At 29.3% G+C, this 144,179-nt stretch overlaps 4 protein-coding genes across 8 annotated transcripts; 1 reads left to right on the top strand and 3 right to left on the bottom strand.

The window, feature by feature from the left end:
- Nucleotides 1-47,725: 47,725 nt before the first annotated feature.
- On the bottom strand, nucleotides 47,726-126,251 carry LOC142241942 (uncharacterized). 3 transcript variants are annotated; one of them, XM_075313823.1, is made up of 10 exons: nucleotides 125,530-126,251; nucleotides 115,765-118,167; nucleotides 61,279-61,659; nucleotides 60,829-60,952; nucleotides 60,613-60,755; nucleotides 54,185-54,217; nucleotides 53,635-53,737; nucleotides 49,922-50,115; nucleotides 49,641-49,845; nucleotides 47,726-49,569 (listed from the first exon to the last, which is right to left on the bottom strand). In XM_075313823.1, exons 2-10 carry the CDS (start codon nucleotides 116,790-116,792, stop codon nucleotides 49,429-49,431), a joined length of 2,352 nt encoding a protein of 783 aa, XP_075169938.1. In that variant the 5' UTR covers nucleotides 116,793-118,167; nucleotides 125,530-126,251; the 3' UTR covers nucleotides 47,726-49,428. The 3 variants fall into 3 exon arrangements, with proteins under 3 accessions (XP_075169938.1, XP_075169939.1, XP_075169940.1); XM_075313824.1 differs by lacking the exon at nucleotides 125,530-126,251 and adding an exon at nucleotides 120,424-120,709; XM_075313825.1 differs by lacking the exon at nucleotides 54,185-54,217.
- A 1,760-nt stretch (nucleotides 126,252-128,011) lies between these two features.
- LOC142238922 (nitric oxide-associated protein 1) lies at nucleotides 128,012-130,177 on the bottom strand. The gene is made up of 2 exons (XM_075310653.1): nucleotides 129,599-130,177; nucleotides 128,012-129,539 (listed from the first exon to the last, which is right to left on the bottom strand). Exons 1-2 carry the CDS (start codon nucleotides 130,056-130,058, stop codon nucleotides 128,041-128,043), a joined length of 1,959 nt encoding a protein of 652 aa, XP_075166768.1. The 5' UTR covers nucleotides 130,059-130,177; the 3' UTR covers nucleotides 128,012-128,040.
- A 1,790-nt stretch (nucleotides 130,178-131,967) lies between these two features.
- On the top strand, nucleotides 131,968-139,917 carry lolal (longitudinals lacking protein-like). 3 transcript variants are annotated; one of them, XM_075309449.1, is made up of 4 exons: nucleotides 131,968-132,186; nucleotides 137,314-137,803; nucleotides 137,893-137,979; nucleotides 138,277-139,917. In XM_075309449.1, exons 2-4 carry the CDS (start codon nucleotides 137,702-137,704, stop codon nucleotides 138,469-138,471), a joined length of 384 nt encoding a protein of 127 aa, XP_075165564.1. In that variant the 5' UTR covers nucleotides 131,968-132,186; nucleotides 137,314-137,701; the 3' UTR covers nucleotides 138,472-139,917. The 3 variants fall into 3 exon arrangements, with proteins under 3 accessions (XP_075165564.1, XP_075165562.1, XP_075165563.1); XM_075309447.1 differs by having other exon boundaries at nucleotides 131,969-132,166; XM_075309448.1 differs by lacking the exon at nucleotides 131,968-132,186 and adding an exon at nucleotides 132,191-132,328.
- A 1,343-nt stretch (nucleotides 139,918-141,260) lies between these two features.
- LOC142240374 (tudor domain-containing protein krimp-like) lies at nucleotides 141,261-143,434 on the bottom strand. The gene has a single exon (XM_075312083.1). It carries the CDS (start codon nucleotides 143,256-143,258, stop codon nucleotides 141,414-141,416), a length of 1,845 nt encoding a protein of 614 aa, XP_075168198.1. The 5' UTR covers nucleotides 143,259-143,434; the 3' UTR covers nucleotides 141,261-141,413.
- Between the last annotated feature and the right edge of the window lie 745 nt (nucleotides 143,435-144,179).

The raw sequence follows: 144,179 nt of genomic DNA, 5'->3' as shown, positions 1-144,179 counted from the left end.
TGTATAGAAATACCTTTTTTGGAAATTTTCTATAGAAATAAAATTTTCAGAAATTTTTCTATAGAAATAAAATTTTGAGAAAATTTTGTAAAGAAATAAAATTTTTACAAAATTTTTTATAAAAATAAAATTTTTACAAAATTTTTTATAAAAATAAAATTTTTACAAAATTTTCTATAGAAATAAAATTTTTACAAACTTTTCTAAAGAAATAAAATTTTGACAAAATAATTGTCAAATAAAAATTTTATAAAATTTTCTGTAGAAATAAAATTTTTAGAAAATTTTCTATAGAAATAAAATTTTTAGAAAATTTTCTATAGAAATAAAATTTTTAGAAAATTTTCTATAGAAATACAATTTTGAGAAAATTTTCTATAGAAATAAAATTTTGAGAAAATTTTCTATAGAAATAAAATTTTTACAACATTTTCTACAGAAATAAAATTTTTACAAAATTTTCTATAGAATTAAATTTTGAAAAAATTTTCTATAGGAACAAAATTTTTACAAAATTTCATATAGAAATGAAATTTTGACAAAATTTTCTATAGAAATAAAATTTTGAGAAAATTTTCTATAGAAATAAAATTTTTAGTACTTTTTTTATAGAAATAAAATTTTGAGAAAATTTTCTACAGAAATAAAATTTTTACAAAGTTTTCTATAGAAATAAAATTTTTACAAACTTTCCTAACGAAATAAAATTTTGACAAAATTTTGTATAGAAATAAAATTTTTAGAAAATTTTCTATAGAAATAAAATTTTGAGAATATTTTCTATAGAAATAACATTATTAGAAAATTTTCTATAGAAATAAAATTTTTACAAAATTTTCTAAAGAAATAAAATTTTTACAAAATTTTTACCAAATTTCCTAAAGAAATTAAATTTTGACAAAATTTCCTAAAGAAATGAAATTTTGAAAAACACATACAGAAAACACCTTTTACTTTTTTTTATAGAAACACAATTTTGAGAAAATTTTCTATAGAAATAAAATTTTTACAAAATTTTGTACAGAAATAAAATTTTTACTAAATTTTGTATAGAAATAAAATTTTTACAAAATTTTCTAAAGAAATAAAATTGAGAAAATTTTGTATAGAAATAAATTTTTTTCAAAATTTACTATAAAAATAAAATTTTGAGAAAATTTTCTACAGAAACAAAATTTTTACAAAATTTTCTATAGAAACAAAATTTTGACAAAATTTTCTATAGGAACAAAATTTTGACAAAATTTCCTAAAGAAATAATTTTTTTTTGAAAATTTTCTATAGAAATAAAATTTTGACAAAATTTTCTATAGGAACAAAATTTTCTATAGATATAAAATTTTGACAAAATTTTCTATATAAATAAAATGTTGACAAAATTTTCTATAGAAATAAAATTTTGACAAAATTTTCTATAGGAATTAAATTTTGACAAAATTTTCTATACGAGTTAAATTTTGACAAAATTTTCTATAGGAACAAAATTTTGGCAAAATTTTCTATAGAAATAAAATTTTGAGAAAATTTTCTACAGAAATAAAATTTTTACAAAATTTTCTATAGAAATAAAATTTTGACAAAATTTTCTACAGGAACAAAATTTTTACAAAATTTCCTAAAGAAATGAAATTTTGACAAATTTTCCTAAAGAAATGAAATTTTAAGAAAATTTTTTATAGAATAATCTATAAAAATTTTATATAGAAATAAAATTTTGCCATAACTATCTATAGAAATAAAATTGTGAGAACATTTTCTATAGAAATAAAATTTTGAGAACATTTTCTATAGAAATAAAATTTTTAGAAAATTTTCTATAGAAGTAAAATTTTTAGAAAATTTTAAATAGAAATAAAATTTTGAGAAAATTTTCTATAGAAATAAAATTTTGAGAAAATTTTCTATAGAAATAAAATTTTGAGAAAATTTTCTACAGAAATAAAATTTTGGAAAATTTTCTATAGAAATAAAATTTTTACAAACTTTCCTAAAGAAATAACATTTTTAGAACATTTTCTATAGAAATAAAATTTTTAGAAAATTTTCTATAGAAATACAATTTTGAGAAAATTTTCTATAGAAATAAAATTTTGAAAAAATTTTCTTAGAAATAAAATTTTTACAAAATTTTCTATAAAAATAAAATGTTGAGAAAATTTTTTACAGAAATAAAATGTTTACAAAATTTTCTATAGGGACAAAATTTCCTAAAGAAATGAAATTTTGACAAATTTTCCTAAAGAAATGAAATTTTGAGAAAATTTTCTACAGAAATAAAATTTTTACAAAATTTTCTATAGGAACAAAATTTTTACAAAATTTCCTAAAGAAATGAAATTTTGACAAAATTTCCTAAAGAAATGAAATTTTGACAAAATTGCCTAAAGAAATGAAATTTTGAGAAAATTTTCTATAGAAATAAAAGTTTTACAAAATTTTCTATAAAAATAAAATTTTGAGAAAATTTTCAACAGAAATAAAATTTTTACAAAATTTTCTATAGAAATAAAATTTATACAAAATTTTCTTTAGACATAAAATTTTTACAAACTTTTTTGTTTTATTTTGACAAAATTTTGTATAGAAATAAAATTTTTAGAAAATTTTCTGTAAAAATAAAATTTTTAGAAAGTTTTTAGAAAAATGTCAACTTTTAAATGATATTAATTTAATTTGGAAAAATGGTCCGCTAATACGAATTTTGGTCCAGTTTTGGACAAATGTAGGCCCAAAATAAAAACTCATTGTGACAACGCTGTCTGGAAGTCAAATCTGGAGATCTGTTTATATGTGGGCTATATATAATTATGGACCAATATCTATAAATTTTTCCATGATTTTTACAGCACATATATACTAGCATTGCGACAGGATCGGATGAAATTTGTACCATCCGACCTACATCAATAATAATAACTTGAACCCTGTTTCAAGTCGATACTTTATTTCGTTCGGAAGTTGTCATGATTTCAACAGACGAACGGACATCGCTAGATCTAATCAGAATTTATAGGGTCTGAGTCCAATATATCGGAATGGAATGACAACGTTCATATAACCTCCCCCACCCCTCCTATGCTTGAAGATATAAAAACTCGAAATGGAGAAATTGAAGTAGAATTTTGAAATGTCCAAAAGACGACTTTTGTATAAGTCGAAAATTTAAAAATCGAAAATTCCATTAAAGGGAGAGAATAAATAAATAGTTTTCGACAAATTCAAGAAAATTTATTAGACAAAATTATTATTTTTCGCTTATTAAACAGTTCAAAATTGCAAATATGTATTTTGTGCCATATGAAGTTCACGATGTGAGCATTATTGGTAAAATTTATAAATTTTAAGAAATTCTGAACTATTTTTTTGTGGTAAACACAATTTAGTTAATCTTTATTCTTTATTTGTGTATAATGTTTTTCCTCTGTTATAATTAATTTAACTCAAGTATGTCAAAAAGTTATAGAATTCATTGAAAGCTTATTACAACGTAATAATTATATGAACTAAAATAGAAATAAATCGGCTTTAGTGAAATATATATGAGTGTAAAATAATATATCTATGAGGTAGGTAAAATTTCCCTTAAAACACTGAGTAAGCCGTATCTTTTACTCAGAATCAATACCAAAATCCCTAACGTAAAGTCAAAAACTTTGGATTCAAATATTTTTTATTAAGTAGGATTGACATTTCGGTTCCTCTATGTCTGAATGGTGTGGAATAAATAAACAATGATCTGCGGGATGGTCTAATAAAATAGGTGTAACAAAATCTCTAACCCTATATAATGATCACCGTTTGGAATCTACTTCAATGATTTTCAAAATGTAGGTTACTTCACATACATTATTCGTAAAATGGTCCTTCGACCTAGAAGTATTCAAATGTTCAATTCTTTTAATTGGAATGTAAGCAATCATATGAGATCAATTACATATTGTCTATCTCAAGCGTATGACAAACACACAGCAGATTTTCAAAGTAAACTATAGTTAAGTCACTTTTCATGCTAATGCTAAAAGGAAAGTAGTACTACTACTACAACTACTTCATTTTACAAACATGGCAATTCCTGGCACTGTGTCTTCAATTCCTCGTTACAAAAACAATTTCTCTCTCATGTCCTCAAAATAACCATATTTGTTTATATTCTTACATTTCAAGTAACAGGCTCTCATAATGGTATAATACGGAAACCATTTCATTGACCTTATGATGATCGACCAATAGAAGAAACCCTACCTAGAATATTTCCAAAGAAAAATATCACATGGTAGGAATAATAAAAATAATAATAACATAGCATAGCATACCACGGACCAGAACAGCACACAATACCAATGACATGGATGAAAAGAACAACAAAGAATATTTATTTAGTTTTTTGCTCTTCTTCTTCTTCTTCTTGGTTTTCTCCATGCAAAATGAACCGATGAGGAACAATACCGACAGATAGACGCCAGTCTAACTGATGGTGAACGGTTGTTTGGTTCAAAAGTGAAAAGTAAACATCACCATCATCATATCCCTCAATCATCATGGTCGTCGTCATCAGAGCAGCAATGGTATGGAGAAAATGCCAATGAGTGTTGACTGCCATGTTGTGGCTGGCAATGGTGGTGCTTCTTGTCATTTCCTGTTGCAGGTAGAATACGTACAGCCGAGGCATCATGACCTCCTGTATTTTCTGGGCACCTGTTCGATTGCTACAATTACGCATGTTTTTTAATATTTTGTCATGTGAGTAATGTGGGGTTGAGCCACACAATTGAATTGGCAATTACTTCCAGTCATGTGATGTGATGTGCTAGTATGTACTCCATTCTGGACTTTAGAAAATTAGATGAAATTGTTTTCTTAATTATATCATTTACGGAGATACCTCTGCGGAAACTTTGCTTCCGATTTTGTATCTGCAGACGAGAGCAATCGATGACCAGTGATGTCATAGAATAGCTGCAAGGTAAAAGCGGATTTGGAATCTTTTCAGGCAAAAATCGGTTTATACAGATGGGTAAAGTGTAAAGTCATAGAATAACCTGCAAAAAGCAATGAGGCGATTTTTAATCTGAGAAATTCTGATACATCTTAAATTGGCTTATATTCTTAAGCAAAAAACAACAGCTTAGACAGGCTACACTCAAAAAAAAAATTTACTTGGATCCAAAGATCTAGACTTTACCTTAACAATTTTAGTATTGATTCCGAGCCAAAAAATGGATCAATAAAATGAAAATTATGATACAGATCTCATTTATGGAATTTTCATTCTCGTTTTGCGATATATTAATAAAGCCTATTCACGTACAATCAAGTGCCAGTTTAAATCTAAATTATACAGATACTTCAAACTACAAAATGTATCTTAATTCGAAAAAAAAACTTTTAGCCAAAGATAGAAAATCCTCAAAATAAGTCTTAGCCTATATTTGAAGCGTTTTTATCATAATATAAGGATTCTACATTTCAATTAATTTAAGGACGATTTCATTAAATCTAAAATGTTTTTCTTAGGTTAGGTCTTAGTCCAAAGACATACGACTTAAACGGAGGGACGCAAATTTAAACAAGATTTTTGAAGCAACGATTTCAAACTTTCTTTCTTTCCTATAAGTACTTAGTCTCACCTGCTATCGCAAGAGCAAATTACTATTGTGCTGTACATTCTAAGGGTATGGTCACACTAGGCAAATATTTGACCAAAATGAGTGTCAATATTTTTTCCAGAAGCATTTTCGAAATATCTAAATACAGTTTTTGGAAATCGTGATGTTATGTATCCAATATGAGCTAACAATGGTTGCTGGTTTCGATGTAGTGGCGAATTCTATTTTGATTTCTATCAAATATTTGTCTAGAGTTGCCAGTTTAACAGTTTCATTTTTTTTATCTAAACTTATAATTTTCATGAATTAAATAATTGAACTTCATTTGTATATTTTTGAATTATCTGATTTCAACTTAACGTATCTATTGATTGAATTTATTCATATTGGCAACGCAATAAGCCAAAAAAAAAGCTTTTATCTTTTAGTACTATAAGCCTATTTGTCTCGCTTCAACTTTCTTTTTAACTCCTTCTGCTCTAAACTCCCTCTAATGGTTAATTGTAAGCTTACATGATTCTACTTCTTTCACTTTGAATTCTGTCCTCAAGCCGGTAAGCAGCTACAATACACCAATAAATTGTACACTACATGAAATCTGAAACCTGCTATTCTTTTATTTCTTTTGTTTCTTTATTGGCATCTTTTACGTTTCCTGAGCTGCACTAAATTACATACAGTCCAATTACAGAAGGTCGATCAGGGAATTGTACAGTTGCCACTCCTGCCAAAAATCTACCAAATTTAAGCAAATCCTATTTGGATCAAATTTTTGTGATTAGTATGAAAATGCGCTTTACAGACTATCAGTTATTCCGGACGGAATGTCGGTGTTTGTAAAGAATCTTACAGTGTGTCGGATCGATACGACTTGTCGGCGATGACTAAATAATCGGTAAGTGTGTTATCGATCCCATAAACATGCAGCAGTATCGATTATGCCTTCGGACTTAATTTAAAATGTGCACAATATATGGGTTATGTTCGACACGAGCACTGTTGTCCGGAAAAACTGATAGTCTGTAAAGCGCATAAGTTGTTTCACTGCAATGTGGAACGCCGTTCGGAGTGGACTGAATAGTCTAAGTGAGCCTGATACATTGGGCTGGCACCTAACCTAACCAACTGCGGCAACCGTGACCGTATGTCGACATTTCAGGCTCATCGTTTGCTTGGAAGTGCATCGTGCGCCAGCAACTTTTTTGGAAACACTCATACAGTCGACTAATGATCCGTCGACCGATCCGAAGAAATGCGCCAGATTTTTCAACCGACAGTTTGTCGAGCATTCCGAGAGTGATAGAGCGAAAAGGAGAGCCACTCGTCGCATACGTGGTCTCCGAGCCGATGACACACCACAATTTACCACAGCCGAAGTTACCAATGTCATCAGCAGCGCAAAATCATCCAAGGCGCTGGGCCCCGACGGAATTTAAATGCTAATGATGAAGCATCTGGGAATACTGGGAGTTGAGTACCTGACCAGACTTAGAATCACTCATTATACCCGATGTCTGGAAAATGGGTAGGGTGATTCCACTACTGAAGCCAGGCAAAGACTCGAGCAAAGGTGAATCGTACATACCGATATCCCTTCTCCCGCCAGTAGCGAAGACACTTGAGGCACTACTCCTCCCCAGCCTGATGGAGTATTTTCCAGCTGCCCATCATCAACATGGATTGCGTAAGGTACATAGCACAACGACAGCCTTGCATGCCATTTCAGCACACATCAATATGGGACACAATCAGCCCAAGCCGTATCATTGGACGGTCCTCGTGGCGCTTGACCTAACGAAGGCATTCGATATGGTCAACCATGCCACACTATTCGAGGACATCGAGAATACGTCTCTACCGGCAGGAACCAAGCGTTGGGTTCTGAATTATTTGTGCGGACGCCAGTCGTACGTGGAATTCAGGGGCAGGAAGTCAAAACCCCGTAGAGTTAAACAGGGCGTTCCCCAGGGTAGGGTGATATCTCCGGCACTGTTTAATCTCTACCTGTCCTCAATTCCACCCCCTCCTGACGGCGTCGAGATTGTATCATATGCAGACGATTGCACAATCATGGCATCCGGGCCCATTGTTGATGACATTTGCGATCGATTGAATGTCTACCTCGCTGATCTTACCAGCTATTTCACTGCAAGAAATTTAAGGATATCTCCCACCAAATCCTCAGCCACACTATTCACTACAGGGACGGCGGAAGTACGCAGGCAGTTGAATGTCAAAGTCGAGGGCGAAATAATCCCAACCACAAATTACCCCAAGATTCTCGGGGTCACATTCGACAGCCTTTTTAAGTCGTCCGCCCATGCCACTGCAATTTGTGAAAAAAAACCGCGGTGGAAACAAGGTCCTCAAGTCGCTTGCCGGCAGCACTTGGGGAGCGGACAAAGAAACCTTGTTGACTACATATAAGGCAATTGGCCGGTCAGTGGTAAACTATGCAGAGCCAGTGTGGACACCTCAAACTAGTGATACGCAGTGGAATAACATACAGACCTGTCAGAACGCTGCCCCTAGAACAGCAACAGGATGTCTCCGCAATACTCCCCTGGATCACCTTTATGCGGAGACCAAGATCAACCCAGTGCGTCGACACAATTACATGTTGTCGAAGCAGTACCTCTTGGGTTGCTATCGAAGTTGTCATCCAAATCACCATCTTGTGGATAGACAACCTCCACCCAGGAATGTAAGAGTTGATCTTCACCTTCTAGAGCCCGAGATCCAGCGTTACAAAAAAGAGCCTTTAGATCAGGCAGTATACAAGACAGGTCTGAACAGGATTCATGAGGATACTGTAGCTGAAGCGGTGAGAAGCCGCAAGGTTAATCCTGTTCTCGGAGTCGGACCGCCGCCCATAGCACCGGAGGAGAGAGACCTCCCACGGCAGACCAGGGTAGTTCTGGCCCAACTAAGATCAGGTAAGAGCAGCGGCCTCAATTCATATCATCAGCGTTGATTGACAGCAGCGTAGCTGACGTGTGTCCCATCTGTAATCAAGGGCCACATGACACTCGTCACCTTTTTGCTTACCCTTCTCACCACCAGATCACTCTGGACACACCCCATCCTTGTCGCAGAGTTCCTTGATCTGGGTACTAGTTGAACTACCCAAGCATAGAACAAAATGGATGAAACTACATTAAAAACTGTTGCAACAACAACTGATGTTTACATTCGGGTTCATACGTGTAAATCCACGTTTCATCACGACCATGAGAACATCACGAGGGCATTGATAAGAAAGAAGTTCACGGGGTAGACCTTCCCTGGTTTGGATATGAAAACTATCATTGAAAGATGTAAAAGGCTATTTGCTCAATACTCTTTCTAGTTTAATTTTCTGTCATCATTTGAGAGTCAAATCGATGCAAACTTCATGACATGTTGGCAGAGAATTCTTGAGCTTCAGTTTTGCAATGACAAACCTGCCTCTAGCCCCTCCCCGACCAGGTTTAGAAAAAAGGGTTTCCGTATTTTTCCCATGTAAATTGGAGATATGCAGTTAAGTTTTCAAAAGTCCTGCAGAGCAGACAATTTCATCTTATGCAAATCACAAACGTATTCCAAAGGAAACCCTTGCATGTTATTCTTAGCTTGTTCACCAAATAAAAAGGTAACAACAACTGTTGAAAGGACCACATGCATTGTTACCCCATCAAAATTCTCCTTTGGAAACAATTTCGTTCGAGTTGCAAGAGTTTGTTGGTTGTTAATCCCTCTTGGAAATCCTTACAACCTGATAACTGAAAATGAAATGACAAGTTTTAAATTTCAAAAATTCACACGCTTTGATTACAAAGAGGATGAGAGTGCCATCGTGGCGATTTGATACTTTTGGAACAACTGTGAGAATTTTGTTTTGTCTGATAAACAAAACGAACAACAACAACAACGATGATGATGAGAAAAAACACTTCAATAGTAACAACATCATGGAAAGGTTTCTTCACATCCCTTTTGGTTGTTTTATGACCATGGTATGCATACGAAGATGATCATCAGTCCGTCGAGGTAGTCCAAAATGAAGGAAACCCTTTATGTGTAGTCGACGGACAACCAATGTCAAAAACTCTATAAGAATTTTTTTCCCACACTCATCCAAGGCTGATGGTGATGATCTTCAATGCTGACAGACATTTTCATATTTTTTTCTCGTTCGTTCGTTTGTTAGTTTGTTTGTTTGTGTTTTTTTTTTTCTTTCATTCACTCTCACTCCTCCTCGCCACACTTGTAAGGATTCTGTGATATTCTACATCCGTTGAGGCCAACTAAAAATCCTGTACGCCTAGTGTCACCATGAAGAAAAGTCAACAGAATCTTGGACAAATTCCCACGCATTTTATGTTAACGTGGGAATTTCTTTGACCCTCCCTCCCTCCCTCTCTCGTTCGCCCTCTACCAATGATGATATCTTCGATTGAGAATTCCAAAGGCATTGCTAAATCACAAGAGGGGGTCTACAACTCTGGTGTCTACCATGGTCATGATGACGATTATAATCTTTTATGGTCACGCCTTTTTGGTACATTGTGTGTTGCCATTCCATAGGCTCTCGTCTTGGTTAACTTAGAGCCTTTTGTGGCTTTTAAAAAAATCCCAACGTTTCAGCAAAGAGGCCCAGTGAGGGTCATTTCATTTAATAAAACGTAAGGGTCTTAAGTCTTTTCATTTTTTTTTTTTGCTTCTCTTAATCTTCATGGGAACATCCTCAAAAAGTTCTCACGATCGTTGCGTTTTTTTCTCTCTCTGCTTTTTATGGGAAGGTGAACACTTTTTCCCATTGCCTTATTAACTTAAGGTTCTTTATAGCGATGCCGGTGTCGGTTGTTGTTTTTAATTTCTGTTTGAATTTCTTGAAGTTGCTAGCTTGTTTGCCTGTTAGCCTATTACTTTGTGCCAGCAAGAAGATGCTCCAGGGAATCTTTGTCTAAGCCAATATGCCTCATATGACTGCTAAGTCTGGACCTCTTCATAACCATAATTACTGTGATATTTATTGCTAATTTTTATTTTCTTGGTAAACGCATAATAGGGGCTGTACATTGAACAGGAAATGCCTGGGGGCCTTTTGTGGTGCCAAGCCAATTGATTGTTTAACTGATGGATAACAGATGTGTGAGTTCAAAGCGATTTACAGTGGAGATCAAATGTGCTAGAATAACAGTTTTAGAAAAAATGAGTTCATTATTTAAATATGAGAATAAAGTAGAAAGTCGGTCGAGGCCGACTGTATCATACCCCAAACCACTCCCTAACGACTTAGTAAACCTAAGCATTTGAGAGGTGAGTGTGTGAGTGACATTTTGAAAGTGACTTTAACTAGACGAAAAATTGGGAATTTTTTTTATCGTGATTGTGAGATTGTAATCATAAGTATTTCGTGAGCAAGGTGCCAACCGCTCGTGAACATGAATTTGGTTAAAAAAGTGCGAGAAAGCTTATGCCAGTGTTATCTTTATGCCACTTTAGTATACAAATTTGCCACTTTTTTCAGACGTTTCATAATTGTGCCACATTTTTACCATGTTATACCAGTTTTTAGTGAATTCCTTTTATAATGCGATAGAATTGCTAAAATGTTGTCCCAATTCACATTAAATATATGGATGTGAAATTTTCCTTAAGAAATAATGGAGTGGGAAATTAAAATAATCGTTTTATCCATTAAGATATAATATGAAAAACGTGATTCTGTATAAAATGAAACAAACGTTGCCGCAAATTTTTGCCAAAAATGCTAGATTTTTACTGCTTGGTAGATTTTTTTAAGCTTTGGTAGGTTTTGCAGAATATTCCTCTCCAACTAAGAGGTACTTTAAAAAGTTTCTATAGAAATAAAATCTTGACAAAATTTTCTATAGAAATAAAACTTTGACAAAATTTTCTATAGAAATAAAATTTTCAAAAAATTTTCTATAGAAATAAAATTTTGACAACATTTTCTATAGAAATAAAATGTTGACAAAATTTTCTATAGAAATAAAATGTTGACAAAATTTTCTATAGAAATAAAATTTTAACAAAATTTTCTACAGAAATAACATTTTGACAAAATTTTCTGTAGAAATAAAATGTTGACAACATTTTCTATGGTAATAAAATTTTGACAAAATTTTCTATAAAAATAAAGTTTTCAAAAAATGTTCTATAGAAATAAAATTTTGACAAAATTTTCTATAGAAATAAAATTTTGACAAAATTTTCTATAGAATTAAAATTTTGACAAAATTATCGATAGAAATAAAATTTTAACAAAATTTTCTACAGAAATAAAATTTTGACAAAATTTTCTATAGAAATAAAATTTTGACAAAATTTTCTAAAGAAATTAAATTTTGACAACATTTTCTATAGAAATAAAATTTTCAAAAAAAATTTCTAAAGAAATTAAATTTTGACAACATTTTCTATAGAAATAAAATTTTCAAAAAAAATTTCTATAGAAATAAATAAACTTTTGACAAAATTTTCTATAGAAATAAAACTATTGAAATAATTTTCTATAGAAATAAAATTTTGACAACATTTTCTATAGAAATAAAATTTTAACAAAATTTTCTACAAAAATACAAATTTGACCAAATTTTCTAAAGAAATAAAATTTTGACAAAATTTTCTAAAGAAATTAAATTTTGGCAACATTTTCTATAGAAATAAAATTTTCAAAAAAATTTTCTATAGAAATAAACTTTTGACAAAATTTTCTATAGAAATAAAACTTTTGACAAAATTTTCTATAGAAATAAAACATTTGACAAAATGTTCTATAGAATTAAAATTTTGACAAAATTATCAATAGAAATAAAATTCTGGAAAAGACTTTCTATAGAAATGAAATTTTGATAAAATTTCCTATAGAAATACAATTTTGACAAAATTTCCTATAGAAATGAAATCTTGACAAAATTTCCTATAGAAATACAATTTTGACAAAATTTCCTATAGAAATGAAATTTTGACAAAATTTCCTATAGAAATGACATTTTGACAAAATTTCTTATAGAAATGAAATTTCTATAGAAATGAAATTTTGACAAAATTTCCTATAGAAATGAAATTTTGACAAAATTTCCTTTAGAACTGAAATTTTGACAAAATTTTTCTTTAGAAATAAAATTTTCAAAAAATTTCTATAGAAATAAAATTTTGACAAAATATTCTATAGAATTAAAATTTTGACAAATTTTTCTATAGAAATAAAATTTTGTCAAAATATTCTATAGAAATAAAATTTTCAAAACACTTTCTTTAAAAAAAAAAATTTTCTTTAAAAAATACATTTTTGAGAAAATTTTCTGTAGCAATAAGGTTTTGACACAATTTTCTATAGAAATAAAATTTTGGCAAAATTTTCTATAGAAATAAAATTTTGACAAAATTTTCTATTGAAAAAAAAATTTCAAAAAAATGTTCTATAGAAATAAAATTTGACAAAATTTTCTACAGAAATAAAAGTTTGACAAAATTTACTATAGAAATAAAATTCTGGAAAAACTCTACAGATACAAAATGTTGACAGAGTTTTCTATAGAAATAAAATGTTGACATAATTTTCTATAGAAATAAAATTTTGACAAAGTTTTCTATAGAAATAAAATTTTGACAAAATTTTCGGTAGAAATAAAATTTTTACAAAATTTTCTATAGAAATAAAATTTTGACAAAATTTTCTATAGGAATAAAATTTGGCAAAAATTTTGACAAAATGTTGACAAAATTTTCTATAAAAATAAAATTTTGACAAAATTTTCTATAGAAATTTTCTGTAGAAATAAAATTTTGACAACATTTTCTATAGAAATAAAATTTTGTTAAAATTTTCTATAGAAATAAAATTTTGAAAAAATTTTCTATAGAAATAAAATTTGGCAAAAATTTTGACAAAATGTTGACAAAATTTTCTATAGAAATGACATTTTGACAAAATTTCTTATAGAAATGAAATTTCTATAGAAATGACATTTTGACAAAATTTCTTATAGAAATGAAATTTCTATAGAAATGAAATTTTGACAAAATTTCCTATAGAAATGAAATTTTGACGAAATTTCCTTTAGAACTGAAATTTTGACAAAATTTTTCTTTAGAAATAAAATTTTCAAAAAATTTCTATAGAAATAAAATTTTGACAAAATATTCTATAGAATTAAAATTTTGACACATTTTTCTATAGAAATAAAATTTTGTCCAAATATTCTATAGAAATAAAATTTTCAAAACACTTTCTTTAAAAAAAATTTTCTTTACAAAATACATTTTTGAGAAAATTTTCTGTAGAAATAAGGTTTTGACACAATTTTCTATAGAAATAAAATTTTGGCAAAATTTTCTATAGAAATAAAATTTTGACAAAATTTTCTATTGAAAAAAAAATTCAAAAAAATGTTCTATAGAAATAAAATTTGACAAAATTTTCTACAGAAATAAAAGTTTGACAAAATTTACTATAGAAATAAAATTCTGGAAAAACTCTACAGATACAAAATGTTGACAGAGTTTTCTATAGAAATAAAATGTTGACATAATTTTCTATAGAAATAAAATTTTGACAAAGTTTTCTATAGAAAAAAATTTTGACAAAATTTTCTGTAGAAATAAAATTTTGACAAAATTTTCTATAAAAATAAAATTTTGACAAAATTTTCTATAGAAATAAAATTTTGAAAAAATTTTCTATAGAAATAAAATTTGGCAAAAATTTTGACAAAATGTTGACAAAATTTTCTATAAAAATAAAATTTTGACAAAATTTTCTATAGAAATTTTCTGTAGAAATAAAATTTTGACAACATTTTCTATAGAAATAAAATTTTGTTAAAATTTTCTATAGAAATAAAATTTTGATAAAATTTTCTATAAAAATAAAATTTTGACAAAGTTTTCTATAGAAATAAAATTTTGAAAAAATTTTCTATAGAAATAAAATTTGGCAAAAATTTTTACAAAATATTGACAAAATTTTCTATAAAAATAAAATTTTGACAAAATTTTCTATAGAAATTTTCTGTAGAAATAAAATTTTGGCAACATTTTCTATAGAAATAAAATTTTGTTAAAATTTTCTATAGAAATAAAATTTTCTATAAAAATAAAATTTTGACAATGTTTTCTATAGTAATAAAATTTTGAAAAAATTTTCTATAGAAATAAAATTTAGCAAAAATTTTGGCAAAATGTTTACAAAATTTTCTATAGAAATAAAATTTCCAAAAAATTTTCTGTAGAAATAAAATTTTAACAAAAATTTTCTATAAAAATAACATTTTGACAACATTTTCTAAAAAAATAAAATTTTAGAAAATTTTTGTTAGAAATGAAATTTTGAAAAAAATTTCTATAGAAATAAAATTTTGACAAAATTTTCTATAGATATAAAATTTTCTATAGAAATAAAACTTTGACAAAATTGTCTATGGAAATGAAACTTGGAATTTTCTATAAAAATAAAATTTTGACAAAATTTTCTATAGAAATAAAATTTTGACAGAATTTTCTATAGAAATAAAATTTATACAGAATTTTCTATAGAAATAATTCTGCCATATCAAGAATTTGAGCCAATTCTCATTTTTGTCATTTTGATTCACTGTGAGAAAATGAATAACATGCGTCACATAGTAGATGGGCACTGTAGGAATATGACTAGCAGAATGGCTTAGTAGGACTCTGGATAGGTTTTGTATGTTCTAATGTACCTATATTTTCTTCTGAGATGACAAAGAAACTACATTAGTGCCTTGTATTCTAATTCCAAACTTTTCTATTTATTACTTGTCCACGGAACTTTATAAACTCTATTTCTATAATGTAATGAAAGCGATATTTTGCAAAATTTCTTCATATATAAAATGCCGAAAATTTTTCTTATGCTATGGTCACACTGGGCAAATATTTTACAGAAATCAAAAAAGAATCCGTCGCCACAGCCGAACCGGAAAACATATTTAGCTCATATTGGATATATAACATCATCGTAGGATTGTTTTCCAAAAACAGTATTCCTATATTTGGAAAATGTTTGACACTCATTTTGGACAAATATTTGCCTAGTGTGACCATAGCCTTATGAAGAAGTTGTTGCATTTGTAATTTTTAGCCTTCTGAGCTACTTTGTGATACTCTATAACATGTGTGATATAGTAGTGTGGGTACTGTAGGAATATGAACGGCGTAATAGGAATGTGATATTTTTTATATTTTCTTCTTCTGAGATTTATGATTTAAGTATGCCTATCCTCACTCACTATTTAAGAAAAATCACATAAAATCCCTATCTAGGAATTAATATCTTGTAGAAGTTTTTAATGCATTTTATACGTAGACTTCCATTGTATATTTGGGTTTTTTCGAAAATCATCTTTATGCACCAAAATCCAAGCGATAATCCATTGTATAGAATAAAACAATTTTTAATATATTTTTATTATTATTTTATTATAATTAACTCCTTTTTTAATAATTATGCTGGCAACGAAATCCACAAAAATTCGTTTCACTTAATTGACTGGAACAATCCTTATGATATTTTTATTCCACAAGGCAGGAAACTTTATATTCCATTCAGTTGAAAGTCTGCTGATAGACTGTGAAAGTAAATCAAAAATTTTGGCTAACGATGGCAAATGCCTAGACCTGCTATATGAGTTCAATGAAGCGGCGCAGATGCGCATACCTGCGCAGATTACCGCAGTATATAAATCCAGAAATCGAATTGGAAAAAAGCTCAAATCATTCAAATGCATGGATGGAATGTTGTTGGGATATGAATGAATGATGACTAGGGCCATGTGCAAGCAATGACGTTGCGCCATTCAACCCGGTGGCGATGATGACTTCTGTTGCTTTTGTTGTTTTTTTTCTCTCTTCTAATTAAATGAGTATGGTGTTTTAGAATGAACAGCAATGAGAAGGCAGCAACAGCAGCAAACATCGGCAGCATTCAGCAACATTAACATGCAGACAGGCAGCAACTTTATCAGGCCCCCCAAAAAAACAACGCTAAGGAAACAAAAACAATAATAAAAGCCATAACAAATCCTCCTCATGAACTGCTGAACTGACGAACCGAAAGACCGAATGTTGTTCTGGCTGTCTGTCTGTCTATCCCTATGTCTGTCCGTCCATACGACCGCCCGACCCAAGGCCAATGCTATTTTTCAATTGCCGGCATTTGGAAATTGCTGCTGGTGCTGATACTTGGACTACTTGTCTCTTGTATGGAATATCTGGGCGCCTATTCGAAATGCCAACTAATTGCTTATTTTAACCCCTTCAAAATTGGATGGTTTTGTTTGCTACTACTACTCTTGCTGTTGTTGCTTTTGTTGGACATTGTTTTCGGGTTTGTTAATTAATTTAAAATGGAACAAACGACCAACTGACTACACTCTATCACCCAGTATAGAGGATGACAGGAAAGCAACAAGAAATGATAAGGACAACAATGAGCATAGACGGAGCTAGGGGCGAAAGGAAATCTCTAAATAGGGGGATAGATAGAGGAAAAATCGAATTGAATTTTTTCTCAAAAGTATTTCGAGTATGGATCCACAATAAAAAAAAATATTTATTTATTTGTCTCAGAGAATAGTAAGAAAATATTTATTTTTTATCCCATTTATACATTTAATACATCATTAAAAATTGCTTAATTCCAATTAAATTTTTTATTGATATAATTAAATAATCTAAAGAAAATAATTACTGACAGGGAATGGATGATTCTATTACTTTTTGAAATTGCTTCAAGTGTGAAAAAAATAGTGTCATCAATATTTTATTTCTATATAAAAAATTATTTGTATAGAAAGTTTTTTTTTCAAAATTTTATTTCTATAGAAAAATTTGCCAAAATTTTATTTCTTTAAAAAATTTTGTCAAAATTTTATTTCTATAGAAAATTTTGCCAAAATTTTATTTCTATAGAAATTTTTGTCAAAATTTTATTTCTATAGAAAATTTTGTCAAAATTTTATTTCTATAGAAAGTTTTGTCAAAATTTTATTTCTATAAAAAAATTTTGTCAAAATTTTATTTCTATAAAAAATTTTGTCAAAATTTTATTTCTATAGAAAATTTTGTCAAAATTTTATTTCTATAAAAAAATTTGCGAACATTTTATTTTTATAGAAAATTTTGTCAAAATTGTATTTCTATAGAAAATTTTGTCAAAATTTTATTTTTATAGAAATTTTTTTTGTCAACATTTTATTTTTATAGAAAATTTTGTCAAAATTTTATTTCTATAGAAAATTTTGTCAAAATTTTATTTCTATAAAAAATTTTGCGAAAATTTTATTTTTATAGAAAATTTTGTCAAAATTTTATTTCTATAAAAAATTTTGTCAAAATTTTATTTCTATAAAAAATTTTGCGAAAATTTTATTTTTATAGAAAACTAGCGTAACCCGGCCCGCTTCGCTGCGCCTTCCGAAGCGTATTTGGAGGAACATTTTGCGTTAACTTAGTCAACTATATCCTTCGTGCTGAAAACAAATTCGAAAAGATTTGAATTCTTTTAAACAAATCGGACTACTTGATTTTTCGTTTATAGGTACAAATACGGCGGGAGAGGGTGTACCCTTTCCTCCAAATTTTTTTAATAATGTTCTGTATTCAAGTAGTTGGACAATCTTCTATATTTCTTGTGAATTTTAAGTGTGGTTTGTCAAGGAAAGGTATCCTTTTCCTCAACAAATCTGAAAATTAAGCACTATATTATCCAATAAATCGGAAAAAGCAAACGTAGTAAAAAATTTTACCACATTAACATTTGCTAAAATGTTGGAAAATGATGTACCCTCTACGTTGGCTACCAATTTCATGTAAATTTAAGTTCTTTACTAAAAAGAAGTCTGGCAGAAGCCTGTACAAAAATCATAAAATTATGTACCGAGTTCCCATTTATGGACAACCCTCTACTTTCAATTTAAGAAAAAAAAACGGACAAAAGGGCACCCTCTCCCCACCTTCGCACCACTCCGACCTGATATCGGATTATCACGTACCCTATATTAATTTCGCAACTACTCAATGGTCCCTATAAATTCTATCGAAGTAAATCGACAAAGTTTATTTCAATTTTCCCCTTCCCCAACCAGATATCGAAAAATCATATACCAATTTAAAAATCATGTATAAATTTAATCACCTCCTCCCACGTTCCCTGTAAATTTCAAGTAGATCGGCGATGTTTAAATTTTGCTCTATTGTTTTAAAGGGACGTCACTTTCCCCGATACAATATCGACAAACACCGTAGTGAATAGCACCTAACCTTCCCTGAAAATTCTTAAAACTTTCCTTCAAGTGTGAGGCAAGGAAGGTTGCCTCTTCGTTCATAACCTTCCCCCACTGCTTTTGTAAATTTCAAGAAAACTTAATTTTTTTTTTGCAGTTTTAGAGGAGGACCTCCTCCCCGACCAAATATCGAAAAGTGATGTAGCGTATCTTTTGTAAACGTCCCAGAAAATGTCAAATAAATTATAAGCCTAAAGGGGCGGCCTCTCTTCCGTCCAAATATCACAAAATCAGGTATCAACTATTAATATCGTAACCTCTCCCCAGTCCTCAAGTAACTCGGTAAAGTTTAATTGTTTCTCTGTATGTACTTAAGAGAAGCGGATGTCTCCCTATGCCCTTTTATTTTTATTAAAAAATCAGGAAAGTGATATAAATTTCATAACCCGTTTTTCCGTAAAATTTCAGTCGGGGGAGTTTAGTTTTGTTTGTACTTTCAAAAAAAAAAATCGGCAAAGGGGAGGTCCCCCTCCCCGACCAAATACCGAAAAATAATGTAGCGGGTTTTTGTCTAGATGACAACCCCAACATTCAATGAAAATTTCAAGCAAATCGCATAATTTTGTTCCAAGTTTCAAAAAGTAGGGCAAGGGGGAGGTCCCCCTCCCCATCCACATATAAAATCATCAGGTACCCCATATTAATTCCATAACCTCACCACATGTTTTCTGTAAATCTCAGATAATTTAGAGAATTTTAGTTTTTTCACTGTACTTTAAAAAAGTCGAACAAAGGGGAGGCCCCCCTCCGCCGCCAAAATATCGAAATAAAAAGTAGCGGATCTTTGTCTAGATGCCAACCCCAATCTTCAATGAAAATTTCAAGCAAATCGGTCAACTTTGATCTAATTTTCAAAAAGTCGAACAAAGGGGAGGTTCCTCTCCGCGACCATATGTCAAAAAATGAGGTACCCTATTTTCAGCACATGAGTGCCCCCCACGATCTCTGAAAGTTTCAAGTAAATCGGTTCAGCCGTTTTCGCGCCAACCCGGAACATACAAATAAACAAACAAACAAACAAATAAACAAACATAATTTGAATTTTATATATATAGATTTTGTCAAAATTTTATTTCTATAGAAAATTTTGTCAAAATTTTATTTCTATAAAAATTTTGCGAAAATTTTATTTTTATAGAAAATTTTGCGAAAATTTTATTTTTATAGAAAATTTTGTCAAAATTTTTTCTACAGAAAATTTTTTCAAAATTGTATTTTTATAGAAAATTTTATTTCTATAGAAAATTTTGTCAAAATTTTATTTCATTGAAAATTTATCAATTACAAAAATTAACCGATTCAATTAATTTATGATATTGAGTTTCTATTAAAAGATAGTAATATTTTCTAATTAAATAGATTAAAAAATATTAATCTAAAAAAATATTTCATCGATTCATAAAAATAATAAAAAATAATGTTAATCTTCTATTCACCAATTTCAACTCCTCCTTTTAAACGCCAACAGTCTACGCCTCTGTTATGGCAATTCTCCATAACCTATACCCTTTACTTGGTCATTCGACTGCAGTTGCGATTTCATGTTGTTTTTTTTGGACCCGGTCAAAGCAATTATCTATGTTGCTTAAAGGCTTTTAGCATTCATTAGTGAAAAATAAACTGCTGCTCTTTTTTTTGGGATGTGGTATTCGGACTATGTTGTTGCCAATTAAAATTTCTGCCACTCACAGAGCCCGGCATACTGCTACTGCAGTTTCCCCCAAAAAAACAAAAAAAAAAACAGACGTAGAGGACAAGGCACATTTACACGCACCCAAATGAAACTGCATTTCATCTCATGGGTCTAACCAATTGCCAGTGAGTGAATCACTTAATGGTGATGTGTATTCTGTGTATTCGTATGGATGGTTTGGATGGACGGACAATTTTACCAACTAACAAGCAAGACAAAATTTACCCATGTCGAGTTCTCCCCTATACCCATGACAATAAGACAAGCTTCCATTGAATACCAGTCCTATGGGATTAAATTTAGCATGGCATATGGGGTCTATGCTCCATGTTTTTTTTTTTTTTTGTTTTGTTTTTTGAAGCTGTTAATTGTTGTGGTTTCTTTAATTGGGCCCGTTTTTTCGAATTGGGGTAAAAAAAAGAATCAAAGAACTTTTGGTCATAGTACTTTGTACTAATGGACCAAAGAATGAACTAAAAACTTTAGACCAGACTCCCTAGCCCTCCATTAAACTTAAAGGTTTATTCTTCATATTGGTCATGTCATTCAAACCCCTTAATTGGATGCTTATCTGTTACTTGTACTGGCTTCGTAGTCCGTCTATAGAGAAACGAAACTGAAAACCTTCATTTCCTATACCATTAAAAAGTTACTTGATGTGAGTGCACAGTAAAAGAACAGACAATAGAGGGGATATTTTTTGGAAAGAGTTGCCATATATCCCAAGGAATTCTTACGAAGTACGAAAACTTATGAATATGAATAGAAGCCATAGCGATGTAATGTAAATGTAATGTGTTACCAAGTTCACACTGGTATATCTGACAAACTATAACTGACAGCTACATGATATTTCTATTATTGACATCTCATTACAGTGAAACCTCTCAAACTTGGACACTCTGAAAAGAGGACACAATTTTCATGACACTTTTTTCTAAATTATAACATTAAAAGTAACTTCTCATAAATGGACACTTCTCAAATGTGGATAAAAGTCTGGCGTCCTTGGGTTTCCATTTCTTAAAAATTTCACTGTATATATTCTACCTACCATTAAACGCATTTGCATCTGAGTTTAGTTATAAAAAATTATTCGCGATGGAATTCAAGCCACATCACATAAAAAAAAATATGGCCGTTTTAATTGGTAACACTTAGTGTCAGCTACCCTGTTTCCAAAAAATCTTATAAATATGTGTTAATAAGAAACAATTGAAACCCTATACAAAAACAATAATTTTCCTATAGATCTTTTCAATCCTTTATGGGATTATATTTTTCCTAACATCTGGCAATACTATAAGCTAAATCAGACAACAGTTAAACACTTTCAAGGCAATGCAATAAAAAAAACTAATTAAAATCCACTTTTTTTATTAAAATGTATTTTATGTTTGCTAACAATATCAAGAGGTAGGGACTGAGGGCCTACCAAGAGTTATGAGGATGAGAATACAAAATCAAATTAAACGAACATTTAACAACGAACGAACATGAACAGTTCTCAACAAGAAACTTTTCATGAAGTCGTGATATAGTAGGGGCGTGGGGGGAGACCTATAGAAATATATGTATGTGTGTATTATTGTACGAGTCAGTACGATTGTAAGTGAGGGTGAAATGAAATTTTGCTATTTAATGGAAAGTTATAATTAACTCTTGGCAAAGGCTGTGGTTTTAAGTTAATTGCTTACAACAACAACTGTTATAATGAACTCTCTTCTTCTTCTGCTGCTTCTCTGCTTCTCATCCTACTATCGCATTGGGGAGATGCCTTATCATTAGGCATGAGTGTACATGTGTGTGCGAATGAATTTTGTTTGGAGAAAGAGTTCAAGAGCCATCGTTCTTTGTTCGGTGTGGGGGAGGTTCATTAGTGTGTGGCTCATGTGTGTGTGCGCTTTTGAAAAACTTTTAATTAATGTGTGGTTGACTGGCTCGCTGGTTGCAGGCCGGCAGGTTCGTATGGATGCATGGGACTGTGTGTGTTTGATTGTTTCTCTGTATATAATAATGAATGGCTTGAAGGTATATTTAATTACAAAAGCTGCTAATTAGGAAATATCGTCGTTGTCGTTGTTGTAGCTTTGCGTGTTGTTGTTGTATTTCAATTATTATTATTACACACGCCCACGTCAGTCAATTTGTTTGCAAACCAATTAACTCATCGCCAGCTACCAGGCACACAGAATTCAAGCGCAAAATAGTTGGCTAACTGCTTGGTTAGTTGATTCTCCGGCTTGCAGCGCAACGTTGTGTCTTTACCATCGTTTGCCATTGCCGTCATCGTCATCGTAGTCATCGTCGTCGTCGTTAACGCCAATGTTCTGAGAAATACTGGCGCCCGCTATCGCAATAGCATGCCACTACTAACCAGGAGACCACAGAGTTGAAACATACCAGCAGCAGAGGTACAACTGCTGCTTATAGTCATAGGGAAGGACGGACTCTGACACAGACAATCCGTGAGCAACAAGAACTAAAGCGAAATGTAATTAAAACAAACCCAAACACGATGACTAATAAACAAATGGCCCAGACTAACTGGGACAAGAGAACGCAATGCCATCCACAACGATGGACAAAAGAGGAGTCTGCTAGAGGATACAATTTGGTAGAGGTGGAGGGGGGCACAACTGCTTCTACTTCTTCTAACAAGAGTATGTGAGGCCATGGAAAGTATTGTTCGCGAAAGATCTCCCTCGCATTGTCCCTCCCTACAAGAACTTTTGCATGTTTCGAGTACAAAACAAAACAAAAAAACCTAAAATATATGCATCCAATACTCTTACCCCAAGAAGAATCCACACTGGCTTATTTAAGTGGCATTAGCTTGTTAAATTTCAAAGCTTGTAAAACAATACCGCCAACATTATAATTGCATTGTTGCTCCTCCACTAGTGCCGCACCATAGCGCATGGTGTGCATGACTACACATGTTGCACGATAATTAAATGTACTCAGGAAGGTTACAAGCCATAGAGTGTCAACACATGTTCATGCATTCGTTAGTCCATTCTCATACTAATAAAGCGAAATGAAATATAACACCAGTGCTAAACCAGAAAATCTCTAAGGTGTCATGGAAACAACTACGATGTCCACAGGCAGCAACCATGTTAGCTGGCTTAATGCATAATTTAAAGCTAAGTGCAAATTGAATTTGTACAAGAGTAAAAAAAAAAACTAAATGGGTATGAATTTGAAACAAAATTAGGTGGTGTTATTATTTTGTGCGCTGTTCAATGCAAATCATGAAACTACTTGGAAGACAAAATTGTAAATTTTTATGAAATACAAATAAATAAAATGGAATTGGAGTGCAATACAATAAAATAAAATAAAATAAAATAAAATAAAATAAAATAAAATAAAATAAAATAAAATAAAATAAAATAAAATAAAATAAAATAAACTAAACTAAACTAAAATAAAATAAAATAAAATAAAATAAAATAAAATAAAATAAAATAAAATGAAATAAAATAAAACAAAATGGAATAAAATAAAATAAAATAAAATAAAATAAAATAAAATAAAATAAAATAAAATAAAATAAAATGGAATGGAATGAAATAAAATAAAATTAAATGAAATTAAATTAAATGGAGTGAAATGAAATAAAATAGGGCTTTGCCCAAATAAATTTGACAAACATTCTTTTCCTCTGTTGGTTAAGCTACACTTGTAGTTTAGCCCTTTCGACCCTAAAGTTGCCTGTGGGCAACTTTTTGTGTTTTGAGACACACTGTCAGCGTTGTTTTTGTTTTTGTTCATAAAACTGTAACGGTATCGAAAGCTACAAGTGTATTCTTCAAGTTGAAAGAAAAATCAGCTAATTTGGTTGTCAATTAGCAAAAAAATTTTCATCAATACGCACGTACCTCAAGAAAAAATATTTGCGAATTTAAAAAGAGGTTTTTATACATGTGACTTTTTTCAAAAATTACAACTAAAATGTTGAAAGTTTTTATTAAATCTATTGGAGTACATGTCAAATAAGATATTTCTGGAAGTCAAATCTTAGAATTGCAAAAAAAAAAAACAACAGATGAGAAATTTTTAAAATTGAAAAGTTGCCTGTGGGCAACTTTGGGCAATTGTGGTAGTAAAATTACATATTTTTTGTGGACATAAGACCTGGAGAAAAAAGGTTTGAGAAACAATGATTTTGAAAAAATTTTGAACTTAAAGTAAAAATCAAATTGTGTTCGTGATTGTGAGTGAGTAAACTTTCTCCGAAATCCCGATAAAAATTTACTTTCACGATCCAACCCACGCTCACGATCCAACTCACGCTCAAGATAAAATTCACGTTAACGATGAAATTCATATTCACGATAAAATTCACACTCACGATAAAACAGACACAAAAAGTCACAATCACGAACAAATTCACGTTCGCGATTAAGTTCAACCTCACCGATTTTAATCACCTTTACTTATTTAATCACGCTTAAGATTTCAATAGCGTGAGTCACGAGAAATTTCGTTAATTACCAGAATTTTATTGAGCCACGAAAATTGCCGTGTTCCGAAAATATTCGTGACTGACGAAATTTGTCGTGAATTACGAAAATTGTCGTGAATCGTGCGAAAGCGTGAGACGTAAACATTGTTCATGTGTGAGCGTGCGCGAGTATGGCGTTTCATTTCGTGACCGTGAATTCCTACCCACATGGCGTGCGTGAGTATAAATATTTATTCGTGAATGTGTTTGAGCGTGATTGAAATTCCACTCACGCGCGGATCTAGGTTAGGTTAGGTTATGTGGCAGCCCGATGTGTCAGACTCACTTAGACTATTCAGTCCATTGTGATACCACAGTGGTGAACTTCTCTCTTATCACTGAGTGCTGCCCGATTCCATGTTAAGCTCAATGACAAGGGACCTCCTTTTTATAGCCGAGTCCGAACGGCGTTCCACATTGCAGTGAAACCACTTAGAGAAGCTTTGAAATCCTCAGAAATGTCACCAGCATTACTGAGGTGGGATAATCCACCGCTGAAAAACTTTTTGGTGTTCGGTCGTAGCAGGAATCGAACCCACGACCTTGTGTATGCGGATCTAAGTATATATTTACTGTAAAATAACAAAAAACTTAACAAAAATCCAATAAAACGTAATACGTCTATCATTACAATACAAACTATTTTGTAGTCACAATTGCCCACAAGTTGCTCGCAGTAACGTGAACTAATCAAAACCAAGAGAGTTCACGTTAGCGAACTTCAGCAAATTTCAGAACAAAACATAGCCATATTCAGGAGTTTTACACGTTCTAGCGTGATAGTCTTTTATTTTTGTTATTAAATCGATGATTTGAGTTTGGCAAAGGAAAAGAGATATGCTTGCAAATTTGTTTAGGCAGTAACCGACTATCAAACCCTTTTTCGGAAGGTTCAAGTGTAGTTCACTTTGGGTTGAGAGAATTACCCGAATTTATTCTGATAATTGGTTGATAGTTTTGCTGCAAGTAGAGGATGCTGATGAGGAATGTGGTAATTCCGAAACAGCTGTACATCCAACCATCTTGCAGTCTATAGGGCTTTGCCCAAATAAATTTGACAAGCATACTTTTCCTCTGTTGGTTAAGCTACACTTGTAGTTTAGTCAATGACTGGCTTTAAGCTGAGATCAAAAACAACAATAACGTTATTATTAATATTAAAAAGTTAATTTAATTTCATGAAAAAATTAAAAAAAGAAATCGGAAAAATATTTGTGGGAATGTAGTTATAAAGCAATTTAAATTAATAATTTAAAAAAAAAATTGTATGTGTATTTGGCATTGTGAATCTGTTTTTAACGTCAAATTTCATATTTTTCAGTGATACGGAGTAGTTATTGTTAGAAAAAGCGTGTTCACGTTACCGCGAGTACACTGTATATATTAAATTAAATTTAATTCGTTTAAATTAAATTTAGACAGCTTTATTTTTTAGTAATCAACATTGCAGTTGATTAAAAAGATAAAATAAGAATCAACAATGTCCAATGGTGAGTTCAACAAATTCGTTATCAATGGCAACACTATGCCATTTTTCACCTGTCAAACAACAAATGTTCGCCTACCGCTTATCGCTATGGTTATATTTACACAGTTAAGCTAAGTACCTGTGACTGTGTAAACATAACCATAGCGATAGGCGAACACGTATTTCTTATGGGAAGCTCAAAACAGGCGTACACACAAAAAAATTCTTATTCAATCACAAAATTAATTGATCGAATTAATTTTTTAATTGAAATGTCTTCAATTACGAAAATGACAGTATTAAACACAGTTTTAATTGACCATCGAAAAATACTTGATTAAAGAATTAATTGATTTCATTAGCAAATTTCATTTAATTTTTTAGTTGGTTCAACTAAATTTTTAATTGATGTTGATTGCAAAATTCAATTAATTTCTGAATTAAAAACGAAACTATTTTTTTATCATATAATTCAATTACTTTCTGTAGCTTTTGTTAATTGTGTTTAGTGTGATTCAAAAATTATTTGTTTCAAAAAAAAATATTTAAAAAGTTTAAAAAGATGTGCCCATAATTTTTTAACTGACTTACTCTTCCGAGTTTGGTTAAAAAATTAATTGTGTCAACTATTTTTTTAATTGAAAATTAAAAAAAAAATCAATCATTGACTTAATTGGCTTAATGTTTCTAGTTTGATTAAAAAGGTTAATAAAGGGTGATACCGTCAAAATTTGGTCAAGGGAAAACGCGTGTAAATCGGTGAAATCGTTTATTTAAAAAATCAAATTAAATTTCTTTTTCAAGTTCAATTAGAATAAAATTCAGGAAAAATATTCAGTTAGGCTTTCGCTTTTCCAAATCCGAATTGCCGGGCCTCACGCTTGACACCTGCCATCAGATTTTGTACAGCCACCTTGTCCACCTTCTTCGCCGCAGAAAGCCAGTTTGCCTTGAACTGCTGCTCGTCCTTAACAGTTTTTTGATCTTCTTTAGGTTCCGCTTGACAATAGCCCAGTATTTCTCAATTGGACGGAGCTCTGGCGTGTTGGGAGGGTTCTTGTCCTTGGGAACCACCTGCACGTTGTTGGCGGCGTATCACTCCATGGCCTTTTTACCGTAATGGCAAGATGCCAAATCCGGCCAAAACAGTACGGAACAACCGTATTTCTTCAGGAAAGGCAGCAGACGTTTATTCAAACACTCTTTCACGTAAATTTCTTGGTTGACAGTCCCGGAAGCTATGAAAATGCTGCTTTTCAAGCCACAGGTACAGATGGCTTGCCAAACCAGATATTTCTTTGCGAACTTTGACAGTTTTATGTGCTTGAAAATATCTGCTACCTTTCCCCTTCCTTTTGCCGTATAAAACTCCTGTCCCGGAAGCTGCTTGTAGTCGGCTTTGATGTAGGTTTCGTCGTCCATTACCACGCAGTCAAACTTCGTCAGCATCGTCGTGTACAGCCTCCGGAATCGCGCTTTGGCCGTCGTATTTTGTTTATCATCGCGATTTGGAGTCACTACCTTCTTGTAAGTCGATAGTCCGGCTCGTTTTTTGGCTAGATGCACGGTTGTAGACGATACACCCATCTTATTTGCGGCATCTCGGAGAGAGAGGTTTGGTTTTCGCTTGAAACTAACAATCACTTTCGCTACATGATTTTTTAAGTCTCTCCATATTTTTGTGAGAAAAGGCTGTTGATAGTATTTGAAAAAAGTGAAAACAACAGCCTTCTCTCACAAAAATATGGACAGACTTAAAAAATCATGTAGCGAAAGTGATTGTTAGAATTTTTGTTTTGGTGTTCTGAAATTGTCTTCGAATATGCTACAAAATTGGGGGGTGACCGCATCAACTTTTTTTCGCGACCCTATCTAGTGTTCAGGTTTTTTAAATGCAAAATTGAAAGAAATACGTCAAGTTTATATTGACCAAATTTTGACCGTATCACCCTTTAGTATCAATTAGTTTTTTCATTGAAGAAGTTTTCAACTTCTTAATTGGGAATATTTTGGTAATATTTTTTTCTGTGTAGGACAGACGATTAGCGACGTGTCGTTAAATTAAAACCCATTATAATTCTTTGGCGGATAGTGTTACCATAAACTCACATCTTGGCATGTTGTTGCCTGGTTACGTGGAAATTCTTTAATCTTCAAATAACAAATGATAAGCCGTTACATGTTTTTTTATTCAACTCCAATGTTGAGTGTGATAAAATCATGCTATTATGAAATCAAAAATACAACATCACTTAAATACATCGAACTGCCGAACACATTTACCTATAAGGCTAAAACGGAATTTTAATTGCTTGTTTTACTAAAAATTTTTGACATTAGGCAACCATTTTGACCACCTGTAATAGTTTCATGACCGAAAACATCAATGTATGTATTATTTCAAATATAAATAATTACATTAAATATTAAATACCGCCAATATTAAGAATATTAAGAAAAAAGAGAAAATTTAACTTGTTTCACTTTCACATATAAAAGAATAGTGGGTAGGTCAAATGAATGTTGCTATGTTTTTGTATATCCGTATTGCCATCGATTTTTCAGAAATTATATATCAGGCTAGCAAAACAGGACACACGAAAATTCTTCTCGAAAAATGGCCTGTTGAATAGGCATTAAAATTCAAGTCGATCGATAAATGATTTCTCTTTGTGAAAGTAAAAGCGCATAATCGAAAAAAACTGACACTTGAGCTCTCCCAAAAATATTCACCATTTACTTTTTGGCCGGAAAAATATACACTAAAATGGCAATTTTATTTTGCTAACTCTGAAACATATACGATATCTTTAGAGGTTAGTCACAGAAAACACAGAAAATGTATTTAAATTTATTCATTGATTTTAAAAACATTTTGTAATAGGAACCAAGAATTATTTGCAGCCTATCTGAATCGAGGGAGTATTTTTGCATGTGTTTTCTAAATCGATCGATATAATAACAAATACATGAAAAATGCCTCTTTATTTCCATTTGAAATGCGCATGTCCTGTTGTGGTATAAGTAAATAGGAGTTATATCGTAACATTATTATGTTAGGATGACCTTAAAGGCGCTGCTAATGTAAACCAATATGTCTAGGTAATTGCAATGGGTCGTATGATGAACGGGGTTATCTATAACTGATACGACCCGGGGGGTGATATGTATTAATATTAATTATACGACCAGTTAGATGTTTTGCCATTTTTGAAATCTTCTTTTCGTAAAAGTGAAATATTTTGTATTTTATTAAAATCTTTATTAAACTTGCAAATTATAATAAATGTTTAAAAAAAGCAAGTCACGAATAAGCCCTATCTCGGACATAAGACGAACGTAGAGTTAATAATAAGTTATGGATTTTTTACCACATTGTATAATAAAAAAAATAGTAGAACCCAGTAACAACAGCGTAGCCAAAAAAGCAAACAAAATGTTCTTTTTGGTACTGTAAGTAGTTGATCAGAAGCAATGAATTTTACATGGGCTTGTCATAAGGATGTTAGATTTTTAAGCATCCGGAAGTCATATTTTTAAGCATCCGTTCCATTCTTCAGATGTGATCAATATTTACGATTTCATTAAAAAAAATACATGAAAAAATATTTTGTTTTTATTTTTTCGACTTTTATCTCTACATAGAGACGTTTTGAACAATACTAGCAAATACTTGTTTTTTATGGAAATTGACATTATTTTACTTATCATTACTGATTTTTATACACAGTAAAATTTTGAAAATTTTAAGTTATTGCAAAAACTGCGTAAAATAAAGAATTTTTATAAATAACCTCAAAAAAAAATATTTTGATGAATTTTACAAAAACATTAAAAATTAAAAATCCATTTTTTCGCTGGGATAATTATGGCATATGTACATTAAAAATGTGCAATTACCCATCTTTCCAAAACCGATATAGGATTATAATTAGGGGAGTTCTCTAATTATTATTTTAATTAATTCTTTAACAGTACTTTCAATGAAAATTTGAATTCAAATGAATTTAATTTACAAATTATATATGTTATTAATTTTATTAAAAATTATTATAATTGTATATATGATTTATTTAATTTTTATTAAGATATGTGAATATTAAATAATAAATTAATTTATTTTTTATTTACTATTTTGCTCTTATAGTAAATACAAGATAAAATCATAAAAAAAACTAAGAAGGCATTGACGGTTAAGGGCATTTTCTGTTCTTCTGTATATTCATTTATTTCAATATATTCTCTTAATTGAGTTTTACTTAAAACAAAATTTATTTTTATTTGGTTATATTAAATATTTCGTTTTTTTTCGAATCACTCACTAGAAGTTAATTTTGTTTTGCCATTTCAAATTCATAACAGAAATTTTGGAAATGAAATGTGAATGATTAGGCTGGGCAGAACTTTAGGTCATATATACTCCCTTCTTTCAATCACAACCGCATGAAACATTGTGATTCATAAAATGTACATAATTTCAATACAGGATGCAATATATAAAATAAAAATATAATTAAATTTTTAAAATGAAAAACAAAAATCATCATAATCAAAAATTACACATTAAATAGCCAAAGGAAAAATCTTTCAAAAATTAATCTGCATTATGGACAATTTTTAATTATTCATTTCTATAGGAATTTTTGTCAAAATTTCATTTCTATATGATATTTTGTCAAAATGTCATATTCTAAAGGAAATTTTTTCAAGATTTCATTTCTATGGGTTAAGGGCATCTTCTAAGTATATTTATTTATTTAAATATATTCTCTTAATTGAATAATTAAAATTAATTAAAAAATATTTTTATTTGGTTATATAAAATATTTCGTTTTTCTTTTCGTATCACTCACTAGAAGTTAATTTTGTTTTGACAAATTCATAATAGAAATTTTATCTCTCTATTGATAAAAATAAATAAAATATGGCATAAATCATAAGACCTAGAGTTATTCAATAAAGTAAATGAAAATTAAATAAAATAATAAATTAAATTGTTATTAAAATTTTTAATTTTAAACCATAATAACAATATGTAACATTGATATAAAAAAATGTAATTATTCAAAGCTTTTTCCATTAATAAGAATTAACATAATATTCATAGTATTTTCATATATGTATACTGAGTTAAGATATAAATACAAGGTGATGAAAGCTTTTCATGCAAAAAAACTAAACTACTTTAATTCAAATCAAATTTGATTATAACCCATCATTTCGTTCAAAATTTCAGCAAATGTGTAACAGGAACTCAGAAAACATAGGATAGAGAAAATGTTAATGTAGATTTTACATTTGAAAGTTACAGGGCTAATAGTATGTATGTATGCGTGTATGTGAATCATTGTGGTTATTGTTCTCGTATCTGTTGAATCGATCGATAAAGAGAGAAACCAAATAATAACGCAAGCGCTCAAAATAATTATTCTCTGTAAATGCAGATGGTCTCTATTTGTTTGGTTACAGAATGAGAGAAATGGAATGGTATGTCATAAATATAGGTATATGTATTAGTCATATATTCATTGTCATTATCAAGTCAAATATATATTGAAGAAAACACTTTTAAGGGCCTCTTGGAAAAGATAATTTAATTTATTATTTACAGCGTGTGATATATATATATATATATATATATATATATATATATATATATATATATATATATATATATATATATATATATATATATATATATATATATATATATATATATATACACGGTTGAAAAAGACTGTTTTTCATATGTTTGGCTATAAACATTATATGTTTGGAACACAAATTTTTAAACACAATATTTTTGAGTGCAAGCATATAATGTTCATAAACTAGCATAACATGTTTGGGACATATATGTTAATATGTTAGAACATATTATGTTTGGGACATAAAATGTTTGTAAATATAATATGCTTGAATGCAAACATATATTAATTTAGAAATAGCCTATAAACATATATGTGTTTAGTAGCTTGGAGCGCTATTTAACAGGGAGCGATATTGAATTAAGTTGGTGGTTGTTGCTTGTTATTACAAAATTAACATTTTATTTTTCCTTGGGCAATTGATCAGCTACTTCTTTGATCCTTCCAAACTGTGTGGTCCGCTGTTCGAATCCCCGTCCGGCAAAAGGTAAAATTAAAATAAAATAAAAAATCATAAAATTGAATAATTTCTTCTACAATGTTTGTATTACAGAAAAAGGTGCTAAGAACTAAAAAATCTCGTGGAAGTGAGAAAGATGTCGGGGAATATACAATTGGTCAGAAACAAAATTTTGAGCATTCAGGTCGAAAACCTATGTTGTTAGCACCTATATTACCTGTTTATTTTCATAATTCATTATGATTGTAAATATATAAATAAATAAATAAAATTTTGAGCACAATATTGTTTGGGAGAATTTTTTTTAAGCATATAATATTTTTGGGTGCAAAATGCTTCCAAACATATTATATGGTCACATAATAACATATTGTTTTTTGGAAGATAACATTATTGAATTTGGATGCAAAAATACAAAATGTTTGGAACTTAGACTACCCAAACATATATTGTTTAGACCAATATGCTTTCAAACATATTATATATTGGTAGAGATCAAACATATAAATGTGTGGGCAATACCCAAAAATGTATATGCTTGAAGCAAAATATGTTTGGGAGTATATGTTACAGAAGCGATTTTTTGTGAGGGTGTATACATGGGATAAATTGAATAATTTTATAAATCATAAATTATATACGAAATTAATATTTTTAGATTAACGGCATACATATTTTTTTATACTGGTCTTATAACAATGACAGCAATATACAAATATGTAACTATGAGGAATTTTGGATCGTATAATTATTTTAAATATATTCCAAGGTGTCGTATACTTTATATAAATCTATTCCAATGGGTGATATAAATACATTAATCATACTACCTATTGTCCAACAAACTTATTTTTTTTTATAATTTCGATTATTTCATACAAAATTTTTAAACTAAATTTATGACAATTATTACGAATAAAAAAAAACCGCAATGATGTCTCATTTAGAGTATAATGTCAGTATTTCCATTGATTTTCCAACAAATTTTTAACAGGCTTTCAGAAAGTGTATAGAAGAAAAAAAAGCATGTGTTTAAATTGTTCAAATATATAATACAAAAAATTATATCAATGTGTAGGATTGAGTACTATTCGTTACACATTGTGCGCTTTTTGTTTTCCCGATATATAAAATCGATCTATACACATATGCTCATATATAATCTAATCAACAAATAAGAAGACTACATTATAAAATACCATAATAAAACCAAATGTAATAAACTTTGACTACAAATGATTCAAAATGAATATTAATTTTTGATACTCTTTGTTAACAAATTAAAAAATTTTTTTCCCCTCCATTTACTAATAACAAAGTACCCCCATTATGATACTCAATCCAATTTAAATGAAAATATTTTGTGTGTATGTGTGTGTTGTTTTATTAAAACCATTTATATTAATTATTGATACTTTTTGTTAAATTAAAATTAAGTGTTTTTGTTTTTTTTTTTTATTCACTAATAACAAATTAGGTCATTCAGCTATTCTATTTAACTTAAATGAAAATAATTTGTGTGGTATATAACCCATCAATTTCTTCGATTTTTCAGCTGGTGTGTACAAGGCTCTCAGAATGCAGGTGGCGAAGAATCTCCATATATTTTCTATTATGGCTCAATGAAGTCACAGAGGTAAGTGTGTATGAGTCATTCATCCATGTAAATAATTGTTGTCTTAGCATCTGTTGAATCGATCGATAAAGAGAGAATGCATAAAAGAGCGCATGCGCTTTCTCTCGAAATGAGATATTTTGCCTATGTTAGGGTATAGCATGCAAACAAAAAGAAAATAAAATGGAATGTCATACAAATGTAATATTCATTATACAAAATATTTATTACCACAGACAGGGTGATTCATAAAATGTATATGATTTCAATGCAGGGTGTAATATAATTTACATAAAAAATACAAATAGATTTCAATATCAATATAAGCTTATTTCAAATGATATGGTTAAGTTGTTTGAAATGAAATGTGAATGATTAGGTTGGGCAGAACTTTAGGTCATATATACTCCCTTCTTACAATCACAACCGCATGAAACATCGTGATTCATAAAATGTACATAATTTCAAAACAGGATGTAATATATAAAATAAAAATATAATTACATTTTTAAAATGAAAAACAAAAATCATCAAAATCAAAAATTACACATTAAATATTAAATAGCAAAAGGAAAAATCTTTCAAGAATTAATCTGCATTATGGAAATGTTTAAGTATATTTTTGAAATTTTGAATTATATTTTGAATTGAATTAAATTTTGTCAAAATTTCATTTCTATAGGAAATTTTGTCAAAATTTCTTATTCTATAGAAAATTTTGTCAAAATTTCATATTCTATAGACAATTTAATACAAATTCCATTTCTGTAGGAAATTTAGCCAAATTTTCATTTCTAAGAAATTTAATCAAAATTTCTAAATGAAATTTAGTAAAAATATCATTTCTATAGAAAATTTTCTAAAATTTTCATATTATATAGGAAATTTTGTCAAAATTTCATATTTATAGAGAATTTAGTCCAAATTCCATTTCTATAGGAAATTTTGTCAAAATTTTATTTCTATAAGAAATTTTGTCAAAATTTTAATTCTATAGGAAATTTTGTCAAAATTTCATATTCTATAGAAAATTTTGTCAAAATTTCATATTCTATAGAAAATTTTGTCAAAATTTCATATTCTATAGACAATTTAGTACAAATTCCATTTCTATAGGAAATTTAGCCAATCTGGAAAATTTAGTCAAAATTTAGTTTCTATAGCAAATTTTGTCAAAATTTCATTTCTAAATGAAATTTAGCCAAAATATCATTTCTATAGGAAATTTTGTCACTTTTTCCATTGCTAAAGGAAATTTTGTCAATTCTTCCATTCATATAGGAAATTTTGTCAAAATTTCATTTTTATAAGAAATTTTCTTACCGCATGTAACAAAGCAATTGATAAAATTTACATGATTTCAAAAAGGTTGTAATTTAGATTAAAAAATAAAAATGAAATTAAATTTTAATAACAAAATAAGTTTATTTCAAATGGTATGCTTAAATTTTTAATATGGAAAACAAAAATCATCAATGCAATGAAAAATTACACAACAAATAGCAAAGATAAAAAAAATCTTTCAAAAATTAATCTGCATTATGGAAATTTTCAATTATATTTTTGAATCTAATTTTACGTTAAGACAAGTCAATAAAGCTAATCTCTTATATTACGGCTAATCGGAATAAATAATAAATGTGAAATATGAACCATTTATCATTTATGGCCTCTGTGTTGTATAAGTAATTTAAATTCAATACTGTAGGTGTTATACGTAACGTGCAATAACATTTATCATACGCCTCCCAGTTTTACATAACTGAAATCGAAACGAGAGTTACTTCTCAGTATATAGGTTAGGTTAGGTTATGTGGCAGCCCGATGTATCAGGCTCACTTAGACTAGACTATTCAGTCCATTGTGATACCACAGTGGTGAACTTCTCTCTTATCACTGAGTGCTGCCCGATTCCATGTTAAGCTCAATGACAAGGGACCTCCTTTTTATAGCCGAGTCCGAACGGCGTTCCACATTCCAGTGAAACCACTTAGAGAAGCTTTGAAACCCTCAGAAATGTCACCAGCATTACTGAGGTGGGATAATCCACCGCTGAAAAACTTTTTGGTGTTCGGTCGTAGCAGGAGTCAAAGCCACGACCTTGTGTATGTAAGGCGGGCATGCTAACCATTGCACCACGGTGGCTCCCTCAGTATATATTTATTGTAATACTTTCATGCTATTCGGATAAAATTAGACATAAGACTCATGTCCAAAACTGGAATCAATATGGATTCTATTCAGCTGCCGAATTCTAGCGAAATTGTCTTAAAAATGTGCTTTCTTAAGCCTAAGAATCTTTCTGACACGTAAAGTGGATGATTTTCAAAAACTAGTATATCCCCTGTATATGCCAATTTCAGATTTGACTTCTAGGACGTAGTACAATTGTACGATCATCGTACAGATATTCTTGAACATTCTTATGGAATATTTTACATCAGATCAGCCTTGAAATTTCCGGGAATGCCAGCCAATATGCGTCCATACACACTAAAAACACAGATTGGACAATACCAATGTTCTTGGCTTTGGCTAATGATTTAGTTACGATTCAGAGACAAAGAAGAATGCATTTTTGCATTCTTCTTTGTCTCTGAATTCTTCATGTTAGACAAAATCATCGAATTTCAGTAATATTGAAATATTGAAATTTCACAACGTTCGGAAAAGTTCTACAAGACTAAAGTAGGCCGTAACATCGCCTTTTTATAGCGCTCACATACATTCGAATTACTATTTGGACATCTAATGCCATTGGTATTTGGTCTTTTTTGGGATCCATAAAGTAATGTCCTCAAGGACGGACATCTAGTGTCTCTTCAGGCTCACAAATTGATTTCCTTACATACACGCTACAAGCATGAGTTGTAACGATTTCTATCCTACGCCTCTCTGGCTTATTTTTATTTTAATTTTTCACTTTCACTTTAATTAAATTTGCACAAATATCTTAGTAGCAAATATTTGCTAAAAATGTTGCCAGATTCTTATAGGACTTCGGCATGAAGTAGTAATTAGGTTGCATCTCCGAAACGGCTGACTATTTTTTTTTTCTTATAAAAGTCACTTTTAAGAGTCTTGGAAATGATTCCCTCTAAGAAAATTTGCAAAAAAAATATCTTAGTGACAAAAATGTGCTAAAAATGTTGCCAGACTCTTATAGGACTTCGGACATGAATTAATAATAAGGTGGCATATCCGAAACAGCTGACACACGTCGTGTTGACGTTATTGCAAAGTTAAACAAAAATAATATATAAGCAGCAGAAATCTGCTTTTTGGCTATGATTGGCCGGGACATTTTTCCATAAATGCGAAAAAATTTTAGGGGCGGTCCAAAAGTTTTGTTTTTGTAGAATTGATACTATCTGTTTTATTTTATCAGAGTATTTTTCCTGCTGATCCTAATGGAAATATTTGACATAAATCATTCATTAGATTTCTGGGTCATATAATGACCACACACGTAAGAGTTAATATCTGGGTCTCCTTTCAAAACTCAAAAAAGTGTTAAACAAAACTTTTCCAATTGCATTGATTTTTTTTTTTTTGTTCAAAATCACGTGATCTACAAAAATAATTTTTTCTGTTAATCAAATTTTTAAACAAGTTTTCTGTTTTTGTAATAAATTCATTTACGTTAAGTTCGAAAAAAATAACGCTTATGGCTCCAAAACTTTTTTGTGTAGGGGCGGATTAGTTAGCTTTTCCGGCCAGGCTCTCAGATATTAGTAACAGAGAATCACAACAACTTTTTGTTTTCAAAAAAACAAAAAATCAAAAATACCAAAAACTGGATGGGGGAGCAGGGTCATCGTTCGATTTATGGAAAAACAAGAATGAATAAAACTCACAACTAAACAAACAAACAACAACAACAGGTCAGTGTTATTGTTTAAACAATCAAATGCATTTTTATGTTTCCCCCCAACCAAAAGCCAAGGCTTTCTTCTATATCAGCGAGCGACCACTTGACAGTTGTCAATGGCCTAGTACTCGTACAGCATGCTAGAAGGCCTCTACTCTACTCTACCATGTCATTGGTCTTTGATATGCTAATGGTGATTTTTTATCAGCAGCAGATATACAAGTGCGTACGTGAGTGGAGCAGCATTGATGGTGCGTGTTGAATTAACAGTGGTGGAGGGTTAGCACGCACACCTTTCCGCTTCACTACGAGGAAAAGCAATAATCCAATTAAATCAGACCATAGAAGACCTAAACAAGAGACCAATGGACGGACATCAGTTACTGTTTTTGGAGGGTATTGATTGCTACATTTCTTTGTGTTTTATGAATAAACAAGGCCTAACTTTTATGAGGAGTGCATTTTTTTCTGTGCTCCAAGACAAACCAAATTCCCTTTTGAATTTAATTTAAAAGAGAATGTATATACCAAAATCCAAGTATCCCTATTCATTAGGGAAAACATGCTGTTTAGGATATAGCCTTCATAATTATATATGTATATGTTAATAGGCTTGTACATTTATGTATTTGCAGAAAAAAATACTTATCTCGCAGCCTTGGTGAACTGGTTTGAGTCTCCACTATATAACACGCCGTGTAAAACCGCCCGGTGTCCTAAAATCAAAGACATTTCCAAAGGAGAATATACAAGACAGGGGGCTCTTTTCATTTCTATAGGAAATTTTGTCAAAACTTCATTTTTATAGGAAATTTTGTCACAAATTTCATTTCTATAGGAAATTTTGTCAAAATTTCATTTCTATAGGAAATTTTGTCAAAATTTCATTTCTATAGGAAATTTTGTCAAAATTTCATTTCAAAATTTCATTTCTATAGGAGATTTTGTCAAAATTTCATATCTATAGGAAAATTTGTCACACTTTCATTTCTATAAGAAATTTTGTCAAAATTGCATTTCTATAGGAAATTTTGTCAAAATCTCATTTCTATAGGAAATTTTATCAAAATTTAATTTTGTTAAATTTTTAATTTCTATAGGAAATTTTGTCAAAATTTCATTTCTATAGGAAATTTTGTTAAAATTTCATTTCTATAGGAAATTTTATCAAATTTTTCATTTCTATAGGAAATTTAATTAAAATTTTTCATTTCTATAGAAAATTTTGTCAAAATTTCATTTCTATAGGAAACTTTGTCACAAATTTCATTTCTATAGGAAATTTTGTCCCAAATTTCATTTCTACGAAATTTTGTCAAAATTTCATTTCTATAGGAAATTGTGTCGAAATTTTATTTCTTTAGGAAATTGTGTCGAAATTTTATTTCTTTAGGGAATTTCGTCAAAATTTCATTTCTATAGGAAATTTTGTCAAAATTTCATTTCTATAGGAAATTTTGTCAAAATTTCATTTCTATAGGTAATTTTGTCAAAATTTCATTTTTATAGGAAATTTTGTCAAAATTTCATTTCTATAGGAAATTTTGTCAAAATTTCATTTCTATAGGAAATTTTGTCAAAATTTCATTTCTATAGGAAATTTTGTCAAAATTTTGATTTCTATAGGAAATCTATAGGAAATTTAATTAAAATTTTTCATTTCTATAGAAAATTTTGTCAAAATTTCATTTCTATAGGAAGCTTTGTCACAAATTTCATTTCTATAGGAAATTTTGTCACAAATTTCATTTCTATAGGAAATTTTGTCCCAAATTTCATTTCTATAGGAAATTGTGTCGAAATTTTATTTCTTTAGGAAATTGTGTCGAAATTTTATTTCTTTAGGAAATTTCGTCAAAATTTCATTTCTATAGGAAATTTTGTCAAAATTTAATTTCTAAGGAATTTTTGTCAAAATTTCATTTCTATAGGAAATTTTGTCAAAATTTCATTTCTATAGGAAATTTTGTCAAAATTTTGATTTCTATAGGAAATCAAAATTTGTCAAAATTTCATTTCTATAGGAAATTTTGTCACAAATTTCATTTCTGTAGGAAATTTTGTCACAAATTTCATTTCTATAGGACATTTTTACAAAATTTAATTTCTATAAGAAATTTTGTAAAAATTTAATTTCTATAGGAAATTTTGTCAAAATTTAATTTCTATAGGAAATTTTGTCACAAATGTCATTTCTATAGGAAATTTTGTCAAAAATTTCATTTCTATAGGGAATTTTTTCACAAATTTCGTTTCTTTGTCAAATTTTTAATTTTTATATGAAATTTTGTCAAAATTTCATTTCTATAGGAAGTTTTGTCAAACTTTTAATTTCTATAGGAAATTTTGTCAAAATTTCATTTCTATAGGAAATTTTTATCAAATTTTTCATTTCTACAGGAAATTTTGTCACAAATTTCACTTCTATAGGAAATTATGCCACAAATTTCATTTCTATAGGAAAGTTTGTCACGAATTTCATTTCTATAGAAAATGTTTGCAAAGTTTTATTTCTATAGGAAATTTTTGGCAAAATTTTATTTCTATAGAAAATTTTATCAAAATGTTATTTCTATAGGAAATTTTTGGCAAAATTTTATTTCTATAGAAAATTTTATCAAAATTGTATTTCTATATAAAATTTTGTCGAAATTTAATTTCTACAGGAAATTTTGTCTATATTTCATTTTTATGGGAAATTTTATCAAAATTTCATTTCTATAGGAAATTTTGTCATAATTTCATTTTTATAGGAAATTTTGTGAAAATTTAATTTCTATAGGAAATTTTGTCAAAATTTCATTTCTATAGGAAACTTTGTTACAAATTTCATTTCTATAGGAAATTTTGTCACAAATTTCATTTCTATAGGAAATTTTGTCAAAATTTCATTTCTATAGGAAGTTTTGTCAAATTTTTAATTTCTATAGGAAACTTTGTCACAAATTTCATTTCTATAGGAAATTTTGTCACAAATTTCATTTCTATAGGAAATTTTTTCACGAATTTTATTTGTATAGGAAATTTTATCAAATTTTCCATTTCTATAAGAAATTTTGTCTAAATTTCATTTCTAGGAAATTTTATCAAATTTTTCATTTCTAAAAATTTAAAAAAATATATAGAAATGAAATTTTGACGAAATTTTCTATAGAAATGAAGTTTTGACAAAATTTCCGGCAGAAATGAAACTTGTGACAAAATTTCCTATAGAAATGAAATTTTGACAAAATTTCGGGTAGAAATGAAATTTTGACAAAATTTCTTATAGAAATGACATTTTGACAAAATTTCCGGCAGAAATGAAATTTTGACGAAATTTCCTATAGAAATGACATTTTGACTAAATTTCTTATACAAATAAAAAATTTCATTTCTATAGGAAATTTTGTCAAATTTCATTTCCATAAGTTTTTTTTTTCAAATTTTCTATAGGCCACTGAGGAAAATGTATGTCTAGTGAAGATCCAAACCACATCGATGTTAAATCACCACTAGATGGCGATAGTAATGACATTGTGTCTAAATAGTTGAATTCTATTCAAAGATGGCACCACCAATGACTTATTCCAAATTTGGGAGTCAATTGTTTGCATTTTTAAAAATTAAAAAAAAGGGCTTTTACGATCATTGAAAAATTGGCATTTGACGTCGCGACTTTCCACTTTTTGTTGCATTTGAAGCGAACGAAGTCACATGATTTTTTCGATCATTGGAAAGTTTAATTATGACGTCGTGAGCATTAAAGGAGCTAAATCACATCCTCTATTCATATTCAAACTTTTCGTTAAAGTTCGATTAGTCTATTTTTGTCATTATAAACTTTTAGCCCATTTTGACCAACAATAGTTAATTTTTAAGATTACAAAAAGGCAATTTCAGCTTTTCAATTTGTTCTTAAAAAATGTCGATTAGCCGGTCAATTTCAGTCTTTTGTATCCCTAATTTTTTAACAAACCCATATACTCCGATTGAATTATCACAGTTTTATAGAATGATTTTAAAATTTAATTTCTGGAAGTAAAATGTTATGACTTCCAAAAATTGTCAATACTATGTTCACTATCCACGAAATCTCGTGTTTTCGAGATTTGCAAATCGTCTTTCTATAAAAAAGTGGGATTTCAAATATGAAGAATGAAAATTCGAGCTCTCTTCCGTTTGTTGCCCGGGAGAAATAGTCCTCACCTTTAGTAGTTTGAGTGTCCTTGGAAAATTTAAATTTCAACCTGTTTTGTTTATATTTTCATTTATTTATTGATTTTATCTTTAGTATAGTTTTCATTACCTTAATATATTAAATACGATTATTTATTACTATAAGATTATACTATTGTTTGAATTTTAAGTTAAAAAACCAAAAAATATTCAAATTTAGAAATTGTGGAACAATTTCCATTGTGAAGTTGATTAAACCTAAATGAAATTTCCAAAACAAACAATTTCGAATTGTCCAATTGGCAATTTCCGCTAAGATAATAGTGCGTTTTTATATCTTCAATAGATCGGGTTGTTTTTTGACATAATTATAAACTACAAAACAATTTATTTAAATACACAACGATATTTTATTATATATATATATATGTATGTGGGGAAGAGAAATTTTCGTTTTTCATAATATTCCTTAGCTTATATCCAGATAACAAAATATATAGGGATTTTTTGAAACTCCACCCACTTGTGGAGTGCTTGTGCTTATATTATATTTCGTTTAATATTAAATTGATATAAAATATAAGAACTATATGATCTCCATTGATTCAACAAATGAATCAGAATACAAAAATTATATATATATTTATTTTAGTCCAAAAAAATTCTTTTCAATTTATGAAATTAGTTATGAAATGCCTTTTCATGTTATCGGAGCTGATCAATATTGTCTATAATATAATATCTGATTTATTGTTTATTCGTGCAAAATTTTGGATAATAGTTATAGCTTGGGGTGAGGACCTCGAAAACATCGATATATTTTCAAATGTTATGTTAATATGAAAAAATTAAATAATCGACAATTCTATTGCTTGGGGAACATAAGACCTCGAAAATGTCTTAAAAAAAAAAACTTTTTCGTATGCGATACACAATGATGACGTTATTCTAAAAAAAAAGTTCCCTAGTCTGACAATAAATAAAACGCATGCCATTACCATTAGTATCAATATATTGAATACTTTAATGAATAATACTGCAAATACGTTTTCTTGGTCAATGCACAGACTTAGCAATTCTATAATTGTTTACAATTTCATACAACCATTTGTTTAGATTCTACAGGCAATAGAAACAAATTTTAATCATTAAAATTATATCGATATTTTTTCGACTATATTTTCTCGAGGAACTTATCATATATGTTTATAAAATATCTATTTGTATTTTATAATAATAAATTGTTATTATTATTTTCTTTATATGTGAAATTGGTATTAAAAATAGGTTGAGCTATACTGTTTTTTACAAACTATTTTTTTAATTACTTATTTTTCTTATTTTTTACATCGATTATAAATACAAGGACGTATTTTAGTCTAAGTACATTTAATGAGAAAAAGTCAAAAGTCTTACAAAAATCAAAAAAAAAATTAAAATATATATAAAAAAAATATTAAAAGAGATTTTATAGTTTTTATCAAAAAAAAAAATTTTTATTAAACAAAAAAATAAAAATAAAAAATATATTAAAAAATAGCAAAAAAATCAAAAAAAAAAAACAGATTTTATATTTTTTATCAAATAAAAAATATTTTTTATCAAATAAAAAATATTTTTTATCAAATAAAAAATGTTTTTTATGTTTTTTTTTTTTTTGAAAAAAATAATATATGTATCAAACAACAACAAAAAATTTTTTAAAACGATTTTGTATTTTTTATCAAATAAAAAATATTTTTTATTAAAAAAAAATTAAAATAAAAAATATATTAAAAAAAAAAATAGCAAAAAAATCAAAAAAAAACAGATTTTATATTTTTTATCAAATAAAAAATATTTTTTATCAAAAAAATATTTTTTTTTTTGAAAAAAAATAATATATGTATCAAACAACAACAAAAATTTTTTTAAAACGATTTTGCATTTTTTATCATGTAAAAAATATTTTTTTATCTTTTTTGAAAAAAAAAATAAATATGTATCAAAAAACAACAAATGCCCATGTTCTCAAATCCACTTCCAGGTGAATGTGAATCAATTCCACGATTTTCGTGTCCTACAATCCACTTTCACCGGAATTTTCGTGAAATCAATTCACTTGCAAAAGTCTTGGTGAAAGTTGAATTATGTCTAAGATGGGGGTATTTCCGGTTAAAAAAAAGTACTCGCCTAAAAAATTTGAAATGTTTTATATTTAATACATGAGTTTTATTAAAACTGCGTCATTTTTAATTAAAAAAATAATAAATTATAATAAGTCTATTGATTCCACTTATTTTGATTTCCGCCTTAGTGAATTTTTGGGTAATTTGTGCAACCGAGCTGGTTACACAAAAATTCAAAAAAGAGCGTGGAATTAAGAACACCAAATTTTCACGTTCGTGGATTTAACGTGTATAGTGGAAGTGGAATTGAAGTGGATATCGGAACATGGGTGATCAAAACAATTAACAAAATATATATTATTTTTTTCTCAAGCAAAATATTTAGAAACATTAAGAATAAAACCATAGTATTTTTCATCCTAGAGTAATTAAACACTAAAAATAAAAAATATTTTTTTAGTAACATTTTCTACATAAACTCGCTTTGCTTACATTTTAAATGTCTAGTTATAGCGAAAAGTTATTTTATTTTTTTTTTTTTTTTTTTTTGAAATATTAAAATAATATTTAAATTTCGATTTTTTTAATATATTTAAATTCTCGAAAAAGATTAGTATTTATTTTTTAGGAAAAGATTTACCAATAAGTCATCGTTATTAAATATTAGTTCATAGATATAAACTATAAAAACATTAAAATCCGAAATTAAAATCCGATTCAACAAATGAATCAGAATGCAAATTAAAAAGATTGATTTTTTTATAGAATATTATTTAATTAAAAAAATATATTTATAAAGAACAACTTTGATCCATTAAATTTCGATTACATAGATTTTGCTACATTACGCGTTTATTTTAGTGAATCATATTTATAGGATATTGTATTATACACTGCTCGCTTACATTTTATTAACTTTTTTAATTTAATAACATAGCAATTCTTACATTTAATATTACCAGTTAATGCCGTATGGTTTCAATTATTTAAAATTTCGTGTTATAATTCAAAATTTCTATATTCTCCTATAATATTAAAAAACTTATTTTTTCGTTTTATTTTTTTTTTACTATTTGCAATGCTTTGATGGTTTTCGATTTTCTATTTTTTTTAGTTTTAATTTCATATTATTTATATAATTTTATACTATTTCTTGTTTTAGTGTATGCATATTTTTAAATTTTTTTTTTTAGGTTTTGTTTATTTACTATTTGCAATACTTTTCGATTATGTATTTCGTGTTTTAGTTTTATATGCTTTATTTATTATTTCTAATTTTTTATTTCATATTATTTATTTTATTTTATTTGCTCAATTTTTTAATTTGAAGCCACAAGGCTGATGCAATATAAATATTTATAGATTTTTTATTTTTTTTATTTTATTTTATTTTATTTTTTAATGTTCTTCAATATGCAGTGAGCAGCAGAGATGGTAATTATTTAATGGTGTTTTCTTTGCTGATAAAAAAAATGCTTTACATTCATTTTGTCTGTCCAGAGTATACCCAATAAACACAAGCATTGGAGAAATGCTTATAATCAATACGCTTTCAAACATTTTTTCAAAGAATTAGCTTAGAATTCAATTCAATTTAAAATCGAGTTCTCAACAAAAAAAACAGATATTACCCTCAACAGTAGAATTCAACACGTTAGCAACAATTTCTCAACATAGTGTAGCAACAACTTTTCGAAACTAAATTTAATTTGCATGCTTCAAACCCATTGGAAAATTTGTTGAAGGCAAACAATATGCAAGGCCATTTAAACTAATGTTGAAGATGGGATTCACTATCAAATTGATATGGCGTTACCTAAGACAAATGCTCATCCTTGTGTCTGTTGGGTAGATTTTAAAAATCCTGCTAGCAACCTTCAAAAATGCTATCATATTAACGGGCAGAAAAGAATTCAAGAGGTGACATAAAATGAACCAAAAAAAAAAATAGTAATATAAAATATAAACAAACATTATCGTGTATTCCTTGTTTCTGTAAAATATATTTCTTTGGTATAAAATAGGAATTGAACATTTAAATTATTAATTTTTCATTAAATCAAGTCACAATCAACAGCATATACAATTTTAGGACAATCTCGTTTGACGGTAGTGCTGAAAATGTCCTGCCTTTGCCATGTAGCATTAGTTTCACAAGAGACATGCAAAGGTTTGTTTTTTTTTTTTGTACAAAAGAACCTAAAAAGGTCTTATTTTATTAGAAAAGAAAACGCCATACTTGTGTTTTGAAAAAAATACCATAGGAACCATGAGTACCAGAATTTTGCTGCTCACTGTATATTATTTTTATCCCAATACTACCCAGCAAAAAAATTGGAAGTTCTTCTCAAGGCACAACTTTAAAAGAACTTCCAAAAATGCCCTCCCAAAGATGTTCTTTATATTAACTGCACAGGAAGTTCATTTGAGTAAATTTTTTATAATCCGCTTTTTTCATATTTTAATGGGAATTTTTGTTTGTTTGTTTCAAATCAGTTAAAAACATATTAAAAATTAATAAAATGGTACAAATTATTTAAATTTAGCCGAAGAAAATGTTAAATCCTTTATAGAAAAATTACGAATTTTTGAAAATATTTGATGACAAACGTTCCAGACAAGCTTTATAATGCATTAAAAATCATAAACAAATTAAAAATTATTTATTTGTCAAAATATCACAAAAATTCTTAATTCACATCCAAAACACTAAATTCACCTCACACCTTAAGAAATGATGCAAATTTAGTGCAGCGGCTGTTGAAATGATGGACATCCGCCCTATGACAAGCCCATGTTAAATTCATTGCTTCTGCGTCAATTTGGCATCACTTCCGGATCCAAAAAGAACATTTTCACTACTTTTTGGCGACGCTTTTTTTGCTGGGTATATTTTGATTTTAGTTAAATTTTTTTCAAAAAAATTAAAATGAAAGTTAAGTCAAGTTTTCCCATATAAAATCATAAACTGTTTATAATTTGTTTTTTTTTTTTTTTTTTTTTAATAATGGGCATATATATTTATATTGTATATCAATGATTTTTTTATTTTGCTTATATTTTGTTTTATTTTGACATTTAATTATATATATTTTTTATATTTTGGTAAATTAGCGTCTATTTGAGTGCTCTTTTAATTTTACTTTTACAGTTAAAAATCTGTTCTCTTTCCTATTTTCTCATATTCATAATTCAAATCATTACCAATTGGGGATATGGGAGCATGTCTAATTTTGGGGCCCAATATACATTTTTTGTAATTTCGATCCAAATTCTGGTGTTTATAGATGTTTTGAACGTTTTCGAAAAGCATAAGATAAAAGTTTACGTTTTGTGCTATATTATATTTAATTTTTTTTTTTTTTAATTTATTTTATTACTTATTTACTTTTTTTGTATTACGATTTTTTTGTATCATTATTATTATTATTATTATTATTACGTATAAATAATTAACTTTGATTTTATCATTATAAAAAAGTTTCTGGATTAACGGATAATCCACCAAGTCATATACGATAATTTAAAAATTTTTTCTTTATCAAAAGGTTTTATTTTTTCATTAAAAATGTATTAAAAATAGATTTCTTTTTTTATAGATAGGTCAAATTTTCAATTTCAAGATTTTTATTTTAACAAAAATTTTGTATTATTTTATTTATTTATTTATTGTTTATTTTAATCATACAGTAAATGTATGATAAAAAAGGGAAAAGTAGCATTGGCTGCTAAGGCCATCAGCTAAGTATTATTTTTAAAAATCTTTACTCTTAATAAAAACAATTAGGTAGTTAAAAATTAGCTGTGGTCAAATACTACACATAATTAATTGTTTTATGAAGAAAGTTTATGACAGTAGTTAAGAAAAAAAAAATAGTCGAAAAGAAAAAACACAGATACACAGAAAACAAAATGACACGAAAATGTTTCCAATTAAAGGTGGGTATTAAGTTCGAGTTTAGCCACTAAATTAAATCGGTAAAAACAGTATAAAATTGTACCTCTTTGTTACAAATTTAATTAAAACTTGATGGGGAAATATCCCAAAGAAACTTTTATATTCTTTTTAATGGATTATTACAAAAAAGTAATCGTGAAAAAATTACGATTTTAGCGGCTAAACTTAATACCCAATTTAAAGTCTTAATTGAGTTTTAAAAAATATGCAATTAAAAATTTAATTGATTCAAAAATTGTTTAAATTGAAATAAAAATTAATAGTATCAATTAATTTTTTAATTGACTTTCAATTGATTTTTTAATTTATATATCATTGAAGACATTTCAATTAATTCATTTCGCGCTTTGAATTGTTTAAAAAATTAAAAGAACTGTGAAATATTTAGTATCCTAATTTGTTTGTATTTTTTTTTTCTTCTTCTGCCATTAAAACAATCTGCATTTGCTTAATAAATGGACGGATGTAATCCATTGCAAAAGACATACAGAACGGATTTAAAACATAATAAATAAAAATAAGTATAACCTCTTTTGGCATTTTGTTAATAATACCTTATAATATTTATATGGAATGTTTAATATTAACCCAGTTCTATAGTATGCTATATTAAATTTTGTTGTAGAAGTAAATTACCACAGCTAATTTAAAATATTTACCAAAAATTTAGAAAAAATATTTGCCTATTGTTTTTTTTATCAAAATACCCATATATATGTTTGTGTATGTGTACGCGAAATTTGTGTTAATTGGACAATTTCATATTATTCTATTAAAAACATCATTAATTATCGATTAAACTAAAAAAAAATATAAACACTATAAAACATTTATGACTTATAATTAATTAAAAAAACACAAACATCTTCATGAATCGGCCAATTGATTGAGTTATTTACCTCCTTTTTTCAATGAAATTTACTTTTTACTACTGGCACAACGACGAAAATAATGACGCGATGTATTTGCTGCTGCCGTTAGGAAACGCTTATCGACAAAGCGTTTAGGCCAATTCTAGGATTCATAAAGTAAACGTTGATAATGAGGTAAAATTTCATGAATTGGTACATGTAGGCTAAATTCCAAAGCCACTAAAACAGCAAATTCCGAGGCTATTAACTCTTTACGATTCAAACGGAAAACATTTTCGGTTTTCTGAAAAAGAAACAAAAGAAAATTCATTTTAAAGGAATAACAAAAACAAATTTATTTTATTATATACATACCTCTATTAAACTTTTCAATAAATCCCCTTTAACATCATTCATTTTGGCACTCAATAGTAAGCAGGCCCCAGCACATAATTTACGATTGGATTTATTGATCAAATTGGCCAATATTAATTTTTCAAAATATACATAGGCTTGGGAAATTGTGACCAAATCAATGCGATTATCCAATTTATTAATGCGACGCATTTCACGTTTTATACTGGAGATAGAAAAATAAATTTAAACAAATTAATAAATTTTTATTTAAAAAATAAATTCGATGTTTTCTCTCTTACCTTCTCAATTTACTTAAAGTCAATTGTATATGGGGAAATTTCTCACGGAATTTATCATTGAGTTCCTTTTTCAAATCTGATGGTCTAACATAATCGATAACCGATGTCATATATGAGGTAAATGTTAACAAAGTACGATGTTTACCAGCAATCAATTCGGGATCATCCAAAATATTAGCAGAATATTGTTGGAGCTGGAAAGAAGAAGAGTTTAAATAAATATAATATAACAGAATTTGAAAAAAATATATATTTTTTGAATTAATTTTTTTATCGAAACAAATTTCAATCACATAAATTAATTGAGTCAATTAATATTTTAATTTAATCCCCAAGAATTAACTTTTTTAATCAAAATAAATTTCAATTACATAAATCAATTGAATAAATTAAATTTTTATGGGGATCAATAAATATTTTTTTATGGGCGTTGGGCGTCATAAAAAAACCCAATACAGAAAAAATATCACCAAAATATTTCCAATTAAGTAGTTGATTGAAGTTGAAAATTTTTTTCAATTAATAAATTAATTGATACAATTAACCTTTTAATCAAGATAGAAACATCCCAGCAAAAAAAGCGTCGCCAAAAAAGTACTGAAAATGTTTTTTTTTTTTGGATCCGGAAGTGGTGCAAAATTGGCGTAGAAGCGATGAATTTAACATGGGCTTGTCATAGGACGGATGTCCACCATTTCAACAGCCGTTGCACTCAGTTCGCATCACTTCTTAAGGTGTGATTAGAATTAAGTGTTTTGTATGTAAATAAAAAAATATTGTAATATTTTGCCAAATAAATTATTTTTATAATTTTTTTTTTATGATTTTTAATGCATTTTTACACTTGTGTGAAACTTTTGTCCTCAAATATTTTCAAAAATCTGAAATTTTTCTACAATGGATTTGTAATTTTTGTCGACAAAATTGGAATAATTTCTACAATTTCATTAATTTTTACTCTGTTTTTAACCTATTTAAAAGAAAAAAAGTTAAAAATTACGCATTAAAATATGAAAAAATCGAGTTATAAAAAATTGATTTCAAAAGAACTTCCGGTGTGATTAAAATGAAGAACACCCTTGGGAGGACATTTTTGGAAGCGCTTTTAAAGTCGTGCCTTCAGAAGAACTTCCAATTTTTTTTTTGCTGGGATTAAGTTACCCAGCAAAAAAAGCGTCGCCAAAAAAATAGTGAAAATGTCCTTTTTGGATCCGGAAGTGATGCAAAATTGGCGCAGAAGCGATGAATTTAACATGGGCTTGTCATAGGACGGATGTCCACCATTTCAACAGCCGTTGCTCTGAATATGCACCACTTCTTTAAATGTGATCCGAATTCAGTATTTTGGATGTGAATTAATAAATTTTGTGGTATTTTGACAAATAATTAATTTTTATAAATTTTTATGATTTTTAATGCAATCTAACAGTTGTCTGAAACCCTTGACCTCAAATATTTTCAAAATTTCGCAATTTCGCAAAATGAATTTAGAAATTTTTTGGACAAAATTTAAATAATTTATACCATTTTATTAATCCTTACCCTGTTTTTAACATATTTAAAACAAGAAAATGTTAAAATTGCCCTTTAAAAGTATGAAAAAAGCGAGTTATAAAAAATGGAATTAAAAGAACTTCCTGAGTAGTTAAAATAAAGAACATCTCTGAATGGACATTTTTGGAAGTGCTTTTAAAGTTGTGACTTTGGAAGAACTTCCAAATTTTTTTGCTGGGTATTTAAATCAATGATTGAAGATTTTAAAAATTTTAATTAAAAAATTAAGTGATACAATTAACTTTTTACTCAAACTCGGAAGACTAAGTCACTTAAAAAAAGTGATCGAAATTTTTTTAATTTTTAACTAAAAATTTATTTCAAACAAAAAATTTTTTAACCAAACTAAAAACACTAACGGCCATTTTCATGTATCTCTGTTAGACTTTAACTCCCAGTTAACAGAAAGTAAAATCGAAATAGCTTCTCTCAGGTTAACTTTAAATGAAAAATTTTTAGCAGTTAAGTTCCTAACTGGCATATGGAATATATAGACATGATGACAGACATGTCCATAGTACGGTTTAAAAGTTCGTTAGCTAACGTAGCACTAACGGAGCTTCCTGAAAATGGGGGTAAGTCACTTAAGACAGTAATTGAAAATAGTTACGGTTTTAATTAATTAATTGAGTTTTGCATTCAACATCAATTAAATTTTTGATAAAATCAATTAAAAAATTAATTGAAATTTGCTATTGAAATCAATTAATTTTTAAATCAAGTATTTCAATAACCTAAACCACATAGTGGTCAGGGTATAATAACTTTGATCTGCCAAAAAATTTGCCTACCAGTAATATTGATTTTAGACTCCATAAAATGTATACCGATCGACTCAGAATCACCTCCTGAGTCGATCTAGCCCTTGGTGTCCGTCCGTCTGTCCATGTATTTGTTGTTCGCAGGATTCTGGTCGCAATTATTAACCGTTTAACCGATCGATGAAATTTTGTACATGGCGTTTTTTGGCACAAGGACGAACGCTATTGAAATTGGGAAAAAATCGAATCAAATTTAGATATAGCTCCCATATATACGTATCGCCCGATTTCGATAAATGGGATCAAAATGAGCTCATTTACTAACCGATCGGCGTCAAATGTGCCACAAATGAATCAATTTATCATCCTTTAAGTGTGCCAAATTTCATCGAAATCGGTTTAGATGTAGATATAGCTCCCATATATATGTATCGGCCGATTTTCCCAAATTTGGCCATAAGTCCCTCATTTATCAACCGATCTTACTCAAATTTGACCAAAGCTAATCTATATTACTTACTATATGTGCAAAAAATCATCGAAATCGGTTCAGATTTAGCTATAGCTCCTATATATGTATCGCCCGATTTTGACAAATTTGGCCATAAACCCCTTATTTATCAACCGATCTTAATCAAATTTTCTATAGTACTGACTATATATGCAAAATATGATCCAAATCGGTTCAGATTTAGATATAGCTCCCATATATGTAAATTTAGGGCCCGATTTTCAAAAATTTCCCCCTTTTAACCTTATTTTTGACTACATTGGCCTCATTTATTAACCTTCATAACCATATAACCTTCTGTTGTATCAACCAAACTTGGAAAGTTCCATCCATATGGGTTCAGATTTAGATATATCTATGTATGCATCACTCGATTTTCCCAAATTTGGCCATAAGACTCTTATTTATTAACTAATGTTACTCAAATTTCTAATATTGAAGTATTAGCTTATATAAATATATTTCCCAAGTTTCACAAATTTTTATTTATTACTCACACTAATTGAGCGATTTCATATTTTTTAATAATGGACTCAATCAACTATAGCTCCTAATATTAGACATTTCTGTTCAGATTGTGATAAAACTCCTATAACCAGGTACCCTTTAATGTTCCTAAATATGGAAATGCGGTTTATCACCCAAACCAATACCATTGATACCCCACAAACAATGTTTACTAATTCAGTAGGGGTGGTTTGGGGTATGATATAGTCGCATAATTTCTTAAATTAATTTCAAAAACATAATTTATTTATTTAATAAATTATGATATTAAATGTGGGAATTACTAAAACCAAAAGTTTTCATTTATATTTAAATTTAAAACTTTTTCAAATTCATTTGAATTTTAATTGAAAAAAAAACTATTTTCTATTTCCATTTACCTGTGAACTTCGGCTACCATCCAAGGATTCATCAAAATCAATTTTCACATCCGGTGAAGGGCTGGCGGCATTGTTGCGGTTATTGTTATCATAAGTGAAACACCTAAAGGAAATGGAAAATAATAAAAAAATATAGATGTAATATTTCTCATATATATATATTTTTTTTTGAGCTTTGCAAAAACTATAAATTATTTAGCTATATATGCGACTAGATCTATTTACATTAACAAAAAAAACAATGAATATCATGAATATGACATTTTAAGGACACTCTAGCTACAAAACACACACGAGGACTGATTTGTTTTTTTGTTTCTTGATAAGATTTGTTTTTTTGTTGTTTGTTTTTGTGTTAGGCAAAACAATAATTTATTAATATTTATAGAGTTTATAGTTGTTTTTTTTTTTTTTTTGTATTATTAAAAAAGCTTTGCCAATTGTTTTTATTTGTATCAGGTTTGGTAACTACAAACACGATCACACAATGTAACGCACTGACATTGAATATACAACAAACAAAAATTGTAAAATTTTTTATTATTTTTACCATTGGCCTTTATGTCGTGTCATAACTTTTGTCCTGTAAAAAGAGAATGATATTTGGAAACTATGAAATATGATGACGACAGAATGTTGTATGGATTAACATATTTCAACATCTAATGCTATAGATGATATTGCGAAATGTAAATTTCAAATTTCATAAAAATTTTACAAACAATATAAGGGAGAGGGGGGCGGGTAGTATTTGCATGAGCATTTGCTACATATTTTGGAAAACAAGGGAAAACTATTCTAACTGAGCATGAATGATTATCAGATGATATATCTTTTTATCTTCAAAAAATATATATTTTTTTAATTTTTCTACGTATAAATTATAATAATTATTCATTGTTAATATGGTGTAGTAATAATGAAAAATTATTATAATAAATTCCAAGAAAATATATTTTCCAAAACAATAAACAATGATTTCTTTTTAATTAATATATAAAAAGGCATATTTTTATAATTTTTTTATTGGAATAAATTATTATTTTGATGAAATCAAGATCACTAATATCAGATTCCATTTGCTCAAAAAATATTCTGCCAGTTTTATGACTGGTTGATTTGAACATGCGTAAAAGATCGACCAGTATCGTCAATTTGACAAAATTCCTATAAATTTTTTACAAAATTTTCTGTAGATATCAAATTTTGACAAAATTTTCTGTAGATATAAAATGTTGACAAGTTTTTCTATAGAAATACAATTTTCTATAGAAATAACTTTTTGGCAAAATTTTCTATAGAAATAAATTGTTGACAAAAATTTCTATAGAAATGAAATTATGACAAAAATTTCTATAGATATAAAATTTTGACAAATTTTTCTATAGAAATATAATTTCGACTAAATTTTTCTATAGAAATATAATTTCGACTAAATTTTCTATAGAAATAAGTATTTTGACAAATTTTTCTATAGAAATATAATTTCGAGAAAATTTTCTATAGAAATAAAATTTCGACAAAATTTTCTATAGAAATAAAATTTTGACAACTTTTTCTATAGAAATAAAATTTTGACAACATTTTCTATAGAAATACAATTTTGACAAAATTTTTTATAGAAATAAATTTTTACACAATTTTCTATAGTAATAAAATGTTGACAAAATTTTCTACCGATAGAAATAAAATTTAGACATTTTCTATAGAAATAAAATTTAGACAAAATTTTCTATAAAAATAAAATTTTGACAAAATTTTCTATAGAAATAAAATTTTGACAAAAAATTTTCTATAGTACTAAAATTTTGGCAAAATTTTCTATAAAAATAAAATTTTGACAAAATTTTCGATAGAAATTGAATTTTGACAAAATTTTCTACAGTAATAAAATTTAGACAAAATTTCCTATAGTAATAAAATGTTGACAAAATTTTCTATAGAAATAAAATTTTGAAAAAATTTTGTATAGAAATAAAATTTTGACAAAATTTTCTATAGAAATAAAATTTTGACAAAATTTTCTATAGAAATAAGTTTTTACACAATTAAATAAAATGTTGACAAAATTTTCTAACGACAGAAATAGAATTTTCACAAAATTTTCTATAGAAATAAAATTTTGACAAAATTTTCTGTAGAAATTAAATTTAGACAACATTTTCTATAGAAATAAAGTTTAAACAAAATTTTCTATAGAAATAAAATTTAAACAAAATTTTCTATAGAAATAAAATTTTGACAAAATTTTCTATAGAAATAAAATTTTGACAAAATGTTAAATAGAAATAATGCTAACCATTCCACCGTGGTGCAATGGTTGCATACACAAGGTCGTAGGTTCGATTCCTGCTTCGACCGAATACCAAAAAGTGTTGCAACGGTGGATTACCCCACCTCAGTAATGCTAGTGACATTTCTGAGGGTTTCAAAGCTTCTCCAAGTGGTTTCACTGCAATATGGAACGCCGTTCGGACTTGGCTATAAAAAGGTGGTCCATTGTCATTCAGCTTAATATGGAATCGGGCTGCACTCAGTGATAGGAGAGAAGTTCACCAATGTGGTATCACAATGGACTGAATAGCCTGATACATCGGATACAAAATTTTCTATAGAAATAAAATTTAGACAAAATTTTCTATAGAAATAAAATTTTGACAAAATTTTCTATAGAAATAAAATTTGGACAAAATTTTCCATAGAAATAAAATTTGGACAAAATTTTCTATAGTAATAAAATTTCGACAAAATTTTCATAGAAAAAAAATTTGACAAAATTTTCTATAGAAATAAATTTTTGACAAAATGTTTTATAGAAATAATGCTAACATTCCACCGTGGTGCAAGATCGTTCGATTCCTGCTTCGACTGAACACCAAAAAGTGTTTCAACGGTGGATTATCTCACCTCAGTAATGCTGGTGACATTTCTGAGGGTTTCAAAGCTTCTCTAAGTGGTTTCACTGCAATATGGAACCCTTGTCATTCAGCTTAATATGGAATCGGGCAGCACTCAGTGATAAGAGAGAAGTTCACCAATGTGGTATCACAATGTACTGAATAGTCTAAGTGAGCCTGATACATCGGGCTGCCCCTAACCTAACCTATAGAAATAAAATTTTGACAAAATTTTCTATAGAAATAAAATTTTGACAAAATTTTCTATAGAAATAAAATTTGGACAAAATTTTATATAGAAATAAAATTTGGACAAAATTTTCTATAGAAATAAAATTTTGACAAAATTTTCTATAGAAATAGAATTTTCACAAAATTTTCTATAAAAAAAAAATTGACAAAAAAAATATTCTATAGAAATAAAATTTTGACAAAATTTTCTATAGAAGTAAAATTTATAGAAGTCAAATTTTCTATAGAAATAAAATTTTGCAAAATACGATTTTTTTGTTTAATAGTTTAAAATAAAAATAAAATTTTGACAAAATTTTCATACAAAAAAATTTTTCACATAATTTTTCTATAGAAATAAAATTTTGAAAAAATTTTCTATAGAAATAAAATTTTGACAACATTCTCTATAGTACTAAAATTTTGACTAAATTTTCTATAGAAATAAAATTTTGACAAAAAAATTTTCTATTGAAATAACATTTTGACAACATTTTCTATGTAAATAAACTTTTGACAAAATTTTCTATGGAAATAAAATTTTGACAAAATTTTCTATAGAAATAAAATTTTGACAAAATTTTCTATAGAAATAAAATTTTGACATTTTCTATAGAAATACAATTTTGACATTTTCTATAGAAATACAATTTTGACAAAATTTTCTATAGAAATAAAATTTTGACACAACTTTCTATAGTAATAAAATGTTGACAAAATTTTCTTCCGATAGAAATAAAATTTAGACAAAGTTTTCTATAGAAATAAAACTTGGACAACATTTTCTATAGAAATAAAATTTTGACAAAATTTTCTATAGAAATACAATTTTCACAAAATTTTCTATAGAAATAAAATTTAGACAAAATTTTCTATAGAAATAAAATTTTGACAAAATGTTTTATAGAAATAATGCTAACATTCCACCGTGGTGCAAGATCGTTCGATTCCTGCTTCGACTGAACACCAAAAAGTGTTTCAACGGTGGATTATCTCACCTCAGTAATGCTGGTGACATTTCTGAGGGTTTCAAAGCTTCTCTAAGTGGTTTCACTGCAATATGGAACCCTTGTCATTCAGCTTAATATGGAATCGGGCAGCACTCAGTGATAAGAGAGAAGTTCACCAATGTGGTATCACAATGTACTGAATAGTCTAAGTGAGCCTGATACATCGGGCTGCCCCTAACCTAACCTATAGAAATAAAATTTTGACAAAATTTTCTATAGAAATAAAATTTTGACAAAATTTTCTATAGAAATAAAATTTGGACAAAATTTTATATAGAAATAAAATTTGGACAAAATTTTCTATAGAAATAAAATTTTGACAAAATTTTCTATAGAAATAGAATTTTCACAAAATTTTCTATAGAAAAAAAAATTGACAAAAAAATATTCTATAGAAATAAAATTTTGACAAAATTTTCTATAGAAGTAAAATTTATACAAAATTTTCGATAGAAATAAAATTTTGCAAAATACGATTTTTTTGTTTAATAGTTTTTTTTGTAAAATTTTTTCCCAGTTTTGGTATTTTTAGTTTGAGTGGCAACCGCGACTGGAAGACCACTTGTTGAAAATGTCTATCAAACAAGGGCATTATCGAGTGTAACCATCATTTCATGGTCCAGAGGGTGATCAAAACCAGTGGACCGGTTCAACAGGTTGTTGACTTTAATAAAAATCCCATTTTCGTTCGACTAGCTAGAACTATTTTTCCACCGCTTAAAATTTTTTTGGTATTCGGTCGAAACTGGGATTGAACCCAGAACCTTTTGTATGTAAGGCGGGCATGCAGACCATTGCCACCACAGTGGCTCTCAAAAAGAGTTTGAAACCACAATTTGCAAAAGTCTCGATATGGGAAAAAAGCTCGATGTACCATATGATCATGGACCTATTTTCCTTCTGCGAATCGCTGCAGAATCCCAACAAAATCGCCCCTTTGTGATGCGATTAGTGACTTGTCCAAAAAAAAAGTGGATCACTTACGAAAATATCAAGATAAAACGATCATGGTTACAAAACAAACGGCGGTCAAACCAGGCTGGATCGCCAAGTTGACTTTGCTATGTATTTGGTAGTATTGCCAATTTTGGCTATCATGAAAAAACGATTCGAGTCCATCCCAAGTGTTTATTTACACGGCTAATAGCACCGGAACATTACAAAATATAACTTTTTTTAAGCCAATTAAATATAATAAAATAAAAATGGGCCAGAAGGGACCCTATAGGTCAGTAAGGACCACAGCGAGTCAGCAGGGACTTCCAAGCTAGGTATTCGAAATGGGTCTGTAGGGACCCCGTTGAGTCAATAAGGGTTCCGCGGTACTCAATAAGGTTCAACATATATAAACAGATGGGTCAGAAGGGACCTCATTGAACCAGACAAAGTTTGAGAGTAAATACAAACGATTTTTGTTTTGTGTTTGTCTTAGGGCTATGAAAGCTGGAAATCGACTTATCGAATTTTGGTCAAAACAAAAAAAATCGAAATGTAGACTATTTGAAGAAAAAAAGTCTTCTCTTTTTTCTGATTACAGTCTATAGGTAATCTGAAACTGGGGATTGTAATAAGATAGTTGAATATTCGAAAAGTTTAATTCTGTTCACAAAAAACGTCGAAAAATTCAACTTTTCCAAATTTTAAAGAAGTAAACATGTCTAAAAGTCTTCCTTTTGATTCTGATTACAATCCCTAGTTCACCTGAAACTGTGGATTGTAATAAGAAAGTCGAATATTCGAAAAGTTTGATTCCGTTTACAATCCCTAATTCATCCGAAACTGGAATGGTAAACTCGAGTTTCTTATATTTCAATATGCTTTCCTACCTAATTGCATTAATAACTTCAGCTTTCAATTCTAATTGAAAATCTCCATTAAAAATACAACCAACTCAACAGTTTTCATTTTGTTTTTTTTTTTTTTTTAATTTCTTTTATAATTTACCCAACAAAAAATTCCTTACAGCCGACCACTTGTTTTGGCCACGAGCCAAAGAATTCCTTATTTAATTTGATTCTAAAAATATCGTAAGCAAAATTGAAACCAAAGTATTTTTGTTTGAGTTATGTAAAGGAAAAATAAAACTGGAAAATGTATTCCACAAAAAAATTAACGAAATGCTAGTATCTGGTAAATTTTAAAAATAATCCCATTAATAAGCAAAAAATTCTATTGAATTGAAGTAAATAAATCAACAAATAATAATGAAAAAAAAAAAACAAACAAGAGAATTTGTAAGAAATTAAAAAAAATACTTCTATAGACGGACGGAATTAAAATGACACCATCGGATTGAAAAAAAAAGAAAATAACCAAAGAGGCCTCGTCCATGATAACATTTTTAACGTCCATAGGGATTTTAACGTTTTCATTGCAATTTTGAGTTGATAATTATTTTTATATGATAGCCTGATTCATCATAAAGTGTAAATGAAATCTGTTATATGAGCATTAGTAAATTTGAGGAGATAATCAAAATCAAGGGTTGATAAGAACAATATCATAATGCTATAGGGCTTCGCGTATGCCTTATATATTTCCGGAAATTGTTTTATTCCCTTTTTGGGAACATTAATAATACTCGGGACACCCTAATAGAATACAGCTTTGAGGCCAATAGTTTTGAGTTATGTACAAGATATGAGTAAATCATTAACGTCATTAGCCTTTCATTCATGCATTCAAATCTATTCTCTGGCTTTTGAATTTTTCTCTGCATATAAATTTTTCTTTGTTTAAAATTTTTGGGGATGCCCCAATTTATTCTTATTGTTGAATATAAATCCACAACTTTTCATTCTCATTTCTCTTGGTCTTAATAAAAAAAAAATTCTAGTTACCTAGCTATTCCATGATTTTTTAAAGCTGCAGTGCCAGTGATTTCCATTTGTCCATCAGCTATAGAACTACAAGTGGTACCATGTTTTTTTCCATCCTTAGCAAATTGGCGAGAGGGTATTAATAAATGGCCATAGGAAATATCCTAAAAAATAAATTTAAAATAATAATTATTACAAAAAAAAATGGAAATAATTATTATTGGAAAATAACCATACCTGACCACTTTCACCTCTCTCTATGCCCAATAAATCGAAAGGATCAAAGGGAGCATCATTGATGGCCGATAAGGGTCGAGAAGCCGAGGTATTGCGTCGACGACCTTCTTTGCGTAATTCAGCTCTGTAAAAAGGCAAAAAAAAAAACATTAAGCAAAATGTTGACAAGCAATGTTAAGCAATTCTGATTCAATAACGAATTTAATTGATCCATTTAATTTTTTAATTAAAGTGTTGTCACAGAAATTAAACAATTAATTGAAAGTCAATTAAAAAATTAATTGAAAGTCAATTAAAAAAATTAATTGATCCAATTAATTTTTGTTTCAATTAAAAAAAAATGTGTTGAATCAATTAAATTTTTAATTGAATATTTTCTTAAAACTCTATTAAGACTTTTTTATTTGAAAAAAATTTCGTGAATTGTTTTTTTTTCTGTATATAACTAACCTTCCATTTTTACCCTTATAATAGGGCAATGCCGAAAATATGAAAAACGGCACTTTACGCGATACTAAAACTACTCTCTCATCTTTGTATTGATGTTGTTTGAGGGCCTGCGGACCCATTAAACGCAAATCTCTAGCATCATTGATTTGCACCGATTTCGGTATACTACCACGATTGCCAAATGAGCCGGGTGCTAAACTTTCCGTGCTGCTATCATCGGTAATGTGAGAAATCGTGGAACCAATAATATTATATGGTCTTTTGGCGATGCCACCAAATGTCATGGACGTTGATGTTGTATTACCGGGACGCATACCCGGTGCCGTATTAAGACGTGCACGACGTTCAGGCTGTATATCAGTAGCGCCATTGCTAAAGGTTCTGTAAATAGAAAAAAAAACAAAAGAATTTTTAGTATGATTTATAAAGATAAAAAATCTTTGGTATATTTTGGAAAATTTTTTCTTTTTAAAAACTTAAATTTATTTTTTTTTACTGAATTAGGTTGTTGTCTCGATTTATTTTTTCTTTTTGAATTGATGGTCTATCAATTACACAGACAAAAAGTAAACTACACTATGGGAAAAATGAACTATCTCACCCGAAAATTGAACTAAATTGTATTCCAAATTTTGAGATTCATTAAATTAACGAAAATTTTCCGACATTTTTGGATTTTTAATTATCATTTACGAAAAGCATCTTTCTTGAAAAGCATCTTTTCTTGAAAAGAAAAAAAAATTAACTAAAAATAAATAAAAAATCTTAAGCGCCAGATCATTTCCATTTTAACCACATTGTAGTTCATTCTTACTATTTTTGAGAAGTGTACGAAAAACTTCTTCTGGTTTAGTTAGAATTGAACTAATTTGTATTGAAATGTTACTGCCATTTAGTTCATAAAATTTTTGAGATATACTTGGAATAAAGAAAAAATTGTTGGGCTGGGGAAAATTTATTACAAAATTTTAAAAATAAACTAAAACATAATAAAATTTTTGCAATAAATACCCAGCAAAAAAAGCGTCGCCAAAAAAGTAATGAAAATGTTCTTTTTGGATCCGGAAGTGGTGAAAAATTGACGCAGAAGCGATGCATTTAACATGGGCTTGTCATAGGACGGAAGTCCTTCATTTCAACAGCCATAGCACTGAATTTGCATCACTTCTTTAGGTGTGATCCGAATTCAGTGTTTTGGATGTGAATTAATAAATTTTGTGGTATTTTGACAAATAATTAATTTTTATAATTTTTTTATGATTTTTAATGCAATCTAACAGTTGTCTGAAACCCTTGACCTCAAATATTTTCAAAATTTCGCAATTTCGCAAAATGAATTTAGAAATTTTTTGGACAAAATTTAAATAATTTATACCATTTTATTAATCCTTACCCTGTTTTTAACATATTTAAAACAAAAAAATGTTAAAATTGCCCTTTAAAAGTATGAAAAAAGCGAGTTATAAAAAATTGAATTAAAAGAACTTCCTGAGTAGTTAAAATAAAGAACATCTCTGGATGGACATTTTTGGAAGTGCTTTTAAAGTTGTGCCTTTGGAAGAACTTCCAAAATTTTTTGCTGGGTAGTAGTTCATTTTAGCTTCAGTTATACAACAGATTTTTTTTCTGTGTAGTCATGACTATCATCAAAAGTCTATAAATGAATATTTCGGATTTGTAGAGTCTGAGGACCATGGTAAAGGGTGATACGGTCAAAATTTGGTCAATATAAACTTGACGTATTTCTTTCAATATTGCATTTAAAAAACCTGAACACCCCTCATTTTGAAGATGTGTGTGTGTGCGTAGAATGTTGCACCTATTTTGATTTTGGAATTCACTCTTCAGTTGTCAAAATGCCGTCCAAGCAAGAAGAAGCGTATCAAAATTTTGCTCGCGCATCGCGAAAATCCGAGCTACTCGCACGCAAAGCTGGCAAAATCGCTAAAAGTTGCCAAATCAACCGTTACAAATGTAATTAAAGTGTTTGGGGAACGTTTGTCGACAGCCAGGAAGTCTGGATCGGGGGGGAAATCGAAAACCGGAAGCCGCTGAGACGACAAAGAGAGTTGCCGGTAGTTTCAAGCGAAACCCTAACCTCTCTCTCCGAGATGCCGCAAATAAGCTGGGTGTATCGTCTACAACAGTGCATCGAGCCAAAAAACGAGCCGGACTATCGACTTACAAGAAGGTAGTGACTCCAAATCGCGATGATAAACAAAATACGACAGCCAAAGCGCGATCCCGGAGGCTGTACACGACGATGCTGACGAAGTTTGACTGTGTGGTAATGGACGACGAAACCTACGCCAAAGCCGACTACAAGCAGCTTCCGGGACAGAAAGGAAGAAACACGGTTGTTCCGCACTGTTTTGGCCGGATTTGGCATCTTGCCATTACCGTAAAAAGGCCATGGAGTGGTACGCCGCCAACAACGTGCAGGTGGTTCCCAAGGACAAGAACCCTCCCAACACGCCAGAGCTCCGCCCAATAGCCCAATACTGGGCTATTGTCAAGCGGAACCCAACGAAGACCCAAAAAACAGCTAAGGACGAGCAGCAGTTCAAGGCAAACTGGCTTTCTGCGAAGAAGGTGGCTGTACAAAATCTGATGGCAGGTGTCAAGCGTGAGGCCCGGCAATTCGGATTTGGAAAAGCGAAAGCCTAACTGAATATTTTTTCTGAATTTTATACTAATTGAACTTGAAAAAGAAATTTAATTTGATTTTTTAAATAAACGATTTCACCGATTTACACGCGTTTTCCCTTGACCAAATTTTGACCGTATCACCCTTTAATTCGATTAGCTAAAAAAGGCGAACATGTTCATTCTTCCTGGCGTTTGCTATTAAAATATGTTGAAGACCAGCGTCAAAAGTTGATTAATCAACTTTGGTCTTCTTAAAGAAAGTCTCATCCTTATTTTACGGACTAAAATCGCCAATTTTTGGAGGATGATACAAAAACTGATATTCGTTCAAAACTAGCATTTACATTCTGTAGTGGGGGCCTTAAGTACCAGGCCTCCACTTGGCTACGTCCCTGTTTCAGAAGACTTAAATATTTGTTACTGGGCTATCGACAAAAGCTGTATTTGAGAAGAAGTAATAGAGAAGTTTAGAAATTTTTTGTTTATACCCAGATAAAAGCCATTATTTGTTCTCATAATTTTTATTTAACACTCAGTATTTTAGCATTTAGCATATTGATTAAGCAACACTTGTAGTTTAGTCAATGCATGGTTTTAAGCTGAAATCAAAAACAACAAAATGATTGAAGAATAAACCAACAATAACAAAACAAAACGAAGCAAATATATTCTTTATTCTTTCATATTTTCTGAATGAATCTACTCTAGTTCTTATATTCCAAGAATTTTCTTCTTAAGGAATCTAAAAAAATTCTAATTTAACTCTAGGATTTGATCTATTCGCGAACAGGCCACCATAAGTAAGTAGTTGGGAATTTAACAAAAAAAATATTAAAAAATATATATTTTTTAACTAAATTCAACCACAGGGTCAACTAGCAACTAGTATGCAGTAAAAACAGCGATGGGACGGAAGTATTTTTATTTAATATTTAAATACACACACAACTAACAACGTTAAATTTTTCAACACCCAACAAAAAGGACCTTGAAAAATTATCGCGGTTAATTTTCGAATGATTACCCGGACAACGAATTGACTTCAAAAACTGGAGGGGTAAATAAAAACCCTAAAACAAAAGACGAACAACATGAAGACAGACAGAAACGAATATCAGACACATACCAAAAAAAACAACTCAAAATAAATATGATCCAATATACTAACATAATGGGTGGTTTTGAATGAATTTTATATGTGCAAGCCTTCGTTGGTTGGTTGGTGCCAAACGCGATGGTCTTCATTAAACTCAAATTCAAAACATAAGCTTGGCTTGAATATCAGCTCAGCATAAATTTATGTTTGGAGCCCAAGTATTAGGCTTTCAGAAAATTAAGATGCATTATTTTCTGTTTTCTATTTTATTTATTTAAAAAAAATTAATGCTCAACATAAATGTTGGGCTATTTCTATACCAAAGGTCATTCACGATGTGTAACCTTAAACTCACCAGACCAACATACAAATGTATATGAATGGAGGCCTGCTCTTGTGGCGTAGAGACATTTTTAACATATTTTGAAAATTATAAATGTACATGTATAAGGGTGGATTGTCGGTGAGGAAAAGAGAAAAGTTATTGTGGTGATTTTCAAATACTAATCCACAATAATGGTCATTAACTAATAATGAAGAATATATATACCAACAAAAAAAAGAAAAATGATAAAAAAATTTTTGAAACTGTAAAAAAAGTATAATCAAATTTTTTAAATAAAAAAAATTACTGTCGATTTAAAGATCAACCTCTATACAAAAAAAACTTAAATTAACTTGAAGCTTAATTTTACCACATTAAGCATTTGAAAAACTATTTAGAAATTCTTGGCAATACTATTTCGAAATTCTTGGAAATTCTTGGGAATTGCTTGAAAGCAAAAATATTTTTCATGTTTGCCAGATATCAATGATTAGATTAAAATTTCTTTTCTTTATTCGTTCTTCTTTATCTTCTCAGTGTCCGTATCCCTAAACAAATATAATATCCCAGCAAAAAAATTTGGAAGTTCTTCCAAAGGCACAACTTTAAAAGCACTCCCAATGATGTTCTTTATTTTAAGTACCCAGGAAGTTCATTTAATTAAATTTTTTATAACTTGCTTTTTTCATATTTTTAGTGGGTAATTTTAACTTTTTTTGTTTAAAATTGGTTAAAAACAGAGTAAGAATACATAAAATGGTACAAATCATTTAAATTTTGTCGAAAAAATGCTAAATCCAATCTAAAAAAAATTGCGAATTTTTGAAAATATTTGAGGTCAAACGTTTCAAACAAGCGTTACAATCCATTAAAAATTATAAAAAATTTATAAAAATTATTTATTTGACAAAATATCACAGATTTTTTTAATTTACATCCAAAACATTGAATTCGGATCACACCTAAAGAAGTGATGCAAATTCAGTGCAACGGCTGTTGAAATGGAGGACTTCCGTCCTATGACAAGCCCTTGTTAAATTCATCGCTTCTGCGTCAATTTTGCACCACTTCCGGATCCAAAAAGAACATTTTCATTACTTTTTTGGCGACGCCTTTTTTGCTGGGATTTAATGACATTTTCTATTTTATTTTCTGTGTATTATTAACTTGAATGTGAAATCTATACTACATTTCTAATTTTCTTTTTGTTATAACATAATTTTTATCTCGATCCACCCTTATGTTTATAAAAGAATACATTTAGAGGGCAATGGTCTGTATGCATCTTATCTGTTGTGAATATCTCTGAGTGATCATAAAGTTCATTTCACACGAGGAGCCCATGTGTTTGAAAATTGAAACTAATCAACACGTGCGTTGATTTTTTCGACATACAATGTAGAAATAAAATCACAAACATATGAAGTCAGCGGGAGAAAATCGTAAGCAAACAAATATGGATGTTATGAATTGTGAAAAAAAAAAAACAAAAACGGCATCGGCATCGACGAAGGGAGTTATGTCCAATAAATAAAATAATTCAGTATCCCAATTAAAAAATTAATTGAGTTTTTCGATTAAAATCAATTGAATTTTTAATTTAATCTATAAAAAAAAAATTAATTGAAAGAGCCAAAAAAATTTTAATCATTTATTTTTGTAGTTCTAATCAATTCTAAGATTTTCGTTATTGAAATAATTCAATTTACAGAAATGAATAAGATCGATTTATTTTGTGCTTATATCGGGATTGTTTTATGAATAATCTCTAATTTAAAAAAAATCAAGAAAATATTTTCTGGATATATGTTTCCATATATATATCAAACGATATGCACATTTTCTATACCCCACCCTATGGTGGAGGCTAGAAAAAGGCAATACGTTTAGCTTACGCAATTTTTAAATAAAATCTGGTGGCGCTTGCCATTGTAGGCATTTGGTTATTATTATATAGAAATATATGCCTTATATATATTTTATTTTTAGCCATGTATAGTATATTTTATTCCATATTGCTTGATGAGAATTATAAATCTATCAATCGAATCTTCACACACGTGCTAAATGTTTCGCAATATTGTCAATAATGAATGACACCACATTTTGTGTGCGAGTAATAATTGAAAAATAAAATAAAAGGCAAATAAACAAAAACACAATCGTCATATATGTTCTAAAGAATTAAATTGAAAAGTAACAAAAGAATAAGGGAAATTTTTATGACAAACAATAAAAAAAAGAAAAAAAACAATAGCTTCTCGACAAAGAGGATGGATCCAAGGGTCTTTAGTGAACAAAAAAAAATTAAAATAAAATTGTCATAGAATGGAAATTTTTTTGAGTAAAATTAAACAAAAATATTACGATAAATATAGAAAAAATGATTAAAAAAAATCAATTTGACAAACATACGTTTCCTCAGTTGGTTAAGCTACTCTTGTAGTTTAGCCACCATGGGCTGATTTTAAGCTCAAATCAAAACAATAATGAAATGAAATAAAAACAAAGGCTATTGAAAGCACATAAAAAATTATAAGGTATAAAAGAGAATAAAAAAATTTTTAATTACTTTATATTATTGAATTATGTTAATTAAATTTTCTTAAAAAAATTTTAGCTATTTAATTAAGATTTAATTGCAGAAAAATTGAGCTCATTTTCGCTCTAGGACCCATAGTTTAGGAGATATGAGCAAAACAAGTTTTTCATAAAAAAATTTTGATTATTTCAAGATTTAGATGGAATTTTAGATTTTCTAGGGTTGCTCACCGTGGTGCAATGGTTGGCATGCCCGCCTTGAATACACAAGGTCGTGGGTTCGATTCCTGCTACGACCGAACACCAAAAAGTTTTTCAGCGGTGGATTATCCCATCTCAGTAATGCTGGTGACATTTCTGAGGGTTTCAAAGCTTCTCTAAGTAGTTTCACTGGAATGTGGAACGCTGTTCGGACTCGGCTATAAAAAGGAGGTCCCTTGTCATTGAGCTTAACATGGAATCGGGCAGCACTCAGTGATAAGAGAGAAGTTCACCACTGTGGTATCACAATGGAATGAATAGTCTAAGTGAGCCTGATACATCGGGCTGCCACATAACCTAACCTAAAGTTGTTCACGAATTAAGCTCCTTTTCGCTCTAGAACCACGATTGTCGCTCGTGCCAAAAATAATCTACCAAAATTTTACCAAAAATATACCAAATTTAATTCTTTTTTGGAAAAAATTTTTAATCAAAATGTTATTTCTATAGAAATTTTTGTCAAAATTTTATTTCTATATAAAATATTATCAAAATTTTATTGCTATAGAAAATTTTGTCAAAATTTTATTTCCATAGAAAAATTTGTCAAAATTTGATTTCCATAGAAAATTTTGTCAAAATTTTATTTCTCTAGAAAATGTTGTCAAAATTTTATTTCCATAGAAAATTTTGTCAAAATTTTTTTTTCCATAGAAAAATTTGTCCAAATTAGATTTCCATAGAAACATTTCTCAAAATTTTATTTCCATAGACAATTTTGTCAAAATTTTATTTCCATAGAAAAAATATGTCAAAATTTTATTTCCATAGAAATTTTTGTCAAAAAATTATTTATTGATTTATTTTATTTGACAAGAACTAAATCTATAAAGCCGGGTTTATAACATTTTCAAGTTAGATATTGAACATGAGTTACTATAGAAAATTGTGCCAACATTTTATTTCTATAGTAAATGTTGTATATAGAAAATATTGTCAAGATTTTATTTCTATAGAAAGTTTTCTTTTGCAGAATTTTTATTTCTATAGAAATGTCTTTTTTTGTGCCAAAAGTTTATTATAAAAATTGACGTACCTCTTAATTGGATTGGAATATTTTACAAAATTTAAAATTTAGTAAAAAAATTCTACCATTTTTGGTAGGATTCTACCAACTGGGGAAACCGTGTCTAGTACACGTTTTTCATATTTTTTTTTTTTCAAAATTTGCTATAAGCTCCTCTTTGCTCTAGGACTCATCGTTTAGGAGATATGAGCAAAAGAAGTTTTTGATATAAAAATTTAGATTTTTTTAAGATTTGCAATTTCCCAGATTGAAGAATTTGCAATTAAAATTTCACTTGATGGCAAGCGTTTTACCTCAAATGAAGATGCAATTACAGTTGTAAACCTTGACCTTGAGGAAAACTATTTTAATCAAGGGATAGAATTGCTAGAAAAGCATTGGACTAAGTGTATTGAAGTTTCAGGAGATTATATTGAAAAATAAAAATATTTTTGAAAAACTAACCATTCTCTTTCATTGATAGGCTAAGAAGTTTCCGAGCCGCCCTCGTATATCGTTTAAACTCATGTTTGAATAGAAAAATATTTTTGTAATTAGTTCATCATACTCTTCAACATTTACTGCAATTCGTACAAACTTGAAAAGTAGAAGACATTTGAGGAAATTACAAAACCAAAATGCATTGCAAAATCTGGCGCCCAACGCGGGCCTAAATCAAAAATCAATTTCGATATACTATTTAGACAAACAAAATACTCCTCAACTAACTTTATGAACCCTTTAAGGTATAATACCCTATATAGTTATCTAAACATAGCATACATACACTTAGCAAAAAATATTCGTTTTATTAATGAATCCTGACGTTAATATTGAACCGAATATTGTTCAGCATATTCCAAAAACTTGTTATTCCTGATCCTATTTAGATGCTCAAAATGAAACATCCTCTTAAGAGATTGTCAAAGACTGGTTGCTGGGAACCTGTCTATGGGATGGTCGTACCAAACTGTCCCAGGACGTGTCTTTTGAAATGAATCCAAGTCATGTCCGGTAATAGGTCCCTTCCATAGGTTTCGACCAGAACTGGCAGTGCTCCATACACACCCGGGACAAGTCCTGTCCTAGTCCTGGGGTTGATGCATTTCCCTAAGTTATATACTTTTTCCAAAAAATATACAATTGCAGCTAATACGGTAACTTTTCTTCATGCTTCTTAAATGTTCACAATTTTCTCCCTTAACATTATCCTAACGAATTCAAAAGTATTTCCCTAAAACATCATGCTCTTATCTTATCTTCCTGTTTACAATTCATCAGGGAAATCTGATGCGTTTGCTTAACGATGGCTAATGTCCCAATCCCAATCGTTGGTGAAAAGAAAAATTCCATAGAGTAGAATGAGGCATTTAGAATTCCACAAATTCCATCCCTTAATGAGCGAGTAATGGGAGTTCAGAATATGGAGCTAGACCACAAATAGATAACATTAATTGTGCATCCAGCCGCTCCCCCATCGTTGTAATGCCGTCAACAAGTATTTTTTGCTAATTAAAAATAAAGGGGGAAATAAGCTCATTACGAGTCTTGTAGCAGCAAAAAAAAGGAAGCAAAATTAAACGAAACACTTTTCGTAACAAGGCCATGTGGCAAATTCCTGTTACCATGCTTTTGGGAATTTAGTCTAGGCCATGTGGTAAAATCTCTTTCTCAATGCTTTTGGTTGTGTGTTGCCCAATAAGAGAAGGCCACTTAGAATGTTGAGTAATTAAAAAAGGGAGGTTCTTCCAATCTAACAATTTTCCAAAAAAAAAAAAAATACTCCCATGCTAATGAGTAAGTACTGGGATGACAGCATTTAGGGTAGTTGTATATTAAAAATAAATTGCACGTTTTTAATTAGTTTATGGAATCTTTTATATTTGGTTTTTTTTTTTGTCTCGAAACGGACAAAGTTTATTTTATTGTAGTGAAACACTGAAAATAAAATATCGATTTAATAATAATACAAAAAGCAAAATATAATTTTTTGCAAATTAAGATTTTAATTGAAATTAAAAATTTAAGTCATCTACATCGTTAAACCATGCTAAAATTTTAATGAGTAATACAAGGTCCAAAGAAACATCATATAACAGACTAAAACTTAACTTGATTGGTTTGATTTATTTAGTTCGGTATAAAAATCGTGTTGACTGTGGACCATTTTAAATTTTTTTTAATGTAATCAAATTTATGTTAAAGTTAATCTAAATTAAAGTTAATCTAAAATAACTGGCACCCAACAGGTAACAAAAAATTATTGACATTTATTTTATGTCAATTAGTTTTTTTTTTTTGAATTTCAGAAAAATTTCGAAATACTAAAACATTTGAAATTTAATTGCGCCCAACGTATAGCGTATCAAAATAAATTATTAAATAAAAAAAGTAAAATATAATAAAAAAAAATATATTTGATTACTCATCGACAGGTATCATCGCATATCTATTTAATAGCACTCATGGGAAAGTATAGATAATGACTAAAATAAAAAAAGTTCATAAAAACATACAAATTGTTAACTTTATTTAAATTCGTTAGATTTAATTAAATAAGGGTTTAAGTTAAGTTTAATTAAATAAGGGTTGGTAAAAATGCGGTAAAATTAAATTGAATCAGAAACAACTGGCGCCCAACGCAAAACTAACTAAATAATGGTTATAATTCTAGTACATTTAAAATATTTCAGAAAAAAATTTAAAAAATAGAAAAAAAATTGCACAGCTGCCCCAGTTTGAAATTTAATTGGCTCCAAACGTAAGAGGTAGCAGAAAAAAAATAAATTATCCTTCTTACTGATATAGTGGCATATTTATTTTGATATCACTTGTGAGAAACACATTTAATATCGCTCGAAAAATCTAGGACTAAAACGGATCATGAATGATTTTTTAAACACAATGTGGCTAGGCCAAGGGACTTCGAACTGGATCCCAACTTCTTCTTTCTTTACATATTCGAACTCCGATTTAAACCACCAATACAACTATTATTTTTTAGATATTTTTCGTAATCTCCAGAAAAGCATTTCTATTTCAAGCTTCGCTCAGTAAGATTGATGGATTTCCAATGTCAGTCCAATTAGAATATTGTCAATCCATGATCCGTCCTCTGGATGGCTTCCTTTTTATTGGGCCACCAATTATGGTGTGGACTAACAAAGACCTTTTACTCATATAAGATAGAGATATCCACTACTATAATATAAAGATAAAAAATGGCGACCAACGCGGGGCTAAATTAAAGCAATAATGAACATTCAAAAATATAAAAACTATAGATTGCTTTAGTTTATTCTATTTTTGTTTTTTAAATAAAATTAAAAGGTTACTAACTGAAATGTTATGTCACCGATATCAAACCAGTGTCGCCAAAGCAAAAACGGAAGAAATTTGAATTTTATTACCATGACGTACATACTAAGTTGGAAGTAATACCTGGGAGCTCATAACAAATGGTAAGGACAATATCCAAGTCGTAATTATTTACGAAAACCAATGGATTTTAATTAGCCAAAATATGTACCTCATTACGGAACCATCAATCCTGAAAACAATACACAGAATGGAAAATATTTTCGTCCATGGTTTTTCTATAGGTCAGAGGGAAAATCATTAACAATTAACTCACAATGCCATGTAATTAATAAGGCTTCCCAAAATTTTCCTTAAAACTCTTAAATACATTTGGCTGTTAATGAGTGAGTACTGGGATTGGAGTAAAGTCAGCAAGAATATTTCTACATAGGCAAAGATTTCTGATAGACTTTTTGTAATTAGCTGATGGAAAACAAATGCCAGAATAGCATAGATTTTGAGGGTAGTGATTAAACACAAACACAATGCCATGCAATGTCCTTGTTTTTCATTATCTATAACTAATTCTCTTCTTCTCATTTTGCTTGGTCATTGTTTCAACCAATTAGAAAGCTTCAAGATAATTAAATTCTTTTGCAAAACTAGCCAAGCCAATGGAATTGCTTCCCACGCTGGGCTTTTATCAAAGTTACAGTAACTTTCATCAAGCTCGTTAAGAGGATGAATAGATGGGGTCAATAGGAAACGCAGCAGATTGTCTAAGGAATGGGATCTCAGGAAATAAAATCAGTGTGGTAAATTAAATAAAAAGCCAATGAGAGTTAAGCTTTCAATTGCTTTAGTAGAAAATTTAATTAGCCAATAGAGGAAAAATTGAAAGCAAAACACCCTAGTTCCGAGAAATGTATTTGGACAAAGACAATTCAAAGTGTTGTACAATAAAATCATGAAACAAATACAAAACATGAAAAAATCTATTATTCAGCTTGTTGAAAAAACAAATAGTTCAAACTCCCAGGAAATAATTAAATATTGTGCAAAATGTTTGCAAAACTTGTTAATGAAAAACTTACAGGCACCCATAAAATTGAAAGGATTAAATTGTATTGAGTGAATCTATTGAAATACCCGAAGAAAATAAATTCTGCTTAATTAAAAATAGTACCTACTCAAATCGTCACTACTTGAACTAGAACTTTTACAAGAATTGAAATTATCGGGATACCATAATACCAAATAGGGCAAACAAGGATAAAGGTCTTATTTGTAATTATGTTTAAATTTGTTATAATCTTTACATTTGTCGTATAATACATTAGCTCTGGCTCGCAACCCCAGTTGGTCGAATTCTACCAAAAATTTTAGATTTTTTACTGTTTGGTAGATTGGCATTGGTATATATAAAATTTCGCCAAAATTTTCTATTCAAATAAAATTTTCACAATATTTTCTATAGAAATAAAATTTTGACAAAATTTTCTATAGAAACAAATTTTTGACAAAATTTTCTATAGAAATAAAATTTTTACAAAATTTTCTATAGAAATAAAATTTTCACAACAGTTTCTATAGAAATAAAATTTTGACAAAATTTTCTATAGAAATAAAATTTTGATAAAATTTTCCATAGAAATAAAGTTTTGACAAAATTTTCTATAGAAATAAAATTTTGACAATATTTTTTATAGAAATAAATTTTGACAAAATTTTCTATAGGAATAAAACTTTGACAAAATTTTCTATAGAAATAAAATTTTGACAAAATTTTCTATCTATACAAATAAAATGTTGACAACATTTTCTATACAATATATAAAGGGTGATTTGTTAAGAGCTTGATAACTTTTTTTAAAAAAAAAACGCATAAAATTTGCAAAATCTCATCGGTTCTTTATTTGAAACGTTAGATTGGTCCATGACATTTACTTTTTGAAGATAATTTCATTTAAATGTTGACCGCGGCTGCGTCTTAGGTGGTCCATTCGGAAAGTCCAATTTTGGGCAACTTTTTCGAGCATTTCGGCCGGAATAGCCCGAATTTCTTCGGAAATGTTGTCTTCCAAAGCTGGAATAGTTGCTGGCTTATTTCTGTAGACTTTAGACTTGACGTAGCCCCACAAAAAATAGTCTAAAGGCGTCAAATCGCATGATCTTGGTGGCCAACTTACCGGTCCATTTCTTGAGATGAATTGTTCTCCGAAGTTTTCCCTCAAAATGGCCATAGAATCGCGAGCTGTGTGGCATGTAGCGCCATCTTGTTGAAACCACATGTCAACCAAGATCAGTTCTTCCATTTTTGGCAACAAAAAGTTTGTTAGCATCGAACGATAGCGATCGCCATTCACCGTAACGTTGCGTCCAACAGCATCTTTGAAAAAATACGGTCCAATGATTCCACCAGCGTACAAACCACACCAAACAGTGCATTTTTCGGGATGCATGGGCAGTTCTTGAACGGCTTCTGGTTGCTCTTCACTCCAAATGCGGCAATTTTGCTTATTTACGTAGCCATTCAACCAGAAATGAGCCTCATCGCTGAACAAAATTTGTCGATAAAAAAGCGGATTTTCTGCCAACTTTTCTAGGGCCCATTCACTGAAAATTCGACGTTGTGGCAGATCGTTCGGCTATTCATGATGAAATGTCAAAGCATACTGAGCATCTTTCTCTTTGACACCATGTCTGAAATCCCACGTGATCTGTCAAATACTAATGCATGAAAATCCTAACCTCAAAAGAATCACCCTTTATTATATAGTACGAAATAAGATTCTTTGTTTGGTAGTTTCTGGCTCCCAAGCCGGACCTTTCAACCAAAATTGTATCTAGATATCATGGCGGAATCTGATACCCATAGCAGAATCTGGTCCAAACTTCTTGTAGAGCCTTCTTCCAAGGCGGAATCTGCCACCCAATGTAGCCATATATTGGCGCCCAATATAAAATCAGGCACCCACCACGGAATCTGGTTAATAATTATGTAATATGGTAAAAAGAGCCATTTATATTGGCGCCCAACATGAAATCTGGCACCAAACGAGGAATCTGGCTTCTAAGCCGGATCCTTTCAACGAAAATAGAATCTGGCTTCCAAGCCGGAATCTGCCACTCAATGTTGAATATCGAACCCAACTCAAAATCTGGGCCAAACTTTTTAGAGAGACAATGGTTACTTTCAAATATCTATTAAAAATTATGTATAAAGGTTAGAAGAAATCCATCTACATATATTGGCGCCCAATACAGAATCCTACGCAGAATCTGGCTCCCATCCTACGCAGAATCTGGCTCCCAAGCCGGACCCTTTCAACCAAAATAAAATGTGGCTTCCAAGATGGAATATAAAATATTGGCGTTCAGAATAAAATCTTGCGCCCAACGGGGAATCTGGTTACCATTGCAGAATCTGGCTCCTAACACAGAGATTGGATTAAACTTATATTATAGAGCCACTTGTTGATAATCTGGCTTCCAATGCGGGGCTACATTTTTACCCAAACTATGATCAGGGATTTAAAAAATAACTAATATTGCTGACGTTTCCACACCATTAAAGGGCAATAGCGGAGCTAAGAGGATACCGTCCAAGTTCTTTTTACGGCCAAGCCTGGTACTCTCTTGAACAAAGTAGCAAACAAAATCTGAAGCTCAAAGCTCTTTCACACTGGGCTATCGAAAAAGGATAGACCAGCTTGTGTGATTCATAGATGGCGCTTGAATGATTAAGTAATAGGCTTCCAGAAAATAAAAGTCAATTTTTTTTGGCATTCTCACCCTGTCTATTAAATGAGTTTCTCATGGCAACCATCATCCCTAATATCCTACATAACACCTAAACACTTAAAACAAAAGGATTCGTTGTAATGGCATCAGATTTTAGTTTGGCAATTAAAACCTCAAAGATAAATTATTTCGGAAATGGGCATTAATAAATGTCAAGACTTAATGGGAGAAATAATAGGATTACAGAAGATTGGAAATAGAGGTATTATGGTATAAGGTTGGGTAAGAAAAAAGAGAAGAAGTTTCTATTTTTTTAATTGATAATTAGTTTTCTTCCCAAAGCACGTGATTTTTTGTAGAAGAGCTCACACCTTGTGTAATTAGTAAAACATTTCATTATAAATTAACTGAGAGAGAGTCAATGTTAACGAGTGAAATACCAGGGTTTCAGAAACACCAGAGAAATGTAAAATTTCTCATAATGAGGACAAAATAACATGGAATCATGGAATAAATTAAAATCAGTTAATTAATTATTTTTCTTCACCGGAGATTAGGATTATAGCCCCCATTATTTTTAATATAGCCAAATGTAAATGGGTGAAATACTAAGCTAACAGAAGCTATAATAAGTCTTTGGATTCATTATACATCACCACCGAGGACAATGAATCCAAAAGTAAAGTTTGGTAATTAAGATTCATTAAATGGCCCCTCATTAATTGGCCTCGATGGTGTAACAAATGTCAAAGATAATGAGTGAAGTACCAGGTTAGCAGAAAAAAGGAAAGGACCGAGAAGGAAAATGTATGTAGATAATAAAAAAGGAAAATTGAAGTTTTCCCCAAGGGTATTTCCTGTGAATTTTATTAAGAGATAGCGGAAATTAATTTTGTCATCCGACAGAGAGCATGTTAAAATTTACATAAGTATTCTGCATATGAAAAGCAGGCTGGACGAACCTATGACACAACTAATTAAAATAATCAATAGATAACTTTCTCTGAAAAGAAGAGCAAATCTATAATTTTTGTTGGCGCCCAACGGGGAGTGAAGGTGTGAAAAACAAAAAAATTACAAAAGAGATTAAAACAATTGATAGTGCTTAAAGACGAAAATAGTAAAAATCTAAAAATGTTTAGGTCGGATTCTGCCTTGGCGCCCAACTGTGTAGCAAAAAAAATTAGAAGGACAAGAACTCAACTAAAAGTGGTACTTTTCCTCACTTTTATGGAAAACGTGTGTGACAGATTAAGAGGGAACTTTATAAAGTCCCGAGCTTTTCTGAAAGAATTAATTATGGCAAAAAATTCTTTAGATGTTCATCACAGCGCAGATTTGGGTCACATACCATCTGTAAGAAAGCCGAGTTTTGGCGACCAACACAGTTATAAAAGATAAAAATTCTCTTATTTGACTTTAATGTAGTGCAGCTTAAACAAATATTTTTTCACTCAATAATTCAATATTTACAAAGAAATGTTTGTCTCTGCGCCATAAAGGCTTTAGTAGAGACAAGTTGGCAATTTTCTAATTACAATTCATAAACATTTTGAAATTACTCTTAGTTTTCATTTAAATATAGAGATAAAACCTTATATGTTTTTTTTTTAAGTAACGTTTTAATTCTCTCAAAAAGATACTTTTTCAATCGGGTTTTAAAAAACAGAAATTCTAGCAGTGTCTCTAAGAGTCTAAGGTAGTTCATTAAATTCATGAGGTCCAATATATTCGATTCTCTGTTTTGTGAGTTCGGTTCACTTTTATGGCCCAGGATAATATTAACTTTAGATGCTATGAATAGTTTCCTTGAAAATAGACAATTTAGACTAGTCAATAGCTGTAATACACGAGTGTTAGAATGCTAATCGCACAGAATAATATTGATTAGTAATGATGATAACAAATTTGTTTTGATTACTTAGAGAAATAATTGAATCTCTACCGTTAGACGCTAAATAGTCCAATAAATAGTCGCACATTTTTAATACATACAGAAATAAACACAAATAAAATTAAACAAATATTTGGCGCCCAACGCATGTATTAAAATGTTCTATGGACACATTCTTATGGTCTGAAATTACACTTAATCCTCTTAATTTGAAATTCTTTACTATTTGGATCAAATCATGAAAAATAGATGGCGTTCTTCCGTTGGGCGCCAAATTTTATGCAAAAATTTTCACTAAATACTCATTAGATTTGGACTCCCAGCAAAAAAGCGTCGCCAAAAACGTAGTGAAAATGTTCTTTTTGGATCCGGAAGTGGTGCAAAATTGGCGCAGAAGCGATGAATTTAACATGAGCTTGTCATAGGACGGATGTCCACCATTTCAATAGCCGGTGAACTGAATTTGCACCACTTCTTAAGGTGTGACCCAAATTCAGTGTTTTGGATGAGAATTAGGAAATTTTGTGATATTTTGACAAATAAATAGTTTTGAAATTTTTGCAATGATAACGCGTGTTTCGAATGTTTAAAATCAAATATTTTCAAAAATTCGCAATTTTTCTAAAAAGTATTTAGCCTTTTTTCGCCAAAAATTTTAATAATTTGTACCATTTTATTAATTCTTAATCTGTTTTTAACGCATTTGAAACAAGAAATTTTAAATTTCCTATTAAAAATATGAAAAAAGCGAGTTATAAAAAAATTGGCTCAATTGAACTTCCTCTACAGTTAAAATAAAGAACATCTTTGGGAGGACATTTTTCAAAGTGATTTTAAAGTTGTGCCTTTAGAAGAACTTCCATTTTTTTTTGCTGGACTGTTAATAAATAACCCTTTTATGTATCAAAGTAGAAATATTCGTTCTCTTTGATAGAAAATTTTGGCTTTAGCGCCATTATAGACCCAAGAAACTATACAATAAACAACATAGATAAAAAATACAAAACAAAGCAAGATCATTTTGGCTATTTATTTGTTTAATACCTAATATATCATAATTGGACTTGGAAGCCAACACATCAATAGAATTGTGAGTTTATATTCAAATGATTAATTCCAAAAATAATCAACGAATGCAAAACATTTTTCTTTAAATAAACATAGTAATGGACTCTTTAAAACCCCTTGCCCATGTTTAAGTCATTAATATTCTGGAGGTGGTCATTAATTAACAAACCCAAATGTCGGCAATAAATGTCAAGACTTAATGAGTAAAAGAATAGGCTAACAGAAAGTATCAGAAAGTTAAAACATTTTTGAAGAAACTACAACAGCATAGATATCTAGAAATACTTTCGCCTCTAAGGCTTTTAGAAAAATAAACCATAAAAAATAACATTAATTAAAATGTTAATGTGAGCAATTAATAATGTACTCCTCATGGCTAATGGAATTTAGCAGTAAATAAATGTCAAAAATACTTGGCTCTCAGAAAATACGTATAGGGTTATTTATACTTTGAAATGAATCGATTCAAGAAAAGTCGAGAGTGAATGGGTTCATAGGCTATATACAAATTAAATCAATTAATATTACAATTGAGCTAATTAATCAGCAATTAGAGATAATGTAGATAATAAATGTCAAAGTTAATGAAACAAATACTGGGAAAACAGATTGAAATAGAATGTAAATTTCTATATTTCTTTTTCAAATATTCCAAGGGTGAGAAGTTATTTTAGACAATAATAAAAATACAAAAAACAAACTAATGATTAGAGAAGGTTCAAAACATTGAATGGTGGAGTTCATAAATTGATTAAAAAAAAAAATTAAGGAATTCCTACCAATCGTTAAATAACCCCATCCGATTTACAAAATTTTTAATATACCCCTATAAGATTTCTAGCCAATTCTGTGCAATTTATAAACAAAAACTTTTATAAACAAAAACTACACTGAAAAAAAGCATACCCGGTTCCAAAGGTTTTGTCTTTACTTTAAAAAATTTGGTATTGATTCCGAGCCAAAGAAGCGGAGAATTCAAGTAAGGATACTTTTAAGACACAATTCTCTTTTAAAATCGGGTTTTGTGTACTTGCTTCTAGGAAGCAAATTTTAATTTTTCCCTTCTCCGCTTTTTTTCTTCATATGCTATCAAAGTCCTTTAAAAACAAGTTAACGACGACTTTATTTTCCAAATTAAGACTCGACTTCTAGTAGAAATTATGCTGTGTTTCAAGTAAAAAAAGTCTTTAAAATAAAGTGTTGAAAAACATGTCCTATATTTGAACGATTTTTTTCTTTGTAGTCAAGATGCAAAAATACAACAAATTTAAAGACAATTTCATTAAATTTAAAGATTTTTCCTAAATTATTAAAGTCAAGTTGACCTTAGCCCAAACATTTTTTCTTTCATGTTATGATATCCATTTTTAAATCAAATCACTTAATTATAAGGACAATACGACTTCATTGAAAAGTTTATCGACCTTTGGTCAAGGAAAAAAACTTTATACTAGAGAAATGCGTCTTCTATGCTAAGCAAAATTTGCATTCGTATTTTAAAGACATGAAATCTTTGACTTCACGACAATATTTTTTTCAGTGTACTACTACACTAAATTATCTAAAAAAAAAGGTTGCATAGGAATGGCGCGCTTATATTTACTTATGCCATAAAAGGATCCTTAAAGATCCTTACTTTTAATATTCCACCAATATATCCCTACATACAATTGGAGTATTCCCCAACCGATGTAAGTGAAATAAGAAAGGATTATGGTTAATACAAAAAAAGAAATTTTGGGGCCCAACGTGGGGCTCCAAAAAATTGAACATGATATTACGTATGGTAAAAGGTATATAAGGAATGGTTATTGTGATATCAATCATTACGAACTTCTCTCCTACACACAAACAAAATTTTTCTGATTCAATCACGAAAGTAATTGAACCAATTAATTTTTTAATTGAAATGTCTTCAATCACAGAAATTATAGTATCATTTAAAAAGTTAATTGGCAGTCAATTACAAAATTAATTGATCCAATTAAAAAATTAATTGATACTATAAATTTGTGTGATTGATTTTTATTTCAGTTAAAAAATTTGTTGAATCAAGATTTTAATTGGAAAAATTTTCTTGAACTTTTTTTCTGTGTATCAATGATTTCTATCCGATTCTATAAAGTATATAAAAAATATTGGAGCCCAATGAACTGCAAGAATCTTTAAAAGAAGTGAAACTCTACAGTTTTCAAAATCCTGGTACATATGGAATTGACTAAATTAAAAACTGGCGCCCAACGCAAAACACCAAATATTTTAATTTTGATTTCTCTTACTCAATGATAAGGGCCCTTCTTTTTATAGCCGAATCGTCCTGTCCCACTATACAAAATTGGCGCCCAACATGGGACTTAATATAATTTAGCAAACAGCTGATTTCAGCTATATCTTTTACTTTCATTTGTCTCCAGCCACTCGACCGAAACCTTACGAAAATTATTTGTATTCATACTAAACTGAAAAATTATTGCCCTAATATGACAAATAACTTTAGGCTAACGTTTCCCTTCTAAATTCACTTGCCAACAGGTGTCACTTTTTTTCAAGCATGGTACAGAGGCTAGGATATCAGAATCAAGAAATAAGCAATTCAAATCTTACAACAGCTGTCTCTACATTCTATATAGGTTTTTTAATTACCCCTAGAAAATGTAACTCATTAGGGATTATAACAAATCTGGCTAATTAAAATAAATGAGTCCCAATGTCACATATCCATGTTCTTAATGAATAAATGTTGGGAGAACATAAATGTGAAGAAAGTCGTATCCAACCATTCAATGGAAAAATTCTATACCAATAAATGGAGAACCATAGTAATTAGTTAATGTCCTTTGGCATTTACAAAAAAGAAAAGAGAGAAAGGGAATAGAAATAAAACAAAACTACCATCTTCGATATCCTTGGGGCCAACTTCATCTCTTAGCCGTTATAATAGCACTTACAAAAACAAACAAAAATGGAATGAATTCCTAATTAGCAATTTACTTTATATGGCGCAATCAGATGGGAGAGGAGAGTTGTTGGCAAAGGCTGAGTAATAATGTACCACAGTAGCATTTGTTACGACCATGTAATGTTTATAAATTTTTAGGTAGACCAATGAAGAAAAGTGCGGCATCCTTTTTTAGATTTTCTTTTTGTTTTTCTATTCACTTTTTTCGTCGTTTTGTCCCACAGGAGCTAATTAACTCACGTTCTTTTCAACAAGGGTGCAAAACATAAATTAAGCAACAGCGAAGCGGTCAAAGTAACTGCTCTTTACTCTGAAAATAAACCTCATGACAACATAATCTAAGCAATTATATTTCCTTTTGTGACTTTACAATCTTTTTGAGTATTTCTGAAAGCCTGTTCTAGCGGTACTGGACAAGAATTTATGTAACTTTGTATGTGTTCATTCAAGGTAAGAATTTCGCTAACTATTCTCGCTAACAAAGAAATATTGGAGCCCAAAGAAAAGTTTAACTGCAAGAATCTTTAAAAGAAGTGAAATTCTAAAGTTTTCAAAAACCCGGTACATATGGAATTGACTAAATAAAAAACTGGCGCCCAACGCAAGACACAAAATATTTTAATTTTGATTTCTCTTACTCAAACAGTATAAGGGGAAAATAACATACATATGTTTATTTAATTAAAACTATAGCGCTATAAATATTTTTTAAAACATTGGGAAACAAAAAGCAAAACTAAAAATAGCGCCCAACGTATGAGAAAACATAAGTTTAAATACTTATTGAAAGTTTAATGAAACTATGCATTACATTTCTATCGAAATCTCATACGTCTTCTGAAAGCTTTGAAAATACGTCTGGCACCCAATGCATAATATAACTCTTTTGCGATGCCACGACAAATCTCATTGCTAATATTGTATATAAATGCATTTCGTAGGCGACATGTACTACATTTAAAACTGGCTCCCAACATAACAGAGCTACAATAAGCGAAGAGTAAGCATATACTTATCATAAAGTAATAATGTCGGGTCCTTAATGAAAACAAGTTAGGGAAAATGAACTAAATCGCAGAGGTGAGGTAGGCATGTATACCCAAAAACTGGCGCCTAAAGTAGGATTAGTTACAGAATATTTTAAATAAAAGTTCCCCGAGCACAATGAACCTCAATCTAAAACTATACATGAACTTCTTACCAGAAGAAACCCAAAGAAGTCTCACGATTGTGAAGCTCTTTATATATTGGGAATTTTAAATCGCAAAAAAGTACTAAGCCTCCATTTTATAGGCATAACCAAAGTTACATTTCCAAATTTACCGACTGAATAAAACGTCAGTCCGTTCGCACTTCATCATTACAAAGTGTTTTAATGAATGATTTCAAACAAAAAAAAACAAATTTTCTCATACCAAAACCAAATGCAGGATTTTTGTTGTTACAAAATTCAAATAAATGTGGCTTACAAATTCTGGGCTCCCATTATATTACCTTCAGTTAATTAGTACTAGGTCGAGGTTAAATTAATTATGTGTGGTGCATAACATTAAAGACTCTTAATGCCAGCGGTAGGCATTTATAATTTGGATAAAGTAAACAAATTCAAATAACATAATGAAGCAGAAAAAGAAACTAAAAGAGGGGAGTAGAAAAGAATAAACGGTTGAGGGAAGACTGTATGACCAGTTTATATGAACTAGACCGTTGGGGTCCTCTAGGAAATACGCATGGGAAAGTATTCATTTTTTATAATATAAAATAATGAAGCAGAAAAAGAAACTAAAAGAGGGGAGTAGAAAACAATAAACGGTTGAGGGAAGAGTGTATGACCAGTTTATATGAATAGGAACTAGACCGTTGGGGTCCTCTAGGAAATACGCATGGGAAAGTATTAATTTTTTATAAGAAATTTTAGTAAGTTTGTTTTATATACACCTTAGATTTTTACACAATAATAATCTTTTAATCAAAGCAGAGTTGATCGCCATACAAAACTGGCGCCCAATAATATTAAGTTTTTTATAAAAAAAAATTAACATCATTGGCTTCCGACAACTAAATTCTGTTAATAGGGCCCCCAATTGTAATCCATTTTAAAAAACAATTTGGCGCCCAATAGAGACATTAAAACCGAAACATTATTCACAGCTAATTCTTTGGAGATAATCACCCAACGAATATATTTTGTATTGTATATACGAAATAAACGCCATTGACTTCCACGGTACTAATGGATCATAAAAAAAAACATTCCTCAGATCAAAGAAAAACTGGCGCCAAACAGTGACACTAAAAAACACAAGTTAAATGAAACAGTTGGTTACTTATCACTAACAATACATTTTTATGGAAAAATATAAAAACTAAAGTCCCAGGGAAATTTTTTTTGACAAAAGCTTCTAACAAAATAAAATTTTGACGAAATTAAAAAAAAAAAAATAATTTTATAAAAAAATACAACTTCAAACAAATTTTGACAAAAAAAAATTGACAAAATTTTAAGAAAGCAGCACATTTTCACAAAAACTCTCCACAAATCTAAATCGAAAAAAAATTTCTGAAGTTTCTTAAAATAAAATGTCAGAAAAACAAAATGTTTAGATTTTATCACTAAAATCATATTTGGATGAAATTAAATTTTTTTAAATTCATATTTTTATTTTCTTTTCACTATGGCCACTTACAAGTAAAAAAATCTGAATCCAATTAATATCACTTGTGTTTTACAGGGATAATTAAATTTTGAAAACCAACCACATTAGCTAGCTCCATATGTGACGACAGGGGCAGAGGGACAGACAAACATCCTGCTGCTTGGTGTCAAGTGTCGCTTTCATTGTTTACCTTAGCGCATCTCTCTCGTAAGGCAAACCAATTAATAAAAAAAACAATTAACAAAATGAAAAAGCCCACCAGCGTCATTGAGAAAGATCAAGAGATGCATGAAGGGTACGCGGGTATAGTGGCAATGATGGTGGGTCGGTCTCCATTAAAATAAAACGGTGTTAATTAGTCGGAGTTTTCCACCAGGCGCACAGCATGCATTAGAAGGCGGTAATTAGCAGCAACAGGCCCAACGACCACAAAAACCAACCAGACAGAAGGGAATTCTCTCTTTTTTTTGTTTTCGAATTCCATTGGATTTTGTTTAATTGCAGAGCTCGGTGGATGGTTGCATTTGGTCTTGTGTTTTTTTTTTTTTTTTGGAATGGTGTACATTCTTGAAGTTTACACATTTCTCATCTTATCAGCCTATTGGTGACAAATTCCAAACGTGATGAGAATTTTTAATGAGGGGAAACCATTAAAATATCAGGCATTCTATAGAAAATGACAGGTGTGATTCCCAAAGATGATTGAAATCTAAGACCAGTTGTAAATCGTGGGATATTACAAAAACTAAAAATATAGGAATGTAAGAAATTTCGATAAAAAATTATATAGAAATAAAATTTCGCCAAAATTATTTATAAAATTAAAATTATCCCAAAATGTTCTACAGAAATTCTATTTTTTCAAAATGTTCTATAGATATAATAATAATATCGAAATAAAAGTTCGACAAAATTTTCTATAGAAATAAAATTTCGACGAAATTTTCTATAGAAATCAAATTGCAAAGAAATTTTCTATAGAAATAAAATTGCGACGAAATTTGCAATATTAAATTTCGACGAAATTGTCTACAAAAATAAAATTTCGAAGAAATTTTCATTAAAAATAAAATTTCGACGACATTTTTATAGAAATAAAATTTTTCTATAGAAATGAAATTTCTACGAAATTTTCTTTTCTATAGAAATAAATTTTCGACTAAATTTTCTATAGAAATAAAATTTCGACGAAAATTTCTATAGAATAAAATTTCAACGAAATTTTCTATAGAAGTAAAATTTCGACGACATTTTCTATAGAAATAAAATTTCGACGACATTTTCCACAGAAATAAAATTTCGAAGAAATTTTCTATAGAAATAAAATTGTGACGAAATTTCTATAGAAATAAAATTTCGTCGACATTTTCTACAGAAATAACTGTTCGATGAAATTTTCGATAGAAACAAAATTTCGACGAAATTTTCTGTAGAAATACATTTTCGACGAAATTTTCTATAGAAATAAAATTTCGACGAAATTTGCAATAAATATTAAATTTCGACGAAATTGTCTCCAAAAATAAAATTTCGAAGAAATTTTCTTTAAAAATAAAATGTCGACGACATTTTCTATAGAAATAAAATTTCGACAAAACTTTCTATAGAATAAAATTTCGACGAAATTTTCTATAGAAAAAAATTTTCGCCGAAATTTTCTATAGAAATAATTTTTGGCGAAATTTTCTTTAGAAATAAAATTTCGAAGAAATTTTCTATAGAAATAAATTTTCGACGAAATTTCCTATAGAAATACAATTTCGACGAAATTTCCCATAGAAATAAAATTTCGACGAAATGTTCTATAGAAATAAATTTTCGACGAAATTTTCTAAAAAAAAATTATAAAAATAAAATTTGGATGAAATTTTCTAAAAAAATAAAATTTTCGATGGAATTTTCTATAGAAATACAATTTCGACGAAATTTTCTATAAAAAATAAATTTAGAAAAATAAAATGTTGACATTTTTATAAAACTACAATTTGGACGAAATTTTCTATAGAAATAAAATGTCGCTATAATTTTCTATAAAAAAAATAAAATGTCGCTATAATTTTCTATAGAAGTGTTTAACTTTTTGTCTCGCCTTATTATACTTCACCCCCAATTCAACATAATGAGCATAATAATTAATGACTCAAAGAAAGGCAAACTGCTGCGGCACGCGTCCCAAAGAAATCAAAAACAAAACAATTTAATTAGGTAAAAAGAGAGAACTCAAACTATTCATTTTGAATGAATACAAGTAGAGAGAAAATAGCCAAATACCACTGCTTATTGTAGTTGGGTGGTGAGGAGTTTTGTATAGTACGCGTGGGGTGTTGGTAAGGTTAAAGTGCTCTCTTAGAGCATTTAAACATTTTGTGCGTAAATATTTAATTAGTTATTCAACAATAAGACAACAAAATAGAAGATGGAAATTTTGTGGATACTTCCTAAACTGTCTGTTAGCCTGATAGACTTGAGCGATTATATTTCAATTTTTTGTACTCTGGAAGTTTTGTTGCTCCAATGGCTAAAGGCGAGATATAATTTAAAAGGTTGGGAAGGAAGTGTACATTAGTACTTTTGATGATACAAGAAAAATTATAATATAAACGGGTATATTGGTTACCAATTAAAGCAGGTAATCGGTAGAGTAGAGATTGATCAAGAAGCTATTGGTATCCATTAACCGGATAATCTAAAGGGTGATTCTTTTGAGGTTAGGATTTTCATGCATTAGTATTTGACAGATCACGTGGGATTTCAGACATGGTGTCAAAGAGAAAGATGCTCAGTATGCTTTGACATTTCATCATGAATAGACTTACTAACGAGCAACTCTTGCAAATCATTGAATTTTATTACCAAAATCAGTGGCAGAAAATCCGCTTTTTTATCGACAAATTTTGTTCAGCGATGAGGCTCATTTCTGGTTGAATGGCTACGTAAATAAGCAAAATTGCCGCATTTGGAGTGAAGAGCAACCAGAAGCCGTTCAAGAACTGCCCATGCATCCCGAAAAATGCACTGTTTGGTGTGGTTTGTACGCTGGTGGAATCATTGGACCGTATTTTTTCAAAGATGCTGTTGGACGCAACGTTACGGTGAATGGCGATCGCTATCGTTCGATGCTAACAAACTTTTTGTTGCCAAAAATGGAAGAACTGAACTTGGTTGACATGTGGTTTCAACAAGATGGCGCTACATGCCACACAGCTCGCGATTCTATGGCCATTTTGAGGGAAAACTTCGGAGAACAATTCATCTCAAGAAATGGACCGGTAAGTTGGCCACCAAGATCATGCGATTTGACGCCTTTAGACTATTTTTTGTGGGGCTACGTCAAGTCTAAAGTCTACAGAAATAAGCCAGCAACTATTCCAGCTTTGGAAGACAACATTTCCGAAGAAATTCGGGCTATTCCGGCCGAAATGCTCGAAAAAGTTGCCCAAAATTGGACTTTCCGAATGGACCACCTAAGACGCAGCCGCGGTCAACATTTAAATGAAATTATCTTCAAAAAGTAAATGTCATGGACCAATCTAACGTTTCAAATAAAGAACCGATGAGATTTTGCAAATTTTATGCGTTTTTTTTTTTTAAAAAGTTATCAAGCTCTTAACAAATCACCCTTTATATCCATCTTCAGTATGCAAATAATCAAACATGGACAATTAGTCAGAAATTGGTGGTATTCCGTCCTATGGGTCCATTTAGACAAGAAAACAAACTTATTATAACCCCATTGTACATTTATTTGACCAAAGGTAACCTACGAAGGGGTTAATTACCACCCTTTCTATAAATGTATATATACTGATGCAACTAACATATTGATACTAAACGACAGTATAAAGCAAATACAAAAAGGGTTTATATTATGATTAGCTCAAATCACAAACCAGACTTAAAACCAGATGATATTATTATTATTTTTTAATTTTCAGCTAAGCAAATGCATAAAAATATTTCAATTTAATATGTACATAAATTCATATTTATTTTACTTTATAGAATTGAATTTATTATTATTAAACGTCAAGAATCAATTCAATTTATATAAATAATTAAAAATAGAATTTTTATTGGGCTCTATTTGATATTGCACGGTTTTGTTGGCAAATAAAAAATAATTCATGACGCAAATACGACAATTTCCATATAGAGGTGTTAAATTGGTTGAGCGATTGTTATCATCATAAACACAAAACTATGTATGTGCTGGAAAAAATTATATTTCTTTAAATAAATATTTAATTAAACAATTTGTAATCTATAAATGGTCGTGTTTTTATAAAAAAAATATCAGTGCAACGGAATAACATGTCTATGAACAATTTAAACAGGTATACTTTAAATTTTATTTTCAGATATAAAATTTTCGCGACATATAAATAAAACTAAAATTTTGAATAGATTTTCTAAAAACATACAATTTTGCATAAATAACAAAATTTTAATAAAATTTTTTACAAAAATAAATTTCAAAAAAATTCAATTTTGGCGCAATTTTTTGTACAAATAAAAAATACAAAATTTTTGGGAAAATCTAATAAAACTAAATAAAAGTGAAATTAATTTTCAATATCTTATGATTAACAAATTTTAAATGGTGAGTCAATTACTTTTAGCTTTGCCTTTAGCCAAGTCAACAATTAATTTATTTACTATGCTTTACGGCTACTATCGATTACACGAACTTTTATACTACATGACAACCATATGTGACCAATGTGTTCTAATTATTACACTGCCAGACGGACATTTCAGAGAGCACGTGATTTACGATTGTCGACAGACAGATTGAAGGGGAGAAAAGTCTGGTTAGAGTAAACGAGACTCTTGTCTCAATAACAGAAAAATTAAAATAAATTGATTTTCATTAAATGAAAAGAAACCAAGAATAGGAATATCTGACAATAATAGGAATTTGCTTAGAATTTTACATAAGAAAAAACAAAAACGAAAAGCTAACATTCACTTCTAGTGTTAAATTTAAATAGAAAACGAGAAAAATAAATTAAATCAATATTGAAACCCATGATGGACACACTTATTTAAAAATAGCATTCTCTTATTTCCGGCAATAGTGTTACACAGGAGATTACTGCGGATATTCCAAGTATACAAGGAAATAGAAACGACATGTCAATCATATGATTTCATACCAAAAGGAAAGCTATTGCAATATTAATTATAAATATTAAATTTCATAATTCAAATAAAAAACTCCTTAGTTACTATATTTTGAAAAAAATATTTTATAATATTTTTTATTTTTCAAAGAAAGTTTTTGACGAAATTTCCTATACAAATGAAATTTTGACAAAATTTCCTATAGAAATTAAATTTTGACAAAATTTTCTATGGAAATGAAATTTCGACAAAATTTTCTATAGAAATTAAATTTTGAGAAAAAATTCCTATACAAATGAAATTTTGAGAAAAATTTCCTATAGAAATTAAATTTTGACAAAATTTCCTATAGAAATGAAATATTGACAAAATTTCCTATAGAAAAGAAATATCTAGAAAATTTCCTATAGAAATGAAATTTAGATAAAATTTCCTATAGAAATGATATTTTGACAAAATTTTCTATAGAAATGAAATTTTAACAAAATTTCCTATAGAAAAGAAATTTCTAGAAATGTTCCTATAGAAATGAAATTAAGATAAAATTTCCTATATAAATGAAATTTTCACAAAATTTCCTATAGAAATGAAATTTTGACAAAGTTTCCTATAGAAATGAAATTTTTGACAAAATTTCCTACTGAAATTAAATTTTGACAAAATTTCCTACTGAAATGAAATTTTGACAAAATTTCCTATAGAAAGATATTTTGACAAAATTTCCTATAGAAAGATATTTTGACAAAATTTCCTATAGAAATGAAATTTTGACAAAATTTCCTATAGAAATGAAATTTTGACAAAATTTCCTATAGAAATGAAATTTTAACAAAATTTCCTATAGAAATAAAATTTTGACAAAATTTCCTATAGAAAAGAAATTTCTAGAAAAGTTCCTATAGAAATGAAATTTTGACAAAATTTCCTATAGAAATGAAATTTTGACAAAATTTCCTATAGAAATGAAATTTTGACAAAATTTCCTATAGCAATGAAATTTTGACAAAGTTTCCTATAGAAATGAAATTTTTGACAAAATTTCCTACTGAAATGAAATTTTGATAAAATTTCCTATAGAAAGATATTTTGACAAAATTTCCTATAGAAATGAAATTTTGACAAAATTTCCTATAGAAATGAAATTTTGACAAAATTTCCTATAGAAATAAAATTTTGACTAATTTTCCTATAGGACTTCAATTTTGACAAAATTTCCTATAGAAATGCCATTTTGACAAAATTTCCTATAGAAATGAAATTTTGACAAAATTTTTACATGAAAATAAAATTTTGAAAAAATTTGTTATAAAAACAATATTTTGCCAAATTTTCCTATAAAAATAAAATTTTAAGAAAATTTCCTATAGAAATGAAATTTTAACAAAATTTCCTATAGAAATGAAATTTGTGACAACATTTCCTATAGAAATGAAATTTTGTCACAAATTTCCTATAGAAATGAAGTTTTGACAAAATTTCTTATAGAAATGAAATTTTGACAAAATATCCTATAGAAATAAAATTTTGAGAAAATATCCTATAGAAATTAAATTTTGACAAAATTTCTTATAGAAATGAAATTTTGACAAAAGTTCCTATAGAAATGAAAGTTCGACAAAATTTTTACATGAAAATAAAATTTTGACAAAATTTCTTATAAAAACAATATTTTGCCAAATTTTCCTATAAAAATAAAATTTTGAGAAAATTTCCTATAGAAATGAAATTTTCACAAAATTTCCTATAGAAATGAAATTTTCACAAAATTTCCTATAAAAATGAAATTTTCACAAAATTTCCTATAGAAATGAAGTTTTGACAAAATTTTCTATAGAAATTATATATTGACAAAATGTCCGATAGAAATTAAATTTTAACAAAATTTTCTATAGAAATAAAATTTTGACAAAATTTCCTATGGAAATAACATTTTGACAAAATTTCCCATGGAAATAACATTTTGACAAAATTTCCTATAGAAATGAGGTTTTGACAAAATTTTCTATAGAAATTATATATTGACAAAATTTTGCCAAATTTTCCTATAAAAATAAAATTTTGAGAAAATTTCCTATAGAAATAAAAGTTTGATGAATTTTTGTGTAAAAATAAAATTTTGACAAAAATATTTATAAACAAATTCTATACAGAAAAATCACGTGACTTTACCTTATGTAGTAGCCTACGGCTATAACTACAGGTTGCTTTCGTAAAAATAGATAATATTTTTCGAAAATATAAAATGATAAGATAAACATATTTCTTCTCTATTTTTTATATTTGTATATTCGTATAAAATACTATAATTTTTTCTCAAATACTCATGTTCACATAAATATAGATTGCAATACAATCAAGGCAAAAAAATACTATCAACCCATTACGATCTATGAAAAATCCAGGCATTAGAAAAACTAGATTGTCACTAGAATTCAATATTGTTCTAAAATTTCTTAATACAAATTGTTCCATTTGGGGTGGGGAGGTTGCTTAGAAAGAATAACAAAACCCAAGGTCTTGTAGCGACAGAATTGAAAAAAAAATTAACACTCTGATATGAGATAGACATAAATCAACCATTTCTAGTATTTATTTGCGTTGTAGAAATTAAATGATCCATATAAAAATAGTTTTTGTTTTTCATTTTGGAAGAAATTGCTCGGGGCTAGTTTTGAGTGTTTTGCTTTTTTTTTGTTTTTTGCTGAGTATCTTTTTTTGGTAGTAATTTAACAAAAACAATGGTCATGCTGTTAATGGGCTTATTGCTTTGCCACCTATTATCTATAAAACCAAGTGGTATGTGAGTAGATTGGTATTGAATTGGAATTAAAAAAAATAAATATTTTTGTTTTTTTGGTGTATTCTTCTTCGACTTTTTCGTAAACAAATATGTGTAACAAAAGGGAATCCAGAAACTAAATCATCAGAAAAAAATAAAAAAACACATAGACAAGCCATTAAAATACCATGAACCTATAGCCAAAGTTAATAACATGTGTTATAGTAGAAAAGTTTATATAAGTCGTCATTTCATCAAAAGCAGAAATTTGATCGGTGTCCAGACAATCAAGAAAGGGTTATTATTAGAGGCTATTTTGAAATTAGGTTTTATCAAATGCTCAAAAAATAAATGATGTTAATTTTTTTTGGAGTGGAAATATTTGGATATTTAGAATTGAGCCAGATTTCGTTGTAAGGAATCAAATGGCCATACCACTAACTGAGAAATTATAGTCAAGGTTAATATTCGGAAATAATTTTGGATAAAGCCAAACTTAAAAGGTTCATGGTTTTTAATCCCAGTTTTGACCAAACACCAAAAAGTTTTTCTACGGTTAATTACCACCTTTCGGTAATGATACAGGATATCAAAAGTTTCTTAAAAAATCTTCGAACTAGCGTATTTCGGGATATTTGAATTGTCGCTTGGAAATTGGATTACAAACCAAAGTTTCTTAAAAAATCATAATGTATCTACCTGCCTTCGAACCAACGTATTTGGGGATATATGAATTTTCGCTTGGAAATTGGATTACATACCTGAAAAAAAAAAACAAAATAGAAAATATTTTAGTTTAATATGATATTACAAATTATATAAAAAAGCAAGTAAGCAAAAATAGTCTAGACAATTGACATGATAATTACTAAAAAAGTACATCTGGTAGAACTTCGAATGTTTGCTTGGTTTAGAGTGACTAAAATATGTCTCGTCGTAAGGACCTTTTTTCTCATGCCCTTTTATCCTTTGATCAATATTTAAATTTGACAATACATGTATTATTGAACTCGTATGTATTATTAGTGTATGCTTCCTCAATAAATACGCAGAAAAAAATTCACAAAATTTTTCCAATTAAAATTTTAATTGAGTTTTAAAAAAAAATATTCAATTAAAAATTTAATAGATTCAACAAATTTTTTAATTGAAACAAAAATCAATCACAAAAACTAAGAGTATCAATTAATTTTTTAATTGACTTTCAATTAATTTTTTAATTGATACTATCATTTCTGTGATTAAAGGCATTTAAATTAAAAAATTTATTGGATCAAATAATTTCGTCATTGAATCAAACAAAAATTTTTGTGTGTAGAAATACAACCCTTGTATATTGATAGATAGAAAGTGAACTTATTTGTTGAGTTCTTGGAATACAGTCACAGCATTACTAAACTCTAAATACTGCACAGATCCAAGGCTGCACAGATACTGCACAGATCCAAGGCTTTTTTAAAGAACTTAGGAATTGATTTTACGTCCTCTTGTTTTTAACTAATTATAATGTTTTGGGCATTTTTGAAAATATTGTTGGAATTCAACACATTCTCAAACATTACACATTCAATAACAATTGAATTCAAATCAATTTCAAATGTTTTTTTGGTTAAAGAGAGAAATATCAATTTAGTGCAATGTATTTATTATTGACTAACTATTACATCAAAAACTGTTAACACAATTTGTTATCTACTTGTGTGTGAAATATTGATGGAAAATGGATTTTAAAGTAAAAAACTGTTAACACAATTTGTTATCTACGTATGTGTGAAATATTGATGGAAAATCGATTTTAAAGTAAAATAAGAATTCTATAGAAAATAATACATTGCAATCACATTCTCTTCTTAGGCAATCCAAATATTAGGAAGTGCCTTTAACGTTTTTTGTCTTTATTTTAAATCTTTATTGTATAAGTCTGTCTAACTCTTTTATGTATATTTTTAATCTCATATTTAATTTTTCACACAATAATATATATATATATATATATATATATATATATATATATATATATATATATATATATATATATATATATATATATATATATATATATATATATATATATATATATATATATATATATATATATATATATATATATATATATATTTTTTTTTTTTTGTATATATTTACCTTGAGTTTATTTGCATTTATCTCTTATCAGTTTCTATTAAATTTTTCCTCACATGCTTGTCATATGTATACGAGTAATAAAACAAAGCCAGAATTTCTTTTAAGTGAACATTAAACAAACAATAATATACACATGTCCATCTATTTCATTTTGTTTATAATTCAAATATTCTCATTAGTCATAATGACTGTCGTTACACAGTGTCTATAAATAAAATATGAAGTCAATAAATTTATAAACCAGATAGAGGACAACATTTTTGGCATCTTACTCATAATATTCCTACAGAAAATTTAATAAAAAAAAGTTCCAGTTTTTCTCCCTTTGTCACTTACAATTACGAATTATCTATGGGATTGATATCATGGGACCGATATTATTTCCCCATGGGCTGATTATCAATTTAAGCCATAAAACAAAAAGATCATGATGAAAAGAAGAACCATCTCATTGAGATATTTATAGCAGTCGATGGCAATCTTCGAGTTGCAGGACACGTAGCCGCATAATTGCTCCTTAACTATTACAGTATTTCATAAATTCATAACTTGAAGCGATAGAATAAAAGGCAAATACAAATTAAAGCATACAGGAAAAAATGTTCACCAAAATATTTCCAATTAATATTTTAATCGAATTTTTAAAAATATTCAATTAAAAATTAGTCGATTCTACAATTTTTTTTATTAAAATAAATATCAACCACAAAAATCAATAGAATCAATTTTTTAATTGGATCAATTCATTTTTTAGTTGACTTCGGATTTTGACAATACAATTTCTGTGATTGAAGGCATTTCAATTAAAAATTAATTGATCGAATTAATTTTGTAATTGAATCCAACAATTATTTTTTTGCGTGCAGATAACTCTCGGCTCGGAATCAATACCAATATCCTTGAAAGAAAATCAATATCTTTGGATCCCCAAGTAAACGTTTTTTAAATTCATTTTAAAATAAATCTATTTACCCCCATTTTCATGAAGCTCCGTTAGTGCTACGTTAGCTAACGAACTTTTAAACCGTGATATCTACATATCTGTCATCTTGCGTATATATTCCATATGCCAGTTAGAAACTTAACTGCAGAAAATTTTTCAGTTAAAGTTAACCGGAGAAAAGATATTTCCATTTTTCTTTCTGTTAACTGGCAGTTAAAGCCTAACTGAGCTACATGAAAATGGCCGTTAATACATTTTCTTTTTCAACGATGTTATTATAAAATTCGCCACATTATATATGGTGGAAGAGGGTAAAAAAATGATAATCTCAATACACAAGAAAAGAAGTAGATTAATTAACAATATTGTTGATTGATATTAAAACAAAGCAAAGCTGTATAGTAATCATCACAATAAAGTGACATTATCACAAATGTCAGCTAAAGTAGCTGGCCATAAAAACATACAAAAAAAATATTGTGAAAGATCTCAAGTATACTAACCATATATATATAAAAGTAATCAGACAAAAGGTAAAGTAAGATTGTCAAAATTTATGATAGGAACAAATGAAAAGGTACACATATATTTTTATATATAAAGGAAAGATTAAAATTTTGCAAGGTAAAAATATATTTTTATATATAAAGGAAAGATTAAAATTTTGCAAGGTTTTGAATATATTTTTTTCCGATTAAATATATAAAATATTGTTTTTACCACATTGACAATAAAAGTTGCAAACATGTTTTTCTTGGAGAAACTTCTTTATTGGAATCAGTATTAGGAGAAACCACACAAAAAATATATAGTAAAATTCCTCCAAAAATAAATAATTGATACTACAGCAAAGATACATAGAAAAACAAATAAGTAAAGTCTAAAGTCGGGCGGAGCCGACTATATTATATCCTCCACCACTATGTAGACAAAGGTCTATAAAGATTTGCATTTCCAGATACAAATACTTTTAATGGAGACAATTTTTTGTAATTTTACAAAAACTATAGAATTAAAATTTAAATCGGCTACGACCTGGGATGAAACACAATGTTTGTAAAAAAATATGGGAAATATGAAGCGAGAGAAATTTTAATGCAATTGTACAAAAGAGCATTTATGATTTATCAGGCGATACATATGTACTCGAGATATAGGACAATTTTAGTGGCGATTTTACGTGGATATTGGTTATATCTCGCCAAGATATGTGGTCAAGTGTGGGTTGTGATATATTATTTGGTCAAGTCGGGCGACTTGGAGCCTTATTTAAAACTCAACCGTTCTGTGGAAATTCTGGCATTACAGTCTATAGGATATGGCTAAGATATGGGGAAATCATCACAGACTTTTGTGTAAAGTGTGGGAATTTTGGCAATATTTGTTTAAACCGGAAAAAGAATATATGGAGGATTTATCTAAATCTGAACCAAATTAGATCAAACTTGACTTAAGTATCATATTAAATATATTCTCTGTGGAAACTATCCAGTCATTTGGAAAATGGGTCTAAATTATGAAACAGTCTACCATATTTCCCCAACTCTGGTGTACGTATATATGGGAGCTATATATAATCTGAACCGATTTTGACTAAATTTGAAATGCATAGTTAGAATAATAATTATGCTATTATAATTATACGTTAAATCGACTCAGAATATAATTCTAAGACGATCGGTATACGAAACGATGGGTCTCAGACTTTTCCTTCTTGGCGTTACATACAAATGCACAAACTTATTATACCCTGTACCACAGTAGTGGTGAAGGGTATAAAAATAGTTTTGTTGAATCATTTAGTTTTGTAATTTATTATTATTTTTTTTTTAATCTAATTAAGAATTTAATTGGAAAAATTTTAATGATATTGTTTTCTGTGTAGTTAAATCTTTCGATATGTTGCACTGAAAAAAAGCTTATGATTCCGATTCAATTACACTAAGGATACTTTAAGACGCAATTCAGTTTTAAATTGACGTTCTCTCTCCTATATTATTTTTCAAGGTCATACATATAATATCAAGGACATAATCATAAAATGCAACATAAAAACAAAACAACAACAAAATAACCAACACATGTGGTTATTGCAGCCGTTTTCAGAACCACTCTTGAACCAAATCTGGGTAACCTTGAAAATGAAGAAAAACAAAAAAAAAACAAACACAATAAAGGAGAACCAACCTGGCCGTTGTCTTCTCCATTGCCTTTTGTGTGCCAAGAAATCGAAGGAAGAAAACAATTTTTTTGAAATACCATGCAACTTTAGAACAAAAACCACGATATTAAAGGGTAAACAGTGAAAGAGGAGGCATAATAAATAGCAATCCTTTTGGTATAACAAAACTTTAAGACGTAGTTTCTCTTAGCTAACCTAGAGGATTGACAAGGTAAAAAAAGTGGCAGGTGCTAAGATAACAAAGGTCTTAAGAAAAATGTTTTGAAATTTGAAACGAGATTGTGATACAATAATCCTTTTGATAGTGTATGGTGTGTGTGTGTGTGTGTGAAGGTTGTTAGGTAATTTTGTTGTGTTTCCACCGATTTAGGTTACTTTGCCCAAAGACTCTGTGCAGATGACATAATATTTGATATTTTTAAATAAGGGGCAAGTTTCACTAGGAAATAATAAAATCAAGGCGAAGGATTTAAAAGAAGTAAATTAATATTCAATGTATAATAAATAAGTCTTGTGATTCTTTTGCAAATATCATTTGAAAAAAATATTCCGCTCTAAACAATACAATTATAAATTTGAGAAGAAAAGCGCCATCTATATGTAAGTTAAAATATCTTATTATAATAGATAAACGGTTTGCTTCGTTCCAAAAGGAAATATATAGAATTGTTCTTTTGAAGTGTCATATATTCACTAGTAATTCTTTAGAAAAGTATGCATTTTAAAACCACACATAGATGGCGCCCTCAATACTCAAACCCCATTTAGAAATTTTGAGCCGAAAAACTATCACCAAAATTTTTCCAATTACAATTTTAATTGCATTTAAATAAAAAAATATCATAAAAACTGCATTTTCTAAATATTATCTCAATCGCAATCCCTTATCCATGAATAAGCACAAATGAATACTCATTTTCAAGGTTTTGGTCAAGGTAACATTTTTTTCTTTTATTTTATTTTTCTCATGCCCATAGGATGCATTTCAACAAGTTTCTCTGCCAGTACAATGCATACCTCCTAACATCCTGTTTATTCTTTTTATACCATGCACACTCTCAACATAGTCCAGAAAATTGTCCAGGTGCCACTTCACATGTTGCAAGCTTGCATTTTAAAATTTAAACTGCATACAACGAATTCTGTTTAACATGTGAAGTCTCCTGCAATATTTTATTGCCTTACGATAAAAGGGAATATGAATGTGTATAAAATTTTTGCTAATGCCCACGATCAAAAACAGCATATTCTAGGTCACTTATGACTCTGGAAAACATCTGATATTGAGAACAATTAATGCATCTCAGACAGTGAGTCAATTCTGAGAGCCATTTATCGTTCTGGGAATCAGCTCTTGGGAACTCGATATTGTCCTGTGAGCCAGCTTTGAAAACAAGCTATCAAATATTGTGAGAACGATATTTTATATCTTGGAACCATAAACATTCGAAAACCAATTATTGCGATTTCGAGACCATCAACGATTCTGAAAATTATCTATGGGTCCGAAACCTTCTATTTTTCTGAAAAACATCGGTGATCCTGGGAAACATCAGTGATTCTGATCTCCATATATGTTATGGTTCATAGTATCATTCACGGTTACGGAGACAATCCAATATTCCGAAAACCATGGATGGTCCCGAGATCCATTCATAATCGGTACTCTTAAATGCTTCTGAAAACCACCTGTGGTTCCGAATACCATCTATGGTACCGAGTACCATCAATGCTTCCTGGGATTATCTATGATTTTAAGAAACATAGATCTTTGGTTCTTAGAGTCACCCACGGCTTCGGAAACAATCTCAGAACAATTTATGTTTCCGATAACCATATATGGTTCTGAAAACTATTTGTCTTTCGTGGTTCCGAAAACCATCTGTGGATCTGGCCATCTATGACTCCGAGAATCATCGATGACTCCAAGAACAGTCTGTGCTGCTGAGGGCTATATATGAGAACCATTTATGGTTCCGAGAACCATTTATGGTTCCGAGAACCATCTATGGATCCGAGAACCATCTAGGGAGCCACCGTGGTGCAATGGTTAGCATGCCCGCCTTGCATACACAAGGTCGTGGGTTCGATTCCTGCTTCGACCGAACACCAAAAAAGTATTTCAGTGGTGGATTATCCCACCTCAGTAATGCTGGTGACATTTCTGAGGGTTTCAAAGCTTCTCTAAGTGGTTTCACTGCAATGTGGAACGCCGTTCGGACTCGGCTATAAAAAGGAGGTCCCTTGTCATTGAGCTTAACATGGAATCGGGCAGCACTCAGTGATAAGAGAGAAGTTCACCAATGTGGTATCACAATGGCCTGAATAGTCTAAGTGAGCCTGATACATCGGGCTGCCACCTAACCTAACCTAACCTATGGATCTGGGAATCAGCTAGGCTCTTGGAATCTCGATATTGTCCTGCGAGCCAGCTTTGGGCTGTGAGAACGAGCAATGGTTTTGCGAACAATTAACACTAGTTCGAAAACTAATTATTGGTTTGCGATTTCGAGACCATCTACGGTTCTGAAAACCATCCATGGGTCCGAAACCATATATTATTCTGAAAACCATCGGTGATGCTTAGAAAAACCAGTGATTCTGATCTACATAGAATTATCCATGGCTACGGAAACAATCCAATGTTCCGAGAACCATGGATGGTCCCGAGATCCATTCATAACCGGTAACCATATATGGTTCCCAAAAACCATCTATGGTTCCACAAACCATCTATGGCTCCGAGAATCATATATGGTATCGTAAAACATATATGGTTACCAGAACCGTCTATGCTTCCTAGGACTATCTATGTTTCCGAGAACCATAGATGTATGGTTCTGAAAGCAACCTCCGTTCTAGAAACAATCCATGGTTCAGTTCCGATAACAATAACCATATGTGGGTAGTTCCCAGAAATATCTGTGCTTTCGAGAACCATTTATTGTTCTCAGAATCATCTTTGATTTCGAGAATCATCTATGGTTCCAAAAACCGGGAACCGATGCTTCCAAGAACCATCTATGCTTCCGAGACCCATTTATGATTGCCAGAACCGTCTATGATTCTGAGAACCGTCTGTTGTTTCCGAGAACCATCTACACTAATATAAAAAAGTCTTGAAATATTCGTTAGATGTTTTTATAGTAACTCCCTTGGTGGTGCAATGTGCTAAGGCGATGGAGCAGACAATCCAGGTTCGAGTCACGGTAGCGATTTTTTTTATATATTCGTAATTGTTACGTTTTCATTTCATGAACGCTGCTGGTTGTTGTTTTGACAACGCATGGGGTCCTTTTATTGTTGCCAGATTGAAACCGTCCATTCTCCGTTTGACAACACATGTGTCCTGATTCACTTTCACGAACGGATCACGCCGTTCATAATTTTTTCTATGGGTGTATGTTTCCAAACACCTTCTATTATTCCGAGAGCCATCTTTTGATCTGGGAGCTATCTATTGTTTTGACAGCCATCTATGGTTCTGAGAATCATCTATGTAATAATAATTGGGATAACAATCTATGGGTTTGAGTACTATCAACAAAATAAAATATTTTAATTATACCACAAAAAGACACATCTCAATCTATAAAAAAAAAAAAAAAAAACTATAAAATATGCCTAACCATGTTCAGCCCAAAACCAAACGAAAGAGTTTGCATTAGCCTAGGAAATTTTCATTTGTTTTTATATGAAAAGGAACAAAACAAAATTCTTTAAAATTCGAAATTTGAAACTTAACAAACAACTGTGTAGTTTTTGTTTTTGCTTCCCCTTTTGGGATTTGATTTTTTTGCGAAACCCAAAACGTCAAAACAAGAAATTCTTGAATGAATTAAGACAACATCGTCATCATCATCATCGCTATTATTGTTTTTTTTTTTATTATTTTGAAGAAATACTATTTCTACTACTTTAACAGCTTTTTTCTACCATACGAAGAAGTTTTGTTTATTTGCAACGTATAAACTGGAAATGTTCCCACAGGAAGTAGAGTATAACTGATCCACGAAAACAAAATAACACAACACAGAAATATGGAATTAATTGCTGCGAGATGATTGGATGGCTTGGGGCCCTAGTGTCATTAATCTCCAAGAAGAATAAGAAACGTGAACAACAAAATTTAAATAAACAACATCAACGAGTTGATTCATAGATGAATAAGTGATGAATGAATTTAGCGGGATAATTTTGGTGTAATGCTAATGGATGAATGTAGGAATTTCTTGCCTACCTCATCATTATATGCATGGTGGTGATCATCATCATCATCATCATCGTCACGTCACTCTTATTAGATAAACAAACAAGTCCAACATTCTTGGAGTATTGAATTCAATGAAGTATTGAATCCATTGCCCACTCAAAGTCATAGTAGATGATACTGGATTTTTAAATGTTGGGAGAGATCATTTAGCTACTTGAATTACATTTTTTTATATTTGTTTATGTGAACTTTTCAAGAGTAATTTAGAAGCTGGGAAAATTGTTGTGGAACAATTGGTTTAGGTTAAAAAAATACATATATATTAACAAAATAAATCAATAGACCGGAATTGCTAAGAGTAAGAACATAAACATAATTTTCATAACCATGAAATGAATGAATCCGTATGTGTGTATTCGATTCAGCCTAGCTATATGTGAAAAAAATATATCCATAGAAATTGGCATAAATTGGGAAAATATAAAAATATAAAAAGGCAAATTTTTACCAAAGATATACTGAAACAATAGCTTTCGTTTGCTATAAAAATCATTAGATACAGAACTATGAATATATATTTTACAAATTAACCTGGATCCACATCTTTTCCCATTTGGCAATAGTGGACATTTGTCATAAAATTTGTCTAATGCTTCATAATATAGGCATTAATCGGGTTTTTATTGCTATTTTTTATTATACTAAAATACAATAGACAATTGTTGCAACCAGGTCATATTCCAATTTCCAATTAATGGAATTTGTTAAACATTTGCCAAGAAACTCAACTTTGTTAGATATAAACAAAAATAATAGTCTTAAAAAAACAAATTTGATAAAGATAACATATAAACGTAAATTAACGTTGATGGACATTTTGACACATGTATCAAAGAAAAAAACTTTCCACAAGGTAGGTCCAAAGTAAATTAAATTTAGTTACTAAGAAAACTGGCCTGAAACAGTAAATCGAAAGAAATATTAAATGAAATAAAATAAAAAAAACTATGATTGTAGTGCACACATACGAGAATAGTCAACAAGAAATATTAAAATAAATAACCATTATACATAAACATATATATTATATATAAAAAAACATGTATAAAAAATTCTATGAGATTTCCTTATTCATTTACATTTTTCCTTTTTTCTTTCTTATTTGCAGCTTAATCACATCCCTAAGCTATATCATGTAAAAGCGATATAGATTCAAATCCTTTGAAACGCAATTAATTTCAAAACATCATGGCAAAAAAAAAAACAAAAACAAGCAATATGAGGTCCCTGGCGGCCAGTGGTAAAAGGCAGCTTTGTTGGTTAAGAGCTCGAGAAATGGGTAAAGGGGTGATAAGCTAAATTATTCAGCAGTAAAGGGTATACAATTTTAAACTTCCTTGAACCCAAGCAATACGAAAAGGCAAAGCAAAAGTCTACCCCACCCTCAACATTACCCCAAAACCAAAATAAAAGCTTAAAATTGGCAAAAGGGAGGTCCATGGAACTGGAAAGAGAAACTATCAAACAAGCTTTCATAGCAACTATTTATATATGTATATGGAAATTGTCTCTCTTATTAAAATTCTCTTAAAAAAAAAGAGATGAAATATGCTTACAATCCATAACATTTTTATATTAATTACAAAAAGAAACAACATTTTCAAAGCAGAACTTATTTTTAGGAAAAAAAACGTCCTAAAAAGTATTTTTCCTATATAAATTTTTTTAGAAATGTTGGATTTATAAAAAACTATATATTTTTTTTAATAATTTTTCCAATTTAGAAAATTTCGTCAAATTTAGTTTTTATTTAAAAAAATGCCTAAAAATTTATTTTTAAAGACAATTTTTTTCGAAATTCTATATAACTATAGAAAATCATAAAACTTGTTTTGTGTATACGGTAAATATAAAATTTACTTTTACAGAAAAAAATCTAAAAAATCGAATTTTTATAAATATTTTTAAATATAAATATAAAAAATCTAAATTTATTGATTTTTTTTTAATTCAAAATTTTTATAATTTATTTTTATAGATAATTTTGTCGAAATTTTGTATTAGAAAATGTATAATCCAAAATTCATAAAAATTACGTTGGAAATATAAAAATTCTAAATTTAATTTATATAGATTTTTTTTAATTCAAAATTTTTGTAATTTATTTTTATAGACAATTTCGAAATTTTATATTATTAGAAAATATATTATCCAAAATTCATAAAAATTACGTTGGAAATATAATAAATATAAATATAAGAATTTTAAATTTATTTTTTATTTTTTTATTTATTTTATATAATTTTTATTGAATTCTTTTTTTTTGAAAATTCAAAATTTTTGAAATTTATTTCAATTTCATCGAAATTTTATATTATCAGAAAATGTATCATCTAGAATTCATGAAAATTACTTTGAAAATGTAATAAATATAAAAAATATATAAATATAAAAATTCTAAATTTATTCTTTATATTTTTTTTTTCAAAATTCTAAATTTTATTTTATAGACAAAATTTATATATTAACAGAAAATGTATCATCCAGAATTCATAAAAATTACGTTGAAAATCTAATAAATATAAATAAAAAATATAAAAATTCTAATTTTCTCTTTATAGTTTTTTTTTTCAAAATTCTAAATTTCTGAAATTTAAATTTATAGACAATTTCTTCGAAGTTTTATATTATCAGAAAATGTATCATCCAAAATTTATAAAAATTACATAGAAAATATAATCTAAATTTAATCTTAAAAAAATATATATGGATTTTTTTATCTTTTATTTTTAAAGAAATTTTAATGAACATTTTTCGGTGTAGATGTTTCTTGTTTTTATGTGATAAACCCTAAATAACTTATCAGCTAGCAAAATAAAGGGAAATTAGGAAGACATCATCTATATATAAAATGTTGAAGTATTTTTATACAAAAATTCATCAAAGTTTTACTATAAAAAATGTATTTTTTTTAAAATATTTTTTATGCAAAATTTGCCGATATTTTATTTTCATAGCCAACTTGTTCGATATTTTATATTTCATTATCCAAAATTCATAAAAATTACATTGTATAGTAAATTACCCTTTTTTGCTACATTTATTATTTAATACCAAAAGCTTTGCAAACAAAGTAGCAAACATTTACTTGTTCATAGTATAAAATGCACTATAACAATACATATGCCGGCTCTCATTCTCTCAAGACTTTCATACACGGTTGAAGCTTGAGGTAGGTTCAGAGATTCTCTTTTGCAGTACAAAGCAGCCATCATGGCGCAACAACACGCCAATGGGGTGGTGGGTGGTAGATGGGTTATACAATAGTTAATGCACATGACCAATCTACCGGCCGGATATTCTTCATACAAATGCAAAAAGCTTTTACTCACACACTAATAAATCAACCGTTTTTGTTTGGCAAAATAAACACCAATGTTGTCTATGCAACGTAAAGAAGAAATGAGAGAGTGAGGGAGCAATATTAGTTGGCAACATCTATTATGGCAGATAAACTTAAGGTCGAGAATTCATTGAACCCGTTGTAAAGGAACCCTAATATAGCCACAGCACATTCAAAAAGCTTTCTCAAAGCTTCCAAAAACTATTGAGAAATGCATGTAACTCTGATACCTGTCTTAATGCATAACTGTTAGGTGCCAAAGACTCTACGCAATGGATTTTTATATGTGAGCTACATGCAGTGTTGCCGTTTTCAATATTTTCATAGAGATTAGGAATAATAGAAAATGGCTTCACAACATAAAAGTTACGAACGTTTTATAACAATTTTCGTTAAAAATGTGGTTTTAAATATCTGTATTTTTTAAAGGGTGATTCTTTTGAGGTTAGGATTTTCATGCATTAGTATTTGACAGATCACGTGGGATTTCAGACATGGTGTCAAAGAGAAAGATGCTCAGTATGCTTTGACATTTCATCATGAATAGACTTACTAACGAGCAACGCTTGCAAATCATTGAATTTTATTACCAAAATCAGTGTTCGGTTCGAAATGTGTTTATCGACAAATTTTGTTCAGCGATGAGGCTCATTTCTGGTTGAATGGCTACGTAAATAAGCAAAATTGCCGCATTTGGAGTGAAGAGCAACCAGAAGCCGTTCAAGAACTGCCCATGCATCCCGAAAAATGCACTGTTTGGTGTGGTTTGTACGCTGGTGGAATCATTGGACCGTATTTTTTCAAAGATGCTGTTGGACGCAACGTTACGGTGAATGGCGATCGCTATCGTTCGATGCTAACAAACTTTTTGTTGCCAAAAATGGAAGAACTGAACTTGGTTGACATGTGGTTTCAACAAGATGGCGCTACATGCCACACAGCTCGCGATTCTATGGCCATTTTGAGGGAAAACTTCGGAGAACAATTCATCTCAAGAAATGGGCCGGTAAGTTGGCCACCAAGATCATGCGATTTGACGCCTTTAGACTATTTTTTGTGGGGCTACGTCAAGTCTAAAGTCTACAGAAATAAGCCAGCAACTATTCCAGCTTTGGAAGACAACATTTCCGAAGAAATTCGGGCTATTCCGGCCGAAATGCTCGAAAAAGTTGCCCAAAATTGGACTTTCCGAATGGACCACCTAAGACGCAGCCGCGGTCAACATTTAAATGAAATTATCTTCAAAAAGTAAATGTCATGGACCAATCTAACGTTTCAAATAAAGAACCGATGAGATTTTGCAAATTTTATGCGTTTTTTTTAAAAAAAAAAGTTATCAAGCTCTTAACAAATCACCCTTTATTTATTACTTTTTTATAGATTTTGTTAAAATTTTATTTTTGAATAAAATTTATTCAAAATAGTATTTTAACTTGTCAAATACTTCTTCTAAAGACAACAAAAAAATGTTTAAAATACACAGAAAAAAATATCACCAAAATATTTCCAATTAAAAAGTTAATTGAAGTTGAACATTTTTCAATTAATAAATTAATTGATATAATTAACTTTTTAATCAAGATAGTAATATCAATTTAATGAAGCCAAATTTTAAAATTTTTAATTAAAAAATTAGTTGATACAATTAACTTTTTACTCAAACACGGAAGACTAAGTCAGTTAAAAAAAGTGATGAACATTTTTGTTAATTTTCAATTAAACATGTATTTCAAACAATCAATTTTTAATCAAAATAATAACTCTAAATCAATTCAGAAAGTAATTGAAAGTAGTTACCTTTTTTAATTAAAAAATTAATTGAGGTTTGCAATAAACATCAATTAAATTTTTAATTGAATTATTTAAAATATTAATTGAAATTTGAAATTAATTTTTAATCAAGAATTTTTCTATGCCCAATTAAATCTGTAATTGATACTATCATTTTCGTGATTGAAGACATTTCAATTAAAATATTAATTGGATCAATTAATTTCGTGATTGAATCAGAAAAAAAAAATTGTGTACAAAAAACTGTGTATTCGATTTTACCGTTGTAGACCATGAGTATTTTATCTGCTGTTCTTAAATTAACAAAACAAAAAAATATTCAATTTAAAAAAAAAAATTATATAAAAATTCGACTTTTTTAGAAAATAATAATTAAATTTTAATATTATAGAAATTTATATGTAGACTACACAGACAATTTTTTTACTTTAGTCACAATATTAATTGATGCAATTAATTTTTAATTGAAGTTGTTGACGTCAATCACTGACGCCAATTAATTAATTTATTCAATTAAAAATTTAATTGAATTTTATTTTGATTAAAAAATTAACGGAATCAAATAAACTTTTAATTTTTTTCAAATTCAATTAAAATTTTAATTGAAAAAAAATTGTTTATATTTTTTTCTGTGTTGTTTTTTTTTTTATTTATTACAATTTTTAAATTAATTATTTTCTTATTAATTACCTCATGGCAACTCTACCCGCTTCTTGTTTATTTTTAGGACTTTTCTAGGAGCTGATTTGACCTTGTTTTCTCAGATTTGCTTTCAGTTTGCATTCGTTCGCATAGAGCGGCAGCGACAGCTAGTTGCACAAATGCGAGTACATAACTACAACAAAATTTACCTTGTTTGAAAGCAGGGTTCTCCTATTGCATTGACTGACTGTGGGTACGATGAAAAAGCTAAAAACAAAATCACACCACAAAGAGAAGAGCTTTGGACAAATGCATTTTTTCATATTCAGTGTTTCTGTATTTTTTTTTAATTAATGAGTGTCAATAACCTAAAGTTACCATGAAATTTTCTTCCATTGCTTGTTGGCATTTCCACAATTTTCCTCAACCAGAATAGCCACAACAGCAACAACAATCGAGATGTGAGGTTGAGCGTCAAGAATGACATAAAGATTTAACTTTGTTTTCTACTGACGTCTTTAAAGGCTTAGGAGGGGATGTGGTGGTTAGAGAATTTGGTCGCTTCTTACATTGTTCTTGTATTGATTCTTGGGTTTGCGGTTAACACAATCATAACCCATGTTGTTGCAAATTGCAAAACGCAATTACATCAAATTCTATGGCTTATTGTATTGTATGTATTGTATTGAAAAGTTTCTAACGTTCAAGAACCTAAACGCCTAGCTACCTAGGTAAATGATTATGTAATTGGAAATTGTGGGGTTTTAAGTGTTTTATTTATAGTATTCCAGATATATTGTGGTCCAATAGAAAGATTAGGCCAAAATATCAAAAATTGGCCAGAATTGATTACCATATGGTATTAAATCCTATTTTTTTTTATAAAATAAAAATGGCACCAATTTGTACCCATATGGTATCAATTTTTGTATGGGCGCAGCCTGCTTGTCTGCTAATTTATAGACAATTATTCTATTCCTATACAACACTTATTAAATTTCGGAATGATTTTGTTGTCGATTCTTCCAAAAACTGTTTACTATGAAAAATGCAGAAAATCTTAAATTTTGTGTTTTTTGCAAATTTTGGAAAACAATTTAGAAATTTTCACTTTTTTAAACAAGCCGATTTTGAATTCAAATCGACAAGTTTTTTTATTCAAAATAAAAGGTCGATTTTTTTTTAATTTGAAAACAAATAGCTTTCTATTTTTTTGAGATCTTTTCAAAATCGACTTTTGACAACTTTTTTTATTCGGAATCAAAGGTCGACTTTTTTCTATTATAGCCACGGTTATCACTCGTGTCAAAAATAATCTTCTAAAAGTGAAGAAAATTGTACCAAAAATCTACCAAATTTAAAAATTTATTTCAAAATTTTTGTTCAAAAGTTTGCTAAAATTTTATTTCTCTAGAAATTTTTTTCAAAATTTTATTTCTCTAGAATCTTTCTATGATAATTTTGTCAAAATTTACCACTATAGAAAATTTTGTCAAAATTTACCACTATAGAAAATTATGTCACTTTTTTTCCATGGAAAAATTTTGTAAAAAAAAATTTCTATAACAATTCTGTAAAAGGATTTTGTTAGCGTTTTTTCTGTAGAAAATTTTGCCAACACTTTTTTCTAAGAAAATTTTGTGAAAGTTTTTTTTCTATGGAAAATTTTGTCAACATTTTTGCTATAGAAAATTTTGTGAATATGTTTTTCCATAGAAAATTTTGTCAATTTTTATTCTATCGAAAATTTTGTCAAAATTTTTTTCTATAGAAAATTTTGTCAACATTTCTATTACAACCACTTTGAAGAATATTTTACCAAAAATCTACCAAATTTAAAAATTTATTTCGAAGTTTTTGATCTCTAGAAAATTTTGTCAAAATATTATTTCTATAGAAAATTTTTGTCAAAATTTTATTTCTCTAGAAAATTTTCTCAAAATTTTATTTCTCTAGAAAATTTTCTCAAAATTTTATTTCTATAGAAAATTTTGTCTAAATTTTATTTCTATAGAAAAATTTGTCAACATTTTATTTCTATTGAAAATTTTGTCAACATTTTTTCTATAGAAAATTTTGTCAAAATTTTATTTCTATAGAAAATTTTGTCTAAATTTTATTTCTATAGAAAATTTTGTCATAATTTTATTTCTATAGAAAATTTTCTCAAAATTTTACTTCTCTAGAAAATTTTGTCAAAATTTTATTTCTCTAGAAAATTTTCTCAAAATTTTATTTGTATAGAAAATTTTCTCAAAATTTTATTTCTATAGAAAATTTTGTCTAAATTTTATTTCTATAGAAAAATTTGTCAAAATTTTATTTCTATAGAAAATTTTGTCAAAATTTTATTTCTCTAGAAAATTTTCTCAAAATTTTATTTCGCTAGAAAATTTTCACAAAATTTTATTTCTATAGAAAATTTTGTCAAAATTTTATTTTTCTAGAAAATTTTGTCTAAATTTTATTTCTCTAGAAAATTGTCTCAAAGTTTTATTTCTCTAGAAAATTTTCTCAAAATTTTATTTCTCTAGAAAATTTTCTCAAAATTTTATTTGTATAGAAAATGTTCTCAAAATGTTATTTCTATAGAAAATTTTGTCTAAATTTTATTTCTATAGAAAAATTTGTCAACATTTTATTTCTATAGAAAATTTTGTCAAAATTTCATTTCTATAGAAAATTTTGTCAAAATTGTATTTCTACAAAAAATTGAATAAATCTTAATTGGAAATGAATATTTTTCGAAAATCTACCAAAATATCAAGTATTCTACCAATCTACCAAAAAATCTACCAGTTTTGGTCGAATTCTGCCAATTGTGGCAACCGTGAATATAGCCCATTCACAAAAATTTTAAACAAATTAAAATCACAAATTTTAAAACTAGTGAAAGTGGATTTTGGAAGTGTAATGTGAATGAGGTAATAGAGACGTTCACAAACATCGAAAAGATTCGATTTATTTTGGGCAAAAAGTCGATTAGTCGAGTTACGTACAACGTTTCAAATCAAATTAAGAAAATTCGATTTTTCCAAAATCGTGTGAATCAAAAACTTGCATTAAACTCTGTTTTGGTCGTCATCAAAACCGATTAGACAAAGTTGAAGATTAAAAAAAGTCAAATTTCACTATTGGGCACAAAACCTCAGTAACACCGAAATGACAATTTTTGATTTTTGTCCCCATATTACAGAGATTTGGAAAAAAATCGAATGTTCTACTTTTTAAAACTAAGAAAAAATACAAACTTCGTGTCTTGAAAATTTGTTACAAATTTTGGAAAAATCGACTTCTTGAGTTTTCAAAGATATAGAAAAGTCGATATTCGATTAGTCAAAGAAAACGTGGATTTTCGTCTTTTTGTCCAACTGTTTTGCAAAACGTTTTCACGATAAGAATAGCATTCGCATGCTGTATGAATTTGCAGATTGCCTGAATAGAGTGAATCGCCATTTATTAGAATATTATATCTCAGCTGTTGTCACCTGATTATTTCTGTAAGTGTAAGCTTTCATTTCATTTATATTTTTCAATGACCTTTAAAGTTGTAATGAACTCTCACAAGGTCTCTCTCTATTGGATGGTTTAATCACATTTGCAATCATTGTACAAAAATACCTGAAAAATATTTATGATCGCAAGGAAACAAAGGTCGAAGCTCCTATGTGTAAATGTTACACAGACGATTGATCTACAATGTCAAAATGTAAACAACTTTTTCTCTATTCGTATTTTTTTTTTTTTTTTCAATAAAATTAAAAGTTTTTAAATAGATCACAATGCTTAAAGAAAAACACACAAACTAAAAACCCACAAACCTCAAATTGCAATTATGTGGTTACTTATCTCTATGTATATAATTTTTTTTTTGTTGTATATTTTATAGCATGCCACAGATTGAGTGCGATTTATGCGTTCGATTTGTGGTTTTTGCCACAACAATAGCTGCCTTAGTTCTCTTCACATTTACATGGACTGGGGGTAGGCAATCTGTGATAAGTTACAAATGTTTTATAGAGTTTTTCAAACATTTTTTTTCAAAATAGTTTTCTTTTTATTTTTGTTTATATTTTTGGATCTCTTAGGAATGTCGAAGATATAATGAACTTGTGGCAATATAAAGTTATTGACTTCATAGCTAAACATTTATCAAAGTTTGCATAGTAATAAAGTGTAGGAGATAGGAAACTATTATATACTTACAATACAGGGTAGATGACTCAAAGTGTCACCATGTATACACGTGTATCTCTCTTAACTAGATTAGATGATTCGTTTTATTGCCACTTCTAAAAATTAATCTAAATTTTCTTTACAGATGGATCCACTTCTTTTGTATTTGGTACATCGTATGTAAGAAAGGGGCTTACTAAATGCTATTTTTCTTTTAAATAAAGCTTCTTTACATAGGCTAGTGGACGCCCAAAACTATGCTCTATAAATATAATTGTTTGACTGTATGCGTCACTTGAGCCTGCTGATGACAATAACTGCTATGTAGGAAACTATTATATGCTTGCAATAAATGCTAGCTGACATATAGTTTCACCAAGTTTACATTGGAATATCTCTCAGCTGTATGATTCGTTTTACTGACACTTCTAAAAATTAATCTAAATTTTCTTTACAGGTGGGTCCAATTTTTTTCTATTTGATACATCGTATGTAAGAAAGGGAATGACTAAATGCTATGTTTCTTTTAAATAAAGTTTCTTTACATCGGTTTGTGGGCGCCCAAAACTATACTCAGTAAATGTAACTGTTTGACTATATGCGTTACTTGAGCAATGATGGCTATAGCAATATTTGCCTGTTGATGAATATAACTGCTATGTAGGAAACTATTATATGCTTGCAATACAGGGTAGCTGACACATAGTGTCACCAAGTTTACATTGAAATAGCTCTCAGCTGTATGATTCGTTTTACTGACACTTCTAAAAATTAATCTAATTTTTCTTTACAGGTAGGTCCAATTCTTTTGTATTTGGTGCATCATATGTAAGAAAGGGATTGACTAAATGCTATGTTTCTTTTAAATAAAGTTTCTTTACATCGACTTTGGGGTGCCCAAAACTTTACTGTATAAATACAAATTCTTGACTGCTTGAACGTTGATGGCTATAGCGCTATTTTCCCTTTGATGACAATAACTGCTATGTAGGAAACTATTATATGGCTTACAATACAGGGTAGCTAACAGGTTGCTAATATTTGGCAAAAAAAAAATTGTCACCACCGCCAAACTAGCAAACATATTTAGCTCATATTGGATATGTAACATCCTTTAAGAATCAATGTTTATCACAAAAAATATATACTTTTCTTTTCTTATTCCTACAGCGAAAATTAAATAGAGTACGATGGTAGTTTGTACCAGTGGACACCCACTGCCTCCTAAATTGTATCCACATTTGAGAAGTTTTATGTTAACGTCTCACGACATTTGACCACATTTCTTCTTCTTACAGCGAAAATTAAATGGAGTACGATGGTAGTTTGTACCAGTGGACACCCACTGGCTCCTAAATTGTATCCATATTTGGGAAGTTTTACTTTAACGTCTCATGACAATTGTCCACATTTGAGAGGTGTCCGGTTTTCGAAGTGTCCCAGTTTGAGAGGTTTTACTGTACATATTGTCACTATAAATTTAAACATATGTAAACAAATGCTTGAACAATTATTATCAAGTCAAAAAACATATAAGATATATCGAGAAAAAAAAGGATCTTGCACAATTATTTTGGCCATTCTTAATAGCTCTTCTTCACTTATATATATGATTGTCATATTATTGTGTTTGTAATAAACAAAATAATAATTAACAATATATTATGTTTATATTGTTTGATTTATTTGTGGGGTACTATGACAATTATGACCAAACGGTTGCACCTGATGATGCATATATTCATCGTACACCACTGGTGTAGGTTGCCATGGTGGCATATTTATTTAATTAAACAAAATCATTTCTTTCGCATTTAGTGTAAACAGGTGAAAGAAAAGACTGAAGCTGGACGGAGCCGACATAAACCTGCACTACATAACAGCTCAAAGCGTTCACAAGACTACAGCATTTTCTTATCTGTAACAGTTCAGTTTATTAGAAAAATTGCTACTTCCACAAATCATTATTAGGGAAATTTTTCCAATGTATACTAAGTATTATTAAAAATTTTATAATTCTAAATGTTTTTATTATGTCTATAAATTTTTCTTTGCTAAAATAACAAGACGCATGTATGATGCCATAAGAACTTACCTACTGATTATTTCTCTAATACATTCATTCATGAAACTGAAATACAAATCCGGCAATGCAGCGATGTTTAAATTCTATTATTTTTGGTATCAAATGCTTGAATATATTTATACGTACATATATATGTATGATTAAATCTAAACAAGCACGTTCTTGGTGTCTGCTGGTAAAATGTTAAACAAATGAATATGTTTACTGCCCTTTTTTGTTATACGAAAATTATTTTGCACTTTGAGCATTATGAAACTAGAATCGTAAACTTTATTATAGTTTGTGTGAGTTTTTTTTTTTTGTCAATTGAAAAGAAAAGTGAAGGAGACTCAATGGCGAACACACCAAATTATGTATTGACCTAGTCTAGCTGTTTAAAATACATACAATTTTTTTACAAAACAATTTAAGTATGAAATTTAGATTTCTATGTTTAGCGTTTTAAAATTAAGGATCGATTAGAATATGAACTTAACATGGATATCGATTTATAATCGATCGATAAGATGAAAAGTCAATATTAACTTTTCGTGACCTTCAAATTTGACCGATGGACTTTACACGTATACCTGGACTGATTGGCTTTTCATAACACTTCAAATCAACTAATCGACTTTCAATAGCCAATAAAACTATTCAAAATGTAGAAAAAAACTATTGTCATAATATATAATATCGTATTGGAAAATATCGAAAGGTCGATAATAATCTTTTCAACATTTTAATTTAAATAAGAAAAAAGTAGATTCTGATTTATTTTATTTTATTTTTATTTATTTTATTTTGAAAAGTCAAAATTAATTTTTAATGAAATTCCAATTTGCCCAATCGATTTTACATATATACAAGGACTAATTAGTTTTTCGTGACATTTCAAATCAACTAATCGACTTTCAATATCCAATCAAAATATTTAAGAAGTAGCAAAGATTCTCATCATAAATATTAAATTAAAATGTTGGAAAGTGGTCATCGACTTTTCGATGTTTTTCAATACGAATATATGTATTGCAAAATGTTGAAAAAGTCGATGACCACTTTTTTAACATTTTAATTTAATATGAAAAAAATCGATTCTGATTTTTGTACACTAAAGTATAATGAAATATGAAAATAATAATTAAATAAAATTATAAAAGTTTAAAAAAGTATAATTCGATTACCAACCAATAGGAAGTTTGTCAAAAAAGTTAAAGAGCCAATATTGATTTTTCGAAATCCCTTAATATGTGTAATCGACGTGCGATGACTATTTTATAATTCGGATAACAACCAATCGAATGTTTGTCAAAAAAGAGTCAATATTGACTCTCTGAAACCCACCCCCCCCCCCCCAATATGTTTAATCGAATTTTTATGCCAAGAAAATCGATAACAATAAAATTGAAAACATTTTCAAATTTTACAATCCCGATAATCTAAGGGCTGTTCCTTATTTTCTAATTTCCAATTTTGACCTTGCATTAGAATTAAACTTTTGATTCTTATTATTTCTAGAAACTTACCTTTCACGCAACGGCATCAATATGCCCGCTCCCATGCTGGATACCTTCATTGGTATCTTAACACTATCGGAATCACTGCCACTTTCGGCTCCCGAACCACCACTGCCACCAGCATGATATTGATTTGGATGAGTTTGCTGTTGTTGTCTTTGATTAATTTTACCATTACATTTAATATTACCATTGCCCTGTTGGCGACCACTGCCCGAGTTGGGCCGCTTTGCAATACGTTGAACAACGGATACATTAGCTTGTGCAGCTGTTTCTTTCGCTGACGCGGCTGCTGATGATAATTTATCCAAAACGTTGTAACCTCCATCGCTTTTAGCGTTTGGTACTTGGACAGCATTTATCAAGTTGTGACCCATATTTTCAATTTCACTAAAATGCCCATCACCATCTCCAGCACCAGCGGCATCATCACCACCCACCATAGAGCCAACACCGTCACCACCTCCGCTACCATGGTTAGCGCAGCCACTACCGTTTCCTGCGGCCAGGACATCCATTTTGCCATCATCCAGGATATTTGATCCTGGAGGTAATTGATTCGATTTGCCGCTAATGCTGCCATTCCGTTGTTGAGAATGTAATTGCTGATTATAAAAGGATTTCGCATTGTAAAAGGATTGCTGTTGTTGCTGACTATTGTTGTTGTTGTTGATATTGTATTGTGAACCGAATAGTTCCACTCCCACAGAATTGAAATTATCATTGCCAACTGATAATGCTGTTTTTGCCGCCACTCCGCTGCCGCTAATGCCTCCACCTGATGCCTCGACGCTAAGGAGATTTTCGTCTTGTTCACTAAGATAATTATTGGCGTATTTTGCCGCTCTTTCTCCACCACCAACTCCTGTACGTAATCTTGCCGACGTTGCGTTATTGCCGCTTGCACCTGTACCACAGATGCCAATTGTTGCAAATTTAGTATCCCGATGTGTGCCATCTAATGAAATATTCGATAGAAACGAGATCGCAGCCAGTCTGCGCCTGTGTCTCGTCTTATTGAACGAACTACTTGCCATTAGGCAATAACAATTGGGATTGTATAAATGGGCTCTGTTTTAAAAGCAAACAGTTACCGAAAAAAAAATAATGGAGTTCAAAGTGTCGAGGAAGGCCTAGAAAGGATAGGCGATATTTCTCCTTAAATATTGAATGAATATAATATTTTGTTGGTGGCTAGTGGGTTTCAGTTAAAGACTGTTTAGCGGATCTCTTGGTATTCTAATGTTTCTTAGGAGATTTTAAATCTTTTCCTTCTCTCTCTCTTTTATAAATCGCGAGATTATCTGATTTTAATTTTCCAGGTTTAAAATGTCTTGTCAAATTTAAAATTGTCCGATATTAATCGTACAATGATTCAAAATATTGCTCTTTTGATTGGTATGACTTTCTCTCTCTCTCTCTCTTGTGGTTGTTTCTCTTAAGAGATATAATAATTTCTTATTGACGTTTACAACTGTTTATCGTTTGCTCAGCTAGTGTTTTTTGCACTCTTTTGTTTGGGCTAGAACTTGGTCTCTATATCTCCTCTCTCTATTTCGTGTTCAACTCCCTCTTAAGATTTTTAAGATCTCCGTGTATTAAATACTCCAATTATTTTAATCGTTTGCTCAGCTTCGCTTGCTTATGCACTATTTTTACAATATCCTTGTAAAATATCTAAATGCAAATTAGGGGGTTTCGAAACCTTAACGATGTTGTCTATAGAACGATGAAATTAAAAATAGTTTGACTTTACTTTAGAGAAGATCGGATGCTTAAATATTTGTTCTCTCTCCCTCTTAAGATTTCTCACACTCATTCAGATTGAAATTCGAAGAGTTTAATAGATTCTGTTATGCTGTCAAAGAGGTTGATTATCTTTACAAAGCTTTGGGTGATATTCTTCTCAAGTCCAGGGTTATCTCTATTGGCGTTTTGCTGCAACTTTATCGGTTCGGCGAAATCCTTTTAAAAATTTTTCTTGAATCGGAATATATTGATTTTTATATTTCTTCAAAAATCTCCTTCTTGTTAAATGGGAGCTTTTTATCGGTAAGTAACCGTACGTTGATGAAAGACAAGATCTAACAACAACTGGCGATGGTGCAAATTAGTGTCCTTCTTCCGTCCGTTTCTACTAATATCACATAAACTTTTTAGTCTTTAAATTAAAGTATAAATTACTACTAAACGAATTACTTAAACGCGACATTTTGGCGATTTTATTCTTTGACAGAGAAAAACTAGAAACGCGTATTTTTTCCAGAAAACGTTGAAAATATTTTTCTTGTGTTTTTTTAGCTCAATAGTTTAAAGGCTTTTGTTATTGTTGCTGTTGAATTTTATCGATGGTTGTCTTTGACAAAGTGCAACCGTCTGCTTGCAGGTTTCAATTTGATTTGCCGGAAAATTCTGGAAGTATAGACAATATAAAGAAAGAAATATGAGTATACATGTTCAAATGTACTGAGCGAGTAGTGCATAAAGACCCCAGAAGGGGCTTAGAGGGTGGTTGAGGTGGGAATGGGTGTTGTTGGATGAATGTTTGCCTTCTCGTTGTTGCTTTGTCGTTGTCATCATGGAAAAGGTAGAGGAAGTAGAAATGGATGCAAAACAAAAATAAACAAGCTAGTTGCAAGAGCGAAAAAAAACTACCAACAACCAAAATGAGCTACAAAAGGAAACTGCAGAACCAACTATTCTGAGAGTGAGAGCAAGAGTGAAAGGCGTGTAGGAAAATACAACAAGCTTGCAAAACTATAAATAGAGAGCTACCATACATACATAAGCTTTAATACCGGCCTAAGGGTTGATATGTTACTATGAAACAGTTTTGGCCTCCAAAAGTAACTACAGTCCTACCCAAACAATTCTCCATATTACTGCAGCGCAAATTGCAGTTATTAAAATAAGCTTTCCAGGCATAAGAGAGTCATGACTAAAAAAGCTCTATACATAGACAAGAGCTTCAATATACAAAAGGAATTAATATGGTCCATTAAAAGAGAATCAATAGCTAAATGATAATTAACAATGTTGTAATCAATTATAAAGGAATATTTCAGTTATTTCATTATTTAGAAGCTTTTTTAATAAATAATATAGAATTCGGTTTAATACTTTGACAAAACACGAAAATTGAAATTTCGATAAATCGAGTTTTTTCAAAACAAAATCGTAAAGTTAATTTATTTTTTTTAGTCTTCATATTCGAATAAACGACTTTTGATATTTTTGAAAATCGAACCAAAACGAATAATCGACTTTTGATGTTGGCCAGAATCGACTTTCAATGGAAAAATCGAAAAGTGGGCATTAAAAGGGGAATCGGATGTAAATATTTCTAATGAATATATACTGACTTATTGTTCTCTTTAAAGACAAGCTCAAATCGAAATTGGATTGAGTTCCGAGAGTATCTCAATTTTTCTTATAAAAGAAAACTAAATATATTAATTACAGCACAGAAACAATTTTCACGAAAAGTTTTCCAATTAAAGTCTTATTTGAGTTTTAAAAAATATTGAATTAAAAATTTAATTGATTTAAACAATTTTTTAATTAAAAAAAAAAAAAAAACAACCACAAAAATTAGTAGTATCAATTAATTTTTTAATTGTAACAATTCTTTTTTAATTGACATTCAATTAATTTTTTAATTTGTACTATCATTTCTGTGATTGAAGACATTTCAATTAAAAAATTAATTTGATCAATGAATTTCGTGATCGAGTCAGAATTTTTTTTGTGTGAGTCACTTTCTGAACTCATTAAGAAAATATCAATTCAGGAATTTAATTCAAAATGAATTCAAATATGTATAAAATCACAGTGACTGACTGGAAAGTTCGTCCAATGACAATCCCAAAAAATTTTTCTAAATGTACCTTTTTAGAGACCAATTATAAATAATAGAAAATAAGCTGTATGCGTTGCAGGAGAATAGACCAAAAACTAAAAGATTGCATACTTTGAGCTTGTTTTTTGACCGACTGAGAGTAACAGTGGTAATATGGTGCTTAAATGTTTACATTCTGAAATTTGGATATATTCAACATATTTTTTGTCACATCTTCAAACAAAAATTATAAATGAAGTTTTTTCTTAAGTTTTAAATATTTGGATTGTGATTAAGTTTTAAAAATATTTTAAATTTAAATACTCTAAGTTAATTTTTGCTATTAAGAGTATATATTTTTTTGAGTTCAGTACGAAAAAAAATTAAAAAAAAAAATAAGGCATTCACCCATGAAATTCATTGATCCAGTTAATATTTAATTAATTAATTAATATTATTTTTTAATTAATTAATTAATATAATTTTTAAATGAGTTTTTTTTTAATTCAATAAAATTTTTCTGTCTACATTAAACATTGCCATTATTTGTAGATGAATGCGAACACTGGCAGTTGAATGGTAAAATATCGCGCCACGCCGTCTCTCATGTAAAAAAATTGAAGACAGTAATCGATAAAAAAATCAAAGGAATGACAATATTATATAAAATTACTTTACGAATGAATGTAGGACACATTACTAATGATAAGAAAATTTCGAAGCAAAAATCAAACCCACTATTTAAATTTAGATAAGATAAATTATTCACCACATTTATTAAATTCACAACATTCAATCACATTTTTTTTTTAATTTCACTTAATATTTACCTCTTTCCCTAATGGAAAAAATCACTGCAAAAGGTCCATCTTTTTCAACTGCTACCAAGTGATTGCAATTCCCATTTTTCTTTCTAGGGTATATCATACATGTAGAGATAACATGCTACACAAATCGTTTCCAAAGTTGTTGCCAAATAATTAATAAGCGATGATGATCCATGAAAAATGATGACAATTTGTTGCCACATTTATGTTAGAACTTTTCTTTTGGATTGAATGCAAGACACTTTGTGTGAGAGAACTTTTGCTGGTTGGAGATTTTGTGGTACTTCACTTTTAGCTTTTCAAATTCAAACTAAGGAGTTCTTTTTACAATTCCATCATATTTATACGAAACCAAGAATGCTTACACACATCCATACCTAAGGGAGGTGTATTAAATCTACAACTATGTGTGTGTGCATATAGGGGGAAAGTAAACAGCGAAGCAATCTAGAGGGCTTTTCAATGCTTTGGCCTTATAGAAATGGTGTGTAACATAAAAGTGACAAAAAGCTACATCCACGAAAATACCACAATTTTAGTAGTAAAAACAAATATTAAAAAAGTTGATATAACGAAACAATTCGAATTTTTTCTTTTCATTTAATATTTATCTTATAACATGAGAGATATATTTTTCAAAGAAACCAGGTCTTTGCATCGGCATCTGAATTAAAGGAATAAATGAAGGTCAAAGTTTTTGGATCCTGGTAAGTATTTAATGCAGCATTTCTTGTCTAAAAAATGTGCTCTCTAAATGATCGCAAAAATAGAATGTGGAATTTACAAATGCACTGCAATATATGATATATACTCGTCTTGCAACCACATTGTCATGGAGTTTCAATGCCAGACTGAGACTATCTATTATTTAATCTACCTTTCTATTAGAGGCCTTCTCCATTAAGAAATCACTCAATTCTTTTTCACTACTTTATGTTGTTTTGATCATTTTTGCGTTCGCCGGCAAAACTTTAGCACATAATGTAAAAATATCGCAACAGAATAATAACACGAAACGGTGATATACGATACATTCAAGCCAAGCCCCCCGAAATAATCGTTTTTTGTTGTTGTTGCAAGTCTATATGTTTTTCTTTTGAATAATTGAGTTAGTGTGAGTGCAAAGCTTAAAGATTTTGCCACCACTATGTCACTATTGCTATTGTTGAAATGTGAGGTAGTATGGGAACTTGAAGTTAAAGTTTCAAAACGGCCTTTAAAGGGGCACATACATATGTGGAAGGGGTTGATACTCTGTTGGCACCTATATTTGTAAACAAAGTTATTAACAAAACAGAATAGGCAAAACTAAAAGAATTTAATGATCAAAACAAAAAATATGCTGAGATTTGTTGATATTAATTTACAAAGAGTTGAATGAATCATTTGAACATAATTGCTGACATGCTTATTTTTTAATTTGCTGCTATACAATATACAAAACAATGAACCATTCCCATTGCCATAATTGTTTTAACAGAAGCTTTAACCAAATTTGTTACAAAGAAATATAAAAATAAAATTTTGACGAGATTTTCTGTAGATAAAAAAATTTTAACGAATTTTTCCATAGATAATCAATTTTGATGACATTTTCTATAAAAAAAAATTTCGACGAAATTTTCTATAAAAATAAAAATTTGACTAAATTGTCTATGAAAATAAAAATTTTACGAAATTTTCTATAAAAATAAAATTTTGACAAAATTTTCTATAAAAATAAAATTTCGACGAAATTTTCTATAAACATAAAATTTTGACGAAATTTTCTATGAAAATCAAATTTTGATAGAATTTTATGAAAATAAAATTTTGATGACATTTTTTTTTAAACTAAAATTTTGCGAATTTTTCTTTAAACATAAAATTTCGACGAAATTTTCTATAAAAATCAAATTCTGATGAAATTTTCTATGAAAATCAAATTTTGATGAAATTTTCTAAAAAATTAAATTTTGACTAATAAAAATAAAATTTCTACGAAATTTTCTATAAAAATAAAAATTTGACGAAATTTTCTACAAAAATAAAATTTCTACAAAATGAAAAACGAAATTTTCTATAAAAATAAAATGTTGACAAATTTTTCTATAAAAATAAAATTTCGACGAAATTTTCTATAAACATAAAATTTTGACGAAATTTTCTATGAGAATCAAATTTTGATGAAATTTTCTATGAAAATAAAATTTTGATGAAATTTTCTATAAAAATAAAATTTGGCGAAATTTTCTTTAAAAATAAAATTTCGATGAAATTTTCTATAAAAATCAAATTCTGAAAAAATTTTCTATCAAAATCAAATTTTGATGAAATTTTCTATAAAAATCAAATGTTGACGAAGTTTTCTAAAAAAATAAAATTTTGACGAAATTTTCTACGAAAATCAAATTTCGACGAAATTTTCTATGAAAATCAAATTTTGATGAAATTTTCTATGAAAATTAAATTTTGATGAAATTTTCTATAAAAATAAAATTTTGACGAATAAAAATAAAATTTCTACGAAATTTTCTATAAAAATAAAAATTTGAAATTTTCTGCAAAGATAAAATTTCAACAAAATTTTCTACAAAAATAAAATTTTGATGAAATTTTCTATAAAAATAAAATTTAGCGAAATTTTCTTTAAAAATAAAATTTCGACGAAATTTTCTATAAAAATTAAATTCTGATGAAATTTTCTATAAAAATCAAATGTTGACGAAGTTTTCTAAAAAAATAAATTTTCGACGAAATTTTCTACGAAAATCAAATTTCGACGAAATTTTCTATGAAAATCAAATTTTGATGAAATTTTCTATGAAAATTAAATTTTGATGAAATTTTCTATAAAAATAAAATTTCTACGAAATTTTCTATAAAAATAAAAATTTGACGAAATTTTCTGCAAAAGATAAAATTTCAACAAAATTTTCTACAAAAATAAAACTTCGACGAATTTTTCTATAAAATTAAAATGTCGACAAAATTCTCTATAAAAATAAAATTTCTACGAAATTTTCTATAAAAATAAAATTTCGACGAAAATTTCTATAAAAATAAAATTTTGACGAAATTTTCTATAAAAATAAAAGATTTTTTATAAAAACACAATTTCGACAACATTTTCTATAAAAATAAAATTTCGACGAAATTAAAAAAAAATCATATTACGTCGAAATTTTCCTTAAAAATCATATTACGTCAAAATTTCCTATAAAAATAAAATTTGGACGAAACTTTCTATAAAAGTAAAATTGCGACGAAAATTTCTATAAAAATCTTATTTCGACGAAATTTTCTATAAAAGTAAAATTTCGACGAAATTTTCTATAAAAATTATATTACGTCAAAAATTTTTGTAAAAATCTTATTTCGTCAAAATTTCTTATAAAAATAAAATTTCGGCAAAATTTTCTATAAAAATAAAATTTCGACAAATTTTTTTATAAAAATCATATTTTGACGAAATATTCTATAAGAATAAAATTTCAACTATCTTTTCAATAGAAATAAAATTCCGACGAAATTAACGACGACTAATTAAAAATCGTATTTCAATTCACTTTCAATTTTTTGAGACAATACAATAAGCCAAATTAGGCCAATAATAGTGAACTGCATCGAAATTTTCTGTAAAAATCATATTTCGTCAAAATTTTCTATAAAAATAAAATTTAGACGAAATTTTCTATAAAAAAAAAATTCGACGAAGTTTTCTATAAAAATCAATTTCATCGAAATTTTCTGTAAAAACCTTATTTCGTCAAAATTTTCTATAAAAGTAAAATTTCGACGAAAATTTCTATAAAAATAAAATTTTGAGAAAATATTCTATAAAAACCATATTTCGAGGAAATTTTCTTTAAAAAGCATATTTCGTCGAAATTTTCTACAAGTGTAAAATTTCGAGGAAATTTTCTTTAAAAATCATATTTCGGCGAAATTTTCTGTAAAAATTATATTTTGTCAAAGTTTTCTATAAAAACAAAATTTTGACAAAATAAAAAAAATAAAATTTTTATGAAATTTCCTATAAAAACGAAATTTTGACAAAATGTACTACAAGCATAAAATTTCAATGAATAAAATCTTTTTTGAAACACCAGTAATGAAATCTATTTTGAAACACCAATAAAAGTGAAATCATCTAATTCCTCGGGAATAACTCTATAACCATGATTTGAATTTAGACGAAATTCAAAATTAAAATTAATTGAACTATTATCTATAAAAATAAAATGAAGTGAAACCTCTCAGAAGTGGACACCAACGGTCGCCTAAATTTTGTCCACATTTGGGAGTTATTCTGAGAAGGTATAATTTTAATATGTTAATATAGCAAACGCCTCATGACAATTCTCCGTATTTGAAAGGTGTTTGTTTCTCAGAATGTCAAAATTTGAGAGTTTTCACTGCATTTGGGACAGGCCAATTAATATCAGTTTGTTAAGGTCAGTTTATGCTGAAAGGTGGAATCGAGTCTTTTCCGCTTGCTATCGAGAAAAATAATGTTATCATCCCCTTTTTACCTTTAATACGTTTTTTGGCAATTCAGTGTCTTTCGACGTATTTCCTGCGTTTCGTACCATTCCTGTTCCGATGTATTTTCAGTCTCGTTATCAAGTCTCCTCCCAATGAACGAGATCTTTATCGTTTAACGGCGACGAAAGGATAGAAAATTTTGGACTAGTTCCAAAATTCTCTGTCTGATTTCGATTTGAATATAATGCCCATCATCCTTGTCGAAGCGAAAAATCCAAAACATTTCCAATCAGAAAATTTTCTCTTGTGTACCAATAAGACGGCAATAGGAAACGCAATATCACGTGGATGAGGCAAAGTGTAAAAACAATTGAAGTACACTTACAAGAAAAAAAGCAAAATAGCCGGTAACATTACACTGTCGTAACATAAAATAACAAAGCGAGCATTAAAATAGCCATAATGGCAAAATAGAAATGGTCATCACGATATGAGACGGGTGACGGGATTTTCTAAAGGTTCTGTTATGAACCATGGTCAGTATCCTAAAACTTCGTTATTTTTGTTCTTGTAGAAAATCGATTTTTCCCAAAGAGAGAAGGAAACAGGAAAAACAAGAAATAATGCAGCAGTGCCACTTACCTCTTTAATATAAAGAACGATGTTGTAAAAATTTTCCACGATGTTCGAGAAAAATTACAAGTGTTTCAATCGAACCATTTTGCCAGATATTTATAAAAACAATTCACACAATAAAATAGACAAAACTTAATTTATTTAAACGATTCTCAATTAATATTCGATTCTCGATTATTTCACAATAAAATTTCAAATAACCACGAACACATCACTATTTTAGCAAAAATATTTTAGCGATTACACTCACTCACGACTCACGACGGTAAGAACATTGACTACTTTTTTAAACTACTTTGTTGGGTGGTTGATTTGGTTGGTTGATTGGTGACGATAAGCCCCCACTCTCTCTATATGGGGCCAGACGACTTCTGGTTAGCAGCTCCCCTTTTAGGTGTATTTCAATTGACGGTCGTTCTTCGTGCTTCTGAAGTGTTTATCTTCCTTTTTTATGTGTATTTGTTGCTTTTTTTTGATTCACTACAGCTCTTGATGATTACTCAAAAATTTTGCTTTTATGAATTCGTGGGGGATTGGAGGGGGCAAAGTGGGAAGTTGCGTAAATAATATGAACAAAAAAATTAAAATTTATTATTTTGCATTATTCTTTTATCACGATTACACAGTTTTCACTTTTTGAAGCATTTATCTGATGAAATTGATAAGATTTTCGCGTAAATTAATGTTATTTTAACAGACACATAAAGTGCTTTCAAGAATTAAACCCAAATGTGTAAATATAGATGACAGATTAAATGATTTTCCAATGATGTGATATCGACGGTCCGATGACAGATATCGGTGTAACAGATATCGATAATTTGCTGAACCGGTTATTTTAAAATGATTGTCATTAGCACTTTGACAATTATTTCAATTCAAATCACTTCCAAATTCATTGAGTTTATTAATGTGATTTAATTTTTTGTTTTCTTTTATATCACCAAACCAATCCAGAACAAGGTTGAGATGAATGTAGATGGCATTGGGCATCGAAAATATATTCTATGGTAATGGATATAAGTTCATGTTATATGTGTAATGCGCCTTGCATATAGTTTATCCGGACGACAGTGGTCGTGTCGAACATATCCCATATATTGGCCACATTATAAGTTAAGTAAGAAGGCATAATCGATACTGCTGCATGTTTATGGGATCGATAACACATTTACCGATTATTTAGTTATCAACGAATTGTCGTATCGATTGGACACACTGTAAGATTCTTTACAAACACAGACATTCCGTCCGGAAAAACTTATAGTCTGTAAGACGCATAAGGAAAAAACGCATATAAAATTAGTAAGAAAATTAACCTTGTTTTCATATGATCAAAGCTACACTCAAAGAAATTTGCTAGTCGGCCCAGCTGAAAGGTCTAAAAGCTAAACCAGCAAGAAAAAGGGAAAGCAGTAACTGTTTGCTGGAATAGGGAACTTTTTCTGCTATTCGGTTTGTTCGGTACAATAAAACATGTTTTAGATTGACTGAAACACACAAAAAAGTAAAAATAAAATAAATAGAGAATATCGTAAAGCAATAACAACAATTTGCCTAAAATTCTTTTATTTTTTATTTATCAAGTTAAGACATAATAGCAAACAAAATATTTGTTGATCGCTCTTAGGAGATTTTAAAGATATTAGTGTGCAGGAATATACAAAAAATGGTATTAATGGTTCTTAAATATGCTGTGGGTTCCATTTAAAACCTAAAAATTTTACAATTCATTGTTCACTAGACCTTGAAGTATTACAGCAGACACCGACTGCTGTTTTTAGCTGACTTTTTTTTTGTATAATTTTGATAAAATCCTGAAGTAAAATTCAAAAATGAATACAAACCCAGCAGCACTCTTATTATCAAATAATCTTGGGAAAAACTTAGTTCAAAATTGACAAGCAATTCTTAATAAATGGAATTCTTGCTTACATTCGCAAGGACATGTCCTATGAACACTACTCCTCTGCAGCATTACCAAAGCCTGAATTGCTAGAGAATACGGTTTGACCTTCATGCTTATGTATTCCCCAAAATTTGCTCTCATAATAACACCCAAAGAAATTTGTTAGTAGGGACAGCAGAAAAGTCTGCTAAAACAGCAGAAAGTCTGCTGAAAAAGGGACAGCAGTCACTGTTTGCTGAAATAGCAAACATTTCCTGCTATTTTTTAAGCTCGATTACACTAAAACATGTTTTATTTTGGCTAAAACAAATAAAAATGTCAACTTAGGAGCTATCCCAATATCATTAAAACAATATTTTATGAACATCTATAGTATTTGACAAAAAAACCGAATATTTATCGAATTGAGACATAACAGCAAACAAAAAGTTTGCTGATCGTATTTAGGAGCTTGTAAGTATATTACAGTGGAAAAATATACCAAAAACTACTTTTGGTTCTTAAATATGCTTTGGGGAAAAATTTATAACCTAAAAATTTTATAAATTGTTGTTCAATAATATTTTCCTGCAAACGAAATTTCCACTAGGTATTAAAATAACAGTTATTTATTTCTTAAAGATAAATGGTTTCGATGTATTATATGCTAACGAGTTTCTTATCTTTTTGCCTATTAAACGTTCAGCATATGGAATCAATGATGGATTTCTGCAATAAATTCCTCTTGCGCCTGGTGTCCATGCTCTAAATAAACATTCAATGTCTACGGGAATACGCAAGCCAATCCATCCCACGGACGATAGTGTAATATCTGCAGAACAATTAACTTCATTAATTTTAGGTTTTAAGATATAACCTTTGACATTAAATTCCTCAGGGTGACATTGCAAACCGGGCCATTCGGATAGACGTTTATCATCTCCTTGTGGTACATGCATTAATGGAGTGTTTATATATTTTCTGTAAATATCATCGGCACTGTCTGTATTTACAATCATTGTGGGTAGGTTGAAGGAGGCGAAGAGAAATACTTGCACCCAATCCAGGTCTTCGCAATTGCTCTTCAAAAAATCCAATCGTGCTAAACCAGCCACAAATAAACTCATGCCTGGCTTAAGACGATATGCTCGGGGTGATATCATTTGCTTCGGTTGCAATTCAATCAACTCTTTCGATGTTAATAGATTTGTGATTTGATCTGGATGCATTACTCCTGGTGTATCGTAAACCCAGCGAGCTTCTCGAAATTCTTTACTTCTTTCATTGAGTGTCGTAATGGGTGATGTTCCACTACTCATGGCAAATGAATCCGCCACCTCATCTTCTTCACTTCTGGCATGTGTACGTCCAATTGTTCCCATGGGTACAACGTCATCTATCCTTCCGCTTTTACGAGCATTTTTTAAACGTAATTTTTGCATTTCAGCTTTGGCAAATTTTTCTGATTTTAAACGCTTGAGGCGTTCATATACTCTAATTTCTGAAGGTCTATATATAGGAAATTTTAACATTTGCAACGTGGTACCAGGCCAAGGGCATGTCGTTGCTTTTGGTACTAAATCAGCAGCTTGTGGTCTATTGTAGTCGGAATTCAGCAGGATATTAAATAGTGAACTTTTGCCAACATTAGTGCAACCCACAAGGTAAACATCTCCTTTATATGCCCAAATCTTTTGTAATTGTGTTATCAGTTCTTCCACCCCATAGCCTGTTTTTGCCGATATTAGGCTCACATATTTGATGTTCATTTTATCAAAGCCGGTTTTTATAATCTCTTCCTTTAGGCACTGTTTTATGTGGTCCAAGTATCCATTGGAATCACGCGGCAATAAATCCACTTTGTTTCCTACAATGAATACCGGGCGCCTTGAACCTAAAACTTTATGCATTTCGGGCCATATAGATGAGGGGAAATCTAATAGATCCACAATTACTACCGCCAAAGCATATTCATCTTTGATGCGTGATATTGTCTCAACATATGAATCGGGCGTAACTTCAATGTCAAGAGCAATGTTGTAATGCTTTAGGAAATGGCAACGTTGGCATATTATAGTCTTCAGCTCTGTGGCAGTTCGACCTTTGAAAATTTCGACCGGGAGAAATCCTAAAGATAAAATGTTTTTGAAATACATGGAAAAAATTATTATTAAATATTTTACATACCAGGCCTGGTATGTTGAATACAGTGGAGATGTGCTCCACACCCATTACAAGGTATCTTTGACGGTGGCACATTAGGATCTGCACTACCCAAAGTATTTTCAGCATTCTCTTCATTACCGACTCCGCTATAAAACTCATATTCATCCATCCAGTTATTGGGAATTTCGGATGAAGAACTTTGAATTTTCGTATCAATTTCACTTTGATGGCACCATTTCTCCTTTTTGAACTTATTTATTAGTGACCTCTTCAATCCATAGCTCATGTGCTCATCTTGTATTTCCAAATAAGAACTATAGATAACATTTTCATAATTCTTGTACCTTTGCTTTGTTTCCAAATAGGTTCTTTGCCGGGAACTTAATATTTGTGTGTCTTCCAATTGTGTGGACAGCAAACGACATATTGGCGTTAGTTGATGCCGATTCGTCCTACAGAGAATTTTACTCAGTTTTAACATTTTCTTTGTGGAAACTTACTGCTTCCTGAATCTTTTCGGATTTATTAAATAATAAAAAGCGTGTTTGTTGTTTTGTTGCATATTGCCTTTAACAGCTGTTTTTTATTTACCTATAAATAGGTAAATAGCGAGGCCGTTGAATATTTCACAACTGCGATAACTAAGTAACATTTCAAACGCCGCTGTCAAATTAATCCATGGGAAGGTAGTGATAGTTCACTCAACATTAGGGCTGTCACTCGGGATAAATCCCGTCCCGAAATCCCGGGATTTTCGGGACGGGATTTATCCCGAATCCCGGGATTTTTTATTTTGAATCCCGGGATTTTTCGGGATCCCGAAAAAATAATACCAATGTGATAAAATTGTGGTTTTTTAAGATTGTTTATTAATAAATTGGAGTCTTCACTCAGTGTAAAAGGCCCTTAGATTTCATAACCGACAAATTGAGTTATACATGAGGTATACTAAAGAGCACAATTTCATCAAAAATCGAAATAAACGAGAAGGACCTTTGAAGAATGAGTTCATGTGAAATGGAATTCGTGCCACATAAAATAAAAAGCAATGATAAAAGGTCCGTCGAAAATATGACAAGATCGCGATTATCTGACAAAAATTTGGATGCTGCGATATTTTTACTTAAATCGAAGTACAAAAGGATTATCACAAGTATACGAAAATACGCCTAATCTAACCTAATCCTTAAAATGTTTGCTGAGTAAGATTGCGATAAGAAATGGCTTTTTTCATTTATTTTTTTTTTTCGCTAAGTATGATAGCAATTTAAAATTGCTTTTAAATTTACTCTTATGTTCTTTTGTTGTTAATAAAATTGAATTAATTAAATAAATTGGTTTAATGTACAACAATTTTTTGGCGCTGTAAATTGTTATTAATTAAAATATTTAAAGAATCCCGAAAATTTCGGGATCCCGAAAAAAATCTCGAAAAATCCCGGGATCCCGGGATTCAATATTTTGAAATCCCGAATCCCGGGATTTTTAAAAATCGATCCCGAACGACAGCCCTACTCAACATGCACTGCTCACATTAGAATTTTGTTTACACCTGTTTTATCGCTTTACCATAGACCAAGAAAATATAGAGACATACCTTGATAATTCACCATGATTTTGTTTATTTGCAGTGCGCAGTCATTCCACTCAATTGCGCAGTCAAGTGACTCAATTTCTTTTTTAAAAACGAGAATTACCGTACAAATCAGTGAATTTGCATTACAAAAAAGGTGTGGATATATAGAATTTTATATGCTTTTACAATATTTGGTGTTTCATCAAGAAAACAAAGGAAAAACAACAAATTAAAGCCAAATTAAAAAATCACTCAATTGCAGACGAAAAAGAGCCATCTACGGTGTGCAGACAAACTACAGCGCTGTGAATTCACTTTCGTTGTCTATACCTTCCTTGGTCTATGGCTTTACAGAGTATCAGTTATTCCGGACGAAATGTCGGTGTTTGTAAAGAATCTTACAGTGTGTCGGATCGATACGACTTGTCGGCGATGACTAAAAGCGCATTAAATAAATTGTAATCGTTCACGCTGAACTTTTATTCTAATAAAATGGCTGTGTTCGAAGTGAAGAGATGTAAAAATAAACGTTGAAAACAGTTTTTAATAAATTATTAGACAGTTGTTAATACTGTTGGATTTTAATTAATAGTAAGGTAGTAATTTTATAAAAATTCGTTCCAATTCATATTATTTTATATTAATTCACAATAAATTTCTACTGTGGTTATATGAAATGTCACCTCACAATAAGTGAACCTGGCAATGCCGCAATAACGTCGGTTGAACGAATGAACGCTTCTGAATTAGGTTCGCTGCATTTTGTACACGGTACAAAATTAGTCAGTAACGAGTACTTGTAATCAAATAATCGTTACTTTCCCAACACTAGTACACGGTACATTGACGGAACATTAACATTGAGGAAGAAACTGCAACCAATAAAATAAAATTAGGATCGGAAAAAAAACTAAGAAAAAAATTGAAGGCGGTAAACGTGAATAAAATACACGAGTCGAAATATAATCAACAAACTTCGAAGAATAAAATATATGCGGAAGAAGTAGACAACGGTAAACACAAAAGAAAGAAAGTAAAGTACAGTGAAATTTTTCTGAGAAAGAAATTGATTGTCGTCTACGTTGTGTGAGTGTGTGTGAGCATGAAATAGAAGGGCATTTTTATAAACGCATCAACTAAAGGGAATATACAATAAAATTTAGACCAATAAATGGGTAAATATATCAATAAATTATCCATATTTAGAGAAAAAAGAGTATATCGAGTATAAATTCAAGGAATTTCTTCGAATTACAACAACATACTCCATGTTATTGCGAAAGAAGCCGTTGTGTTTGTATTGCAATGACGACGACGATGGTGTCTTTCTTGGTGGTGGTTTGGTCTCCATTGTTGTTGTTTTCTTATAAAAGACTACCCAGTTGGCCACGTCTATATCCCTGATAATATAAATGTAATTAGTATCGTTTGGGGTAGCATGCAAAGATTTTGAATACAATAATGTTAAACCAGTGCCTACACATTTTCCCGCTTTTAAAATTCTTAACTAAGATTATTTTGATAAATTTATATATCCTACCAAAAGCACAAATGGTTTCACTCAAACTTATTCTGCTATAAATTAAAGGGTTCTGATCATTTTGTCAACTGGGTATTTCTATGTATTTCTTCTTCATTTTACGCTGTTAAAGTACGTACGCAAAAATGATTTTTTTCACAAAGGGAGTTCAACAAGAGAGAAAGAGAGCAGAGATCGTTCGGTGTAACAGAGTTACCAAGTGAAGTATTTTATAAGAGAAAGATAAGGTGAAAGGTGATGTTTACGACCAAAACTAGGTTTTGTATTTGTCTTCACAAACAATGACATTTAGGGCGTCACTTTCCTTTACTATGGATTATCTGTGGTTTAGTAAAATAAAACAATATTAGTTTCAAACGTTATCAGGAATTAACAATTACATATTTATATATGTATATGAAAGTGAAGATATATTTTTGTCGATATCAATACTATTTTCCTTTTTTGATTATACATCAAAATTTCTTACTCGTTATTTACATTCTCACGCTCTTTTTTTTTCATCTTATTCCATTTCATCTAGTCGTCCATCTATGTTTCTTTGTTTGCATTCTAGCTCATTGAATTGAATGTTGTTGCATTTTCTCTTTCATTTCATCAGTATTGCCATTTTGGCGTTTTATTTTCCCTTTACAAATTTAATCGTTTTGGCTGTTTCAAATATGAGAATATAGGAGATCTCTCGAATGGGTCAAGTGTTTTCTTAGAAAAGAACAAGTTTGATGAATGAAGGTGATTTATTTGCTCTAGTCGGCGGACGATAATGAACTTCATGGTAATGTACAAGTAGGTTATAAGTGGTATTCCATACCCAGAATTACTATCTATGATTATCTAGGACTCGTTTGTATCGAGGCGAACAAAAGTCCCACGAAAAGTAAGTAAAGTTTGTACAATGTAGAGCAGAGGATAATTGGAAGAAATAATAAAATATGAACTTTATCATTACCTTTAAATTAATATGTATCCTGTCTAGGGCTGTCACTCGGGATAAATCCCGTCCCGAAATCCCGGGATTTTCGGGACGGGATTTATCCCGAATCCCGGGATTTTTTATTTTGAATCCCGGGATTTTTCGGGATCCCGAAAAAATAATACCAATGTGATAAAATTGTGGTTTTTTAAGATTGTTTATTAATAAATTGGAGTCTTCACTCAGTGTAAAAGGCCCTTAGATTTCATAACCGACAAATTGAGTTATACATGAGGTATACTAAAGAGCACAATTTCATCAAAAATCGAAATAAACGAGAAGGACCTTTGAATAATGAGTTCATGTGAAATGGAATTCGTGCCACATAAAATAAAAAGCAATGATAAAAGGTCCGTCGAAAATATGACAAGATCGCGATTATCTGACAAAAATTTGGATGCTGCGATATTTTTACTTAAATCGAAGTACAAAAGGATTATCACAAGTATACGAAAATACGCCTAATCTAACCTAATCCTTAAAATGTTTGCTGAGTAAGATTGCGATAAGAAATGGCTTTTTTCATTTATTTTTTTTTTCGCTAAGTATGATAGCAATTTAAAATTGCTTTTAAATTTACTCTTATGTTCTTTTGTTGTTAATAAAATTGAATTAATTAAATAAATTGGTTTAATGTACAACAATTTTTTGGCGCTGTAAATTGTTATTAATTAAAATATTTAAAGAATCCCGAAAATTTCGGGATCCCGAAAAAAATCTCGAAAAATCCCGGGATCCCGGGATTCAATATTTTGAAATCCCGAATCCCGGGATTTTTAAAAATCGATCCCGAACGACAGCCCTAATCCTGTCGATAAAACAGCGGAAAACATACAAACTTTTTATCCACTTATATATACCCGGGGATCGCATCCCTTGCGCGTTATATCTATTTATTTAAAATGGCAAAATTCAGTCAATAGTACAATGAACTATGTTGCTCTAAATCTTTCTTTTATGTGGTTTAATTTTCTAAGAACCAGGTTTATCAATGTCTTCTTATTATTTATCGTGTCGATAAAACTGCTGATTGTATACCAAAATTTCTGTAATCAGTTGTCTATCCTCCCGATAAGTACTAATCAGAGGATTAGAAACTGACCATAATTTAAATAATATTGACTGAAAAGTTTTACCAATTAAAATACATTGTTAGGCATGATGTCAGACTAGAAATATTCGAAATCTTTAAAAGCCACAATGATAACATGTATTTTATGATCCAAAAACTCTAGAATTTAATTTCAAATAAAATCTTTTAATTTCCTATACCTCTGCTTATTTATTTCTGTTCACCTTTACCAAAGCATGTAGATTTAATTTCTTTTATATTTTTTATGTCTGCTTGGCAAAAACAGAAAGAAGACAGAACTTGCCTTGAAAAGTGAAAGGCATGTTTATTTTTGTTGCTGTTGTTACTTAGTGCACATTATGCATGTATCATTCTACTATTACTTTATATTAGGGGTAGTCAATGATAATAGCCACTTATGGTAAATGGAAATCCGATGATTTTCCTTCCAAAAACTGTAAAATGTTGCTTATTTTCTTTTAGCCCGATTCCATCTTTTTCAGATTCTACCTGTGCAAATGTGGAAAACCCTAATATTTTGCCACTAGGTTTCGTTGTGTGTATCTTATGAACCACCACTTAAATATAAATTTATTTTGCTGTCAATTTTTCTAGTACAATCTTTAGTACAAGTCTCCTACGGAAGAGCCCAATAATTCAAATCTATGGCTCAGAGTGTTGGAGTTTCGGTTCACTTCACACCGGGTTTGCTTAATTTTAAAGCATATGTTGTTGATATCTCAGACGATCTTGGAGTTTTTATGTATCGTAAGCTTAGCTCTAATATTCTTATCAGTTTAATTGTGTTTGAGGTATAAATACCGTGGGGTATTATGGCTTTGAGGTAGGAAACCGAGGTGTTGTATAATAAAATTCTACGTTATCTATTCAAAAGCAAATTGATGAAATATTTTCTTATATAACAATAATAATATTCACTTAAAATTCGATTTCATACGAAAAATTAAAAAAAAAAGAACTTACTTTTATTATTAGCAAAATATTTTATCTTTCCTCCAATATCTCTTAAAATTTCCACAATACTAGTCATCGGCAATAGTTGCTTCTATTCGCTTCTCTGCTTGTTCGTTTGTTTGCTAATGTAAATCTTCTTTTCATCCCCCGACTCTTTATGGTCATTACACTCATATTCAGGTAGAAACTATCTTTTCTATGCTCTTTGAAGTCTTCAGCTTGGTTAGTTAGTATATGTAGATAGAGTTAAATGTTGTGGATTGCTAACAACACAAGACTTTTGACATTTGCTGCAAACAAACAAAAACAAAAAAGTAGACAAATTTTGTTAAAGGAATTGTACCGTGGAAAACTTTGATGTTGTAATACTTTTTTTTTACATAATTGAAAAAAGTACATATATATATATATATATATATATATATATATATATATATATATATATATATATATATATATATATATATATATATATATATATATATATATATATATATATATATATATATATATATATATATATATATATATATATATATATATATATATATATATATATATATATATATATATATATATATATATATATATATATATATATTAATATATGTATATATATTAATAGATATTAATCTATCTATATTTTCTATAAATATTCGAGGAAATAGACTAGTGTGAATATACCAAATGACAAGCTCAGATCAAAACAGAAATAAAGGTATGCACTAGGTATCGACCATTCATTGATTTCCATGAGCTTCTTCAAATAAAAAAGCGCTAATTACAGTTAAGATCTCTATGATAAATTCTCTATCGATCTATTGAAAAAGACTGCTTGTATTCACCCGACAGGTACGACCGAATGCAGTGAGATTACTAGTAAAACGAAACCTCTCAGAAGTAGACACCCACGGTCGTCTAAATTTGGCCACATTTGGGAAGTATTCAATTAAGAAATGTATCTAAATGTTGAATACAAGATTTTTTGTTGAAGAAAGAAATTCTTAAGTTCGCCCTGACTTTGCTACTGATTTTCATCTCTGCTTCCTTTTAATGACAAATATTTTGCCAAAATTGTTCATTAGATTCCTGCATTTTGTATAAAGCGCAAGCAACTTTTAGGAGCATATAGCTTCAGATTACTGGCGGATCTGGAAAACGTTCACTTAAGCAGTCTGCTAATGTTTTTGGAACAATCTGGTTGTTTCAACAAAGAAAAATAATCAAGAAGGTTCAGCGGTTAAAACTAGAAGTGCCCATATGTAATAGGTACTTTTAGTTAATGGTGTATCACAATGGACTGAATAATCTAAGTGAGCCTGAATCTCAATCGGGCTGCCACTTTAACCTAACCCAACCTTCATTAGATGAGCTGCCATATATTCTACAACTTTGGTATATGCTCCAAATTATATTGTATCTCCTCTCTTTTTTAGTATTGTCCAAATATACAATGCAAATGTAATTGATGTTTTGTAGACGACAATAAAAAAATATCAATTTTAAATCTATAGCTACGATTTCACGATTTTTTTTAAATATAAACTGCTTATATTCCATTAATTTTGGAAAAAAAAAATATTTTCTTATCTTCTTTCAGTGTTAACCGTTGGATAGATTTTATTACAAAAATCCCGCAAGCAAAGGAATTTTAATTCGACCATTTGTTTTCGGAGATTACAACGGCACCATAAAGCTTTGGCTATTGTACTAACTATAAAACTCTCACACACTATACACAGACGCCCAACTCATTACCTTACACAACAAGGGCGAGTCATCAACCAACTAAGCAACCAATTCATGGTTCATACCAGCACTAAATAATTCTGTTTTATTTCCAAAGTTAAACAATAATAAAAACTCGTCTGAAGAAAACAACAACAAAAAAAGAGTAAGAGACTATACTTTCTCCCCCATCGATTTTCGTTGAAATCTTCTTGTTAATACAAAAGCGCGTGCGCAAATCTCACACAAACGGCTTATTAATGATGTCGTCCGATCAACAGTTTTTCTTAAAATGGAACGATTTTCAAACGAATATGGTAACGTCGTTTCGGCATTTAAGGGATGAGAAAAGCTTTACAGATGTAAGTAAATGAAATTTTTGTTTATACATTAAATTATATGTAATAATAATAATAATAACCAAATATATTTATTTTATTTGTATTTATAGGTAACACTTGCATGTGAAGGCCAAACATGTAAAGCACACAAAATGGTACTGTCTGCCTGTAGTCCGTACTTTAAAGCTTTGCTGGAGGTATGTTATATTAATGATAAATAGAATTGAAAATATTATTTAAATGTCGAAGGATGAATTCTTTCCAACAATGTAAAATAGAAATATATGGTCCACCATGTTCGGGTTTTGAAATTCTAAAAACTAATACAAAATGCAATAAATTATAATTATCAGATAGTTCTATTTGATAGACAAAAGAAATTCTATTAATAAAAATTTGTGAATTCTTCACAACGATTTTAAAATTTATTATTTAATTATTAACAAATGAAATATATAAAGAATTTTGCTCTATTAATTTCGTTTTTATTTCAGGAAAATCCCTCCAAACATCCTATTATTATATTAAAGGATGTTTCCTACATACATCTGCAGGCGATTTTGGAATTTATGTACGCTGGTGAAGTGAATGTATCACAAGAACAATTACCTGCATTCCTTAAGACAGCTGATCGTCTCAAAGTGAAAGGCTTAGCAGAAACACCCAGTTCTATAAAACGAGAGGGTTGATGATGGTAAATTAAAATTAAGTAATATTGACATAATGCTAATAACAACAACAAAACACACACAAAAACAAAACAGAACATTTCTTATGCATTGGACAAGAGGTTGCTGCTGCATATAATAAAAAATAAAATTAATATATAAAAATTATATTCGTAAAAATGATGAGGAAAAACAAAACAAATGGAATAAAAGCAACGACAATGCTACACAACAACACTCCATATACAAGTACAGCCACACATATATAGTACACAAACAAACAAATGACTGTCTATTACAAAGCAAAAACAATAGATATAGAAGATGGGAAATTGGCTTATGTTCATATTTTTTTTCTTTTTTATTTTTTTTTTCAATGAGAAACGCAGAAATAATTCCAATTTCTGAGTAATTATTAATAAAGACTTTTTTCCCGATTTCGTTTTGATTTATGTCTTATCTTTAATTTTTAACCTAACTTGGAAACCATATTAAAAATATCTGCAACTAATTTCCCATCCTCTACTTGTATTGTCCTTAATAGAAAGCAAACATTTGACATCAAATACAACAAACAAAAAAATCCTTCAAAAACATCATACATCCTTTATATAATTCTTCGTACATATGTAATTTCCTATCATACATTAAAATTCAATGCTTAATAATAATAATCATCATGCTCAATTATCATTTACTTTAGAAAATGTATTTTAATTTATGAAAAAATACATCTGCTATTTTATCGGATTCTATTGCTTTTAAAAATTATTAAATATCAACATCAAAGTATATACTGACATCCTTTATGGATATTTGTTTCTATCGTCTCCGATTTGATCTTGTTGTCTGAAAGAACCAATTTTTTCTCAAGTAATAGATACTTCCAAAACAAACAAAAAAAAAAAACTGTGAGATACAAAATACAGATCTACTTGATATGGTATAGAATTCACGAAAATAAGTATATATATTCTTTTTTTTTAATTTTCATACTAAATAGTTTTAATTTTGCGAAGTATTTCTTTTTAATTTCTTTAAATATACTTTATTTTTAAATAATTTGAATTTCCATTAATTTGTAATCATAAATTATTGACATATTCTTCAATTCGCTATTTTATACACAAATTTAATTTATTTATATTTCCGCATATATTTCTTAGACAGCCGTTTCATTTTTTTTTGTTTCTATTAAAAATTGCCTTATATTTTGTGTAAACCATTTCTCATAATAACTGAACAGCCACCCCTCCCCAAAAAACACGCATACATCCATACAATCCCAACATGATACGAATGATACTTGAATATGGTCATTTAATTATTACTTATAATAAACATAAATATTAATTTTAACTATACATAATAATGATAATAAAAACAAACAATACCTAATAATATGTGAAAATAAAGATCTTAGTTTTTAAAGAATAATGGAAAATAAACATATAAAATCATAAAATATAGTATGTCTATTTTTCTTTTTACCACTCACTCATAGAAGGTAGTCAGCAGTCGGTGTCTACTGTTAGGTTAAAGTGGCAGCCTGATTAAGTTTCTGGCTCACTTAGACTATTCAGTCCATTGTGATCTACTGTTATATTTGTGTACTTCGGGTTCTAGCGATAAAAAAATTGGTGCCCAAAGCATATAACAAGAATCAAAAAAGGTGAATCCGACTCTTCAACTGCGATTAAATTCCTCTATTCATGATCTTAGAATAAAAATCCACTTTCTATCTATATCTTGACATTCAACCGACTTGTCAAAACTGAATGTAGAACATTTTGAAATAAATTTCAGTTCAACATCCACCTTGAATAATAGCTAGGTTAGGTAGAATACTTATCTATTATTATGGACATACTGAGACTAACAAGTCATTGGTGCTATATGTGATGAAGGTATTTCTTATTAATGAATGGCTCATAATTCCAAATGGTTTTCAAGATATGTTATTTGAATCACTTCGGAGATTTTATTCTTTGATATGTGACTAGTAGCATTTACTAAAACTGGAACGTTGCGCCCTTAAACACCGCATTGAGATTAATAAAATTCACTACAAAAATTAGGAAAGTGATTCGCATCGAGAAATCATCTTGACTTTACGTCTTTTCGATAATCGCAAAATTCGAAAGATTTTTATAAAATTTTTATGGTCATACAGTGAAACATCTCAGAAGTGGACATGTACAGTCGTTTATTTTATCCATATTTGGAAAGGGTGTATTTATGAGCGATTCATTGTAATGTGATAATTTATCGAATGATACATATTACATCTGTTTGATGGTCTATGGTCCTGAGTAGAGAAGACCTTGGGTAAAAGCATGATTAAATGAAAATACCAAATTTTAAATTGATTCTAATATATAATTAAAAAAGTTTTTATTGTTATCTACATTTAAACAAAACAATTTGAACACAGAAAAAAATTTCACGAAAATTTTTTCAATTAAAATTTTAATTGAGTTTTAAAAAATTTTCAATTAAATATTTAATTGATTGAACAAATTTTTTAATTGAAACAAAAATCAATTACTAAAATTAATAGTATCAATTAATTTTTTAATTGGATCAATTAATTTTTTAATTGACCTTCAATTAATTTTTTAATTGATACTATCATTTCTGTGATTGAAGACATTTCAATTAAAAAATTAATTGGATCAATTAATTTCGTGATTGAATCAGAAAAAAATTTTTTTGTGTGAAAGTTTGTTATAAACATAATAGAGAAAAAAATTGAGAAAAAATCCTAATTCATTACATAAAGCAAAGTGAGTAAAGTAAAATAAATAAAGTTCAAATCAAATAATTTAATTTTATTTTATCTTTTCTTGTAGAAAAGAAGAAAATCAAAATTTTTCAATCATTTTTATATTATGCAAGGAATTTCAAAATATTCTTTTTTAGATCTATGAAATTCTTGAAAATTCTACTTCTCTAGTCCCATTCTAAAAAGGCTCGAATTTGACATATTTTTCACGAATCAAATAATCCATTAACGATAGATGTTCTTCTTCAACCAATGACACGAAAAGATCTTCATGATGACTAACAACTTTAACATTTATCGATTTATTTAATAATGTTTCGCACATTTTTGTAATGCCCTCTCCTTTCTTGGAGTCGGATATTTCTGCGTCCTTTATTCCAGCAAATCGACAAACTATTGCCTGAAATGGTATCTGGACCATGCCATGATCACATTTGGCCAAATTCCGCAAATGAACAATTTGATGGTTACCATAGTCTACATAAAAGACTTTATACATTTTATAGTCATCGTCATGACCTAGAATTTTTGCTCTATACCAAAATCCATCCTCGTAACGTGATAGAACCAATTCATATATATGGGGTGGTCTTTCCAAACGCTTATAAACGGGAACATCTTCATCAGGCCATATTAACGGATTATTAGTGTGGTGGATATCATTAATCTGGGCATAGCACCAATTCAATTCTCCTATATAGGTGGGCGTGATATTTAAATAGGCACCCTTAGGATATATTACTTCGGGATATCTATTATCGACTACAGAGACAGCAGGCAATATATCTTTGGTCCAGCCTTCTGGCTCGAAAGGCATATGCTCCTTCTTACATCTGGCACCTTTAAAACATGATCCAATTTTGGGGTCGTAAAAACGGCAAATACGTTTTTCATCTTTGGGATTATAACCCATTACTGCCGTCATTGCATTGCTTGTACATAAGGTTTCTTCATAAAGTAATTCCAATTGCTCTTCGGTAAGTTCTGTGGTGGATGTCTTATCCTCCGTGTCTATTTGTTTAAATGGGTTTGTTTCAACTCGGCCTTTTTCCTGCTTAGAACATTCCATTTTGTTGTCTGTTAGTTTTGAAATTGGTTTATTGTCTTCGACGAAATCAACTATAAGTTTTCCATTTTTAATATCCATAATTTTTATATTGGCTTGTTGGTACTCCATTTCTTGCAGTTTTCTTTTATATTTATCAACTGCATGGTTTGGCTTCAATTGACATAGAATTGCTGATGACGGAATATTTTTTTGTTTCTCTGTTAGCTTATATTTAATATCACCCATTTTCATATTCTCAATTTCTCCAAAATCAAGTAAGTAACAAGGCCAGACTTCGTCTTCCAATTCCTGATCGTAGAAAGATTTAGTACTTCGTACTGCTCGTATTATTTTCTTATCTAGAACTAAACCAAATACTTCATTGGCAGGTGGTAATGAATGATATTGATGTAGATCTAAAGAGGAGGCAACTTCAGCTATTCCATCCACAAACTCTGAATTAAAATCGATGACATAGAAAGTTAATTTATCAATATTCTTAACGAAGGTTATGTATGCTTTAATAACGCTTTCAGTCTTATAGGTATCATTTAAATTAATTTGAGGATATACAAAATCGTTGTCCAACTCCTTGCTGTCTGGAACCTCCTCAGCTGGATAGAGGCATTTATTTCCTTCCAATTTTACACTACTGATAGTCTCGTTACGGCAATTAGCTGTGTCCTCCGTGTCCGTTCGATTGCCTTCTTGGTGGTGGTTGTTGTTCAGTTGTAATTGTAAGTTAAATTTTCTTGACAAATTAAGAATATTTGAAATATTTGTAAGAAAATTATCCAAGACCATTAAAGCATAGCCATTCCAACTCTCTGATTCAGGCGGCCAGCGAGTTTTTATTTCGGCGCACATATTGCGGCTGCTTTCCGCAAAAACCTTCAAATTTTCCTGTAGGACATGTACCTCTTTCAAACATAACTCATGAAGTTGTTCTAGTTGCTCTAGACGTTGCTTATTCATTGTGGAATTAATTTCTTGTGTCTTTCATTTCAAAATAACTTTATCTGGACAGATGGAATGCTAAAAAGTGCTGAAATTCGCAAAAAGGATAATTGACAAGACAACACAAGTACCGGTGATTGGAGTATTGGAGCAGTGTTGTCAGATTAGGGGATTTATCCACAAACTGGGGATTTATTCTCGTGGTTGGGGATATTTTTTTCACTATAAATATAAATAACATTTTGATACAATTTTCTATAGAAAAAAATTTACAACATTTGCTAAATTTAAATTTTCTTTAGAAGTCAAATTTTGACAAAATTTTTTATAGAAATAAAATATTGATAAAATTTTTAAACGAATAAAATTTTGAGAAAATTTTCTATGGAAATAGAATTTTGACAACATTTGCTATAGAAATAAAATTTTGACAAAATTTTCTACGGAAATACAATTTTGACAAAAATTTTTATAGAAATAAAGTTTTGGGAAAATTTTCTAATGAAATTAAATTTTAACAAAATTTCCTATAAATAAAATTGTGACAAAATAATTTTTGTTTGGATTTTCTCCAATTTTTGGTAGATTATTTTTGGCTCGAACTTTCTGAAAAAAAACTCTGCAATTTTTATTGCAAAACACACATCGATTATACGAATTTTCCTTTGGGGATTTTTCATGGGGAAAAATATTTCAGTTGGGTATTTTTTGGGGATATAATTTCGAAAATTTGGGGATCTCTCTCGAAAAAATCTGGCAACCGTGTATTGGAGTACGAAGACATGCAGTAGTGTTGGGAGAGTAACGAGTATTTGATTACAAGTACTCGTTACTGACTAATTTTTTGAGTACTCGTTACAATTAAATGAGTACTCAATATCTTCAGTACAATCCAATTAAAAAATTGATTGAAACTGAAAATATAATCAGTAAACAAGT

This window comes from Haematobia irritans, chromosome 5 (assembly GCF_050003625.1).
Source record: "Haematobia irritans isolate KBUSLIRL chromosome 5, ASM5000362v1, whole genome shotgun sequence".
Lineage (NCBI taxonomy): Eukaryota > Metazoa > Arthropoda > Insecta > Diptera > Muscidae > Haematobia > Haematobia irritans.
The sequence above is the reverse complement of the archived record's forward strand: the minus strand, read 5'-3'. Positions and strand labels throughout refer to the sequence as shown.

What these genes read in the sequence shown, in the direction of transcription:
- LOC142241942 (XM_075313823.1), bottom strand. Translation starts at nt 116,792, where the DNA reads ATGGCAAGTAGTTCGTTCAATAAGACGAGACACAGGCGCAGACTGGCT. An exon ending in ACTTTAAGTAAATTGAGAAG is followed by an intron (nt 49,846 to 49,921) that starts GTAAGAGAGAAA and finishes TTCTATCTCCAG; the next exon opens with TATAAAACGTGAAATGCGTC. An exon ending in TATTGAAAAGTTTAATAGAG is followed by an intron (nt 49,570 to 49,640) that starts GTATGTATATAA and finishes TTTCTTTTTCAG; the next exon opens with AAAACCGAAAATGTTTTCCG.
- lolal (XM_075309449.1), top strand. Translation starts at nt 137,702, where the DNA reads ATGATGTCGTCCGATCAACAGTTTTTCTTAAAATGGAACGATTTTCAA. An exon ending in ATGAGAAAAGCTTTACAGAT is followed by an intron (nt 137,804 to 137,892) that starts GTAAGTAAATGA and finishes TTGTATTTATAG; the next exon opens with GTAACACTTGCATGTGAAGG. An exon ending in ACTTTAAAGCTTTGCTGGAG is followed by an intron (nt 137,980 to 138,276) that starts GTATGTTATATT and finishes TTTTTATTTCAG; the next exon opens with GAAAATCCCTCCAAACATCC.
- LOC142238922 (XM_075310653.1), bottom strand. Translation starts at nt 130,058, where the DNA reads ATGTTAAAACTGAGTAAAATTCTCTGTAGGACGAATCGGCATCAACTA. An exon ending in TATTCAACATACCAGGCCTG is followed by an intron (nt 129,540 to 129,598) that starts GTATGTAAAATA and finishes TTTTATCTTTAG; the next exon opens with GATTTCTCCCGGTCGAAATT.
- LOC142240374 (XM_075312083.1), bottom strand. Translation starts at nt 143,258, where the DNA reads ATGAATAAGCAACGTCTAGAGCAACTAGAACAACTTCATGAGTTATGT.